This window comes from Hypanus sabinus, chromosome 22 (genome assembly GCF_030144855.1).
Source record: "Hypanus sabinus isolate sHypSab1 chromosome 22, sHypSab1.hap1, whole genome shotgun sequence".
Lineage (NCBI taxonomy): Eukaryota > Metazoa > Chordata > Chondrichthyes > Myliobatiformes > Dasyatidae > Hypanus > Hypanus sabinus.
Window position 1 is genome coordinate 8,600,817 of NC_082727.1, and position 144,179 is coordinate 8,744,995.

At 41.9% G+C, this 144,179-nt stretch overlaps 1 protein-coding gene across 2 annotated transcripts; it reads left to right on the forward strand.

Annotated features, from left to right (window-relative positions):
* The first annotated feature begins 457 nt into the window (after nt 1–457).
* pdzd7a (PDZ domain containing 7a) lies at nt 458–105,077 on the forward strand. 2 transcript variants are annotated; one of them, XM_059947018.1, is made up of 17 exons: nt 458–1,201; nt 5,670–6,136; nt 12,663–12,812; nt 15,550–15,724; nt 23,477–23,650; nt 27,959–28,106; nt 34,514–34,574; nt 36,082–36,570; nt 44,882–45,061; nt 49,418–49,459; nt 49,916–50,079; nt 54,799–54,890; nt 58,060–58,151; nt 64,078–64,149; nt 64,795–65,475; nt 67,360–67,460; nt 103,480–105,077. In XM_059947018.1, exons 2-17 carry the CDS (start codon nt 5,938–5,940, stop codon nt 103,621–103,623), a joined length of 2,964 nt encoding a protein of 987 aa, XP_059803001.1. In that variant the 5' UTR covers nt 458–1,201; nt 5,670–5,937; the 3' UTR covers nt 103,624–105,077. The 2 variants fall into 2 exon arrangements, with proteins under 2 accessions (XP_059803001.1, XP_059803002.1); XM_059947019.1 differs by lacking the exon at nt 103,480–105,077 and adding an exon at nt 101,535–101,805.
* The last annotated feature ends 39,102 nt before the right edge of the window (nt 105,078–144,179 follow it).

Here is a 144,179-nt window from a genome sequence, read left to right on the forward strand (position 1 = left end):
CCAAAGGCTCTACAGTAATATGCAGAGTTTACTTACGTGTTTCAAAGTCTAGGTGTCTTATCCAATGATATGCAGAGTTCACTTACGTGTTGTGAAGTCTAGGTGCACTATCCAATGATATGCAGAGTTTACTCAAGTGTTTCAAAGTCTAGGTGTCTTATCTAATGATATGCAGAGTTTACTCACGTATTGCGACGTCTAGGTGCCCTATCCAGAGTTTACGTAAGTGTTTCAAAGTAGGTGTCTTATACCCCAAAGGAACCAAACTCATGCAAGAAAGTCAACAGTTTCTATGAATTTTAAACAAAATCTATCTAAGTTGTACTTAGTAACAACTAACAACTCGAGTGCAATTTTGCATTATAACAACAATAGTTTAATAAAGAGTAGCTTTATAAGATGCAGATGCATGTTATGTGCACAATAGCTTCAACAATTGCAGTTATATATCCTCAGTTACCAAATAAACAGTTTATCAAATGAAAAAAAATGCAATTAGTCAATAGCATTAGATCATCAATCATTATTAATTGTGCCTCAGAATCACGAGAGACTTCAGATGCTGGAATCTGGAGTTTCTCCAGCAGATTGTTTACTAACAATACAGTCATTAGTTGACGGCCTCTAAATTATTATTCAGCGCCTTTTCAAATGAAGGAAATATAGTTACCTGAGGAATAACCACTACTGGGGTATATTATGCGCTTTTAATGCCGCCCTTCACTAGAATGCTTAAAATCTTTTCCCTTCACAGTAAACTTTGTTACTTTGCTCTAATTGTGTTTTATTCATCTCAGTGTGTTTAAGTTATATTTTGCTTGTGAATCCTACATATATGATACTATGTGCCTGTGATGTTGCAAGTATGTTCTTCATTGCACCTGTGTTCGCGGTGCTTGTGCATGTATAAACTGGACTTTGTCTTTTTCACGTGCTTAGTGTGACGGACACCAAGTTACTATGCCGCAGTAGTTTTTAGAAGCGACTTCATCGCGAGGACCCAGAGCGAATCGACTGAAGCACTCGGACGGAAAGACCCAACTCCAGCTGGTGGGAGGAGCTGTGTGATTGGCGGACGGTTGGCCAATAGTCAGTAGCCGGAGGTCGGCGATGCGCTCCAATGAAGAGGGGAGGGCGGGCTTGGCTGAGGCCGCTGACGGCAGCGTTTGAGGCCGGGCAACTTGTCTCTCCCCTTCAACAGGTAGGTAACGGTCTGAAGGTGCTTGGCAGCGGCCGGTGAGTTGACAGGAACGGTGCGAGCCGGAAGATTGTTTGGCCCCCTTGACCACGGATTTGGCGGGTGGGGGAATCGCATGGCTCGTTTTAGGGCCCAGTGAGCTGTCCGAGGTGGCGAAGAGAAGACTCCAGAAAATGGGCTGGCGTCGGATGCATTTTACCTCGTCGTTGACGAGCTCCAGAAGTTATCGTACTTAGCCCCGGTTTGTGTATTGAGGGGATATTTACCCTCTATCATCCCTCCGCTTGCAACTACCGGCAGCTACAGGCTATCGCCGTCTGCCCCGCGACGCATGCGCAGTGGTATTGTCCTGGTGGGATGCCGGAAGGGCTACCCTATAGTAGAATGGGATGGGCGTGTGTTGCAGTGGTACTGAAACGATGGGGTGCACAGATCTGTCATTTGAGGAGGGGTGAAGATGAATCATTGTTAAGGAGTAGTTAGTAACACTGGAGAAGATAGGACAAAGTCAGACAACACACTCAAAATGCTGGTGGAACACAGCAGACCAAGCAGCATCTATAGGAGAAGCGCTGTCGACGTTTCGGGCCGAGACCCTTCGTCAGGATTAACTGGACAAAGCCAGCATGGTTTCCTTAAGGGGAAAATCTTGCCTAACGAACCTGTTGGAATTCTTTGAGGAGATTACAAGTAGATGAAAGGGATGCAGTAGATGTTGTATATTTGGACTTTCAGAAGGCCTTTGACAAGGTGCCACACATGAGACTGCTTACCAAGTTAAGAGCCCATGTTATTACAGGAAAATTATTGGTGTGGTTAGTACATTGGCTGATTGGTAGGAGGCAGTGAGTGGGAATGAAAGGATCCTTTACCAGTTGGCTGCCAGTGACTAGTGTTCCGCAGGTGTTGGGTCTGTTTTTTTTTGTGCTGTATATCAGTGATTTTGATGATAAAATAGGTGGCTTTGTAGCCAAGTTTGTAAATGATGCGAAGATTGGTGGTGGGGCAGGTGGTAGCATCCATTAGTCTCGTGAGACCATGGATCTGCGCCTGGAATGGTTTCCAGGGTGCAGGGCTGGGCAAGGTTGTATGGAAGACCAGCAAGTCTCCCCCCTCCACAACACTGATGTTGTCCAAGGGAAGGGCCGATACAGCTTGGCACCAGTGTCATTGCAGAAGTTGCCAGGATGAGGTTGAAGGCAACGTCGAACTGCCTTAGGGACTCCAGCTCCAGATTTGTCCTCAGGGTTTACTCCTGAAGCCTTTCCCATGAGTGGGTATGGCCACAAGGCAGCAGTTTAAAATCAGTTTGCCCTCTTTTAGATGAACTGCCTTCCCAGGCTGATGAGCTCTGTCTACCCAAAGCACTGGTTCTAAGGCACCAGGACCTACCTTTGCCCCTTCTCCTGTCAGTAGAAACAGTTCTGCCAGGCTTAGAGACTAAGCCACACGAGAAGACCAGGAGTTGGACTTGGTTGTCAGAGGCTATTTAAGGTGCATGCCGTGAGGAGCATTTTTAGGTTGTGGGAAGTTGTCCCCACTACCACTCCTTGGCTTGACAACCTTGGGGCAGGTAGTGTTAAGGAAGCAGATTGGCTACCAAAGGACTTAGACAGATTAGGAAAATGGGCAAGAAGATGGCAAATGAATACAATGTTAGAAAATGCACGGTTAAGCATTTTGGTATGCAAACATGCAAACTATTTTCTAAATGGGCAGAAAATCCAAAAATCTGTGATGCAAAAGGACTTGGAAGTCCTTGAGCAGAACACCCTAAAGGTTAACTTGCAGATTGAGTCAGTGGTGAGGAAGGGAAATGCCACATTAGCATTCATTTCAAGAGGTCTAGAATACAAGAGCAGGGATGTGATGCTGAAGCTTTATAAGGCACTGCTGAGGCCTCACCTTGAGTACTGTGAACAGTTTTAGGCTCCTCATCTAAGAAAAGGTGTGCTGGCATTGGAGAAGATTCAGAGGATGTTCACAAGGATGATTCTGGGAATGGAAGGGTTATTGTAGGAGGAAAGTTTGCTAGCTCTGGGTCTGTATTCACTGGAATTTAGAAGGATGACGGCGGATCTCGTTGAAACCTTTTGAATGTTGAAAGACCTAGACAGAGTAGATGTGGAAAGGATGTTTCCCGTGGTGAGGGTATCTAGGACAAGAGGGCACAGCCCTCTTGATAGATGGGCATCAATTTAAAACAGCAATGTGGTGACATTTCTTAACCCAGAGAGTGGTGAATTTGTGGAATTTATTACCACAGGCAGCTGTAGAGGCCAGGTCATTGGGTGTATTTAAGGCAGAACTCGATATGTTCTTGATTGGACACAACATCAAAGGTCACAGGGAGAAGGTCAGGGAGTGAGGCTGAGGAGGGAATAAAAAGAATCAGCCATGATTGAATGGCAGAGCAGACTTGATGGATCAAATGGCCAAATTCTACTCCTATGGTCTATATTGCTGTTGTACTAATGGGATACCATAGACAGTTTGCTAGCATTAGGATGGGGTATAGAAGAATCACATTAGTGCTGCAATGATGAATGTCAAGCAGATTTGCCCAACACTTAGAAGGGGTAAGGATGAATAACCTCTCAAATGCTGAAATGGACTCTTGGTCTTCGAATCCATCTCACTGTGGCTCTCACACTTTGTTTATCTGATCTGTACTTCCTCCATAGCTGCAACACTATATTCTGCATTCTCTTTTCTTTGTACCTCGATGTATTTGTGTGTGGATAATCTGCCTGGACAGCATGCAAACAAAATCTTTTCAGTGTATCTTGGTACACCTGAAAATAACAAACTAATGCCAGTGGGGTACCACAGAAGGATGAAGATGAACATTAGAGGTTCGGAACATTTAAGACCCACCCCTTGTGACCTGATTCCAGCACCCAACTGTCTTGAATTTAGTAATGGCAGCAAGAACCTTTCACCACTTTCATTCACTTGAGAGGCGCAGGAGTGTCAGCCACTGGTCTGCTCGCTGGTGAACATTTGGTTCCTCTGAGTTCAAACTAAGTACTACCTTTTGGGGGGAGGAACAAGTGTTTGGGCTAGTTGTATGACTTTATGCCTGTAAATGATCAAATCCAGATAGCTGCCAGGTATGGTCCTGACTTTAACACTATTCTTCCATCAACTCCCCTGCTCGCAGGATGAGCAATCCCGGTAGGAAAATCCATCTGGTAAACAATAACTATTAATATGATGAAGGGTGCATTAAATGTGAATGTCAGTTTTTTCACAAATTTAATTTCAAATTTTTTACACTATATAAAGTTGCAGTTACAATCCACAGTATAATGCAAATAAAAAAAACTACTGGAGGATCTCAATGTGTCTAGCAGCGTCAGTAGAGGTAAATGCAGAGTCAATATTTTGGATTGAGACTGGGTCCATTTTTATCCACAGCTGCTGCCTGACTAGTGAATTCTTCCAGTAGTGTTTTTGTTGCTGTAGATTCCAGTATCTGTAGTAGCTTGTGTCTCCTCAGTGTAATCTGATCTCCGTCACAGAGCAGTCTGTTCCTCAGCTTTCCGATGTTTATCCATTTATTAAACAAGTTTGTAATCAATGTTATTCTCTGCTTCTACTTCAGATAGATTTTTTTCATTGGAGAAGATATTTCTCATTTGGGTACAGCATCAAATATTGTTTTGTTCCAAAAAAATTAGCTACAGTGTATGAAATCTGAAAATAAGTACATAATAAATGCATAAACTCTTTTTGGGCTTCCAGCTGGGTACAGGTGTCGATTTTAACCAACATTTTGATGATAAACTCTGCCATTTTCATTAGGAATGATGCCTAGGCACATCTAGTCCAGTGGTATACTGTATATACTTAACTCCCGTCATTTGTCCCTCATGATTGGTTAGTCCTCAACCAATCAGGTTTCAGTTGTCCACCTTGTTTAAAATCATTTAAAACTTGGAGCAAGACCTTCACCTTTGTTAAAATTCTTATTTTCTTAGTAGGAACTGGGAACTGGGACATGATTTTAAACACAGTACAGCAACAGAAACCTGATTGGTTGAGGACTAACCAAACAGGAGGGACGGACAATGGGAGTTGAGTATATATGCCGCCGGACTAGACATGCCTAGGCATCATCGCTGATGAAGATGGTGAAGTTTCTTGTCGAAATATTGGTTAAAATCGACACCTGTACCCAGCTGGAAGCCCAAGAAGAGTTTATAGGTCATTTAAGCCAGAAAAGCATGAGATACTTTTTAATATAATAAATTTTAACTTTACCCTTTTGAGTATTGTCAGAATCTGATCAGGTGTATTATCACAAACATGTCATAAAGTTGTTATTTTGCAGCAGCATATAGTGTAATATATTAAAAAAAACTATGTACAGCGAGAAATGTTTTTAAAATGTGCACTGCATGTAACACCTTTGCCCTGCTTTTATCTAGGCTAGTATCATTAATACATTGTTTAAATTGATTTACAGGAATTCTTGATCTTATTTCCAAATATTTTTTTCTACTGATTATTGAACAAAATGGCAGACAGTTTGGCAAGTGTTTGTCATCAGAATGCACCTGTTTCTGACTTATGTATTTTACATGGAGCTAATGCCAGTTCCTTGGGAGAAAAGGATGTAAGGTAAAGATTCCTTTGTACTGTTTGGGACATCAGAATGAAAGAAGTTGCCTGATAACATAACATGAACTTGTCCAGCCCTGATTATTGATGAATTGTTGGTGGACTACATCAGCATGGCTCATTCATTTGACTCAGCAAGAAGAGAGATGACAAATACAATACACCCCAGCAATCATGCTGGCAGTGCAAACACAGCAGCAAAGCACCTGCTGAAGAAACAGTACAAGCAAATGAATGGACAGCCTAGAGCAACCCGATCTAATTCACCCATGGGCAGAGTGATCCTTATCACTGGTACTTCTCCAATTGAAGGTAAGAGTCTATGTGCGCAATAACATTACAGTCATGTTCACTTTACATTCTGTTTTAAGTTGGATCTGGTTACACTGTTAATTAGTATCTTAGCTGGTATAACCCCTTTTAACACCAGCCCAATGGATTAGAGCTATCTTTTGAAATTGAAGTATATTTCAGTACAGGAGAGGATTCAGAACTTCTTCCCATGTCCTGCGAAAAAGAGCTTTTGAAACTATTTCCTTTTCCTCATTCTCAGCCTGTGTCGTTTATTTCTAGCTAAATGGTGAATCCAGCTGAAAATAATGATGTGGAGAGGTATTCCTCCTTGAAAGGCGAGTCTCATTCCTTAGTGGAGGAAATTATAAGGTTTTCTGACATCTAAATCAGAAACAGGTTTAATATCACTGCCATATTGTTGTAACATGAACAAAGTTACTGGAGAGACACTGAAGCTACTGGATACGGACGTGTTTTATTCAGCAAAATCGGACATTCTCAGACGAAGAGGCCTAATCGATCCAGTGTCACGTTATTTTATATGCTGAAGATAAAGTAACGGCAGGACAATGTATCGACAATGCTGACTTTGAAGTACTTACAATTTTCACATACCTCCTCTTTGCACCCACACTCTGGACACCCAAAATGAATGTTTTCAATCAACTGGTGTCCATAGCTCTAGGAAAACTATTGTTCAGGGCTGCATTTAAAATTTAAACTACAATCCCTGATCATGTCTGAAGAATGGCTGTTGTTAAACTTAATATTTGTTATATATCCTAAATCCAGAATACACCCTAACATAAATGTAAAATTTGATGCTTTGCAGCAGCAATATATTGCAATACATAATAACTGTAAGTTACAGTAAGAAGTGTCTATATATTAAAGTTATTTTAAATTTAAAAAAGAGGAAAAATAAGTAGTGAGGTGATGTTTCTGGATTCGTTGTCCTTTCAGAAATCTGATGGCAGAGGGGAAAAGGCTGTTCCTGAATCGTTGAGTGTGTGTCTTCAGGTTTCTGTACCTCCTTTCTGATGGTAGCAATGACATTTGATATTGATTGGCAATAAACTGGTAATAATATTCAAATGGCATCATGGAGGAGAAGGAAATTTCTGAGATGACTGAGAGCAACATGTTTAATCAAGGCTGAGTCTGTCCATTGATGAACTGGGCAATGCAATTCACTCATCAAAATTTGTTGTGGAGTTCCACATGTACAGTAGCTCAGTGATCTAAATAAATCTACATCTATTACTTTTACTTTGATTTCACAATTGAGGTTAATTCATAGAACAAGTAACATTGAAATGTGTGCGTGTGTGAATTGTGGACTTAGAGTGGGAAGGGGCAGGGAGGGGGGAATCATATTTGGGAAAAGGGGAAGGGTAAGGGGTCAGAGTGGGAGGCACCAGCGAGACATTCTGTAATGATTACTAAGCCATGTGTTTGGAATCAGATTACCTTGCCCAGAGCCTCAGGGCTGGGTGTGCCTGCACCTGTGCTGCCAGCTTTGGCACTCCTCTTTGCTACCTGTCGCACAGCACTTACTGGCTTTAAGGTGAATTCCAAAGATTAGTAGTACTGTTTTAATTCAGTAATAAAGTATTAAGATGAATTGTGTATGGATTAAACTATTGGAGCTGGTCCAGCAATGTGGTTGGGAGTTAATTACCACCTTGGTTCTGTGGCATTGAGGGAAGACAGTATGCATCCATTGCCTGCAGCATATTCATGCCAGGAACAACAACAAAATTATGCAGAAATTACATTTTAATTTTTTGTTTCACATTTTTCACATGCATAAGTTTAAAATGCAGATTGTATGTACTGTATGTAGACTGACCAAGCCCATTGATTCTGGGACGTTCCGGTCAGACATGATGCCCAAAAGGAGGTGAAGCATAAAAGCTTTGGTGAAAATATGGCATAAAATGAATCGGCATAGAGGAGGTTGAAAATTTGGCTGAGTGGTATAAAAACAACCTCTCACTCAATGTCAATAAGACCAAGAAGCTGGTAGTAGATGACAGGAGAGGGAATCAGAGGTCTATGAGCAAGTAATGTCAGAGGTGAGGGTCAGTAACTTTAAATTCCTGGGCGTCACTATCTCTGAGGACCTGTCCTGGACCCATCATATAATTATAATTGTGAAGAAAGCACGACAGCACATTTACCTGTTCAGGAGTCTGCAGAGATTCAACACATCATCAGAAACCTTGACAGACTTCTATAGATGTGTGGTGGAAAGTGTGCTGACTGGCTGCATTACAGCCTGGTGTGGGAACACCAATTCCTGTCAGTGGGAAATCCTACAAAAGGTAGTGGATTTGGCCCAGTACATCACAGGTAAAACCCTCCCAACCATTGAGCACCTCTACATGAAACGTTGCCGTAGAAAACCAGCATCCAACATCAAAGATCCCCACCACCCAGGCCAAGCTCTTTTCTCACTGCTTCCATCAGGTAGAATGTACAGATGTCTCAGGACTTGCACCACCAGGTTCAAGAACAGTTATTACCTCTCAACCATCAGGCTCTTGAACAACAGGGGATAACTACACTATTTTAGGGGCTCTTGTGTAGTTATTTCTTGTTCATTATTTGTTGCTATTTATTTATTATCTGCTTTTGCAGTTTGTTTACAGTTCCTGATGTTTACAGATCCTTTTTTACAGTTAACAGATCCTGTTTCCAGTTACTGTTCTAAGGATTTACAGAAAAAGAAAATTTGGGGTTGTATATGGTGACATTTCTGTACTCTGATAATAAATGTTACTTTGACTAACATTGTATTTTTTTTCATTATGTATTTTGTAGAAGTAACTTAAGAATCTAGAACTATTCTGTGAATACAGAAATAGAAAGACAATCCAGTCAATTCCTTGATATAAAATTCCATTGCAGAAGGGAATTGTATATATAATAGGAATGTTTTGTTACAAGAAAGGAACCCCTCCTACTTCTGCCACCCCTCAACCATCAGGCTGTTGAACCAAAGGGGATAACTACATTACTCTACTTCTGGTGTTCCCACAACCAATGGTCTCACTTTAACGTCTCTTTTCTTTATTTATTGCAATTTATTTATATTTGCATTTGCACAGTTTGTTCATTAATTCTGTTTACAGTTCCTGTCCTATAGATTTACTAAGTATGCCCACAAGAAAAATAATCTCAGTGTTGTATGTAGTGACATGTATGTAATCTGATAATAAATTTTTCAACTTTGGAAAGAAGCTCCAGGAAGGGCTTTCCTACAATTTTTCATGATATGGGGATTTGTAATATGTATTAGGGTATTATAGAATTCTAATGTCCCTGGTTTCTGGAAGAAGCATTAATTGCATTTTGCATATATTCAGTGCTTTGCACATACAAGTCTAAACTCCAAGCTGCATTGACTCAGGACTCTAGGCTAGAACAATGTCAGAAAGTTTCAGAGCAATGGAGCATTCAGAGCCACATCGTAACAGGTCAGTGGACAGCTCAGACAACTGTTTCACACAACAGTGAAAACTCTGCCACAGGCACACTAACTTTACAAGTATTTGCCAGAGGGCTTTGTAATTTCATAAAATGCATTCCAATCATTTCAAGAGAGGTGCAATAAAATATTAACTTGATGAAAGTCTGTGATACATGGAAAACTATGCCTGAAGTTCTTATTTACATTGAAAAATGCAGAGAACAGGTATGAGAAGTGTACTTTAATGCTGGTAATGAGAGTACATATGTTTGTAATTTCCTGTCTTTAGCCACATTTGAAAATGTTTTGGACACTTCAAAAAGTGACCCAAATGTTAGTGGGTAGAAGGAGAATAAAATGTGGGTTTACTAAAGGGTGTTTGATGGTCGGCACATAGACGAGACTAGTGTAGAGGGAAAGTTGTTGAGTCAATTGGATTGATAGGAATGCTCTGAGAGCTAGCATCGACTGAAAAGGACTAATGGTCTTCTACTTTATAAGAAAATGCAAAAACAAAAGGATACTCTGGTAAGCTATGACCATTTCAGGTCCAAGTTCTTATCTTAAGTATAAACTACTAGTTACTCTTCTTCCTACTAGACTATGCTCAGAACACAGAAACCTGGGCTCCTAATGAGGTCTTTCCCAGCAGTAAGGAACAGTTTTGAATATGGTTTACTGGTAATCTTCAACTGTTTTGCCTATATCTAGTGATGCTGCAGAAACTGTTCATGGAATGCAATCTAATCAGCTCTGCACGCTACAGTGCTTGTATCCCGGAAAACATGCACAGTAGCCAGAATGAGCCAGTATTTTTTAAATGTTGTGGCAATGTATGTGAATGTATAATGTTCTTTGTCAGATTCATATGAGTGCTATCATTATCATCATCTGCGGACTCACTGAGCATCTATGCCTCAATTAATACAATGTATTATCTGAGCCTTAAATGCACACAGTTTTTTTTATTCATGTGCATACATTATGCATATGTTTTATAGTGGCTTTTGTCAATCTGGGTGGCAGGACGGAGATACATCTTTACCAGTGGAGGTCTAAGATGCTCCTGCCCTCGATTAGCCCTTGGGAAAAGTGTAGCACCTGCTTAGCTGCACCACCAGCACCCCATCCCCCCCCCCCCCCCATTCAAGGTCACATGTAGCCATGGGCGCAGCTGGTGCGTATCACAATCCTGGTTATGTGACCACTGACGCCAGGCAGACAATCTCTGCAGGGTGTTGAAAATGGCTGCAGTCACCCATCTTGTAAAAGTCACTGTCCAGAAGAAGGCAATGGCAAACCACTCCCGTAGAAAAATTTGTGAAGAGCAATCATGGTCATGCTTTAAACCATGATCGCCCACATCATATGACACGTGCATAATGATGATGACTATGATTTTGTCAATTGGAGTAGTCCGCTATTATTCATCAGTGCTAATGTCGTTGCAAGTATTTCCACTATGAATGTAGGGTGATTTTCTTCATTTTCTGTTAACTCAAAGATAAAAGAGTGAGAGAGCTTTGAGATGGTTTTGCTGCTTTCCAAGTCATGTACAGTTTTGCTACAGGACCTTCAGTCCCACTGTCTGCATCAACCGTCAAGCACCCACTTAGACTAAGCCTATAATAATCCCTTATTTATCCTCCTCATCTTCCGATCAACTGCCCCCAGGCTCATCCACTTACCTGTTTACTAGGGGCAATTTACAGTGGTAATTTAACCTACCAATCTGTATAAATTTGAAATACGGGAAGAAACTGGAGCTCCAGAGAAAACCTAGACCGCGAACCAGAATCTGGTTTATTATCACTGACATATGTTATGAAATTTGTTGTTTTGTAGCACAGTACAGTGTAATGCATAAAATTATTCTGTTACAATAAGAAATGTGTAAAACTAAATTAGTAGTACAAAAAGAGAGCAAAACTTAGTACAGTTAATGTTCATGGGTTCATGGCCCATTCAGAAATTTATTGGTGGACAGGAAAAAGATGTTCCTAAAATATTGCGTGTGCATCTTCAGGCTCCTATTCCTCCTCCCTGATGGTGTCAATGAGAAGAGCACATGTCCTGTGTGGTAGGGGTCCTCAATAATGGATGCTAAGCTTCTAAGGCATCAGCTTTTGAAGATTTCTCTAATGATGGGGAGAAGGCACGTACTCCAAGAGACAGCACTGTGATCAGGGTCAAACGCACAATTGTAATTGTGAGGTAGTCGCCCTCCTTGCTATACCACTTCCATTCTCATCCTCATAAGAAAAGTGAAAGATGAGCAAAAGTTGTAGATGCTGGAACCCTAAAATGAAAAGAATAAATACTGAAATATACAGCATGTCAGGCAGCACCTGAAAGAGGATAAATAGGAAAGGTTTAAGATGCAAGATATGTTATCAGAACTGTAGAGTAGGAAAATCTAGTGTTCAGTTGTGAAGGTGGGCAGGGGGGAGTAGAACAAAAGGAATATCTCAAATGGAGTGAGACAAAATGGATTAATAGGGTCCAATCATAAGAACTTTCAGTTTTTTTTGTGTAATGTGTTGTTAATAGGGACTGTGGGGCCTGTCTTTCAGCCAGACTATACCAATCAAAACAGAAAACTGAGCCAAAATGATGATAAGTGGAAATGACAAGCTCTGATGCAAAATGAGTAACCTAATGCTGGGAGTTTGATGGCAAGTTCAGAAAGCTTCAACGTGCATGTACAGAAAATGAAGGATTGTTCCTCAAGCATGTATAGATTCTTGTTGTAACAATGCAGGAAACCACTGATGGGTCAGAATTAGTGTAGGATAATGAATTAATGTGGCAGACAAATGTAGGCTCGTTTACACGTGTGAACTACTAAGTTCTAAGTTTGTTTATTACCATAGGCATACATACACAGGATATAAATGCTATTAAATTTATTTTTGTAGCAGCACAGTACTCTACAAACATACTGGTGTGTTGCACAGTGATCTCCTCGTCTATGTTCAGTAAGGAGGTACTAGTCCTTCACTTGTTTTATGGGATCCAGGCCAAATTCAGGTTTTTGCAGTGAAGTAAATACAGCTATTTTTTCTGCAGCTGGTACTGAAGACTGTGATTCAGCTGAGGCAATCCACAACATCACCGTGGAGAAAAGCACTGATGGGAAGCTGGGATTCAGTGTCCGCGGAGGCTCTGAGCACGGTCTTGGAATATTTGTCAGCAAAGTAGAAAATGGAAGTGTAGCTGGTAGGTTATGACTTACTAAGTTATATCTTAATGTTAGTAGTTTTCTTGAATGAATTTATACGTACTGATTGATTTAGGCTTGGGCTCAAGTTGTCCTTACTAGGAATTGTGTTATCTTGTACCTTTAAAAACTCAGAACAATTTCTTACCCCTCCCCCTTCTCTCTTTTTCCATCCTACATCCTGATTCCCCTCTCACCCCTTCTCATCTGCCCATCGCCTCTTTCTGATGGATGTCCTTCTTCCCTTTCTTCCATGGTCCACTGTCTTTTCCTATCAGATTCATTCTTCTTCAGCCCTTTTACCTCTTCTGCTTATTCCCCCCACCCCCTAGCTTCATCCCATCACCTGGTCTTACCAATCAGCAGCCAGCTTGTACTACTACTCCTCCCCCCCCCCATCTTCTTATTCTGACTTCTGTCCCTTACCTTTACATTCATATTTATTCCCTCTCCGTAGATCCTGCCTGACTTGCTGAGTTTCTCCATTATTTTGTCTGCATTCCTTAAAATTTGTATTTGTTACTACCCTTGTCCCACTCCAACTCTCTATGATATTGGCTGCAAGAGATAAATGAATGAATAAGGAGCTTGTGACCACTTAGATTTCTACAAGGTACTTCAGTTGCCCCCACAGTCCAAAGACACACCATTAAGAAGGTAAAATGGATCATTGTAAATCATCCTGCGACTAGACTAGTGTTAGGTTGCTTGTTTGACGGTGGGGCTCATAGGGCCAGAGGGGCCTGTTCCGTGCTGTATCTCTAAATAAGACCATACGATACACGGAGCAGAATTGGGCCATTTGGCCCATTGAGTTTACTCCACCATTTCATCACAGCTGATCCATTTTCCTGCTCAGCCCGATCTCCTGCCTTGTCCCCTTGAAACTGAAAATAAAGATACCAGGCTTGCATATTAAGGAGTGAACCTATTACTAAGGGGGAACAATCTAATATAAATGTAGAGCTACAAGACATTCATTTCTGCTTGAAGAGGGAGGGGGCAGGGGCCCTTTAAAGAAGGTGGGGGGAGGATGGGAAGGAGAAGGTTGGTGGGTGCCAAGTGAAAAACCAGTAAGAGGAAAGATCAAGGGGTGGGGGAAGGGAAGCAGGGAGGGTATGGGCAGGAAAGGTGAATAAGGAATGTAAGGGGAAAGCACTATAGGTAATGGAAGGAGGCGGAACCATGAAGGAGGTGATAGGCAGCTGGAGGAGGAGGCAGATTGAGACTGGGATGGAGGAAGGGAGGGAGAGAGAATTAATGGAAGTTGGAGAATTCAATGTTCATACCAAGGGGCTGGAGACTACCCAGATGCTATATGAGATGTTGCTGCTCCAACCTGAGTTTGGCCTCATCATGGCAGTAAAGGAGGCCATGTATGGACATATCCGAATGGGAATGTGAAGCAGAGTTGAAGTGGGTGGCAACTGGGAGACCCTGTCTGTTGTGACAGACAGAGCGGAGGTGCTTAACGAAGCAGTCCCCCAATCTGTGTCGGGTCTCACCGATATAGAGGAGGCCGCACCGGGAGCACTGGATACAATAGATTACCCCAACACACTCACAAGTGAAGTGTTGCCTCACCTGGAAGGACTGTTTGGGGTGCTTAATGGTGGTAAGAGAGGAGGTGTAGCTCTTATGCTTACAAGGATAAGTGCCAGGTGGGAGACCAGGGAGTTGCGGAGGGGATGATCCCTGCGGAAAGCGGAGGCGGGTAAAGAGGGAAAGATGTGTTTAGTGGTGGAGTCCTGTTGAAGGTGGCAGAAGTTGCGGAGGATAATATGCTGGATCTGGAGGCTGGTGGAGTGGTAGGTGAGGACAAGGGGAACTCGATCTCTGTTGTGGTGACGGGAGGATGGGGTGAGGGCCAAAGTGTGGGAAATGGAGGAGATGCGGGTGAGGGAATCATTGATGATGGCAGAAGGGAAACCATGATTCTTAAAGAAAGAGGACATTTGAGATGTCCTGGAACAGAAAGCCTCATCCTGGGAGCAGATGCGGCGGAGACGGAGGAACTGGGAATAGGGATTAGCGTTTCTGCATGTGGCATGGTGGAAAGAGATATAGTTGTGTTAGTTATGAGAGTCAGTGGGTTTATAGAAGATGTCAGTGGACAGTCTGTCTCCAGAGATGGAGATCTCCCGGTTGCCACCCACTTGAACTCTGCTTCACATTCCCATTCGGATATGTCCATACATGGCCTCCTCTACTGCCATGATGAGGCCAAACTCAGGTTGGAGGAGCAACACCTCATATACCGTCTGGGTAGTCTCCAGCCCCTTGGCATGAACATTGAATTCTCCAACTTCCAGTAATTCCCTCACCCTCCCTTCCCCAATCCCAGTTTCACTCTGCCTTCTCCTCCAGCTGCCTATCACCTTCCTCATGGTTCTGCCTCTTTCTACTACCCATGGTGCTTTCCCCTTACATTTCTTCTTCACCTTTCCTGCCTATCCCCTCCCTGCTTCCCCTCCCCCACCCCTTGATCTTTCCTCTTACTGGCTTTTCACCTGGCACCTACCAGCCTTCTCCTTCCCACCCTCCCTCCACCTCCTTTATAGGGCTCCTGCCCCCTCCCTCTTCAGTCCTGACGAATGGTCTCAGCCTGAAACATTGACTATTCATTTCCACGGATGCTGCCCGACTTGCTGAATTCCTCCAGCGTGTTGCTTTGACCCCAGCATCTGCGGAGTATTTTGTGTTTACGATTCATTTCTGCTTTGTTCTTCTGCTTAGATCATAGTGGCCTCTGCTTAGGTGATAAAATTATGGAGGTTAACGGGATCAGCTTCGAGAGCATCACTATGGGAAGTGCTGTCACTGTACTCACTGGCAGTCACCGCTTACGTTTGGTAGTCAGACGCTTGGGAAAAGTGCCAGGAATCAAATATTCCAAAGAACTTACCACGTGGTAAGTCAGCAGTATATTTTAACAACTGGAAACAGTGCAATTTGTTTTGCTTTTGAATTGACATAGGCAAGTTTTTGAGTAAAAGCTTTAAGTAACTTTACTGGAAATTCTAGATTGCGCAGGGGATTTATGTTATTAAATTGTCAGAAATCCTGGGTTTAAACATCATGGTTGTAATGCAATATTCATCAAGAGATCAAACATGAAATTATATTCTGCAGTGGTTTGTTCTGGAAGTTATGAATGGAAGGAATGTCGTGCACCAGGAGTGACTTGGAAAGGCTCTGAGCAGTTTAGCATCATATTTGATATGGTATCTCATTTCTGTGGATCAACATCCTTTCAAAATGCAGAGGAATCCATTTCTTCCTTTTATTTCATTTCCAAATGATATTTCCTCTTCTTATTACTACCATCGGGGGTGAGGAACAGGAGCCTGACAATACACACTCAACAGTTTAGGAACAGCTTCTTCCCCTCTGCCATCAGATTTCGGAACAATCCATGAACACTATTCATTGTATTCACTATGATCGCTTTTTGCATGACTTATTTATCTGCTTTATATTGCTTATTGTAATCTACGGTCGTTTTTCACGTATTGTTGACACAAAACACCAGGTTTCGCAACATAACCTGATTCTGATAACCTAATCAGAAGGATTCTCTCTGCCGAAAGCTAAATACTGCAGAAGCTGGGATTCTGAGTGGAAAACAGAAGGTGTTGGGTCCTGATGAAGGGTCTCGGCCTGAAACGTCGAGTGCTTCTCCCTATAGATGCCTGGCCTGCTGTGTTCCACCAGCATTTTGTGTGAGATGTTTGGAAATGCTCTGCAGGTCAGCAGCATCCATGGAGAGAGGAAATGAGTTAGTGTTTTGGAATGCTATAATTTTGTTAGATCTTTTCATTTAGTGACCATCTGAAGCGCAAATTTAACCTACTTCTGAATATGTTATTAACACCAACTCTGACAGGTGCAACCAGAGTTTCTGTGTGTAAATCCATTCAATGTTGTCTATTTAACAGAAAAGCATAAATTGCATCACGCTTTCAGTATATTCAAAGTAGTTTTTCATGCATGGTGGTGAAGAATGAATGAAAGAGCTCTGCAGACATTTGAGATTTGATGAAAGTTTTCATGACATTCTTAAGGTTTCCAAGAGTGATCTCAAGAATCAATGGGTTAACAAGTGAGGAGCATTGATGACTCTGTGCCTGTACTTGCTGCAGTATAGAAGAATGAGGGGGGACCTCACTGAAACTTACCGAATATTGAAAGGCCTATATTGACTGGACATGGAGAGGATGTTTCCATTAGTGGGAGAGTCTAGGACCAGAGGACACAGCCTCAGACCAGAAGGATCTCCCTTTAGAACCGAGATAAGGAGGAATTTCTTTAGCCAGAGGGTAGCGAATATATGGAAATCACCAAACAACTTTGGAGGCCAAGTAACTTAGTATACTTAAAGTGGAGCTTGATAGTTTAGTAACGGTATCAAAGGATTTGAGAAAAAAGCAGGAGAGTGGAGTTAAGAGGTGGTACGGTAGCGTAGTGGTTAGCATAATGCTTTACAGTACCAGTGACCTGGGTTCAATTCCTGCTACTGCCTGTAAGGAGTTTGTATGTTCTCCCTGTGACAGTGTGGGTTGTTCTAGATGCTCCGGTTTCCTCCCACTGTTCAAAGATGTACTGGTTGGTAGGTTAATTGGTCATTATACATTGTCCTTTGATTCGGCTGGGATTAAATCAGGGGATCGCTGAGTGGCACAGCTTTAAGGGCCGAAAGGGCCTATTCTGCGTTGTATCTCTATAAAAATAGATCAGCCGCAATCAAATGGCAGAGAAAACCCAGTGGGCCAAATGGCCTAAGTTTGCTCCCATATCTTATGGTCTTATTATAAAGTTGTTCTGAACCTCTCACGTATCAAAGGGAAAAGCATATGTGGAGGCAAGTTTAATATTGGTGACAATGAGTGGAAGGTGTGGTTAAGTTAACAGAAATTTAACGTGTTGGGAGTTACAAACTAAGTAACTTTATGGGATTTTCCAAAAGTAAGGCAAAAATGCACAGCCAGTCTGCTTCTGGGAGTCAGATTGTCATTTTTAAAGTGTTAGTGGACCGGATGCATCTCATTTGCAAGTTTTGCTATGGCCAGTCAGGTTTCCCAGGCTTTGGGAAAACCTTGCAGCCGAAGGGGGATGAGAGGTCCTGGAGGAGCAGGAATGCTCCTTCCTGAGTTCCTGAGCTTCTTGTCAGAGCCCCCATGCCATACAAAACACTGCCAGTCAAGAAGTGGAACTCCAATTGAGATTAAAATAGGATACCCTATATAGCTGGAAGACAGGCTTCTCAATTAGCAATCTGATGCACTATCAATTACTCCAAAAGACTGAAAGTAGAGTAAATACTGAAAGGCTTTTATTAACAGTAAAATGGATCCACTTCCATGCTGGATGACTGCGGGAGGAGCAGTGACACAATCACCTTTATCCAGGGGTCTGTGGGAGGAGCCACAGGAGCAGTCAGCAGAGGGGCATGTCCAGGCATGTCCAGACAGATAACCCAGTTACAACCTATATACATGGCTTACCACACAATCACAGGAGAATGCAGATGCTGTAATCTGGAGCAACACCTACTGTTAAATATTAGAAGAACTCTGTGGGTAAGACAGTATCTATAGAGAGAGATGATCATTTGGGATCCTTCATTTTGACCCGAAATGTCAGCTACCCATTTCCCTCCACAGGTACTGCTTGACCTGCTGAACTTAACCAGCATTTTGTGGATTTTGGGACACAGCCAAGGTGAAAGGGCACATATTGCAGAGATAAGCTCAGACTCCCAAGTTTCCCCTTGTGCTCTTTAGGAATGGGACTGACTGCTGGTGGACACCTTTTCCCTCTGGCTTCTACCTTAAACTGTGGCATGGTGGTGCAATAGTTAATGCTGCCGCCTCACAGTTCCAGAAATCTGGGTTTCATCCTACCTTGGGCTACCGTCTCCGTGCTGGTTGCATGTTCTCTCTGCGACCATGTTAATTTCTGTCAGATAATTCCGATTCTTGCCACGTTCCAGAAGATGGGAAACTCTCTACCCTTTACAGACTCATTGTGTCTCATTTTGTGCAGTACCTGCAGTTCTCAAGATTCTTAAAAACAAAGCAGTTCAGGCCCTTCAGCCCACAATCTTGTGCCAACCATTTAACCTACTCCAAGATCAATCTAACCCTCTGCTCCAACATAGCCCTCCATTTTGTATCATTGTTGTGTCTAAGAATCTCTTAAATGTTTCTGATGTGTTTCCCTCTACCACCACCCTGACACCACGTTCCACTCACCTATCACTCTCTGTTTTTTTTTAAATGTCTCTGACACCCCCTATACTTTTCTCCAAACACCTTAAAACTATGCCCTTTTGTATTAGCCATTTCCACCCTGGGAAAAAGTCTCCAGCTGTTCACACGTCTATGCCTCGTAACATCTTATACAAGTCACTTCTCGTCCCCCTTTTCTACTCTCTTAACCTATCACCTAACATATTAGTTTGGAACAACTTGCCGGCATTCCAACACGATTGGTAACCACCAGTCACTCTGAGCATGCTGCTTTGGCATACAGTTGCTTTAGTGTCTACCATTTACAAAATGCACTGCGTTTTGTTGTTCCATCTACTCAGACACCACCTCCAATCCTGTGACCCCCCTCCCTCCAGGAAGGGCAAGGTAGCAGGTTCAGAAGAGCAAAACTGCAATCTGACCATTGTGTGCTGCAGATTCTTCTTCAAGCTGTCCACCATTCTGACATGGAAATATACATTGCTTGTCCTTCATTATTACTGGGTCTAGGCTCATTGAACACTAAATGAAAAATGGTGTGCATGTTGAAAATCTTTGCTCTGAGCTGAACTAATTGGCTTTCTCTGGGCACTCAACTCAGCCTCGCTGCCTCTGTCCCTTCAGGAATCTGAATTACCTGACAGAAATTCACAGAGAGAACATGCAACCAGCATGGAGACAGCAACCGAGTGGATGTTATCCACTGACTGTCACATGGAGATAGCACTGTTGAATTTTGTTGAATAGCTACCAAAGCTGATAGACAATAGACAATAGTTGCAGAAGTAGACCATTCGGCCCTTCGAGCCTGCACCGCCATTTTGAGATCATGGCTGATCAATTACTATCAATACCTTGTTCCTGCCTTGTCCCCATATCCCTTGATTCCCCTATCCATAAGATATCAGTGCTTATCAATGATTATCATTTTAAGCAGAAGCTGGAGGGATGTCTGCCATGCAGTCGATCTGTTCAGCAAGGAATAGAAGGGGAGAAAATTAGAGAAAGAGAATCAATTAGGAAGTTATAAGAAATGAGCAAATGGGTGCATCCTTTCATTGGCAAAGAGGGGAATCTTGTGTGCTTTATCACTTCTCAGTTGATTCTTTCCTCTGGGTTTATTATTTTCCCTCAAGATAGAACCAATTGTTTAGTGTATTTCCATTGCTAATGTTTTAAAAGTTACTCCACGCAAATAAAGTCTTCACATAGGATTTTACGTGAGAAATGCGGGTCAGTTTGGTTACAAACGTATCTGCAGAATTTGGCCAATCTCACTGTCTGCAATTTCTTTATGATGACTTCCCAATTTCAACGTAGACTTCTGCATAGGGTGCAGAAGATAACAGAGAGAGAAATTTATATTAATTTTATGACCAAAAGTAAAAATTGACCAGTTTTGGAACATTAATTGGCTGCTCGAAGGTTTGATTGGAACAGAAAATTAGACTTAACCCCTTTATCTGAAAAAGTTGGAGATCATTGAATAAGAAAATTATTTTCAGAATTACATTGCCATAGAAGTGATATCATCATGAATATTCAATTATGTAAGAAGAATTAATTTTCTAGTGATTAATATTAAGATTATTTGCATGAGTTAATATCATGTAATATATCATTTTGAAACCACATGCCAGTAATTCAGTCCATAAATTACTTGATGCCAGGTTGGTATGTTTTCATCACAACCTATTAACTGTAAAATAATTTTGGAAAGAGGTTGACATTTTTGTTTATACCTGGATTAATGATTTTATTTGAAGTCCATAAGCAACAAATTTTCATCCTTTTAGAATCAAATGCAAATGAAACAATTAACTTAAATATGTATACCCAATATTCTGCTTCCTTGCGTAATTCTGTAATTAAATTCAATTTATATATGCTAATTATTTTTTTAAACCAAGCTGAGCATTTGCATTAATAGCACTTTTGCCATAATACAACAAACTTTGCAAGAACTAATACTTCAGTTCTTAACCCTTGAGTGTAAAAGATGAAATTATCTTACTGATACTCCACCGAAAACTCTTGGGTCCTTGGAATCTCCATTTACTTTCCACCCCACATTCACTGAACACTCTAAGCATCCCCTCTCCTCTAGTGCCACCAACTCTCTACTTCCTCTCTCATCCTAGCTCTAATCCTTGTTCATCATTCCCTCTGACCTTACCCTCTCTGGGGCATGTTCTATCCTCAGCAAAGGGCTTGCCTTTGTCCTCCTTCACCCGCACCTCTGTGTTCTGCACCCACTGTGATGTTGAGCCCTTCTTACATATCCTCTGTCTCCAAGCCCACTTCTTTGGCTAGAATTCCCTACCTGCACTGATGATTCTCCCATCTTCAGCCCTCCTCCCCTTGTACAATCCACTCTGGTTCTCTGCCAGCTCTGGATCTTTTCATTGTGCTGTCCATTCACCTCCTCCCTCTTCTCCATTCAGGGCCCCAAACAGTTCTTCCAGGTTAGGCAACACTTCACCTGCATATCTGTTGGGGTATTTTGTTGTGACTGGTTCTCCCCATATGGCCTCCTGTACATGGAAGAGACCGATCCTAAATTGGGGGACCACTTTGTTGAGCACCTCCACTCCATCCACTGATAACCATTTCCATTCTGACATGTTGGTTCATGGTCCTCTCTTTTGGCAAGGTGAGACCACTCTTGGAGTGGAGGACCAACACCTATATTCCATCTGAGTAGCCTCCAGCCCGATGGCATGGATATCAATTCCCCACCCAGTAAAAAAAAAAATTGTCCCTTCCCCTCCACTCTTCTATTCCCCACTCTTGCCTTTTACCTCTTCTCACCTGCGTATCATCTCCCCTGGGTTCCCACCTCCTTCCCTTTCTCCCATGCTCTATTCTCCTCTCCGGTCAGATTCCTTCTTCTCCAGCCCTTTACCTTTCCCACCCACCTGGCTTCACCTATCACATTCTATATAGTCCTTCTCCCCCTCCACCCCCCACCTTATTATTCTGATGCCTTCCCCTTCCTTCTCAAACCTTAGGAAAGGTCTCAGCCTGAAAGGTTGACTGTTTGTTCATTTCCATAGATGCTGCCTGACTTGCTGAGTTCTTCCAGAATTTTGTGTGTGTTGAAATGGATTTCTAGTATCTGCAGAAATTCTTGTGTTTATGGCTCACTGATACTCTTTTGATGTTTTAATTCTGAAGTCTGATTCTTTCTGAACATTTTTTGTTGGCATAGAAATGAAACCAAAGTAGTAAAAACTGGGAACATTTAAATTTCTGCCAAAAAACACTAAGTTAAAATAGAGCCAAACTTATTCGAAATTTCTGTCCTGTGAGGGAAACAATTCAGCTTTTAAAAATCACATAAATAAATTGAACCATCACAGATGTTCTTGAGAGCTGCACAAACACTTAAAAATTGCAGCTTGTTAGCTGGTTGACCAAGTTGGGTCATTCACTGGAAGGAATATAGCCCAGAATGGGTGTGGGTGTGGGTGACTTTAATAAGGACTTAACCATATGGAACAGGGCTTTTTTAAAACCTGTGATGACTGAAGGAGGAGAGTCTAAAAGTAGCAAAGCTGGTTTTCGGGTTATTTATAAATGTTGCTTGATTGTCCGTATCAACTTTGTTATGTCACATGTATACATCTTCTAGAAACAGTAGCACAATCTCTGAATTGCAAGTGTTCATTTAGTTACACAGCAGTCCCTGACATCTCTGTGGTACTGCAATCCTGCTCTGAGCTCTTCAGTTTTATTTTCCAGAGACTGTACATTTGTCAGAAGGATGGTAGAGAATGGGGCCTCGGGACCCTGTATTTTGATCTAACTTGCAGACCAACCTCCTTTCTGTGTTTCCTTTCTCATAAAGGGAAACTGCACTTGTGATCTGAATCTGCAGTCTAGCTGATTTTGAGGAACGATAGATTTTTTTTTAAACATCATAAAACAATGTTACTTGCTGAAATACCCATGCCTCAACTGTGGATTTCAGCTGTAGTAGTTGCAAACAGGAATATTTGATGATCCCTTTGCAGCTGCATGCTGCATTCCAACACCCTGGGGGAAAAAAACAATGAATTTCACAACATATCTCAGTGAAATTAAACATGATTCTGAATTTTTTATAACAGTAAAAACTGCGTGCTAAAGACTGATTTGAGGCAATAAGGCACGATGCTTGAAATAGGATGTGTGAAGACATTGGGTAAAGCTTTTGAGAATATCGCTGGCATACGATAGGAAAGCAGCTGGTATGGCAGATAATTGTTATCAAGAAATGCTTAGACAGGAAGGTGTGTTCCTTTGTAATTTCCAAGTGATTTCTGTTAGAGTTATGATGCTTATTACCACAAGTAGGTTCATTTCATGTACTGCTCATAAGGTGTTGTCAATTGTTCATTGAGAAATCCTTTTGTGCTTTAAACCATTAGGGTTGATACAGCAACAAGGAGGATAATAGCAGAGAAAAGTCAAAGTTCTTCAGACACTGTATCTGAGGACGGAGCCAGAAGGATTATCCATCTTTACACCAGTTCAGATGATGAGTGCCTTGGTTTTAATATTAGAGGTGGAAAGGAATTTGGCTTGGGAATATATGTATCCAGGTAAGGTACAGCTTCTAATTGCCATACTAATTTTGCTGGGTATTTATGTTTTTTTAAAAAACCTGATCCCTTTCTTTTGGTTGAATAACATCAAGCAAAATACTGATAAATACTAGGTTGACAAGGTTACAATCTGTTTTTTTTAAACTACCAAAAAATTCTGTTGACACACAGTGATTACAACAGATAATTCTGGTGCCTCAAAGCTCAAGTGTCTGGAATTCTATCCCAACCTTGCGAAGAACCTGCACACTCTTCCCGTGAATACCTGGGTTTCCCCCTACATCAGGGGTTCAACAACCTGGAGTCCATGGACCCCTCGGTTAATGGTAGAGGTCCAAGGCATTAAAAGAGATTGGAAACCCCTGCCCCAGATACTGACTGGAGTCTCCTCGTGTTCCAAAGTTGTGCCAGTTTGTTGATTAGCTGATTACTGTACATTACCTGCAGCACAGGTAGGTGGCAGCAAAATTAGGGATGAGAGAGTAGAGATTACAGAGAAATAATTGGGGAATGGAACTATTGGAAATACTTTGACAGCTTCTATGGGTCGAATGGCCTTTTGTGTCTTAAACACTTGTTTAAAAAATTAATATCATATGAATAGTGATAACTAGGAAAAGTTAACTTCGTATTCCAGAATGTTGAATTCAGGGGTTGCTGGGTGGCGCAGTTCGAAGGGCCAGAAGCACCAATCTGTCCTTAAGTTAATAAGAACTTAACCATATGGAATTTAAAAAAAACATAAAATGTTGAATTGCTCAAAAAATACTTTAAATACATTTAATCAGACTTAAAATCCTTTAGAATAATGTCCTTTTGAAAAATACCATGGCCATGAAAGGTGTTGAATAAATGCATCTTTTTAAAAATATACTGTTTTCAGACAGTATTCACACTGAGACACAGGCAGTTGTATTTTGAATAGAATCATTTTCATTCATGTTACCTAAAATACCTGATTTTTTTTTTTGTTACTAGTCATGTTAAAATTATAATTTAAGAGATGCACATGAAATTCTTGTTTGGAGTGGATGATATAAATATGATTATTCGCTTGGCTGTTCAAAAGAAGAGAGATTTGTGTCTAGTTTTGTGCATACTGTTTACAGTGAAGTTTGCTTGTCAAAAAAAAGGTGTTACTTTATGCTTCTAGGCAGATTTTATCACCATATTTATAACAAAATCCTTTCAGCTTCAATGTTCTGCAGATACTATTGGGATTCAGTTGGCCCTGAGCCATAGTGCAAAGTGGGCTATAAAAATTCATTTCATTTGTACTCATTGGGAAACAAATCAAGTGGGAGTTGTTCTCACTCTATGTTTGTTGCCAGTTTCAACCCTGTCCTGTATATTTTTTCTTCGTTATGACTTTTAAAATGTCAAGAGATGTTTGCACTTTTAAAGCATAAATTTTTAACAAAAGCACATAATTTTATTTAGCATCAATTTTAGTCTATTCCTTTCCTTGGATATTAACTTCTTAATAGAACGTGTTACATGAGAACCAGGTGGCTTTTCAGTAGCTTGGCCAAGGAGTCATTTATGCAAGAGCTGAACAAGTAAGAAGATTAGTACAGTTACGACCGAGTTCCGTTCCTAAGTCCGTCTTTAAGTCAGATTTGTACGTAAGTTGGAACAGGTACATCCGGTATTATTTAGCGTCATTTAGTCAAACGTTTGTCTTAGTATATAATATATATTTTACCTTGCTATGCATATAAAACACTTAAGAAACATATGTATTTCAATAATTAAACCACTGCATTGCTTAGTAATAATTGTAGCTTTCATTGGCGCAAGGCCTTTCACATGCTCTATTATTCTCACTTTATCCTTTACCTGTATCCTTTAAAGTTGTTCCAATCATTGACCGACTGTAGCCTAACGCTTTTCCAATGACTGATGGCATTTCAGCTCTTTCCAATCGCTTTATTATTTCCACTTTATTTTCAGTTGCGATCGTTTTCCTTCAATGGAACAGAAAACTGTGGATTTTATGTTCTATTACTGAGCAGCAATAAACCATCTGAATGGCCTACCAGAGTTCTCTTTAGGAACTAGTTGACTTGATCAGCATTTCTGATCTGGCTATTGTTCACGATTGCACTTAATAAAAAAAATACAGCAGCAACCACGGGCAGCGGGTTGCTCTGGGTCCTAAAGTCCACTCTCACTGAGGGAGGTTAAATGGGACAAGTACAGGCGGTGCTGACTGGAAAAGGGGGATCAGGGTGAATCTTGCTAAGAAATATTTAAGCCAAATACAAAGTTTCACACTCAACACAGTGTAACGGCAACGACTTAAAATAGCGGACAGCGTCGTGATCCGACTTAAAATAGTGGACGGCGTTCTCCCCCTCCGTTCGTAAGTACGAGTTGTCCATAAGTCGGATGTTTGTAACTCGGGGACTGCCTGTAGTAGTAGTGTAATCACTCAAGATGAGTACGATGTTCTTCCAAGGGTAGTACCCTAATGGAGAACGCCTGTGTGTGACTTTGTTTAATGCGGGGAGTCTGATGCACAGACATGACCCTTGATAGATCGGGGTCAGGCATGGCATGCAAGACAACTGGGGTTCCTTTATTGCTGCAGCCTTCCTCTTTCACTGCCATTGTGATTATCGTCATCTTCTGCCAGCTCCACTGTTGAGGTCTTGGTTGAATCGTTCTTTGTCTGAAACCTGCCCCTTAATCTTAGTGTTATGGGTGAACCTACCAGGAGCTAAGTTTTAGACAGTATCTCCCTCTGGAACTCGGGAACTCACAAGCCACTCCACTGCAACAAGGTGATGATCTACAGAGAAGTGCGAGGAAGATAGATCATGGAATACAGAGCTAAAGTTGTTGGTCCACACCTGATGTCCCCTGTATGTGGAAACAATTAAAGGATCACTGTCACAATCCTGACATTTTACTCTACCCTTCATTACTTGATGGTACTACTGCTTTTCTGACAGAGATTTCATACAGCCGACCTTCCTCATCAGGAGTTTGGAAAACAAAACTAGCATCAGAGTTGTTCTTCTAAAGAGCAAACACGAGGAAATCTGCAGATGCTGGAAGTTCAAACAACACACACAAAATTCTGGTGGAACACAGCAGGCCAGGCAGCATCTATAAGGAGATGCTGTCAACGTTTTGGGCCGAGACCCTTCGTCAGGACTAACTGAAAGGAGAGATAGTAAAAGATTTGGAAGTAGTGGGGGGAGGGGGAAATGCGAAATGATAGGAGAAGACCGGAGGGGGTGGGATGAAGCTAAGAGCTGGAAAGATGTTTGGCGAAAGTGATACAGAGCTGGAGAAGGGAAAGGATCTTAGGATGGGAGGCCTCAGGAGAAAGAGGGTGGGGGGGTGGGGAAGCACCAGAGGGAAATGGAGAACAGGCAGAGTGACGGGCAGAGAGAGAGAGAGAAAAAAAAAACAACTACATATGTCAGGGATGGGGCAAGAAGGGGAGGAGGGGCATTAACAGAAATTAGAGAAGTCGATGTTCATGCCATCTGTGTCCGGTGCTCCCGGTGTGGCCTTTTATATAGGCTGGTGTGGTACACTGCATCCAGTTCTCCTGGTGTGGCCTTTTATTTATTGGTGAGACCCGACGCAAACTGGGAGACCGTTTCGCTAAACACTTGCGCTCTGTCTGCCAGAGAAAGCAGGATCTCCCAGTGGCCACACATTTTAATTCCACGTCCCATTCCCATTCTGTTATGTCTATCCATGGCCTCCTCTACTGTCAAAATGAATCCAAACTCAGGTTGGAGGAACACACCTTATATATCGGCTGGGTAGCTTCCAACTTGATGGCATGAACATTGACTTCTCTAACTTCCGTTAATGCTCCTCCTCCCCTTCTTGCCCCATCCCTGATATATGTAGTTGTTTTTTTTCTCTCTCTCTGCCCATCACTCTGCCTGTGCTCCATCTCCCTATGGTGCTTCCCCCCCCCCCCCCCACCACCACCCCCGGCCTTTCTTTCTCCCGAGGCCTCCCGTCCCATGATCCTTTCCCTTCTCCAGCTCTCTATCACTTTCACCAATCACCTTTCCAGCTCTTAGCTTCATCCCACCCCCTCCGGTCTTCTCCTATCATTTTGCATTTGCCCCTCCCCCCACTACTTCCAAATCTTTTACTATCTCTCCTTTCAGTTAGTCCTGACGAAGGGTCTCAGCCTGAAACATCGACAGCACTTCTCCTATAGATGCTGCCTGGCCTGCTGTGTTCCACCAGCATCTTGTGTGTGTTGTCAGAGTTGTTCTAATTCCTTGTGTTTGTTTCACTGAAACCCATATAATTATTTAATGGCAGAATTGATCCCGGTGGACTAGCCGAGCAGAATGGCATCAAAGTTGGAGACCAAATCCTAGCAGCCAATGGAATAAGCTTTGAGAAAATCACCCATAGCAAAGCAGTAGAGATCCTGAAGAGTTACACACACATTATGTTAACAATAAAGGTAAGTAAAATCTTTCACTATAATATCTTCAGGTAAAATTGGATCTTACCATCTAATCTTCATCTTGGATTCACTGTTACTGTTTTAAAATTATATTGTAAGTAGACTGACATGAGAAATAATCCATCCTCATAAAATTATTGGAATCTGGCAAATGGCAAGCACATTGGCTAAGTGCCAGTATTTAGCGGATAATGAGACATTAAACTGATTTGTTTGTACACAAGTTGATAATTAGCTGTTTTTTAAAAAGGTATTGATAATCTGTTTAAGGGCATGATTTGTACTGAAATGATAATTGTTATATATATTGCACTGTGAATGCCTTGACATTATACTCCAAATAACCAAATGAATACATTCTTTCACGAATCAGAACAGCTATATCATTTTGCTGTTACTGTATTGCTGAAGGTAATTATACCCTTGAAAACAGAGCAATTGATAGTACTTTCATCTGATGATGTTTCAGTGAGAATAACAGATGGTAAATTAAATACAAAAAGTCTGGAAGCTGTTGAAAGTCTGTATTGAATTTCTTCCAAATGGAATGATAATGTTGGCCCTCACATTCACAGGAAGTTGGATAGAGAGGGAATGAAGACTTCTGGACAGGGAACAAGGAAGTATGGGTTTTTTTGAATGTCTTGTGAAACTTAACAACAGGATGCTTTTTAATTTCTTTTAAATTATCCGTCTGGCACTTGGTGAACAAACTACTGACAAATTGGATAGCCAACAGAGACAAGAGAGGGATATAGTAAAGTAAAAGAAATCTGAGGGAGGTATAATAGTGATGGATGAAGATCTTTTACTTAGGAGAAGATTATTGTTAAGCTTGTGGTTGGGGGAGGAAGGGAATATCATTTCAGGGGAGAAATCACCAGTTGAGGGAGAGGAGAACCAATGGAGGAGGGACTAAGGATTCTCGGTTGCTGGCCAGGTCAGAGGATGCTAAGCTCATAACAAGGGAGCAGTCATCAAAATGGTGATTATGGTAGGGAGGATTAAGATTAGAGCACATATGATAAGTAGTTGGAAATCATATTTGGAGATGATCACATAGCCAGAGCTTAGAGGTTATAATCAAAACAATTGTGATCAGAGAGGTTGGGGGAAAACTTGAGGTCGGAATCAGAATAAAATGAAGTAAGTAGTACAAAAAGAGATAAAATAGTGAGGTAGAGTTGAGGGGTTGGTAAGTTAAGGATCCCATTCACCGACCGCATGCTCTCTTGTCATTGCCACCATCAAGAGGAAGTACAGGAAGATGATAAACTAAATGTTTCAGGAACAGCTTCTTCCCCTCTGCCATCAGATTTCTGAATGAACAATGAACCCATGTACACTACCTTTTTTCTTTCTTTTTGCAGTAATTTTATGTATATATTATATATCTTACTGTAATTTAGAGTTGTTATTATGTACTGCTGCCACATTACAACAAATTTCACAACATATGACAGTGATATTAAACCTGATTCTGATTCATTGTCCATTCAGAAATCTGATGGTGGAGGGGAAGAAGCTATTCCTAAAATGTCTTCAGGCTTGTGTACCTCCTTTCTGATGGTATTAGTAAGAGGGGAACCTGCTGGGGCTCCTGAATAATGAATGCTGCTTTTTGAAGCGTCAGCTTTTGAAGATGTCCTCAATGTCGGGGAGCAAGGCTGATAGTGATCAGAGATTATAAGTACTGTATCATAAATACAAGAAATTCTGCCGATGCTGGAAATCCAAAGCAACACACACAGACACTCACACACACACGGTGCTGGAAGAACTCAGCAAGTCAGGCGGCATCCATAGAAGTAAATAATCACACAGGATTTCAGGCCAAATCCCTTCTTTAGAACTGGAAAGGAAGGGGGAAGATAAGGCCACCCTCAGGGTCAAGGAGCAACACCTTATATTCAATCTGGGTAGCCTCCAACTTGATGGCATGAATATCGATTTCTCTTTATGGTTAAAAATCCTTCTCACTCCCCTTTTCTTTTACTCCCCAATCTGGCCTCTTAACTCTTCTCACCAGCATTCACCTTTCCTTTCTCCTAAGGTCCACTCTCCTCTCCTATCAGATTCCTTCCTCTCCCATCTTTAATCTTTCCTACCCACCTAGTTTCACCTTCTAGCTATCCTCCTCCCCCTTCCCTTTTTACTCTGATGTCTTCACACCTTCCTTTCCAGCTCTGATGAAGGTTCTCAGCCTGAGTTGTCAACTGTTTATTAATTTCCATGGGTGCTATCTGTCATAAGTATCATACATAGGTGGAGAAGATGAAAATAAAGATTAGCTTTTTTTGTCACATGTACATTGAGACATAGAGTAAAATGTATTGTTGTGTCAAATCAAATCAATGAGAATTATATTGGACAGCCTGCAATTGTCTCCATGCTTCTGGTGCCAACTTAGCATGCCTACAACTCACTAACTCTAACTACACGTCTTTGGAATGAGGGAGGAAGTCAGAGCAGCTGGAGGAGCCCTGTGCAGTCGAGAGGAGAAAGTAGAAACTCCTTACAAGCATTTGAACCCTGGTCAGTGATTGCTGATGCTGTAAAGGTCCCTATTGTCCCATGTCTGGGATGGATATCTGGGGAAAATTGATGGGGTTTTAGATGGATGGATTTGATCTGGCATGGCTCAGCTTAAGAATTTGAGAATAAGGGGTAGGCCATTTAGAACAGAGATGCGGAAAAACTTTTTTACCCAGAGAGTGGTGGATATGTGGAATGCTCTGCCCCAGAACGCAGTGGAGGCCAAGTCTCTGGATGCATTCAAGAGAGAGTTAGATAGCGGGGTCAAGGGATATGGGGAGAGGGCAGGAATGGGGTACTGATTGTGTATGATCAGTCATGATCACAGTGAATGGCAGTGCTGGCTCGAAGGGCCGAATGGCCTACTCCTGCACCTATTGTCTATTGGGTCAGCAGTTTTACTGGCTAGGCAATCTTGGTTGGCTGGAGTGACCCTCATCTGGAGGAAACATTCTCATTCTGCATAACAAATTCTACTGTATATTGTCGATAAAGGTCTTTTCTTCTCTTACCCACTGGGATATTTGTAAAACACAAATAGCTTGTTAACATACTCAGTTGTGATCTGCTGAGAGTAGATTATTCCCTTACCATTATTAAAGATAGAAGTAGGAGGATTGTGGTTAATATTCTTGGAGATTCTTATGGCTATCAGTTTCACTCAAAACCAGAATCTGTACAGCCTCTTAAACTCTACTCAAATCATGAAAACTGCATTGCGTCACATGCAGAGCTTGACAGTGTATTGTTTTTACCAATATTGAAACAGTTCATATCTTTGCTTTGCATGTTTTAATTTAGTTTTTATAATGTACAAATATCAATATAGTGGAGTGAAAATATACTGGTTCTGGGTCAGTCAGATTCTCTAGTAATGTTAATAACCTATAATCAGTAACCACTAACAGCATCATAGTTTATAGCTGGAATATTATAATTTAGAAAATTTAATTATAAATGATGAAATCCTAAATGTTACTGTGAAATTTGTATGTTTGCATATTGTTTTTCTTGATCACCATAGAAAATGAAAGTTATACTTCAGATTAGGAATGCTTGATTAAATTTACTCAGATTCATGAAGAGTCACCATTCTTGAAGAATCAGCAAAAGGCAATGATCGTGTGCATAGTCAGAGGCTTTTTCCCAGGGCTGAAATGGTTGCCACAAGAGGACATAGGTTTATGGTGCTGGGGAGTAGGTACAGAGGAGATGTCAAGAGTAAGTTTTTTATTCAGAGTGGCGAGTGGTGGAATGGGCTGCTGGCAATGGTGGTGGAGGCGGATATGATAGGGTCTTTTAAGAGTCTTTTAGATAGGTGCATGGGGCTTAGAAAAATAGAGTGCTATAGGTAAGCCTAGTAATTTCTAAGGTAGGGACAAGTTTGGCACAACTTTGTGGGCCGAAGGGCCTGTATTGTGCTGTAGGTTTTCTATGTTTCTATATGGCTGAAGATGTAAGGGCAGAAGATAGCTTTTCCAAGGAAAACTGGGTGATTAAGTGAGATGGGATTAATGCAGAAGGGAATGGGTGGGTGGTTGATGATTACAGGAGTGAGAAAGCCTTACAGGAGTTCACAGGAGATTACAGGAGTTGAGACCACACCTGTTCTCTTTTAAAACAGAATTCTCATCTGCTTGATCCATTTGCCCCTGTCTTCATTTTGCTGCTATGTTTTTCAAAAATCACATTAAATCTAAATCAAGTTCCCAGGTGCTGTGAGTATCTGATCTAATGCTGAAAAATGATGCATCTCCCAATAACAGCACCTAGGAATACCATGAGGTCTGTTGCTGTTAATACTGAAACAAATATCACATCGTACATTTAAGTTGCATTTTGCAATTTAATTTTTTGAGACATATTTTCTGCTCCTGGCCCACTCACTTCCCTGTTTGGAATAGGAAGTAGTAGTTGGGAGTTATGGGTTTACTATCTGTCCTAAAGAATCTGAATATTATAAACATGAGAATGTCTGCAGATGCTGGAAATCCAGAATAACACACACAAAATGCTGAAGGAAATCAGCAGGTCAGGCAACATCAACGGAAATGAATAAACAATTGTAGGCCGAGACCCTTTTTCAGTACTGAGAAGGGAGGAGGAAGAAGAATATTTGCTTGAAGTATCTCAAAAATCATGTAATGTGCGGCTATACCACAAAAAGAATCAGCTGGAGGAACTCAGTGGGTTAAGCAGCATCGGAGGGGGAAGGTAGTGGATAGAATTTTCGACATTTTGGGTCGAAACCTTACATTAGGACTGATTGGAGTTAACTGATATAAAGAGAAGAGGGAAGTGTTGAGACAGGCCGGTAGGTGATTGGTAGATTAAGAGGGGAGGTGAACAATAATGAGAAAAAAAAGCCAGATAATGATGAGGGCAGAGCTAGGAGACAAAGTGAGGTGAAAACAGGGGATAAAAGGGGAAGGTGGAGACAGGTAGACAGGTGATCATCAGGTACATAAATGGTACCAATAGTGGAATCTGATAAATAAGAAAGGTGATAATGATAAGTCATTTGGGGAGAGATGAAAAGCAAGAGAAACCAGATGGACGGGTTTGGGGGTGGTAATCTGAAGGGTAAAATGTGTGGGTGTTTATCTGTTGGGTAAAATGAGGAGGGAGAGGAGAATGAAAATGGGTGTCTAATGGGGGCTAATGAGAAGGTAGGAAAAGGGGACACAATGGGATGACAATTGATCAAATCAGATGGGTGGCTGAAGGGAAGAGTTGGGGTTGTAGAAATACAGGGGTAAGAGCTACCTGAAACTGGAAAATTCAGAGCTTACAGTATTGAATAATAGATTACCCAGGTGGAGTGTGAGGTGTTGTTCCTCTAGTTTGTATTGGACATCACCCTGGTTTGTGAGGAAAGCTGAGAATAGACACATCATTGTTGGAATGGGAAGGGAATTTGAAATGGTCAGAATGGTCATTGACTGTAGAGCACGAGTACACTCCAATTCGGATGCCTCAACTGTGCTTGGTCTCACTGATATAAAGGAGGCCACGTTGGGAGCACAGAATGCTGTATTCAAGGTTGGAAGGTATGCACATGAACTTGGCCTCATCTAGAAGGGTTATTTAGATCCCTGGTCCTGAGAGAGGTTTTTTTTTCTGTAATGTGACAAAAAATATATGCAAAACTCATATCAAGACTCATAATAAAGTCTTACAGTATGGATTTATACCCTTTGGCCAGCTCATCCACGTCAACTGGGATGCTCAGTGAGCATCCCATCTGCCAAAATTTGGCCCAGGTGGTCTGGACAGTGGATGCAGTTCCAGCATGACTTGCCTGTTCACATACTTCACACCTTTATTGATTGATCAATAAAGGAAATCATCCTGAATATCTCGTATTAACCTGACTTGATATCTGCATTCACATACTCTCAACAACCTCCTATTAAATTGTATTCCTTTGGCTTGCTGCATCTCCATTACTATCTCACATTTTCTCTGGATTAAATTCCATCTGCCACCTCTCTGCTCATCCATATCAGACTGGATCTTCCTGCTATTTAAAGTATTTTGTATCAATATAAGCTACAATCTTTGGAACGTGCTCCTGCTTCTTTATTATATCCCGTACATTTAAAACCAAATCATTAATAAATCCTACAAAGTGACTGTAATGACAGCAAGAATTATCTTGGATGTTCTGTACAATTAAAAATTCCGGAATAATAGGTTGTTGGTAATTCTAATACGTCAGTATGTGCTGTTGTCATGTAATGTGCCCTATTTAGCTTTTCACCTGTGAAGAGTGCTTCAGGGAATCTATTATTTAGCAGCTTCTCAGATTAAGCTCTCTTCTAAGTACAGTTGGTGAAATGATTGATTCATTTCATGTCTTCAATCAGGAGGTTGGCAGATATCCTGCATACAAGGAAATGCTGGCAGAATACAGCTGGATGACCAAATGTAAGTACCATGCAGAATAAGCATTACCGTCCAACTTTCTCATGTGTAGAACTAGGCTCTTTTTTTTGTTTCACTACATTTCTTCACCATATGGAGTAAGATTTTGAGATATTTTCTCCCCGGAATAAAGTATTAAAGGAAAAATTGTTACTAGTTTTGCACTGTAACTTATCGGCATCTAATTAAATTTCTCTACTCCAAAATGTTAGACCTTTTTCCATAATTTGAAAAGAATTTAATTTCTTTAAGGAATTAGATTTTTCTCAGAGTCTATTTCCTTTCCCACCTGGGACTGGAAGGACCTGGATCACCTACTTAATTTGTTCCGATGTCGTCAGTCATTAGGAAGACCATGGGTAAACTTGCTTTTTCTCTCTGTCACTGGGAATTAACTGGAGTTGGGTGGTCGTTACACCTCTCCATCCAACAGGTTCCTGGTGCCCAGATGAAGTACATTTGATCCTTCCATAAATATTGCCTGATGCATGGAATTCCTTCTGTGCTTAACATGTTGTTTCCATTTCCCACAGCCCTTTCAGTTGCTTTATTTGAGATACTGGTTCCCACTTCTAGCTTTATGATGATGAACAGGAGTGATGAAGCAATTGAAATTCGTTGAGTCTAAATCACTGGCCTGACACTGCAATTATATCCTGTGTCTGAGATGACTGAAAAAGAATTATAATACGTTTGACTAAACAGCGAAGCATTCTTATCCTCGTTGACTTTAATTTTGCTAGGATTTCTTAATGCCTTGCTCAGTCACATAGTGCCTTTGTGTCAAGATAAAGCAGCTGTTTGGATATCAGCTGTCTGAATTGAAGTTGTGAAGTGGTTCACTTAAATTTCCTTTCATAGAAAGGCATCACAGTCTGTGGCTACTTAATTACACTTGTTTCACCATGAAGCCAGAATTGGGAACCCATCACACAAATACTGTAGCAACAAGAGCTGGTAGAAAAGCTCTGCAGCCTTTTGCATCACTTACAAGTATCAAATCAATCGTATGATGAAAAGCTCTCTATTTATATGTATCATTCTCCTCCCCCCCCCCACTTGCATGATCCTCTTCTATACATTTGCCTTCATTTTCTTTTTTTTGAGGATTCCTTTGTTTTATTCATTTTGTTTGTTTTTTTGTAATTTATTTTTTTATTGAAGTTCATCATCAAACAAACATTTCCATAAGATGTATTTCAGACATTGTACATATATCATATAATCATATATATCACAAATCTCCACAAAGTATTTATCTGAGGTATAATTGGTCCTTCAAACAGATTCCCGACAAGCCGTACATTTACCTTCATTGAATTTATAGGCTTTTGTTGTGAACTGACTGATCATGTAGATGGTTAAATGTGTTGCTAGCATTGTGAAGAAGCTTTGAAGAAAAGTCATTAAAATTTTTGTTCTTCAGATTCATCCTTATGCTATATATGACCTTGAGTCTTCCAGATGACTATTCCTAATCCTAAATTGTAGTGCCATTTTGTTTTTTCAGTGACAAATAATCATTCCCAGCGTTTTGGCTCAGACTCAAATTCTTCCACTTCATCTCATTCATCCGGAACACCTTTGAGCTCCATGAGTGATTCTTTACAGGTCTTCCTCCCAACTACCCACAGCTCAACTGACATGGTAGATGTATGTATTTCCACAGAGGACTCCAAATCTCTGCAGTATAATCGCCTGGAGACTATAGAGTCTGCTATACAGACAGACCTCCAGCTGTCTCCCTCCTCAAATATTGATGTTTCAGATGAACAAAGGGCTGTCAGGGAAAGAAGCATGACACTTGGCCGCACAGTACTCTTGAAGGAAACAGCCATTAGGTCAGATAATTTTAAGGAAGCTCGTATCAGACCAAGAACTTACTCCACAGGAGATTCCGCTGATGAATTTTTGGACTCGCCTAAAACTGCTGTGCTGATGGCCCTGAGCAAGCCAAGGAAACCAATCAGCCGATCACAGAGTTATATGACTATTGGAGGTGAGTCTTCCAATGCAGTGAATAGCCAGCTTCTTTGTTTTGGCTTCCATGTCTTTGTTTGTCCTATTTATACATATTTTGAATATGTGTCTGTATTTAAAACCAAAGTTAAACTGGTTTAATTTTTCACACTGTTCATATAATTTAGGTGTAAGCTATATTAATAGACTTGAAAAACTGGAAAGGATGATGGGTTGATGATTTAAAAGTGAAATGCGTAAGAATTCATACTCTGATGTTGGTGAAACTCCGGACATTTTAAAGAGGAGGTAGAATCTGTGGAATTCATTCCTGCAGGCAGTTGTGGACACCAAATTATTTGGTGTATTTAAGGCAGAGGTTGATTGATTCTTGATTAGTCAGGTCATGAAAGGATACTGGGCGAAGGCAAGAAATTGTGGCTGAGAGAGCAATGGATCAGCCACGATGAAATGGCAGCGCAGACTTAATGGGCCAAATGGCCTAATTCTGCTCCTATATCTTTATGATATATTTTGAATAATTGGGAAGTGAAGAGTTGGTGGAAACAGACACGGAAGAGAAATTAAGGCCAGCATAAATCAGCCATGATCATATTGAGTGGTAGAGCAGGGCATGTTCTAGACGATGATTGATTTAGTTTCAAAATTACCTAAAATATAGTAGTTTGGAGAAAGAGTCAAAGTTTTCTTTCATAATGTTTTTTACTGAAACAAGTAATGCAACTGTTATAGTTATTAACCAGTGAATCAATTCTTACAAACTTGAGCACATTTAGAATATATTTTGTAAACAGCAAATAAAACTGTTATTTTATCTAAATTTATTTTTTCTAAAGTTGAATTTATCTAAATAGATTAATTTTGTGTTAACATGCAACTTCTGTTTATGCAGATACTGATTGGTAGGTGTGTAATTTTCAATTGATCATTTTATAAATTAAATTGTATTTGTAGTTTCTTTTTGTATTAAAACTAGTGAGCTGTTTAATGCTCATTGAATGGCTGTAATAAAAGCATAAGTTCAACCTGAAAATCACAAATGAAGTATTATAGATCAAGACTGATAGTTAAATTTTATGTCCTTGAAATGGTCATGGTATTTGCATAGGATAATGAGGGATAGTGAGTAGATATGAAATGATGAATGCTGATTAAAATGTGTTCATTCTATTATTTTAATAGTTTAAGGAAGTAATCTGTTTTAATCATGTGACTTCAAAGTCACATCAGGCGCAGATATCTTACTAGTCAAGTGATATTGAATTTATGAGACTGACCCAAAACCATTGCATATGAATCTGTTATAAGACAGAAGTTTAAAAGAACTTTATTTTACTTTGCAGTTCAATGTCTAGTGGGTTCCCCAAGGAATCAATTTCACAAAGAATAATACAGGTGCAGTAGCTGACCTTGAAAAGGGAGATTAGACAGAAAATATATAAAATTGCACAGAATGCATAATTATGTAATTGAAGGCATTGCATCAACAATGCTATTGAATAGTTAGCAAAGACAAAGTAATAAAATTAGCATAAAGGAGTTAAGTGTTTATAGTATTAGTTATGGATCCTTAAGGACAGTGCAGGTACTAAGATTCTTGACTACTAACAATCATTTATATTAATATAACACTTCCATCAGAAACAAAAATATCTAGGTGCACGATCACCTCATCTCCCAGTTTCTCACTTTATCCTCTCCCTTCCCTCCCCCACTCAACCATCTTCCTCTTTACATGGTCTCATCTACCACCTGCCAGCTGGTACTCCACCTCCCCCCCCCCCCCCGACTACTTCACCACCCGCTTATTCTGGCTTCTTCTCCCTTCCTTCCCAGTCCTGATGAGGAGTATTGTGACAACATTTTGCTGCTTATTCCCCTCCATAGATGCTGCTTGAGTTCTTCCAGCATTTTTGGTGTATTGCGCTGGATTTTCAGCACCTACAGACTTTTGGCGTGTGATCATACAAAACAAAATGCCAATGTGAAAGAAGTTGATATTAGAAAGAGAGGACTGAAGCTTGATCAGTTAGAAATGCTTTAAAGAAAGCTATAGAGATTGGTAGAGGGATTTAAGGAAGTAATTAAGAGCATGGAGTTGAGGTGATTGAAAATGTGAGTAGAACAAGGAATCATCAGAGATGCCAGGGTTAGAGCAATTGTTTTCTGAGTGTTGTATATATGTAAGACTGAGATCATGAAAGAATGTAACCATAGGAATGAAAATCCAAGCCTATGGAAAACCAAGAGCAGTATTATTCAACGAGGATAGAAGTAATAGATTAGTGAATATTAATTTAGTAGTTGCGCAATCACGAGTTGAGTTGATGTTGTCTTTTGGTGAATCTTCAGGTGGTTGTATAGTCTGATCCAGCATCCACATATTCTTCCACTTGCTGATCACCACACTATTTAACCTGGGATGTTGGGGTTGATTCCTTACTGGAGAATGCCTGTGTGTTACTTTATTTAATCTGTGGACGCTGATGCACAGTCCTTGACAGTTTGGGGTCTGGATCCAGTGGTTTGGAATGCAAGATGTCACTGCTACAGCCTTCCTTCACCTTCACTGTCTTTATCTTCTTCTGTTGAGGTCTTGGTTGAATTGCTCCTTGTCTGAAGCTTCCCCCTTGACCTTACCTCTGTGGTCACCCTATGGATTTAAATTCCAGACAACATCATTCTCAGAAACTCACAGGGCTTCTCCACCATGACAAATTGATGATCCTCTGAGAAGAATGTTAATGACCAGATGGAGATGGAGGATTTTGAATGAGCTCATTGTATGGACAGCCAAGAGAATAAGCTACGTTAGAGCTGAGAAATACTTGAACGTAAAGACCATAAGACATAGGAGCAGAATTAGACCCATTCTGCCCACCGAGTCTGCTCCATTATTCAATCATGGCTGATTCATTATCCCTATAAACAGTAGTTATATTGAAGTAGAAGCAAGTGAAATGAAGATGCAGATAGGTGAACCATTGTGATGGAAAGTACATGGAATAGTGGGATTAGAATTCCGGTTCAGCACTCAATGGGATGCTGAAGTATTGAATATTCGGAGACAAGAATGAAAGAGTGACAGGATTAAGATTGGATAGGCAAATGTGGAACAGATTAAGGTTAGTTCCATGGAATTTAGTGTAAGGAAGGACATTTTAGAGGAGGAGTTGTTGCTGATCATATCAAACACTGCAAAGTGGAGGCAAAATGTATAATCGCATATTGCAAATAATTTAATATGTAAGTGTTAAACACACAAAATGCTGGAAGAACTCAGCATCTACTGATAGGAATAAAGAGTTGGTGTTTCAGGCTGAGACCCTTCATTAGGATTGGAGGGGTTCACAACAAGAGTGTGTAGAGGTGTTTGTTAGCTGTGGTCAGGGATGGGAACCTTGTAGGAAAGATTATATTACAGAGTGTGAGGAAGATGGTACAGATTTGGAAGGCAACAATAAAGTCAGGGACTTTAGGGAGGAAAAGGTTAGGCAAAGGGTGGGACAGTTCACAAGGACAGAGGGATGAATGAGGAACAGCTTAGGATGTTGATACTGAACAGGTGATAGGGAGTCAGCGTCTGAGCAGAAAAAATTAATTTAAGGTTAATTCAAAATTTAATCTTGTAGGTTGTAATGTGCTCAGGCTGAAGGTGAGATTTTGTTCCTCAAGCTTGTGTTGGGTCTCATCGTAACAGTGTAGGAGACTACACACAGAGGTCAGAGTGGGTGATGAATTAAAATGGCAGGTTACTGGGAGTTCCAGGGCACTCAGGTTTAGATACATTTATTTATCATATGTACATAGAAATATCCAGTGAAATGTATCATTTGTGTTAACAACCATCGCAGTCTAACGATGTGATGGGGGCATTACTAAAGGCTGAACATGTACTCACCCATGTGTTGGGTTTTGCCAATGCAGAATCAATGTGCAGTGCTCCAATTTTAATTAACTCTCCCTCTCTTTCTGTTTGAATGAGAAATAGCTATTTTTACCTGCCTTGCTTTTTTTATTTTCCTTTTCTCACAGATTTAGACTGTCCAATGTAAAATAGACTATACAACATCAGCAACACATTACACTGACCAAGAAGTTGAAACTTTCCTCAACCACCCTGTTCAAGGTTTTAAGTAAAGTCAGAGTACATACATGTCACCACACACAACCCTGAGATTCTATTTCCTGCAGGCATACTTAGTAAATTTATAGAACTGTAAACAGGATCAATGACCAACAAACTGTGCAAATGCAAATATAAATAAATTGCAATAAATAACGAGCATGAAATAATAAGATAGAGTCCTTATAGTCAGACCACCTGTGTGGGAACATCAGAAATAGAATGAGTGCAGTTATCCTGTTTTGTTCAAGAGACTGACAGTTGAGGGGAATAGCAAGAAACGTAAGGTTGAAATAATGGGTGATTTTAACTTTCTATATGTTGACTTTCAATATAATTTCGGGATTCCCATACTGTAAAAGGGCTGAATAGAATAGAGTTTATCAAATGTGTTCAGAAAATTTTCTTTAATCAGAACATGAAGGTCCCAACTAGAGAGAGTGCAATATTAGACCTGCTTTTAAGAATGAAATAGGGCAGGTGACTGAAGTTTGTATAGAGGAACATTTAACATCTAGTGATTTTAATACCAATAGTTTAAAGGTAATTATGGAATGAGATAGATCTAGTCCTTGGATTGAGATTATAAATTGGAGAAAGGCCAATTTTGATGGTATCAGAAAAGATCTGGCAAGTGTGGATTAGAACCCATTATTTTCTGGCAAAGGTGTACATCATAATACCATATTATGTATAATATTATAACATAATATAATATAATATAATACCATATTATATTATGCCCTTCAAAAGTGAAATTTTGAGAGTACAGAGTTCCTGTCAGAATAAAAGCTCAGGGTAACAGGTTTAGGGAATTTTTGCTTTTCACACAGGGAAGAACAAATGAGGTACTTGAGTCTAGGACTACATCCACACTAGACCGGTTAATTTTGAAAACACCGGTTTCGCGTAAAAACGATAGGTGTCCAAACTATGCATTTTTAACAGTATCTCCGTCTACATTGAAACAGAGATTTCAGTGAATCTCCTCCTACTGCATATGTGCAGGACACATCTGCCGAAAACAAGCGACATGTTTGGTGTCGAATCTCGCCGTGAAAGTGCGTGTTTGTTACAGACTAGAAAAACTTAAAACGACGGACAGCAGTTGGCTCTCGTGCAGGAGAACTTAAAAGTAAAACAAAAACAAATACTGGAGCGTACAGAGGCAGCCAACTGGGAGTTCACGGGCAGTATGAACCCGCTGATGATAAACATTGAAAAACTGACCAACTCTGTTGCATTAATAAAGCACCTTGTTAAATGTATAAAACATGTTTGCATCAGTGTTATCTTGTATTTCCATACAATGTTACATCAGGCTCTTACACATCTATTGTCAGAGAAGTACTTGCATAAATAGGTAAACCACCTTCATACGAGCAAGGACAGAAAACAGGGCAAAGTGAGTATACTTATTTATTCAGTAAGTTATGGGTCACAATATTTGGTGAGTACATTTCTAACTCTTCTGGTGTCAGTTTCGTTGCCATCTGTTCTGAAATTGTTAGGTTGCTTTCAAGAAAACAATGAGATAGCGCACTGCCATCTGATAGCATTTTCAGAAGTCTCCGGTTACCCCGTGCATACTGATCTGCCCGAGCAGCATTTTCAGAAATACCCACCCTGCAAAGCATTTCTGAAAAGCTCTGGTCTCAGGGGACAAAAATGCTGTTTTAGTGTGGACGAAGGATAAAAACGAAGAGAAAAAGCTTTGGTTACAGATTTATCCGGCGTAATATGGACATAGCCTAAGAAATGCAAAAGAGCACTTAAGGAAATCAGGAGGGCTAAAAGGTTTTTCTAGCAGACAAGGTGAAAGAGAATCCTAGGAACCTACAGATATATTAAGAACAAAGAATATCAAGGGACTAAATTAGTACTCTGGTGATCAGAGTGGTCATCTATGCGTGGAACTGAAAGAGATGAAGACCCTACATGGATGTTTTATATCTGTATTTACTCTGGAGGTGGACACAGAGTCTATAGAAGTGATGCAAAACAGCAGTGAGGTCATGGACTGTACACAGGTACAGAGGAAGAGGTTTCTGCTGTCTTGAAGCAAATTTAAGCGGATAAATCTCCAGGGCCCAGTTAGATGGTGCCTTGGACCCTGTGAGAGACAAATGCAGAAATTGTAGAGGCCTGAGCAGAGATATTTAAAACATCTTTAACCATGGACAAGTGGTAGCTAATGGTCCATTGTTTAAGAAAAGCTCTAAGAATAAGCCAGGAAATTATAGACTGGTGAGCCTGAAATCAGTAGTGGGTAAGTTGTTGGAAGGTGCTCTAAAGGACCAGAATTATTAGTATTTGAGTAGACAAGGACTGATTAGTAATAGCTGGCATGGCTTTGTGTGTAGTACGTTGTGTCTAACCAATCTTATAGTGATTTTCGAGGAAGTTGCCAGGAATGGTGATAAAGGCTAGGCAGTGGATATTGTCTACATAGACAATAACAAGGCCGTAACAAGGTCTCTCATGGGAAGTTGGTCAAGAATGTTCAGACACTAGGCGTTCAAGATGAGGTAGCAAATTGGATTAGACATTGGATTTACAGGAGAAGGTAAGGAGGGGAGAGTAGATGATTGCCTCTCTGATTGGAGGCCTGGAAATAGTGGTGTGCTGCCGGAATCAGTACTCAGTGTGTGAATTGCAGATGACACCAAGATTGGGGTGTCGTGGCCAGCAAATAAGACTATTAAAACTTGCAGCAAGATCCGGACTAGTTGGAAAAATAGGTAAACAGCAGATGGAATTTAGTGTAGACTAGTGTGAGGTGTTGCACTTTGAGAGGTCAAACCTGGGTACAACTTGCTTGGTGAGTGATAGGGCACTGAGGGGTGAAGCCGAACAGAGCGATCTGTGAATGTGATTCCTTGAAAGTGACATGACAGGAGGATAGGGTCATGAAGAAAGCTTTAGGCATATTTTCTTCATCAAACTAAGTATTGAGTACAGGAGTTTTTTTCTGCACCGAGTTGGGATGTTATGTTGAAGATGTTGCTGTTCCTTTCCGCGTTTTGTGGCACATTGGGTGGAGTTTTTTTTGCTGTTTCCTTAGCATTTGACATTTTTATGAGGCTGAGTTGCTAGCTGAATGCTCATCCCAACACTGATGGAAAGTGCGTAAGGAGTTGGCCAGATTTGAACTTGGGACCATTCACCTTGAAGTCCGATGCTGATGCCACTGCACCACTGGCCGGGAAGTATAAAACATTGGTGGGGTCTAATTTGGAATACTGTGTACCGTTTTGGTCACCTGCCTACAGGAAAGGTGGCAATAAGATTGAAGGGATGCAGAGAAAAGTTGCAACTTTTTTGCTAGAATTTGAGGACCTGAGTTTAGGGAATGGTGAATAGGTTAGGACTCAATTCCCTAGAGCACAGAAGAATGAGGGGAGATTTGATAGAGGAAAACAAAATTATGAAGGGTATAGATACAGTAAATGCAAGCATCCTTTTTTCTACTGAGGTTGGGTGAGACTAGAACTAGAGGTCATGAGTTGAGGGTGAAATGTTTAACGGCAACATGAGTAGGAATCTCTTTGCTCAGAAGGTGGTGAAAGTATGAAATGAGCTGCCAGTGGAAGTGGCGGATACAGGTTTAATTCAAACATTTAAGAGAAATTTGGATAGGTGAATGAATGGAAAGTGTATGGAGTGCTGTAGTCCAGCAGCAGGTCAATGGGATTAGCCAGATTACTAGATGGGCTGAAGGGCCTGTTTGTGCTGTAGTAGTCTATGACTATCTCTATTCTAAAGGTTTATCCTTCTGTTTTCACTGTTGGAAACATCTTCTCCACGTTTACTCTATCTAGACTTTCCAACATTTCTGTTCTTGTAACTTATGTGTATGTTTCTCTCTCTCTCTCTCTCCCTTTCTCCCTCGCTGTTATAATGAAAAATTTCACAACTAAAGTGTTGTTTCTCTTTCCACAGAAGCTGTGTGAATATGCCCTCCTGAGCTTTCCTGTCTCTCCCCACTTGATCCTGGCTCTGTGTGAATGAATGTCATACTGGAGTATTGGAAGTCCCAGCTCTCCCTTTCTGACTCTAAACTGTCCAGCACCGTAAATCACACTCACGGCAAATTTATACCCACTGGCAAACACTGCATGCAAAGGATAACTCTGCAATTTCAGCTGCAGCCAGTCTTAGGTCTCAACTCTCTTTTTGCTTTAAATCATGTTCGTTTTGCCAGAGGACAAGAAGAAAAAGAAAAAGAAACAGAAGACCCCTGAGAAAGGAACAAAACTAGAGCGGTCCAAGACATTTATGAACATCTTTTTTAGAAGTGGTCGATCTGGAAAGCAGTCAAGTGAGCAGAGTCCAAAAGAGAAAGACAGATTGAAATTGCCATCTCACTCAGCATCGGACAAAGGTATGACAAATTTTAACGAAACCTCACTAGGATGCTGAAAAGTGTCACCGTTTTGTGAATTTGGTTACCAAAACAAGTGTCTGAAATATTCTCTTTCAAAAAGTTTTGTGAAAATTTGAGTGTGAATATAAAATATAATCTTATCTCTTCATGCTTTGCTGGGCCCAAACTATAATCATGTAACATTGATCAATGATCATCCTCTGTGTTTGGAGACCCTTGCCATCCAGGACATGACCTCTTTGTGTTACTGCCTGAAGACCCACTCTCAACTCAGCTTCTTCCCCTCTGCTAACAGATTTCTGAACTGACCATGAACTTTGCCTCTCTATTTTGTTCTCTTTTTGCACAATTTATTTATTTTGTATATATTTTTATTGTAACTTAAAAGTAATTGTATGTATTCCTCTAAACTGCTGCCTAACAACAAATTTCACAACATAACTAAGTCAGTGATGATAAATCTGATTTGGTTCCCAATCCCCTAACAGCATTGGTGAAATTATCTATAGTCATCTTGCTTGACATTTTAAATTCACAGCTGCATGACATCCTCCGTTGTAATCATTATATGGTTTCCCTTCTAAATATCTTTGCATCACCACACCTTCTCTAAATTCTTTCTATTCCTTTAGATATTTTGTTTGTTTTTGTTTTGCCTTCCCTGGCTGAATGTCTTTTGCTGTAGGCTTTGCACATTGTTTTGGGGCATATTTCTATGTTTAAAGGCTAACTGCAGGTTGTTATTCTATAATGTCAGCAGCTCCTTTTAGAATTTTCAAATGAAAGAGTTTATGTTCTGTGAAATGCTTTGGCATTGGAAAAATATAGAGCTTTTGAAATGTCCAGATACATTTATGTGATTTCATTGGAGATCTGACTAGAAGATGATGTCTATAAATCCATAAGTTTCCTTTGAGGTTGTTGTTATGTCTGGTGCATGACCACCAGACATACGTAGACATGTGATAGCAAAAAAAGGACATGCCAGGATTCACTTCCATAAATAAATACTGGCTTAGGACATGTGGGAAACCACACCTGTAGAAACAAGGCTTCACAAGGTTTTGGATGTATACTTCATGAGTCTTTCCTTTGAAGTAAGTTTCTGGGAACTGGACTCAAGTGGGAATATTTGAAATAAAAACTTATTTCTGATGGCAGCTCCATCCTCACCCTGCTTCTCACTGGCCTTCTTCCAAATTCCAGCCTCACCACCTTCCTGTTCCATTCCACAGTGGCGCTGTAAGAGGAAAGGTCTCTGAGTTTGCTAAATGAACAAGGTTTGTTCTACTGCAGGATATTACGATTTTATGTACAATTACAAAGTCTTGCCAGAAATCTTGGCCCAACGTGCATTGAACTGTTAACTTAGCAATTCAAGAGTCTCTCTATTTTTTCTATTATTGTTCATTTAAGTATTTTATTTAAATAATCATAAAACTTTTGGTTTAAGATATTGCTATTGAAGTTGAGCAACAGCTCACTGGTAGTTCAGATGGCAAGAAGTATGACTAAAATCATTACTAATAACATTTATTCTGAAGTAAATTGTGGTCAACTGTCACTGCAATCAATGAAGAAGCAAGTGGAGGCAAAGCTGATTTGAAGGATGGGCCATGTAGGTGCTTCACAAAGCCGAGGGAAAATGTGTTCAAGATGGGGTTGCAGATGGAGTTGTAATTGCTGTTGCGTGAATGTTTGGAGAGGAATCATCGCAGAAGAGTTTTGATGCCCATCCCCTAACCCAGTGCAAGGCTGGACGTTCCAAGCACTAAGCCGATTTAGTGAGATTGCGAATGGCTTCAGGCTGTACAGCCCAAGCGTATTGCTGCATTGGGGCCTGGGTCCTAGCAAGGCACTACTCGGTGCTTGGACAATTTAAACGCCAGTCCCGATGAACTGGAAAGCCCGAGCAATGGGACTGGAGGTGAGGGTCAGGCTGATTTTGCTCACTCTCCAACGATGTTCATTCCTTTCTCCAGCGGCTGTCGTCTCTGTGAGCTTTGTGAATCTTTGTCCTGCTAATATAATGAACTGAAATGGCTAACATGAGTAGGCTACTCCAGCTGTTCAGGGGAGCAGATCTAACGCCTTAATCTGGTTCAGAGTGCTGTCATTTACTTCTGTTGTTTGCATAATGCATGTTTTTCATTTTTGATGGTCTTTTTAATTGGGTTCTTCAGGTTTCGTGCTTTGTGGCTGCCTGTAAGCAAACAAATCTCAACATACATTCTTTGATAGTAAGTGTAATTGAATACTTGAATGATCCTTGATCTTTGATCCATGATTGTAATTAGCTATGAAATGTATCATATAAGGCAGAATAGTGGAAAAGTGCATCAAAACCTTCATCTCTAAGGCTTGGACAGAAATGAGTTTGCTTTTTTTTAAAGTACTTTGAACTTACCATTGTTTGAAGTACTATTGAAGGTAATTATGTGGGCTTAGTAAGCGTGTGCTAGAATGAAATGCGTACCCATCAGAATACCTTGGTGTTGACTCAGAGAAATGAGCCATTTGTACAGTAGGGTAGGGTTTTGTGCATTTAAAAAAAACCTTGTGATTGTCAGATCTATTGATAGTAGAAAGAGAATTTGGGCCACTCTAATAGCTGCTTTACAGTAAATTTGCCTGTGCTAACCAAACTTTGGCCACTAACAGGATATTCAGAGATATCCAATTGGTGGGTTCCAACATCACCAAATAGGACATACTATGGAACTAGGAATAGCAGAAGTAGTTCTTCTTTCTTCAAAGCACTTTCAAAAATACCAAAGATAGAGGAAATTTAGTGGCAATTCCATACCCAATATGTTGCCTGAATTACTCGGTGATTTGACTCAGTATTAGCAATGTTAGCCAGCCATCTGCAAACTTTGGTTTTATCGTAAGTTATTGACTAGTGTTTCATGGAAGTGGTCAAAGGCAGCTTATATAACATGTTGGAAAGATTTTGAGTTTCAATGTAGGGCTCTAGCCAATATACTTAATAAAAATAATAGCATTTGTTTCATTTCTGAACTATTGTAGCAACATTTAGAGAAAATGAGGGGTATAGATGGATTAAATGCAAACAGGCTTTTTTTGCAATGAGGTTTGGGAGTTCTAAGTAAATTTATTATCAAAGTGTATATTTGTTGCTCTATGTTACGCTGAGATTCATTTTCTTGCAGGCATTCATAGTAGGTACAAAGAAACACAGTAGAATCAATGAAGAACTACACACTAACAAAGACTGACAACAACCAATGTGCAAAAGGCAACTGTGCAAGTACAAAAAGAAAATAAACAAACAGTTAGATTAATAAATAATATTGAAATCATGAGTTGTAAAGTCCTTGAAAATGAGTCTGTAGGTTATGGAGTCAATGTTGAGGTGAGTGAAGTTATCCACTCTGGTTCAGGAGTCTGATTGTAGAAAGATAATAACTGTTCCTGAACCTTCTGGACCTCTTGCCCGATGGTAATAGCGAGTAGATAGCATGGCCTGAAAAGAGTTTAATTCATTCTGCATAACATTGTGGGCTGAATGGCCTATTCCTGTGTTACACCATTGTATGTTTTACATTCCAGGGCCAGAACTAAAGATGTCTAAATATAGTGGCTAGACAAGGTTACACAAATAATAATGTGGTGCAGACTTAAAGCAAAGACTCACATTTGTTGAAACAACCTACTTAATAAACTGCATAATTCCACTGCAAAAGAAGTCCTGATCCCTTATTATCAGGTTGATGAGGATAAAGGATCAAGGATGTTGCTCGGACAAGGACCTGAGTTTCAGGGAAAAGTTGAACAGGACTTTGTTCTCTGCAGGGAGATCTTTTAGAGGTATGCAAAATTATGAAGGGTATAGATAGGGTGAGTGCTTGCAGCCGTTTCCTCCTCAGGTTGGGTGAGACTAGAACTAGAGGCCATAAGTTAAGGATGAACGGTAAAATATTGAAGAGGAAACTGGGGAGGATCTTCTTCATTCAGAGGGCAGTGAGAGTGTGGAGTGCCCTGCCAGCAGAAGTGGTGGATGTGGTTTCTATTGCAACGTTTAAGAGAAGTTTAGATAAGTAGATGGTAGCGCTGTGGAGGGCTTGGTCCAGGTGTGGGTGAATAGGACTGGGCAAATAACAGTTGGCTTGGACTTGATGGGTTGAAGGGCCTGTTTCTTTGCTGTAGTGTTCTACAACTCTTAAGATCATTTGCAAATTTGCTCATCTTCCAAAAGTAATTTCTCCTCTTTTGCATTAATGTAAATTAAATTCTTCAAAACTGACTAATCCTCGTGTATGTCCTTACTGTTCTTGTAATTGTTACAGTGCAAAGTGACAACTGTTTTACTTGCCTTTCTTTCCATTTCAGTAACTGCTATTCAAAAATTTGTCATCAGAAGTCTGAAGCGAGGTAAGTGTTTGTAGTACGCCTGCTAATTAATAATTTTGAACTGTTCCTACACTCCAAAATATAATTTCTATAATCCAAAAGATAATGTTTTTATCATCATTAGCATTCCCGTGACATCTTCTATTTTGTCATTATTCTTTTTCTTAAGAAATGTAAAAGCACTTGTGGTTCCATTAAGTAAAGAGCACATTAGGTGTTTAATAAGTTTTGGAAATATTGTGTGTGGAGCAATTATATTCTTATTGCATTTTTCATTAATTTGTTTCACATTAACTGAGCACTCTTTGCTCAATAAAGGGTTTTGTGTATACTTTTCACAGACAGCATGTCAAAATCTATGTTGATTAAATTTGTGCATGGATCACTTTGAGTAGTCATTGAGTAATTCCAGTCAGTTTGCTTCAGATGTGATTGCTTTCTTCATGAATATATATATATTGGTGTCTCTCATTTCAGAGAAAGATAGAGGCCTTCGCTTGAAAACTTTTGGCCCTCAGACAGACCAAAATGGTCTCTCCACAGCAGACACATACAGTCACTGTTTAGCTGTGATTGAAGACATAGCCAAGAAACTCCTGAGTCAAGATGAAGTAAACGCCATTTTGCGTCACTGTAAGCAGGTAATTCCCTTAAATATCATTGTGATCTAAGCTGTAATTCTACTCCTCTCCAATACCAAGACTTATTTCCACTTCCTGCTCTGCCCCACCGAGCCCCTACCCTTTTATTACTCATCTGGTTCGACCCTATTCTTCTCTTTTCCTCCCATTTTTATGCTCCATAAATTCCAAATGTTCAGATAGCAGCTACCCACATTCCAACATAAGTGAATAGTTAATAACGTCTTTTAGATTCCTCCTGCCACCCTGGTGAAGCTGGTAGAGTTACTGTTTTGTGACATCAGAGACCAAGGTGTAATCCTGAGCTCCAGTGTTACCTGTATGGAGTACACATATTCCGCATGGGCTTTCCTGGGAGCTTTAGTCTCCTCCCAAATCCCAAAGACATGCAGGTTGGCAGGTTACTTGGCCACTGAAAATTGCCCCTAGTGTGTAGATGAGTGAGAGAATTAGACCATAAGACATATGAGCAGAATTAGGCCATTCTGCCCATCAACCCTACCCTGCCATTTCCATCATAGCTGATTTATTAACTCTTGCAACCCTGTTCTCCTGTAAGCTTTGATATCCTTACTAATTATGAACTTAACACATTTCACCTTAAATATACCAAATGACTTGCCTCCACTATGTTCTTTGGCAATGAATCCCACAGATTCACTACCCTCTGGTTGCAGAAGTTCCTCCTCATCTGTATTCTGAAGAGATGTCCTGCTAAGCTGAAGTTGTGTACTGCAGTCATAAATCACCTACCCCATAAGAAACATCACCTTCCCGTCCTCGCTATCAATGTCACTAGACAACAAATTTTTTCAAAAGTTTTGCTTCCTCAGTAATTTTTGTGGTTATGATAGACCATTTGAAGCTGAACACAAATATAATTTCAGACACAGGAATCTGGAGAAATGAGAAATCAACATTTATTGAATATGATGTGTTTATTTGCGTAACAGTGCTGACGCTTTGCAATAGTTCAATTAAGTAAAAACTGTTCTGTTGACTTTCATTTGCACTCAGTGTCTGAGGCTTCCCACTTAGGTGTCCAACAATAATTCACCAGCATTGATGGATCCCACTTGCCCTGGTACCTTTTCTCCACGACTGCAATGTCCTGGTGAAACCTTTCACCATGTTTATCACAGACTGTGCCAAGATTTGCAAGGAAGAAATCTAACTGGGAATGCAGAAAATGATTCTTTATTGACATGTTGCAGTTCATGGTTTTGTGTGCTTGATGCATGTTTTCAACCATCTACATGTAGTTTGGTGCTGTGTAGTTGTCAAGTGTATTTTCAACAACATCCTTGAATGCCTTCCACGTGATTTTCTCCAGTCTCACTAGAAGTTCTTTGAATTGCCTGTCATTGATGACCTGTTTGATCTGTGGACCAACAAAAATGCCTTCCTTAATCTTAGCATCAGTTACTCTGGGAGGCATCTGTCTCAAATATCAAATCCTTCACAAAAATTTTCATGTCTGGTGACAGCAGATTTCATCCTTGCAGTCTTTAACCCAGTAAATCTGCTTTAGCCTTTGACAAACCCAAGTTTCTGACCAGGTGACTTTACTCAGGTTGAGTTTTCAGATGAGGATCACTCGGCACATAGGGTTCAAAATCTTTATCAATATCAGTGTTATTTTCCATTCCTGGCTCGTGCATCATGACATCTTCATCTGCCTCTTCCAGACTCCATGTCTCTGGTGACTTCTGTACTGCAAAACTATTGTCATGCAGCACAGATCTCTGGCTGAAGGGAGATTGGGGTATTCAATGGATTTCTTGTTTTTAGCAGAGAAACTAGACACACTGGTCAGGCAGAAGTAGCGGTCTGTCACATGATCCTTCTGCTCTAGCCATATCATCCGGACAGTGAATGGCATTGACTTCTGAGTATCTTTGAGCCAAGCTCTGTGACTGACAGCACATGTGCAACATGTGAGGAGCTCAGACTTTGTCTTGTTCACCAATTTTATACCCAAAGTAGAGCTCATTGGCTTTCTTAATATGAGGAGTCATGCACCGTCTTTGAGATTTAAGTGTACACTCGCCACAAATGTAACAAAGTATCATGACTGTTGCAACATTGGTGAGACATTTTGCTATCACAACTACTCCTGAAAATACAATGACTTTATTGTAATGCGTACACACAACATGCTACGAAGCATGCACATTAACGTGATTGCAAACTGATAAACATGTAAGGCAGTGCACAGAGGTGTGTGTGTGTGTGTGTGTTTGGTGGGAAACTGAGTGTAGTCTAGTTACTGAGAACACTTGGGTAGTGTGGTGGACACTGTACCACAACACCAGAGAATGTGTGTGTACTCATTTGGGGAATTCTTTGTGTGTTCAACTGTGTGTGGGAAAATCTGAGAGTCAAAGCCTCAGACAGGAAGTACTTAACTACCTACAGCAATATCATGGGCTTGGTTATGAAGAGGGAGAACCCACAGAGTGTATACTTCATAAACTTGAGATATAACAGGGCGGGTTAAGACCTGGAACTTAGAGGAATATTGGCAGTGGTGGAGAAGCCAATCAGGGAGGCAGCAGTCACTCTGGGTTGTGTACTGAGAGAACAAAGTGCCTGGAATCACCTAGTGTACAAATAGGAGAGCTGCAGAAGGATATAAAAGTGTGTGTGTGTGTCTGTCTCTCTCTCTCTCTCTCTCTCTCTCCCCCCCCCCTCTCCCTCCCTCTCCCTCCCTCTCCCTCCCTCTCCCTCCCTCTCTCTCCCTCTCCCTCTCCCCTCTCCCTCTCCCCCTCTCTCCCTCTCTCCCTCTCTCCCTCTCTCCCTCTCTCCCTCTCTCCCTCTCTCCCTCTCTCCCTCTCCCCCTCTCCCCCTCTCCCCCTCTCCCCCTCTCCCCCTCTCCCCCTCTCCCCCTCTCCCCCTCTCCCCCTCTCCCCCTCTCCCCCTCTCCCCCTCTCCCCCTCTCCCCCTCTCCCCCTCTCCCCCTCTCCCCCTCTCCCCCCTCTCCCCCTCTCCCCCTCTCCCCCTCTCCCCCTCTCCCCCTCTCCTCCTCTCCTCCTCTCCCCCTCCCCCTCTCTCTCCCTCTCTCTCTTTTTAAAACCTGTCCTGACATGCAGCATCCACCCTCCCTAAGCATGACCAGGCATGCCTGGACAAGATAGAAAACTTCTCAGCTTACAGTGTGGGCAAATTCTCGTTGATGAATTATGAATTTGAATTACAAATACATGTGATTTCAAAGAAATGGTGAATGATAGGGAAATTTCATGATCAGCAGCCCAAAATCCATAAGCTACATCCAAAAGTATTCAGGAAACAAAACCTTTGTCGTCCAGTATTCGATAAGTTTCAATGAGATCTCCTCTCATTCTTTCAATCTGGGAAGAATTGACAGGAATGTGGAGAAAATAAAATGGGATTAGTGTAGGATGTGCGTAAATGGGTGTTTGGTAGATGGCATGGAAGTAGTGGGTTGAAGGGATTGTTTCTATGCTCTGTTTTACTGAAGTCACATTCTAAGTACTGCAACAAACTATTTTTGTTCACTCACAAAATTGGTGTAGCATCACAGTATTGAATAAATTACTAAAACAATTACAAATACTTTTACTGAAATGTTAGTCTCTTACAATGATTCAGTTTATTGCAAAATGTACTTTGATAGCAATCTGGTTATCTATCTGAAGGCCAAAACAAATATTTTAACATGATTTCCTTCCAAATGTAGCCTATGACACATTGATGGAGGTGTTGAGCTTTGTGCTATCATTAAGTAGAGGAACTCATTGAAAAAAATATACATAATGTTAAAATTTAAAAACTGGCAGAATTTATTAATATCTAATCTTCCACTAGATGGCATTAAATAATATTATTTGGATTTCTAGACAGCATTAAGAAGAAACTGTAAAATAGAATAGACCATTTGGGCCAAAGAGACCATGCTGGGAATTAGCCTGAATTCAGTCCCATAATTTTCAAAGTTCCAGCATTTTTAAACACCCTTTCCTTAAACCACATGTCAAACCTGCTTGTGGTTGTTGACAAATTGCCTCTTTTTCAGCGACCAAACTTAGTTGGATGTGGAGTGCAAAACAGAATTTAAACTGCACTTGCAGTAAATGTACTTTCTATCTTAATGCATTACTCTACTGGTGTTTTCCACAGTGCAAAGCATCTCCTCATCACTGTACTTAATCAAATGTTTTAGTATTTATTGCCTAAATTGTAGCTATTTTAATCTGTGTCATGTCTGACCCAATGGGCATTTTGGTCAACACATCTTCAAATTGAATTGCTCAGCCATCGATGCCTGTGCTTTCAACTATTCAGGACCTGAAGTCTAGAATTTCTACCCTGAATACCTTCTTCATTAGGATGCTGTTTCAAACCTCCCTCAACATGTAAGCATCTGCCTTGATATGTTTTGAAGTGGCTGAATAATTAAATATGGGATGCTCTAATGTGTTAAAATTGGTATATAAATAAGAGAGATAAAAGAGACTGATGATGCTGAAGTAACAATTAATCTGCTGGAGGAACATGTATAGGGGAAGAGGAATTATTGACATTTTGGGTTTGAAACCCAGCATCAGGGCAGAGTGGAGAGGTGAGGAGGTAGGTAGTGAGAAAGGAGTCTAAGCAGATTCTTTGTTGCTTGTTATACAAATACTTGTAGCTGATGCAATGTTACTTACATTTTCTTTAGAATAGTTTGTACTTTAGAATCAATTCTGTGTGTAGTATGTTTCAGGTAGTGGAGTGGAAGATCTGGTGCGGCCTCTACTTCATATATTAGATAAGCCAGAGAAGCTGCTGATTTTGAGAGAAATCAGGTAAGAGGAAAAGTGCAATTCAAGATCTTATTCGATCAATAATATAACAATTTTACTGCTCCGTGTGTGTTTAATAAAGGATCAAAGTGTAAAACGTTATTTACTTGAGAAGAGGACAACCTATCATACTGAATGCTAACAAATATCATAATTGCATAAATCTTTGTGAATTAATCATAAGTGGTTGCATAAAATATCAGAATACTAATCTGTTGAAGTTATTTCTGGCTGCCTCATTATAGGAAGGTGATGTATCAGCATAATGTCTTATGAGGACAGGTTGAGTGAGCTGGCGCTTTTCGCTTTGGAGTGAAGGAGGGTGAGAGGCGACTTAGTAGAGATGTACAAGCTGATAAGAGGCATAGATCGATTGGATGGCCAGAGACTTCCAAGTCGAAAGTGGCTCATGCCGGAGGATGTAATTTTAAGGTGATTGGAGGGAAGTACAGTTGGGATAACAGAGTTAAGTTTTTTTCACACTGGAAGTGATGGGTGTGTGGAACACGATACTCGGGGGTGGCGGTGGTTGAGGCAGATACATTAGGGACATTTAAGAAATTTGGATAGGTACTTGGATGACAGAAAATGGAGGGCTATGTGGGAGGAAAGGTTAGATTTATCTTAGAGTAGGTTAAAGGATCAGCACGACATCGTGGGCTGAAAAGCCTGTACTGTTCTATAATGTTCTGTGTCTAATGTTGTGATTGAGCAGTGCACCAGGCAGGATAATGGTTTGAGCAGATTTATACTCTAACTCCCCATGTGATGAATTCTTGGTCATTTTAATAGATTTTGTTTGGATGTGGTTTGATTTTTTTTTGTGCGTGTGCAGGTAACTCAGAAATAGATTGAAATAATGGTAATCCTGCTGAGAAAAAAATATGGCTTGTACAGACTGATATACAAGGAAGAAGGCAACTTGCATTCGTATTTCTTTAAAGCTTATGGATTTTCCAAGATCCTTTCGAAGTAATTAATTACAATGAAATATGGCTACTTTAATGTGGGGAAACATGACATTTGTTTTAATCAGGTTGAGAAAGCAACTCATGAAAGTGAAAATAGCATTAATCTATTTAACCAGGTATCTCAAATGTCTCATCTAAAGAATTCTGTACCTCTGATAGTGCAGCAGTCCTTCAGAAGTGTTGGTTCAGATTATATGCATATCATCAGGGCCTTAACCTTACAAAATTATAATCTTGCTGAGGTCAAAATTATAATCAATGAGATTATTGAATAATTTACTGCACTGTAAATACTCAAGTAATTCGTATAGCCACATGTTTCACTCAATGACTTATTTAAATTTCCTGAATTTACATAAATGTGATAATTATTGGTCTTGAATTTTTTGACGGTGTAATTAGCAGGAAATAATAAACTCTGAACCTTCATTAATGAAAGAAATACAAGACCAATTCATCATTACAATACTGTATAAGAGACAAGCTGTACAAAAAGCTAATTTTTAATTCCATAAATCTTTTGTTGAAACTTCCTGATTATTAAATAAAATACTTAACTTTAACTTTATTTATAAGAGCATACTATGAATTATTTATTTGTTGAAATACATCGTGGAGTAGACCTTTCCAGCCCTTCGAGCTATGCCACCCAGCAACTCCCAGTTTAACCTAGCATAATCATGGGACAATTTACAATGACCAATTAACCTACTAACTGGTATGTCTTTGGGCTGTGAGAGGAAACTGGAGCACCAAGAGAAGGTCCATGCATTCCACAGGGAGGATGTACAGACTCCTTAAAGATGACATCAGAGCTGAGCTCCAAACTCTGAACCCCCGAGTTGTAATAGCATCACGCTAACTACCATGGCACACAATTATTATACCAAACAAAAGAAAGTGAAAAATAAAATTAACAATTTATACTTTAAAATAGTCTCATAATTTTGATGGCTTTTGCTTCCTAAACTTGATTCAGATAATGAAGACAACACTTTTTCGAGCATTGGTTAATTCATTGTGTCTAAAGGATGTGTGCCACTCAAACTTATCAAGCTTAGTTGAAATTAATTCAGTGAGGAAAATAGGTATGTTACCTCTTTTTCAGTACAATGTATTCTCTCCACTAGAAAACTGATGCAGTGTGAAATTGCTCCAATTTAAACCACCACTCATTGGGTAAATGATTAATGGCATTGTCAATGAAATGATAGTGAATTGAATAGCTCAACATTTTCTTCAGTTATTTCTAGAATCTCTGAGAGATTTGAGAGGAGTCAAATAAAGTTTTATGTTAAGTTTGCCTATCTTCATCTTTTTAGTGTGTTTGGTTGGGAAAAACATTTAGCAGAGTAATTGGTAACCTGGAAAAATTCTACATGACAAATATCATCCTAAAATTCAGAGCTCTATGGAAATCAGAACTAGGGTTATTTTCACTGAAGTAGGTCATGAAATTTGTTGTTTTGCAGGCCAGTGTAATGCAAAAATTGCTATAAGTTAAAATAATTACAGTAATATAAAAATAAATAAATAATGCAAAAACACGAACAAGAGAAAATCTGCAGATGCTCGAAATCCAAGCAACACACATAAAATGCTGGAGGAACTTAGCAGGCCAGGCAGCATCCATGGAAAAGAGAACAGTCAAAGTTTCAGTCTGAAACCCTTCATCAGGTCTGGAGAAAAATAGTGTAATGTTCAAGGGTACATGCACTATTCATACATCTAATGACAGAGGAGAACAGCTGTTCCTAAATGCTCCTAAAATGTTTAATTATTGCCTGAATCTGTTATAAATGTGAATGGATACATTTAAATATTATTCAAAGCTTTTGCTGTAGACAGTAGCATTGTGGTTAGCTGGATTCAATTCCTGCCACTGTCTGTTAGGAGCTTGTACCTTCTCCCCATGACCGCATGTGTTTCCTCTAGGTGTTCTGGTTTCCTCCAACCTTTCAAAGATGTACTGGTTTGTAGGTGAATTAGTCATTGTAAATTATCCCATGATTAGATTAGAATAAAATGGAGGGATTGCTGGGCGGTGTGGCTCAAGGGGCCAGATCAGAACAGCTGTATGCCAAAAATTAAATAAACATGTTATTAAATAATGCTCCTTCACACTTCTGTAAAGTTCTGGTATTTACCTGATGGATATCATTGTTTCTGACTGGCTTGGTGTATCTTTCTTGTCTCTGAAGGACCATCATTGGACCAACTGACCTAGGAAGGTTTGACAGTATGGTGATGCCTTATGAACTGGAAGCGTATGATATTCTGAAGATCAGAGCAGGTGGGATTATTGTACAAGAATAGTCACAAGTTATGAGAGCAAGATCACTTACAGGCAACAAAGCAATTGAAGTATTTTATGAAATTCTCTTAGAAATTCTCTGGTATTATACAATAGTTTGATGCTTGTGGGAGTCTGAAAATATTTTGAATCATCTATGCACATGAGATGTACATCTGTGGGGAGGATTTAACACATCTTTTGTTGCCTAGAATTATTTCCAAGTTTTTGTGTGTTATCTTATATTTGGATGGATAATATCAGCTTCACATTGGTTCTTCTGTGTCATCATCAACAGCCTTAGTGTTCAGATCTGTAGCAAATAGTTTAAGTTTGGGGTGTTAATTGTGTGTATTGTTGCCTAACTGGGCAGTGAAGTAAGCAACCATCATGAAAATTGCAGATTTTAACTCAAAAGACCTCATTTACAAGAGCAATTCCTAGATCCCAGATGAAGTAAGGTAGAATCTCAACCCAGAACTCTTTATTGCCATCAATAGATGCTGCCTGCCCTGCTGAGCTCCTCCAGCATTTTGTGTGTATTGCTCTAGATGTCCAGCATCTGCAGTATCTCATGTGTCTATAATTATGTTATTGTTTATGTTGCAGTTATATAAGTTATACTTGTAGTATTGCGTACAGTTTTGGTCACCCTATTACTGTATAAGAAAAATGTTACTAAGCTAGGAGTGCAAGAAAGATTTATCAGGACGTTGCTTGGACTTGGGAGCCTGAGTTACATGGGGAAGTTGTGTAGATTAGAACTTTATTCTCTAGAGTGTAAGGGATCGAGGGGTGAACTGATGAGAGCATATGAGATCGTTAGGGGTATAGAGAGGATGACAGGCATTTTCTCATGGGTGGAAGTTACTAAAAGCAAGGGGGCACAGGTCTAAGATCAATGGTGAGAGATTTAAAGGGTACATTGGGGCAGCTTCTTCTCGCAAAAGGATGGAGCATGTTTGGATTTTGCTGCCAGAAATAGTGGTTGAGCCAGGCATGTTAGCAACAGTTAAATACCACAGAATAGTACATGGATAGGAGATGCTTAGAGGTCTGTGGGCTAAACATGGGCAGATAGGATTATCTTGCTGGGCAACACAGTCAGCATGGATAAATATGATAAAAGGTCTGTTTCCCTGCTGTATGACTCTATGTATGTGAGTGTGATCAAAATCTTTGGGTGTTTCGTCTTTGGAACAGTTCCTTGACAGGTCATGGATTTTAGAGACTGGAAAGTCTTGCGGTTGAGAGATGCAGATGATCTCCATGACGCCTCTTTTTAATAATTGTTAGCAGGGTCTGGAGCAGGAGAATTCTCAGTCTGTCTCCTCCGTTATTGTTTTAGGTCTTAGCAAGGCCCAAGTCATTGATGTCTTCACCTACGGCCTGAAGAAGTATGATGAGTGATGGCATCTCTGGCCTGGTATATTGAAGGAGCCCAAGGACAAATTTCAATTAAACTTTGTGGGCACTGCTGAAAATAAGCCCAGATTCTTCTTTGGGTCATAGTTTATATAAACATGAATGTAAAAGAATACTTGGGCGGCAGGATGGAGATGCGTCTCTACCAAACGAAGTGTAAGGAGCTCCTTCCCTCCACTAGCCTGCAGATCACCCTTAGGCAAGGTGTAGAACCTGCTTAGCCTCCAACCAAGCTCATATGAAGCCACGGTGGATGGGCCTATGAGCAGCTGGTGTATATCACAAGTCCTGGTTATGTGACCAATGACGCCAGGCAGACAACCTCTGTAAGTGGCTGGAGTCGCCCGTCTTGTAAAGACACTGTCCAAAAGAAGGCAATAGCAAACCACTTCTGTAATTTGCCAAGAACAATTGTGGTCATGGAAACCATAATTGCCTATGTCATATGATACAGCATGTAATCATGATGAGAAAAGAATACTAATTAAACACAAAAACATTTTTCTACACACAAACATCTGTTTTATCATCAATGGGTCTGTGCATTTTTTCTCATGTTCATTATGATAATGTACGAATTTTGTAAATTGTGATATTTTCTTAGCTGCTGAAACAGCATGAGATTTTGTGACTATTTCAGAAATAGTGCCTTCAATTTATTTGTAATTTAAACAAGCAAAAAGAAATTAACGTGCCATCAAGATCACAGTTCTTCATAAATACAGGCTAATGGAAACATGCAGTGAAATCACATTTTCTCTTTTAAATCATTCTTCCTTTTACATGCTCCTCTCTGAAGTTCAACATAAATCAGATAAACTCCAACATAATTGATCAAGAAGCAGGTTCAGCTCAAAGAGAACTTAGTTTGAGAGTCCGATAGGATGAATTCAATGACCCTGAAGAGAACAGGGGCCAGTTTTGAAACCCATGCCATTGTGCTTGGGAGCTTTATTTTGGTATGTCTGTGTACCAGATGCTTGTCCAGCAGATCAAGTAATACTCATTTTCAAAAAGAGAATTAAAGCTACATTGACTCATTAGTTTAACACCCATGGTGGGGAGAAAGTTTATAATATTTAATTAATGATGAACATATTAACTATCTAAATAAGGAAAACTAGTCAAAGAGAGCAATGCAGATTGCACAAAAGAAAATCTACGATTCAAGATTGTTAAAATGTCATTTCCAGGTCTCAAGTGTAAAGGAGGATGAAATAATTTTGCATAACAAATATTATGGAAATATTCCATAATAGAGCAATTAATTTGTTAATTGGAGATATGTGCAGTAAAAACTAAACATATTAGACTCTGCAGACGCTGGAAATCCAGAGTAACACATACAGAATTACTGTTGGGACACCACAGTAGCACAGTGGTTAGTGCAACACTATTGCAGCTGGGGGCATTGCAGATTGGAATTCAGCTACAACACTATTTGTAGGCAGTTTGTACATTCCTCCCCATGAATACATGGGATTCCTCCAGGTTCTCTGGTTTCCTCCCACAGTTCAAAGATTAGTCCAGTTAGCAAGTTAATTGGGCATTGTAAGTTGTCCTGTGATTAGGCTAGGGCTAAATAGGTGGAGTGCTGGGCAATTCATTGTGTTAGAAGGGGCTGTCCCACCTTCTATCTCTAAATAAACAAATACATCCACATTGACAGTGCTGGAGGTTGGGACCGAAGCTAGGACCATGGTCATGTGAGGCAGCACTCTACCAGCTGTGCTCCTGCTCTGCCCACTGAGGTGCTGATCTTCTGAAAGTCAGGTTTTACTGCACATAGCACTCACAAAATTCTGGAAGAACTGAGCAGGTCAGGCAGCATCTGTGGAAATGAATAAAGAATGAACGTTTCAGACCTTCATCAGGACCGATGTTGCCTGATCTGCTAAGTTTCTCCTCAATTTTGTGTGCGTTACGAAAGATAAGATAAAACTTTATTTATCCCAAAGGAAATTATTGAAATTGTGAAGTAAAATGTGACTTTCAGAAGATGTTGAGCTGGAAATTCTTTCCTATTGTGCTATCTTTTGATACCCATGAGAATTTTAGCTAAGCTCTTCTGTTAAATATTATCACATGCTTTATTTATACTCAAAGTCCTCTTTGAGTATTCAAAGTACTCAAAGTTTGGTCTTGATTAGTAAAGGAAAGCCTTGGCCTTCTTACTGTGAGCACAATGTCTTGTCTCTAGTGCATGAGGTTTAGAGTCTTGGTATGATAGAATTCTTCTGCCAGGTGACATTGCACAAAGCCTGTATTCCTCTCAGTTCTGAAGAAAAGTCTCGGCCCACATCGTTGACTGCCTACTCATTTCCGTAAGTGCTGCCTGACCTGCTGAGTTCTTCCAGCATTTTGTGTGTTGCTTTGGATTCCCAGCATTTGCAGGTTTTCTTGTTTGTGATTCATTCCTTGGAGCTAGATACCTAGTAATTTATCCTGAACAGGTGAAGTCAATGAGATTGAATTTCTGAAGCCACCACTGATTTGATGCCAGTAATTGAGGCAAATTTCAACCCCAGTCAGTTCTATGGATGTTGATTGAGGGGTAAGTATTGGCTCAGACATTGGGGCTAACATCCCTATGTGAAATAATGAATTTGAACCTTTCACATCGCAGATTAGATCTCTCCCGAAAGATCAGTGTCGAGGCAGCCCAGATATTTATGATAGAGTTTGTTGTGGTATTTGGATTCACAGTCTTCAGACTCGGGAGAGCACTCCATCTAAAACCTTGCACAATTATTCACAGTAGTTGAAAGGGATTAAGGGTGTTGCACAGTTTTTTGTACCAGGTTTACACATAATTCAAAGTTAACAGGCATAGTAAATCATTCAGGGGGCCAAAGGAAGCTCTAAATAGCTCTAGAAAAGGTAACCAGGAGAATGGCAGGTGAAAAGAATTAGTAATACTCCGAATAGGAGAAGGTTAAATAACGTTAAAAAGCAAAAGGCTTTGCAGGATCAGCTGCCTGGCATCACGAGAGTGCCAGCTTCCATCCTGACCTCTGGTGCTGCCAATGTGGTATTTACTTCTTCTCCCTGTGACCATGTGGGCGTTTTCTAGGTGCTCTGGCTTCCTCTTGTATCCCAAAAATTGCAGATTGGTAGGTTAGTTGTCAACTTCAAATTGCCCTAACGTGTAGCTGAGTGGTAAGTCTGTGTGGGAGCTGATCGGAATACGAAAACAGTAGGATCCATTCCTCTGGATTGTACCCCATGCGAAAAATATCCAGCAAAGTGTATTTCTTCAGGATGAAGGACGAGTATGCTACCCAGAAACTGTGGGGATACACAACAACCTACATATTAAGGAAATAGAAATTGTTTCTGTTCATTAGAAGGCCTGTTTTATTAATTTGAGCCAAATGGGTGCACAGTGCAGTTGATGGCTACTTTCATTTATGTCTTAGATGATACTGTTTCTGTATTCAAATGAGATGAAGTCATTTCTTCATGATTTTAATGCCTAGGTGGCCTCTTCGATGAGGTAGTGAGCAACTAATTTGGAGACGCAGCATAGATCTGCCATGGTCATTTGGAAGGATCCCTTGGGAGAAATTCAGAATCAATGTCAGTGTAGGCATGAGAGCATTTTGGACAAGTGCTGTATTTCTCAGTGATAACACTTGTAGAAAGCCTGGGCTTCAATAGGTACATCCCTTAAGGCTGTGTGGAGTAGACTGTTGGCTGGAACATGTATCCTTGCCTTACTGGGACAAAATGACACAGACAGACTGAGGCCCAATAAAATGAAACAGAAGTGCAGCCACAGGTGAGGAAGAAGAGTGCCTGGTCTGATTTCATTTCCAGTGGGGACTACATGGGAATGAATCACCATCATGATGTCATCCTAGTACAGTTCCGATTAGACCACATGGTGCATAAATAATAGGAGCTGATGCAAACTACTTTTCCAGCTCCCCTGTTTAATTCTGGCTCATGGTAGGAATGGAGAGGGTAGACGAATGGTGAAAGCAAATTTTATGTCAATTCAGAGTCAGGTTTACTATCACTGACGTGTTGTGAAACTTGTCGGTTTACAGCAATGCAGCACATTATATAGAATATACTATAAATTATAATAGGATATATATATATGAAACAAATACTGCAAAAATTAGAACAAAATTGTATGGAAGCATTAATGGGTTCATTGGGAAAATATAAAAAGAATTATGAGCAGGAAGTGGATTCTGTAATGATATTTATATGTTTCCTCAAATTCAGTGTTAATATTAAAAGTGAAATTTGCTGAGTCTCCATTTTAAAGAGTTCTGCTATATTTTCTATGCTTACTATAATAAACAGGATTAGAAGAAGAATTGAAATGCTGAAAATAAACTTCTTTTGACGATTACCATATTATTGCAGGAGTTTCAGCAGAGTACAATCTTAACACCCATTAAATTACTTTTACACTTAGTGAAAATACATCACTCGTATTTAAACAGTAATGTTGATTAATTTATTGTCAATAAAATATTTCTTCCAGGGAGATCTCCAGTGCTTAGGCAGGGCAACTATAGATTGACACCAAAGAGACACCTGATTACACCAATTCCAGGTTAGTAACATGTGGGGTGTGGCTTTGATTCCAGTTAATTAATATCCAATCTGTGGTGTCAACGTATAAATACACCAGTAATGTCAGCTGCTCAATTGAAAACTGCTGCACAGTTCTAAAAATTTAGGCTGCTTTTGGCAGTTCTGATACTGAAACCCAATGTGGCACTACTCCTGATCCCTCTTGTTCCCCTTTGAGTTTAAAAAAACAAAATTACATGTTGTTTTGATTATAACGTCTTTTTCAGACACCTGTCATATCTCAATAAGTACAGGTCCAATGCCTGCTCCTCTGCGATGCCTAGTTTCTCAGATGGATTCGTAAGTGATATAATGAGGCCCATTACTATATACAGTGGGCATAAACTAGCTTTAAGTAGCTGCCCTTAGATGTCTAAAAAATTAACCCAGCTCAAAATAGTGTCAGATATTTTACGGGGTATCCTTGGGGTACAGAAAGCCTCTATAAAATAAATCAATTCCTTCCCATTCCCATTTCCAACCCAACCCATCCATTTCCTTGCTGAGCAATGGTTGAGCAGTAGCCATCTACTGCCCCATATTCATCAAATTTTGTAATGTTTCGGTTCCTCATTGGTTGTTCTCTTTAAGATTTATTTATCTGAAATATTTCTCCCCTCTACAGATTATAGAGGGGGCTTCCAACTGAAACCACTTAAGGATTATGAAAAGGAAAGGATGATGATGGAGGAAATCGAGAGGTTAAAGATTTCACATCCACTTCAGCAAGCGAATAAACCATACGAGTCTTTGAAAGATGTACCTGTAGATAATCATGACATAGATAGTACTTTGTTTAAAAGTGCTTCCCACAGTCCAGGAGGGTCGAACTGGTTGTTGACAGATTCTAACAGGACTGCAGAATTACCATCTGCTGCAAAGCAAGACGCCAATGTAAACCAGTCAGAAATGTTGGACAAACAGTCCAGCAATGGTAAAGCAGGAAGAAGAACAGCAAAGCCAAACCATAACAAAGTTGAAAAAGAGAAAACTGAGACAAGTTATGACTTGCCATTATATTCAGCGGTGAACAAATCTAAAAAAGCAAGACCTGTTTTAGATCAGGTGTTCGGAGAAGCATTGCCCAATAGAACTTTACATAGGGTAAACACAACTGTCGGTGATCAAGGCGAACTCGAGGAAAAACCAATGTATGCAGGGATTAAGAAAATCTTGGAAAATGGCCAAAAAGAAAGAAAAATTATGAATGATGAAATTAGAACAAGAATCGGGAAAAGCACAGAAAATAAAGTACAAGAATATGAGCTGGTGACCGTCAAAGTGTCCAAGATGAAGCAATCATTAGGTATGGACTTCACTTTGCATCATCCAAAAACTGATAAAATAATTCTTTGTTTATTTTCTCGCATGTTTTGTATATTTTAAATAATGTTTCCACTGCACGTACTTGACGAGTTGTCATTCGGCAAACATTGATGTACCCCATTGTACACGCTTCAAACGTACCTTTACAAGTAATTATGCAGTGCAGGGAAGAATTCACTGGTACTTAAAATATGCGTATACTTGCAATGCGCACAGTACGCAGTGTACCCGGCTCACTAATATCGTACACCCATATCTATCAATGTGCACCACACAATTTTATTTGTTTTTCCCGATGTAAGATCCAAATTTAATGCACCAAGTGTTATCATAAAGAAATTTCAGTCAGGAATAAATTCTAGGAATTTATTAGGCTCACTTCCGGCTACTAGTCTGTATGGACAGAAAGGAAGTCATTCCTGTTGATTAAAGGGAGTTTTCTGACAAAAGTAAGCACCAACTTGAGCAGCTGTCTGTTTTTTGCCCAGAGATTATTTTTGTCTTTGCTCAGTATTTCCACTTAATTTTCAGCTTGTGTTTGACAACACCACATCTGGCAATGATTTCTGACCTTGGCTAAATATAAAGGACAAGACTGAACAGATTCCTTTGCTCCATGACACTTAAATGTGCTAAATTATAAATTAATAAATTAAGTTTTGACAGACAGGCAATGATCATCCTGAGCCTTTCTTTGTGAAAACATTTGTCTGTGACATGGCTAGTTCTAAAAACTACTAACTGCCCATTACACTGTTGGCATTTAGGGCAGCAATGAAGGTCCTCCATTTTTGGTGGTGTTCAGCACTTGCTTCATCATGTCAGTAGCTTCCGTTCATTTTTCACTGCTGTCAACCATGCATTTCCGAGTGGAGACTTAGGAATACTGTCACACTCAGATATAGAAGGATTCTTCATTGCTGTTTCTGTAGCAGTTTGAGCTGAACCCCTGACCCTGGAGGACCGGTGGACCACTCTTAGTCTGGTCTCTACTCTTTGACCTGTTTGGCATGGGTGACCCTACCAAGAGCCAAAGCATAAAGCTCTGACTCCAGCCAACGTAGCTCTCTGGGTCATTGAGGCATGCAGGCCTCCAAAACACGGTAAAGTCATGTTCCTCTTGGAGGTCTAAAACCCAATAGTAGTTCTACCAATTTCTGTACTGCAATGCATTGTAGTTAACATATTTCATAAATTATTAGAAGATTTAATTGTTTACCAAATGAATTCTGAGATGTGTAACAAGTAGCAGTAACTCAGCTCCATGAACTATTTCTTTCAAGGAAGTTAAAAGCATAACCTCATTAGATATCTTTAAAAGAAGGTATGACTGAACATCATCAAGTATGGCCAATCCCCTCCTGCACTATTAAAGAATTTTGTTGTAGCATCTGTGATCCAAGAGACAGCCTGCCCGACAGTCCTTGCTGCCTTTTGCAATTAATTAACTCCTTTAAAAATGTTTTTTACAACTTTGCCTGGTTATCTGTTCCATTAATTCAGCACCCTCTGAGTGAAGAAATTTCATTTCAGTTCAGTCATAGATCTCCTGTCCTGTAATCTTGAGATTGAGCTCCATTACTCTTGACATACCAAACCGGGGGAAACACCCTTTTAGAATGTTAACAGAATAACTTTATTTCACTTTTAGTTTCTGACCCTTGGAAAATTTCCGTTTGTCTTTCCATTTCTTTGGAAAAGTTCTGGTTGGGACTTTAGAGAATAAAACTAGGTTATAACAGTTCAAGCTTTTTTTGTGGTCTAGTTGGCCCATTTAAAAAAAAAAGTAGAGCTTTATACAGTTTTGCTCATTTTCATGAATGCAACATTAAGACAGGTTTTCTGCTTTGAATTTTAATTTTAGGAATCAGCATTTCAGGTGGTATTGAGTCTAAAGTTCAACCCATGGTGAAAATTGAGAAGATTTTCCCAGGAGGGGCAGCGTCGGTCAGTGAAACCCTCAAGGTAATACAATCATTGAACGGTTCTGCTTCTCTGCACAGAGTTAAGCCAAACCTGTGAGTGTTGGACTGTTCTTTAAAAGATTGATAATGCCTGTCTGCAATTCCAGTGATAAAACAGATTACAAAATGTTCACAGAATCTATAGTCTCACAGTAGAAACACACAGTGCTTGTTTTGCTAATGCATTGAAGGATGAATAGCTTAGTGTAAAATATTAACCTTGATTGTAGCATCCTCATTTGATTTGTAAAACATGATATAACTCTTCCTTTCTAAACCTTGTCCCATTTGAATATTAATTTTAAAACACTTTAATTCTGATTCCCATTCCCACTTCAACATGTCAGTCTATGGCCTCCTCATGCCTCCTTCTCCAGCCTTGGACCTTTCCCACCCACCTAGATTCGCCTATCACCTTCTAGCTAGCCTCCTCCCTCTCCCCCCCCACCTTTTTATTCTGGTATCTTCACCCTTCTTTTCCAGTCTTAAAGATGGATCTCAGCCCAAAACATTGACTATTTATTTATTTCCACAGATGCTGCCTGACCTGCTGAGTTCCTCCAGCATTTTGTGTGTGTGGTGCCACTTGGATTGTTCCTTGTTCTTTGCAATTTATTTTTCATCAAAAGGTGTCATCAACTGTAAATTTGATTTCTTTCCACGTGAGTCCGATAGAAGTAAAACTCTGAAGTAGCATAAGTAACACAGGCAAAATGTTGGGCAAGTTCAGCAGGTCAGGCAGCATCTATGGAGTGGAATAAAAATTTGACATTTCAGGCTGAGGCCCTTCACCAGGATCTAGCAAGGATCTCAACTCAGAATGTCAACTCTGTATTCCTCTCCATAGATGCCAGCCTCCCAGGTAAGAGTGGATTTAGCATAAGAGTGGACAACAATGGACAGCAAATTTTTTTCGGAAGTGTTGCATCGCCAGAATTTTTTTTGTTTATGATAGAACACTTGAAGCTGAACACAAATATAATTTCAGACACAGGAATCCGGAGAAATGAGAAATCAATATTTATTGAATATGATGTGTTTATTTGCGTAACAGTGCTGATGCTTTGCAATAGTTCAATTAAGTAAAAACTGTTTTGTTGACTTCCATTTGTACTCAGTGTCTGAGGCTTCTCACTTAAGTGTCCAACAATAATTCACCAGCATTGTTGGGCTCCAGTTGCCCTGATACTGTCTTTCCATGACAGCAATGTCCTGGTTGAATCCTTTCACTGACAGCACCAGGATTTGCAGGGAAGAAGTCTAAATGGAAATGCAGACAATGAATGTTTAGTGACATGTTGCACTTCATGGTTTTGTATGCTTGAAGCATGTTGTCAGCCGGTGCTCTGTATTGCTGCCAAGAAAATTTTCAACAATATCCTTGAATGCTTTCCATGCAATTTTCTCTGGTCCCACTAGAAGTTCTTCGAATTGCCTAACATGATGATCTGTTTGATTAGAGGACCAACAAAAATGCCTTCCTTCATCTTGACATTAGCTATTCTGAGAAATATCTTTCTCAAATATCAAACTCCTCCACAAAACTTTTTGTGCCTAGTGACAGCAGATTTCATCCTTGCAGTCCTGAACCCAGTAAATCTGTTTTTGCCTTTGACAAACCCAAGTTTCTGACCAGGTCATTTAACTCAGATTGAGTTTTCAGATGAGGCTCACATGACATAAAGGGTTCAGAATCTGTATCCGTATCCGTGTTGTTTTCCGTTCCTGGCTCGTGCATCATGGCATCTTTATCTGCCTTCTCTGTCTCCGTCTCTGGTGGCTTCAAAGACTGTCGTCATGTGGCACTGGTTTCATGGCTAAAGGGAGATTGGGGTATTCAATGGATTTCTCGTTCTTAGCAGAGAAACCAGACACTGGTCAGGCAGAAGTAGCAGTCTGTCACATGATCCTTCTCGCACTGTATCATCAGGACAACGAATAGCATTGACTCCTGAGTACCTTTGAACCAAGCTCTAAGATCAACAGCGCATGTTGTACAACAAATGTGAGGAGCCCAGGCTTTATCATGATCACCAATTTTACAGCCAAAGTAGATCTTATGGGCTTTCTTAATAAGAGGAATCATGCTCTGTCTTTGAGATTTAAGCATATACTCACCACAAATGTAACAAAGTATCATGGCTGATGCAACATTGACAAGACATTTTGTTATCACAAATACTTCTGAAAATAGTTACTTTATTATCATGAGTACACACAGTATGCTATGCGCATAGAGCATGCGCATTAACGTGATCACAAACCTATATACCAGGTGTCTCTCTTCCCCCCCCCCAAACTAAAGTAGAGCGTTCCTATGAAACCTTCGTAAGCTGAAATGGCATAAAGCGAAGAACCATTAATTTGTATGGGAAAAATTTTTGTAAAACCAAAAATCCTCTTCGTAATGGAAAAACAGGTTACCAATGTAGGTCTTTTATAAAAGCAAAGTGGCGTAAAGTGTCCATGTGTTGATTTTATAGCCTTTCTAAAACCTGTCCTTTGCCTACCTAAGCATGCCCAGGTGTGCCTGGACAAGTTAGAAAACTTTTCAGCTTACATTGAGGGCAACATTTTAATTGACTTAAATTGTAGATTGAAATAACAAATACAGGCAATTTTTTTTAAATGGTGCACGTTGGGGAAATTAAGGCAATTTTCATGATCAGCAGCCCAAAATCCATAAGATATACCCGAAAATATTCGGAAAGCAAAATCATTGATGTCCAGTGCAATTGGCATGCGTGGGTGGCTTGCCAGTCAGATGAAAATCAATGCCACAAATGTGGTGAACTATGTGCCTGTCGGGACACGCCCCCTGCTGACTGCTCCTGTGGCTCCTCCCACAGGCCCCTGTATAAAGGCGATCTGAGGCCTGACGCTCGGCCTCAGTCTCCAGGTCATAGTATGATGGACACTCACTCCTGGTTCCTTCTTCCAGTCAATAAAAGCCGATATCTCGCCTTACGTCTCAGTGTGAGTTATTGATGGTTTGACTATAGTCCACCACCATCCTATTTTTCTGCCCAGTCCGAACAACAACCACCTGGGCCCTCCAAGGGCTTGAGCTTGGCTCAATGATCCCCTCCCTGAGCAGCCGCTGCACCTCCGACTGAATGAAGGCCCTGTCCCCCGCGCTGTACCTCCTGCTTTTAGTTGCCACAGGCTTACAGTCAGGGGTCAGGTTGGCGAACAGCGGTGGGGGAGGGACCTTGAGAGTGGAGAGGCTGCAAGTGGTGTCGGTAGTGCAGCTGTCGGCCTGGTTCTGGATTGATGGTGCATCAACAGGGAAGCAATAAAATTAGCAGATCAAGCAGCATCAGTGGAGAGATTTCAGGTCATTGTTCTCAGCTGAGGCCCTTCATCAGATTCAAGTTCAAGCTCAAGTTGTAATTGTCATTTAACCATACATTTGAATACAACCAAATGAAATAGCATTCCTCCGGAGCCAAGGTGCAAAACAGAGAACCAACAGTCACACACAGCATATATAGCACATAATTATGATAACAAACACATACAGTTACAAAAGATAATAATATAGTCCAAGATTCTGAGTCTCACGGCTTGTAGACAGATGGTTTGATGGTGCATGTTTGTTGTTCTGGAGCCTTGTTTCTGCACGAACAAGCCCGCAGTTGTTCTTCATATCACACAAATGCATCCGTAGATGAAGGCAATCCAACTTGCCTCCCAGCAAGCGAACACTGGAGAGCAGCACCGATGGGAGGGGCCAGCACACAGTCAGCTCCAGTATTTCCTAACACGGTGAGTGCAACAGATGATCCCGAGGCATGAATGAGGCCTGGTCCACACATCTCCCCCGACGTTGGTCTTACCAGTGAATCAGATTCACAATAGTCTACCAATGTCCAACAGGGTCTTGAGATCATAATAAAAATGTTGTGAACTGTCTGTTGGATCACACTCTGCACACCACTACCTCCTTCTGTGAGTAGCTGAAGCAGGGTGTAACACGGTGCCCAACATGTACAGCTCCATCGCTACCGAGCAACTCACTCGTGGGACAGACCTGCGCTACTCATTGTTCTTGATAACCAGTAGTGCCTTGCGATGGTGAAAAAGAAGTAGAGGACAAACAATCACACCTTCGTTTGCACCCTGAGAGACCGTTGCATCTGAGCCACCAACATTTTACTGGAAGATCAGCTCCTGCTGAGTTCCTCTAGCGTTTTCAGCATCTGCAGAATCTGTTGTGTGGCAATGAAATTGTCCACCTTTGAATGAGGTGTTGAGTTTTGTTGTTCATGAGACAAAATTAAAATAAACTATCATCCAGCATTTAGGGTAAGTTAGTTTGGAACTCTGATTTCCTACTGGTTAATTTTGCTCCTGCTTGGTATTTGTACATTTGTACAAGAAAACACAAAGTGGAGTAAGTTATTGCAAACTGTCCTAGATTGAATGGAGTTATTTTTTAATGACCAAAATCTCCTTTGCAAATTAGGTCGGGAAACTAGTATTTAGAACCAGCCAGACTGTGACCTACTTTGCAAAGGAGAATTTTGTTCCAGTTCAAGTTCTGTTTATTATCATTCAGCCTTATGCAGGTTTATCACCAAGGTGCACAACGCATAAGGTAATATTAACAAATAATAAGGTGCATTTACAATGTATGTTAAAAAAATAAACACTGTAACTCTACTGGCGCTTCATATGTGATGAGACATGGATGGTAGCAGGGAGTTCAGTAATCTCATGGTCCGGGGGAGGAAGCTGTTTGCCTTCCTAACAGCCCTTGTCTTAATGCTACGGTAACTCCTGCCTGATGGTAAGGGGCTAAAGAGATTGTTGGACAGATTGGAGGGATCGTTAATAATGCTAAATGCCTTGCATATGCATATCTCCTGTTAAGTATCTCTGGATGGAAGCAAGATCCTAATGATCCTCTCAGCAGTCTTCAAGGTCCTTTGAGGGAGTTGTGGTGAGATGCCTTGCAATTCCCATACCAGACACTTGCTCAAAATATTCAAGCAATAAATAAACCTATGCCTAGGAATGTCCAGGTGCAATTTATTCTTGTATGCTACATGAATAGATTTCATTGTAAAACCATTGCTTACCTGTACATCAACTTATTATGCTCAATCTACACTGCTGAAGATTTATTCCACAATCTCCAGGTATTTGATGTGCAGTGACATTGATGTTTAGTCAAGTCAAGTCAACTTCTATTGTCATTTTGACCATAACTGCTGGTACAGTGCATAGTAAAAATGGGACAATGGTTTTCAGGACCCTGGTTTACATGACACAGTACAAAAACTAGACTGAACTACGTAATAAAAAAAACACAGAGAACGCTATACTCCAAACCTACACTGGACTTCATAAAGTGCACAAAAACAGTGTAGACATTACAATAAATAATAAACAGGACAGTAGGGCAAGGTGTCAGTCCAGGCTCTGGGTATTGAGGAGTCTGATAGCTTGGGGGAAGAGACTGTTACATAGTCTGGTCGTGAGAGCCCGAATGCTTCGGAGCCTTTTCCCAGATGGCAGGAGGGAGAAGAGATTGTATGAGGGGTGCATGGGGTCCTTCATAATGCTGTTTGCTTTGCAGATGCAGCGTGTAGTGTAAATGTCTGTGATGGCGATAAGAGAGACCCGATGATCTTCTCAGTTGACCTCACTATCCACTGCAGGGTCTTGTGATCCGAGATGGTGCAATTTCTGAACCAGGCAGTGATGCAGCTGCTCAGGATGCTCTCAATACAACCCCTGTAGAATGTTATGAGGATAGAGGGTGAGAGATAGACTTTCCTCAGCCTTCACAAAAAGTAGAGACACTGCTGGGCTTTCTTTGCTATGGAGCTGGTGTTGAGGGACCAGGTGAGATTCTCCGTCAGGAGAACACCAAGAAACTTGGTGCTCTTTACAATCTCTACTGAGGAGCCGTCGATGTTCAGCGGGGAGTGGTCACTCCGTGCCCTCCTGAAGTCAACACCCATCTCTTTTGTTTTGTTCACATTAAGAGACAGGTTGTTGGCTCTGCACCAGTCCATTAGCCGCTGCACCTCCTCTCTGTAAGCTGACTCATCGTTCTTGCTGATGAGACCCACCACAGTGGTATCATCGACGAACTTGATGATATGGTTCGAGCTGTGTGTTGCAGCACAGTCGTGGGTCAGCAGAGTGAACAGAAGTGGACTGAGCACGCAACTCTGGGGAGCCCCAGTGCTCAGTGTGATGGTGTTGGAGATGCTGTTCCTGATCTGGACTGACTGAGATCTCCCAGTCAGGAAGTCTAGGATCCAGTTGCAGAGGGAGGTGTTCAGGCCCAATAGGCTCAGCTTTCCAATCAGTTTCTGGGGGATGATTGTGATGAATGCTGAACTGAAGTCTATGAACAGCATCCGAACGTATATGTCTTTTTTGTCCAGGTGGGTTAGAGCCAGGTGGAGGGTGGTGGCAATGGCGTCATCTGTTGAGCGGTTGGGACGGTACGCAAACTGCAGGGGGTCCAGTGAGGGGGGCAGAAGGGTCTTGATATGCCTCATGACGAGCCTCTTGAAACATTTTATGATGATGGATGTAAGTGCAATGGGACGGTAGTCATTTAGGCAGGACACTGAAGACCTCTTCGGCACGGGGACGATGCTGGCGGCCTTGAAGCACGTTGGAATGGTGATGTTGAAGATGTCAGTGAGAATATCTGCTAGCTGGTCTGCACATCCTCTGAGCACTCTACCAGGGATGTTGTCTGGTCCAGCAGCCTTCCGTGGGTTGACCCTGCACAGGGTTCTTCTCACGTTGGCCACGGAGAGACACAGCACCTGGTCATTCGCAGGAGGGATGGACTTCCTCGCCACCACATCATTTTCCGCCTCAAACTGGGCGTAGACCATTTCAACATTGCCTGTGCAAAATTCCTTTATGACCTGCAAATGGTGGAGAGTGAGGGCCTCGATAGTGGTACTACTTAGAATGTTGAGCCCTGATATGGCATTAACTAAAAGCAGCCATATTTTAAATGATCCCCTTGCAGGAGACCATAAGACGTAGGAGCAGAATTAGGCCATCTGGCCCATTGAGTCTGCTCTGCCATTCAATCATGGCTGATCGTCTCTTTTCTCCTCCTCAACCCCAGTTCCCAGCCTTCTCCCTGTAACCTTTGATGCCATGTCCAGTCAAGAACCTATCAATCTCTGCCTTAAATACACCCAACAACCTGGTCTCCACAGCTGTATGTGGCAACAAATATCACAAATTCACCAGCCTTTGGCTAAAGAAATCTCTCCGCATCTCTGTTTTGAAAGGGCGCCCATCTATCTTGAGGCTGTGCCCTCTTGTCCTAGACTCCCCCACCATGGGAAGCATCCTTTCCACATCTACTCTGTCTAGGCCTTTCAACATTCAAAAGGTTTCAATGAGATCCCTCCTCATCCTGAATTCCAGCAAGTACAGATCCAGAGCCATCAAGCGTTCCTCACATGATAACTCATTCATTCCTAGAATCATTCTCGTAAACATCTTCTGGACCCCCTCCAATGCCAGCATCTTTTCTAAGATGAGGGGCCCAAATCTGTTCACAATACTCAAGGTGAGGCCTCATCAGTGCCTTAAAGCATCAGCATCACATCCTTGCTCTTGTGTTCTAGACCTTTTGAAATGAATGCTAACATGGCATTTGCCTTCCTCACCACCGACTCAACCTGCAAGTTAACCGTTAATGTGTTCTGCACAAGGACTCCCAAGTCCCTTTGCATCTCAGATTTTCTCCCACTACCAAAGTGCGTGACCATGCATTTTCCAACATTGTATTTCACTTGCCACTTTCTTGCCTATTCTAATCTGTCTAAGTCCTTTTGCATCTTTTAAGTCCTTCTGGAGTTTGAAACATGCACCATTTCTTTGTGTTGTCTCCAATCCATCACCTCACTGTCATTTCCTCAGAAGTCTTGATCTTTGCCAAACCATCCTTTGACTAGTTTGTCCCCATTTCTTTCTTCTTCAATCATTACCAGTCTGATCACCAAGCTCATGCCTCCTTCAACCAATCCTGACTTGTTCCTCCCTCCAGTCTACCCCAGCCTTCTCAACTCCCCTAACTCCTGTGTGATCCTCCCTACCAACCCTCTACAGATAAAGCAATCACTGCTCTTCTTCTCAACCATTCAGCCCTCCTCCCACACACCCTAGCCAGGCATAACAGTTGTAATAGAATTCTGCTGCCATATAAATTTCACATAAATTACTATTTCTAGATCCTGGACTTGTTTGGAATAGTGGTCACTAGTATGTTGTTTCTTTTTATGTGGCTGCACTCCTTATTCCACCTCTTATTTTTGTATTCCTGTGAACAACTAAAAGGCATTGATCTTGTGGGGTTTAAATTAATATTGAATTTCAGTCTTTAATTTTAATTATGGGGAGAAGGCAAGAGAATGGGGTTGAGAGGATAATAAATGAGCCCTCTGATGGATTAGCAGAGCAGACTTCATCAGCCAAATGGCCTAATTCTGCTCCAATGTCTTATGGAATTTCATCTTTTCAAAGGATGTGAAAAATAACTCTCAATTAAAAGATAACAACACTCTACCATTCTGCCATGGTACATTAACGTAATGTGAGTTTGAAAGCATAAAAGTCACAAGGGAAAGATTGAATAGCATGTGTTCCAGTTTCTGTTTCTCCTTTAATATTCCGGAGCAAATTTCGGCCACATTGCAGAGGGCCCATGTGGAAGTTAACAGAAACTGGCAGGTCAGAAGCTTCCTAATTAAATTGATAATTGTTTTACCCCCAATCTACATTGCATCTATTGTTAATATTGACTCATGGCCCAGCCTACCACTTAATACAGCTAATACAACTAATGACACCATTGTCTTGTGACTCCAATTGTCTCGCTTTGTATAGACAGATGAAAACAGTCTAGTTCAATAATTGCAATATCCCAGCAACAATGGATTGTCCACATTCTCTGCAGCTTTTGGAATGCCAGTCTCCATCGAGGTGCTGACACTAAGCCCTTTTGACCAGCTCTCAAGCTCGTGTCAGGTCTTGTCTCAATGCTTCCATGAAATTAGTGTGCCTCTCGCAACCTGTGATGCCGCTGATCGACCATTTGCCGCAGTATCAATTATCTGTTTAGCTGAAGCACCATTGCTGTGAAACACTCCATTTGATTTCTTTGAGAAGGAATATTTGTGGCACTCCCAATTCCTACCATAGTGATTCTTCACCTACATTACTTCACACTCACATCAGTCTACTGAGATAACCCAACCCTATTGTTCCTGTTAAAATTCTTGGAGAACTGTTGGGAATTGAAAGTACAATGGGAATTATGCAAAACCTTTCTGTTGGAGCAGGGAATTTTATTTATGAAGTCTGAACAATGTCTCAATGAGGGCCGGGGTGGCAGGAAATAAGATTTACATATTGAGAATCATACAATTAAATGTTATTGAAATAATGATTGAATTGTCTCAATCTTATGAATAGCATTTTGAAGAGGGCAGAGCAAAGTTCCATCTGTGAAATACAAGGAATATTTTTAATTAAAAAAAATAAATTATTGAATATTCAAGAATTTTTTTTCCTCTGAACCCAACAATAAAGTATATTTTATGGCTTTCCAGTGACATTTTGTGGAATCAACCAATCTTGTCATTTGTAAGTGTGTATTCTAAATAAAAATGTAATGAAAACTAGTCTAGAAATGGTAAAACATTTCATATTCATACTAAAATATTGCCGTGCACATGGGTCCAGTTTTCTTTAGGAAGTAGAAGGCATTGGGTATAATGGAGCCATCTTCTGCATGAAAGAATTTGTAGAGAATCCATTTGAGAATGTCTGATGTAAAAGCTGTGTTTTATTTATTTATTGAGATACAGTGTGGGATTGGCCCTTCGAGCCTCATCACCTGGCATTTCCCCAATTTAATCCTAGCCTAATCTCAAGACAATTTACAATGAGCAATTGACCTACCAACGGGTAAGTTTTTGGAACGGGGGAGGAAACCAGAACACCCCAAGGAAGCCCACACAGTCAAAGATAGGACTCACGCATTCCTTACAGGCAGCATGGGAATTCAACCCCGGTCGCTGACAATGTAAAGCATTGTACTAACTATGCCACCCTAATAATAATATGAAGTTATGTAAATATGGAATTCATTGGGTATATTTAAAGTGGAGGTCCGTTGGTTCTTGATTAGTCAGGGCATCAGAGGTTTTGGAGAGAAGGCAGGAGAATGAGGTTGAGCAGGTTAATAAATCAGTTGCGATGGAATGGTGAAGCAGGCTCATTGGGTGGGCCAAATGGCCTAATTCTGCTCCTGTCTTATGGCTGTATGGTCTTAAGTTAAGAATGCATTTCTTTAAGTAAGCATTTCTTTGATCATTGATTTGGTTCATGATAGTAATTGTTTAGAATTCTATCTGAGTTTTGTTTTCTTCCCTTCATGGTTATGTACATACTATACAATAAGAACCAAGTCTTTGATAAGAAACTCTGCTGTTTTTCACTTGGTTTTAAAGAATAAATTAATAGTACAAAATCAGAGTCAGAATTAGGATTAATGCTGACGTGTTGTGGTTTATTGTTGCAGCAGCAGTACTGTGCAATACAAACTGCTATAAGCTGCAATAAGAAATATATTAAATTAGATTTGTGCAAAAAGAGCAAAACAATGTAAATCAGTGACTTGTTCTGTTATGTCTCTTGCTGTGAAAGGGGACACCTTATTTTCCGTTTATTAAGGAGAGAGAGCCTGTGGCGTGCTGAATTGTTGGGTGGACGATTAGATTTTGTGTTGCTGCTGATCATGGTCATTATCAAGGGCCTTGCTTTGTATTCTTGGTGGGTGGGGGGTGCTGATGCTTTTTTTTGCAGAAGTGGGTGGGCTGGGGGTGTCGTTGCTTTGCTGCTGCTTGTGCACAGGAGTGGAGAGGGGGGGCTCTGGGGTTCTGACATTTTAACTGTCTCATTCTTTGAGGCACTCTTCTGTTTTCAGGATGTGTATTGTATACATTTCACTGATATTAAGTGGAACTATTGGAACTATTGAAAAAAGATTTAAAAAACAGAACGGTAGTGTACATGCATTCCTTGTCTATTCTGAAACTGATGGCAGAGGGAAGAAGCTGTTCCTAAAACATTTATTATGTGGCTTCAAACTCCACTACTGTTAATACAGTACCAATAAGAAGAGAGCACTCCCTGGATGATGAGTGTTGTTAATGACGGATGGAAATCCGAAAGGTTTCTACAGTTATATTAAAAGCAAGAGGATAGTGAGGGATAAAATTGGCCCCTTAGAGAATCAGAGTGGTCAGCTATGTGTGGAGCCGAGGGAGATGGGAGAGATTTTGAACAATTTCTTCTCTTCAGTATTCACTAAGGAGAAGGATATTGAATTATGTAAGGTGTGGGAAACAAGTAAGGAAGTTATGGAACCTATGACAATTAAAGAGGTGGAAGTACTGGTGCTTTTAAGAAATTTAAAAGTGGATAAATCTCCGGGTCCTGAGAGGATATTCCCCAGGACCTTGAGGGAAGTTTGTGTAGAGATAGCAGGAGCTCTGACGGTGATCTTGTAAGATGTCATTAGAAACGGGGATTGTGCCAGAGGATTGTCGTATTGCTCATGTGGTTCCATTGTTTAAAAAGGGTTCTAGAAGTAAGCTTAGCAATTATAGACCTGTCAGTTTGACATCAGTGGTGGGTAAATTAATGGAAAGTATTCTTAGAGATAGTATTAATAATTATCTGGATAGACAGGATCTGATTAGGAGTAGCCAGCATGGATTTGTGCGTGGAAGGTCATGTTTGACAAACCTTGTTGAATTTTTTGAAGAAGTTACGAGGAATGTCGACGAGGGTAAGGCAGTGGATGTAGTCTATATGGACTTCAGCAAAGCCTTTGACAAAGTTCCACATGGAAGGTTAGTTAAGAAGGTTCAGTCGTTAGGTATTAATGCTGGAGTAATAAAATGGATTCAACAGTGGCTAGATGGGAGGTGCCAGAGAGTAGTGGTGGATAATTGTTTATCGGGATGGAGGCCGGTGACTAGCGGGGTGCCTCAGGGATCAGTTTTGGGCCCAATGTTGTTTGAAGTGATCTGGATGATGGGGTGGTAAATTGGATTAGTAAGTATGCCGATGATACTAAGGTAGGAGGTGTTGTGGATAATCAGGTGGGTTTTCAAAGCTTGCAGGGAGATTTATGCCAGTTAGAAGAATGGGCTGAACGTTGGCAGATGGAGTTTAATGCTGAGAAGTGTGAGGTTCTACATTTTGGCAGGAATAATCCACATAGAACATACAGGGTAAATGGTAGGGCATTGAGGAATGCAGTGGAACAGAGAGATCTAGGAATAACAGTGCATAGTTCCCTGAAGGTGGAGTCTCATGTAGATAGGGTGGTGAAGAAGGCTTTTGGAATGCTGGCCTTTATAAATCAAAGCATTGAGTACAGAAGTTGGGATGTAATGTTAAAATTGTACAAGGCATTGGTAAGGCCAAATTTGGAATATTGTGTACAGTTCTGGTCACCGAATTATAGGAAAGATATCAATAAATTAGAGAGAGTGCAGAGACGATTTACTAGGATGTTACCTGGGTTTCAGCACTTAAGTTACAGAGAAAGGTTGAACAAGTTAGGTCTCTATTCATTGGAGCGTAGAAGGTTGAGAGGGGATTTGATCGAGGTATTTAAAATTTTGAGAGGGATAGATAGAGTTAACGTGAATAGGCTGTTTCCATTGAGAGTAGGGGAGATTCAAACGAGAGGACATAATTTGAGAGTTAGGGGGCAAAAGTTTAAGGGAAACACGAGGGGGTATTTCTTTACTCAGAGAGTGATAGCTGTGTGGAATGAGCTTCCTGTAGAAGTAGTAGAGGCCAGTTCAGTTGTGTCATTTAAGGTAAAATTGGATAGGTATATGGACAGGAAAGGAGTGGAGGGTTATGGGCTGAGTGCGGGTAGGTGGGACTAGGTGAGATTAAGAGTTCAGCACGGACTAGGAGGGCCGAGATGGCCTGTTTCCGTGCTGTGATTGTTGTATGGTTATATGGTTATATGTTGCGTTTTTGAGGCATTGCCTTTTGCTGGTGAGGGCTAGTGCCCATGATGGAGTTGGCAGTGTTTGCAATCCTCTGCAGCTTTTTCCGACCCCCCCTCCCCCCCACACCAGATGGTGATACATCCAGTTAGATTGCTCTCCTCCCCATGTAGAAATTTGCTAGAATCTTTGGTGACATACCAAAGCTCCTCAAGCTCCTAATAAAATATTGCTTCTGGAGTGCCTTCTTTGTGATTGCATCAAAATATTCAACCCAAGATAGTTCTTCATATATGGAACCCAGGAACTTGAAACTGCTCACCCTTTCCACTGCTGAAGTAATATTGGTGGAAGTTATATTGAAGTAATGTCTTGAATGAAATCTGTGATTTGTGATTGCTGTGATGGTGTCTTAGAAAGTGAAGTGACTGCCATCAGTAAACCACAAGCTGCTGAAAGAACTCAACTTGGGGCTGATTTGAATCACAGAGGACTACAGTAGAGAAGCAGACCCTTCAGCCCATCCAGTCTGTACAGAACTGTAATTCTGCCTACTCACATCAGTCCACACCAAGACCATGGCCCTCATCCATTGGAGAGATTGACTATATCTTTGGTCCTACCATATGCTGTAGGACTCACTGTGTTTCTCTTGCAGTTTTAGCCCCATCTTCCAGCACACATAATCTCTTATGTGTCCATGCATAAAGGAATGAGTGCAGGTACAATTTAGTTAATTGTCACTTTTTGCAGGCTTCAGTTTTCAAGAATCAGTGTGACTAATAATTGTTCTGTAAAGAGCCCTTTGTTCAAATTTTGTACAACATAATTAGTTTCTAACTGACTGTCCTGAGACGGTGAATGGTTACTTAATTAAAAATGCAATAGAGGTAATTCACAGTCATTCTGTGAGCTCAGTAAAATGTGAGGATGGATTGAGTATCATTGTGCATGCAAATTTAATAAGAAAACTCCCAACTTAGCATACTATTTCAGCTAATTGAAATATATAACTTTACCAAAGTAAGATTCACAACAGATTGGCATTTAAAATAAATACTTAGTTAATTAGAACACGCTGACATTAGTAATTGTTTTACTGCTGTGCTAATCAAATGACACAGTGATGGTTTGGCTTTCGTTTAAATTGTATGCTGATATGAAGTTTTTGACAGAATTCTAACTACTCTTTAAATAGATGTAGAGTAACACATTGCAGGAATTCAACAGGTCAGGAAGGATCTGCAAAAAGGAATTAAGTTGATGTTTTGGGCCAAGACCTTCATTAGGCTCAGAAAGGAAAAGGGAAGACAGAAATGTTAAAAAGTAATGCATTACAATTAAGGAACTAATGCAAAACAGGAGATCCCAAGATAAGAAAATGCAAGGACATTCAGAGATTTAATAACACAGTTCCTAGGAAAATAGGAAAGGCTCAGTGTAGATATTTCACAATTACTGTACTGTAGCACCCATCAATCAGAGCTTTGTCAGTTGGCCAGTGATCAGCATTAGACTTTTTCAGCAAATAGAAAGACAAAAAGCAAATTTCTTGAACCCATATGACTTGCCGCATGCTTCCAGGAGATTGTTTGTTCCATAGTTTTTATGAGTAACATTTCAGCATCTCTGATTACATGCCCAGATGCTCTAAACATTCACATGAATAAAATTGAACCAAGTTGTGCATTTAGCAGTTTGGCTTAAAGAAAAGCATGCAATGTATTTTAACTATAATTTGAATGAAATATTTCCAATGTTTATTTTTCCTTCATACTTTTCTAGCCAGTTTAGCAATAACACTACCTATCTTTACAGTTGCAAGACAAAGTTTGTGAACTCTTTGCAATTGCCTGATTTTCTGCATTAATTACTCATAGTGGTCTGATCTTCATTTAAGTCACAATAACAGATAAACACAATCTACCTAAACTAATCACACGCAAACAATTGTACTTCTTATCAATGCTGAGTACACCATTTAAACAATCACAGTCTAGGTTAAAAAAAAAGTGTGCCTCTAATGTAATGCCTTTTACAAAAGCTATGTGGATTCAGGTGTCCCAATCAATGAGATGGGATTGTAGAAGTGCCGTGGCCCATAAAGACGCACAAAGTCAGGTTAGCGGGCCTGCTCTTCCCAAGGAAGATTTGTTTATGTGCACCTTGCCTCAATCAAAACAACTTTCTGAGGATCTTAGAAGAAGAATTGTAGAGCTGCATCAAGCTGGAAAAGGCTACAAAAGCATTTCTAAGGACATCAGTGTTCATCAGACAATAGAAAGAGAAATTGTCTACAAGTGGAGAAAATTCGGAACTGTTGCTACTCTCCCTAGGAGTGGACATTCTACAAAGGTCACACCAAGTGCACAGTGTGCAGCGCTGTAGGGGGTAGAAAAAAAAGAACCCAGTGTAACAGCAAAAGACCTGCAGAAATCTCCAGAACTTGCTGAAGTCTCTGTTCATGTGTCCGCTATAAGAGAAACGTTGAACAAGAATGTGTTCATGGAAGGACACCACAGAGGAAACCACTGTTCTCCAAAACAAAAATCATTGCTGCACGTCTCAAGTTTTCAAGTTTGCAAAAGACCACCTGGATCTTCCACAACGCTCTTGGGAATGTTCTGTGAATAGATAGACAAAAGTTGAACTTCTTGGCAAACATGCACACCTCAATGTTAGGAGGAAATACGACACTGCACACCAACACCAATATCAATAAGGTGCCACACATGAGGTCGCCTAACAAGATGAAATCCTATGGCGTTCCAGGAAAGATGCTGGCATGGATAGAGGAATGGCTGACAGGCAGGAGGCAGCGAGTAGGAATAAGGCTTTTTCTGGTTTTCTGCCAGTGACTAGTGGTGTTCCTTCAGGGTCAATATTGGACCACTATTTTTCACATTGTTTGTCAGCAATTTAGATAATGGAATTGATGGGTTTGTGCAAAGTTTGCAGCTGATATGAAGATAGGTGGAGGGGTAGGTAGTGCTGAGGAAGCAATGCAATTAGACAAATTGTAAGAATGAACAAAAGTGGCAGATGGAATACAGTGTTGGGAAATGTACGATAATTCATTTTGGTAAAAGGAACAATAGTGTGGACTATTATCTAAATGGGGATAAGGTTCAAACATCAGAGGTGCCGAGGGACTTGGGAGTCCTCATGCTAGACTCCCAGAAGGCTTATTCACAGGTTGAGTCTGTGGTAAAAAAGGCAAATGCAGTGTTGGCATTTATTTCAAGGGACCTGGAATACAAAAGCAAGGAGATAACGCTGAGCCCTTATAAGACACTAGTCAGGCTGCACTTGGAGTATTATCAACAGTTTTGGGTCCTGTATCTCAGAAAGGATGTGTTGTCATTGGAGAGCGGCCAATGGAGGTTCACGAGGATGATTCCGGGAATGAAGGGGTTAACATATGATGGACCTGCACTCACTGGAATTTAGAAGAATGCATGGGGATCTCATTAAAACCTACCAGATAGGGAATATGTGGAGAGGATGTTTCCTATGGTGGAAGTGTCCAGAACTAGAGGTCACAGCCTCAAAATTGAGCAGCGACCTTTTAGAACAGGAGGATTTTTTTTTATTAGCCAGAGAGTAATAAATCTGTGAAATGCTCTGCTGCAGACTGTGATAGAGACCAAGTCCATGGGTAAATTTAAGGCGGAACTTGATAGTTTCCTGAGCAGTCAGGGCATCAAAGGATATGGCGAAAAGGCAGGTGTATGGGGTTGAGTGGGATCTGGGATCAGCCATGATGGAATGGCAGAGCAGACTTGATGTGTTGAATGGCCTAGTTCTGCTCCTATGTTTTATGGTCTTAAAACCTCATCCCAACGGTGAAGCATGGTGGAAGGAGCATCATAGTTTCAGGCTGCTTTGCTGCCTCAGGTCCTGGATGGTTTGCAATTGTTGAGGGAACAACAAATTCAAAATTTTATCAACACATTTTACACAGGAGAAGGGTAGTGGTCCATCACCTGAAGCTTAATAGAAGTGGGATAATGCAACAAGATCAGAAACACAAGAGTAAATCAACAACAAGTGTTTAAAAAGAAAAATCTTCATGTTTTGGAATAGCCAAGTCAGAGTGCAGACCTTAATCCAATTGAGTGCTGTAGCATGACCTGATGAGGGCTGTTCATGCAAGGTATCCCAGAAGTATTGATGAACTGAAACAGGTTTGTATGGAGGAATGGTCTAAAATTCCTCCTCACCATTGTTGCCAGCCTGATCAGCAGCTATGGGAAACGTTTGGAGGTTATTGCTGCAAAAGGAGGTTCTAGCAGTTATTAAATACAAGGGTTCACATACGTCTTCCAGCCAGGACTGTGAATGATTAAATATTGTGTTCAATAAAGACATGAAAAGTACAATTATTTGTGTGTTATAAGTTTAGGCAGATTGTGTTTGTCTGTTATTGTGACTTGGATGAAGATCAGATCACATTTTATGAGAAATTAATGCAGAAAACCAGGCAATTGCAAAAGGTTCACAAACATTTTCTTGTAACCGTACATCTTCCTTCCACCTTAACAGTGATAGAGTTCATCTTCCAGCTACCTTAACAGTGATAGAGTCCCATTTCTGATGTCTCCCTCCACCTTCTCGATCTCTCTGTCTCTATCTCTGGAGACAAACTGTCAACCTATCGATTCCCATGGTTATCTTGCCACCTTATCTCATGTAAAAGTGCTATTCCCTTTATCAGTTCCTTCGCCTCCTCATTGTCTATTCCCAGGGTGCAGCTTTCCTTGCCAAGACATCAGAGCTGTCCTCTTTCTTCAAAGACCAGGTGTCCCTGCCTCCGCTATTGATTTTGCCCCTACCTACATCTCCTGCATTTTCCGAACATCTGCGCTTACCCCATCTTCCACCACTTTAACTGATAGAGTTCCTCATGTACCTACCACCCCATAGGCCTTATGCCATCTCCACTACTAAATGTATCTTTATCACCACCACCTCCCATTCCCCCCCCCCTCCACTTTCCACAGGGATAGCTCCCTCGGTGATTCTCCTGTCCATTTATCCCTACCCACTAATCTCCCTCCAACCTGATGGCATGAATATCAATTTGCCCTTCCAGTAAAAAAGTTTCCCTCCCCCATCCCCTCTTCTCACCCACAAATCACCTCCCCCGGGTCCCCTCGTCCTTCCCTTTCTTCTATGGCTTACTCTCTTCTCCTATCAGATTCCTTCTTCTCCAGCCTTTTATCTTTCCAACCCACTTGGCTTCACCTATCACATTCCAACTATCCCCCTTCCCCTTCCCCCACCTTTGTATTCTCTTTTTTTTTCTGTCCTGGAGAAGGGTCTTGGCTCAAAATGCCGACTGTTTATTAATTTCCGTAGACGCTGCCTGATGCACCGAATTCCTCCAACATTTTGTGTGTGTTACCTTTATCACTGAAGTTTTGTTTCAATGTCATTAGTGAAGTTGGTATTTACTATTCAACCTCATCTTGATTGTAAAAAAAAGCTGATTTAAGATATCCTGTAATTTTCCAAGTTAGAATTAGTTTCATGGAGCTGCATTATTATTTATTTACAAGTAAACAAAAATTGGTATATTAAAGAAGGAAAAGAGTCTGTGAGGACTCCCGTGTAAAACTGGAAAGGAACTTGAAGGTAAAAGGAACAATTCACAGCAGATTGGCTTGTAAAATTTGGTTAATTGTAAACCTTTTACATCAGTTATAATTTACATATGATGTAAGAACTGCCAGGTGTAGGGTTTCCATTTCACAGCTAAACATCAATCAGCAGCTTCAAGAAAATGTAGAATTTTCTTCCTATATTACAATAGTCCAAGCCAAAGAGGCAGAAGGCTTTACTTGATTAGATGCAGAAGAGTACTGGTTCTTATTTATAACTAGCAGCTGCAGTAACAAAGGTATCTAAAGAAATGTAATGCACAATTAAAAATGGGCTTAAAGAGCTTTTCCTACCCCTGAACTACCTTTATTTCTATGCTTTACCAGCAGATAAAATAAAAGCTCTAAAATCTAAAATGCACAACAAATATATTGTCTGGAGAATTAATAGCTAATGTTGGTGCTTTTGTGGCAGTTTGATGTTCCAGTGAAATTAAAATTACTGTGTGGGAGGTTATTTTACGTGAGACAAGTAAGTAGGATTAGGCCAACAGGCCACACTCGATATGATTATGGCTGATCTATATTGATCACAACAGCTCTTCAATAGGTACATTTAATGTCAGAAATGTATACAATATACATCCAAAAATTCTATACCAGTTTCCCATAACCCTCAATCTTTCAAATATTTATCTACTGTATCTCCAAATAGCGTATGATCTGGTCACCACCACCCTCTAAGGGTAGAGAAGTCTAGAGATTCACTTTCCTCTGAGAGGAAAAAAAATCAATGCACTTCAGTTTTAAATGACCAGCCCCTTATATTGAGGCTATGTTCCCTTATTCATGACTAGCCCACCACTGAAAACATCTCAACATTTATCCCGACAAGCCCCCTTATCTGATTGAATAAGGTCATGCAACATTCTTCTGAACACCAAAATGTCTAACTTCTCCTGATAGAACAAACTTCTCATTCCTGATGTTAGCCTGGTGAATCTCTCACAGTACCTGAAGAGACGTTGGATTGTGCATAATTAAGGTCTTGGCAAGGACTAATAAAAAAAGTTTATATTTAAGTGGAGAAGCCATTGTGGGAGTGAGTCAGAGTTAGAGTGCAGAGTTCAAACTTTAGCTGTTCTGAGATCTGTTTTGTCTCCAGATTTGAAGGCAGCATCCTAGGCTCTTAGCAGGGAGAATTTGGTTGGGCTGTGAGATGACTGTTCTCACAGCCCAACTGTCTGCACATTTACTGATGTAGCCAACAACAGATGAGGCATATTCTTCAAGGTCTGTGCCTACTCTGTTTATGACAGCCTTCTTGAACATCTGCCAGTTGGTCCATTCAAATCAGTCCTGAAGCATGGAGATTGCCCCATCAGTCCATACAGTGATGGCCCTCTTGACTGGTTTCTCCATTTTCACCAGCAGTTGGTGTGCTAGGGAGATTATGGAGATGTGACCAGAGAGGCCAAGATGAGGGCATGGGATGGTTTTGTAAGTACTGCAAATTTAGGACCATAAAAAATAGGATCTGGAGTATGGCATGCACCCCTCTCTGTCACCCTCCCCAACCCCTCTTTGCCACTTTCCCCAACCCCTCTCTCCAGTTTGTTCTGACATTAATCAAATACCTGCTTTTATGCATTGAGTTGTTGCTACATGATCTGTGTTAGCGAACAGTTTTACACATGTATCTAGTAAAGTCGCTGCTGAGTGTATGTACTTCAATCATAAATTTACTTTGAACTTTGATGTTACAAAGTTGGGAAAAAGTCAATTCCAGAAATGGAGTGAATGAGGTGAGAAACCTGCAATTGTAATTCCTGATTGGTAGGGATTATCTGCCAAATTGTCATCATCAGTCCTGGAGTTAGATTAGAAGCTGCTATAAACCACAGCCAGACATGTCCTTGTTTCTGCAAGTAATGTAAGTAGGTTGAATCGCTTGGCTTCTAATGAACTCTGCATGTGAGTATGACAGATTATCATTTATTCACAAAAGAAGAATGATTAAATATTTTTCAATTATTCATGAAGGTAATTTTAGGCAGTGTAATTTTAAAGGTTTGGATTTGAAGATATATTGCTTAATTACTGTGAGCCCATTTGCTTGCAGGTGCAGAGATATTATTCCCTAAAGGAAAATAAATTGTGTCAACATCAGAGTCTGCATGACTAAGGTTTCCTGAAGGACAGGGATAAATCCACAGACATTTATGTTTGATAAAGAAGCTAAATGACCACAGAATTAAACTTGACAGCAGCTATATCTAAATGTTTAATATGCCTGAAATGCTATGCCCAGGTACAGTAGTAAAAAGGACATCAGACAAATGAGAAATAACACTTTTTTTGGTATCTGCGTCATATAAATAGAGGGTCAAAGCCGCATGCAGTAATTTAAACAAATTGAGAGCCATTCAATCAGGTAAATTTACCTCACTGCTTACAATTAAAAGATTAGATTAAAATGATAATGCCAGTGGATGTTAGCTAATTATAACTATAGGGAAAGGAAGACAACTACCCTATGGATCCCAAGGGGATCTACGGCTGTCAGGAAACCTGAACTCTCTTTGAAGACTCATTATACTGTATGCATTTGTCTGAAAGCAGAAAATTACATTGCGCTGTTTGATGTTCAGGGCTGTTATTTAGTTAATTTGATAATCTGCCTGAAATAGCTGTAGTTAAAACTGACCAGAGATTCATGACTTAAATTGTCAAAATCTTAAAGCAGGATAAAAACTGCAGATAATAACTGTGTACAGTTAATTTTGTTAATATTAGAGACTGCCTGATCAAGGTTTCTTGAAGGGCAAGAATAAATCCAGAAGCATTAGTGTTAGGTAAAGAAGCCTGTTAAATTAATCCTGTCACCATATTTAAATTCATATGTCCAAGAAGAGTAGTTTTCCATAATTTTGCATTGTTACGTTGCAATTCAATGTTCTACCTTAGGATCTTTGTTGGGAAAAAATTAGCTGAGAGCACGTGCACTAGCTTACCAATTCAATTTTTTTTAAGTACTTATCTGCTATTAATCGATTTACCTTGGTATTGCATTTGCTATTGCAAAGCCAAATTAATCAAGCATCTTTCTTGAGGCTTTCTTTGGAGGGAAGGTGCTGCTAAATAGGTTTTGCTTGGCAAAAAGCCGTTAACATTTCATAAGATGCTTCTGGTTTGATATTAATTGTTGAAACAACATCTGCAACACGACTTGTACAAAAAGAGTACAGAGGTGCCAAGAGTATTGATTGGTGATGGGAGAATTAATTCAGCAACCTGTGTAAGATGTTTCTTTGGTCCAGGTCAGGAAATGAAGTGCTGGAAATTCAGAGTCATAATGTCATTTTGAAAAGAAACAAGCCTTGGTTCCATTACCCAGGTACCCATTTACACAAACCCTGTACTAATCACAAACTCTGCAGATCCTGTGAATTATATTGCTCTAAACTCAGAAACATGAAGCTGGCCCGAAACATCAGCCCTTTATTCCTTTCCATTGATGTTCCCAGACCTGCTGAGTTAGTCCATCATTTTGTGTGAGTCACCCTATACTCATCCCATTTTAATTTCAAACATTCCCGTCAATTCTCACCAGATTCTACCACCCACCAAGCAGTGAGGGCAATTTATCAATCCCCAAGTGTGTGGGATGTGGGAGCAATCTAGAACCCCTGGGGGGAAACCCACAGTCAAAGAGAGAACATGAAAACGGAGTGGCTGAGGGCAGGACTGAGCCTGAGTCACGGGAGCCGCAATGCAGCTGTTTTGCTTACTGCTCCTCTTTCCTGCCTTTTGTATAGAAATAAATAGGTTAAAGGGCAAGCACAGATCACAGGCACACCACGACATCAAAAAGGCGGAATTTGCTTCCCCACGTGGCAGTAGGTGCACTTCTTCCACGAACATCTCAAGTAAATTAGGTCTTGGCACTGACGCATTTAATTATGGCATCTATTTCAAAGATCTTAACTTGGGTTTTAAGGTAGAAGTGGCCACAAAAAGTTTCATGTAAAGATGTTATGTGAAACATCTCTGATATATGTTATTTGGGGCGGCACAGTGACATAGTGGTTAGCACAATGCTTTACTGTACCAGTGACACGGGTTCAATTCCCGGTGCTTCCCATATGAAGTTTGTACATTCCACCCATGATCATGTGGGCTTCCTTTTCGGTTGGTAGGTTAATTGGTCACGGTAAATTGTCCTGTGACTAGGCTAGGATTAAATCAGGGGGTTGCAAAACAGCGTAGATTGAGGACCCGGAAGGGCCTATTCTGCACTGCTTCTCAATAAATAAAGTTCTATCCTTAGAGCTGGTCCAGAGGAGGCTCACAGTAATGATCGGGGAGCGAAAGGCTTAACATTTGATATCTCTGGGCCAATGCTCATTGGAGTTAAAGAGTCAGACAATCATAGCACACTACAGCACAGAAAATGGCCCTTCAATCCAGCTAGTCCATGCCTGCAGCCAGACCACAGCCCTCCCCCTTACCCCTCCCATCCATGTACCTATCCAAACTTCTCTAAAGTGTTGCAAATGAATTCTCATCCACCACGTCCACGCTTGCACCACCTTCTGTGTGAAGAGGTTCCCCTTAAATACTTCACTCTTCACCCTTCGATTCAGAAGAATGAGGTGGCGTGCATCTTAATGAAACTTACCAAGCACTGAAAGGCCTGGCTGGTGTAGATATGGGGAGGATACTTCCATTAGCAGGAGAATCTAGGATCCAAGGATCCACAGAATGAGGAGACCCCTAGTTAGAACTGAGATGAGGAGGAAATTCTTCAGCCAGAGGTGGTGAACCATTGCCATAGATGGTTGTGGAGGCTGAGCCATTGTGTGTACTTAAAGCAGAGATAGATAGGTTCCTGAATGGTGAGGGTTTAAGGGGAAAGTGAGTTGAGAAAAGAAATTAGCCATGATTATATGGCAGAGGAGACTAGATGGGCCATATATCTAAACCTGCTCTTGTATTTTATGGTCTAATTTTGGCCATATATCTTCCAGGTACGTAATGCTTATTTTGGTTTAGTTTCATAACCATCACATGCCCTTAAGTGCAGAGGGGAGGCAGCAGGAACACTCAGATGGATGATGCAGACACACCATGACAGCAAGACGTATTCAGCTGTGATCTGGCTTTGATGCATTAAGGTTGATCTGCGGCCAACAGCTGCCCTCTTCTTTGTTGTTTGGGGACCATCACTCAGCAAGTGTTGGAATAATGAGGACCCTGGCTGCGCTGCATTATAATCTTTTTTTTATGGGAGCACTCTCATAATCACAGTATTTTAAATTCTCTTTTATAAAACTTGTATGTAAAAATAACTGGAAAAAAATTCTGCTGCTTTAAGTCCAAAATATTTCTGGGTAACTGTTAACACGATGAAGATCTGACAATTCCACCACAATTGCCCCAGACAGGACTCCCCACTGAAGTGATAACACTGCACTGAACATATCTTGCTTCCAAATCAGAAATAATTATGGAAATCGGCATCTTCACCCAGCAGTGTTCTTTTGTGCTACGTACAGTATAGCCCATCTGTCACCATGCTTACTAATGCAATTTTGCATCCTTTTGCTTTAATGAGTCACTGACAAATAACATTGATGGAAATGAGATTTCTTTCAACTTTGAGAATGCCAATGATTGCTGAGCTAATGTCTTTTGGAGAAAGAAGCCAATGTGTTAATGGTCTTTGGGCCAAATTCCAACTTAGACTTTTGGGTTGCTTTAAGGGCAGTCGATAACAGAATTTGAATAATTGCTGTACCTCACTCTGCTTTCAAAGGTACCCTGCTGACAAATTCAAATAATTTTAAAAAATCCATTCTCTATGCTTTGAAATGCCCAGAGCACTTTTCTATCAAATTAAGCTGTATGTACCATTGTGAGAAATAGTATTTTATAGTAAATGCCAAAAAGGAAGTCCAGGGTATGTTATAGAATTTTTTTAGTCTTCCAGACCAAATGAACTTCAAACAATGAGACTGGGACTCTCTCCCTTGAAAAAAATAATGTATCTTTGCTTTGACCTTCCAGTAACTCAGCAAGATGAGTAGAAGTTGTTTTATCCTTCCTTTTAACACCTTGCCTCATACACTTCTATACTATTGAGTCTTGATATCCCCAGATACCCTCTCCAGTACATGATTTTAAAGCTTATGCCTAGATTGTGAGGACAGTTAAACATTCCAATGTAGCAAATTGTTCCACTCTCCAATTCAGCATCAAAAGCCAGTTTCACTGAATAGAATAATTGGCTGTTCCCCAAAATTAATTTGGGAAGCAGTACGCGGCGAGAGAAGTGTGGGAGTTGGAGAGGGTCCACAGGAGGTTCACAAGAATGATCCAGAAGTGAAAGGGTTAACATTTGAGGAGCATTTGATGGTTCTGGGTCTGTTCTCACTGGAGTTTAGAATAATGAGGGGAGATCTCAGTGAAATGTATTGAATATTGAAAGGCCTAGTTAGAGTGGATATGGAGAGGATGTTTCCTACAGTGGCAGAGTCTAGGACCAGAGGGTGCAGTCTCAGAACAGAAGGATGTCCTTTTAGAACGGCGATGAGGAGGAATATTTTCAGCTGGAGACTGGTGAATCTGAGGAATTCATTGCCACAGACTGTTGTTGATTCAAAGTTATTGAGTGTACTTAAAGTGGAGATTGATAGATTCTTGATCAGTAAGGGTGTCAAAGGTTACGAGATGAAGGTAGGTGAGTGGGATTGAGACAGGTAATAATTTAACCACGATGGAATGGTGGAGCAGATTCAGAGGGCTGAATAGCCTGTTTCTGCTCCTAAGTCTTATGGAAGTGTTGATCCTGATGCACCTGCATGTATTCCACTTGCTGTGTAGCTCCGTGCACCTGTCTCTCAGAGATCACTGGTGGAGTTCCCCGACCATAAGGTATAGGAACAGAATTAAGTAATTAGGCCCATCGAGTCTGCTCACCATTTCATCATGGCTGATCCATTTTTCCTCTCAGCCCCAATCTCCTGCCTTCTCCCCATATCCCTTCATGCCCTGACCAATCAAAAATCTATCAACCACTGCCCTAAATATACATAAAGACTTGGCTTCCAAAGCTGTCTGTGGCAATGAATTACACAGATTCACCACTCTTTGGCTCAAGAAATTCCTCCTGATCTCCATGCTAAAAGGATGCCCCTCTATTCTGAGGCTGTATCCTCTGGTCTTAGACTCTCCCACCATGGGAACTAGCTTCTCCACATCAACTATCAAGGCCTTTCACGATTGGATAGGTTTCCATGAGGTCACCCCTCATTCTTCTGAATTCTAGTGAATACAGGTCCAGAGCCATCAAACGCTCTTCGTATGACAAGCCATTCAATTCTGGAATAATTTTTGAACTCTCTCCAGATGCAGCACATTCTTTCTAGGATAAGGGGCCCAAACTTGTTCACAATACTCCATGTGAGTTCTCACCAGTGGTTTATAAAGTTTGCTTTTATATTCTAATCCTCTTAAAATGATGCTAACATTACATTTGCCTTCCTCACCACAAACTCAACATGCAAGTTAACAAGGATTCCCATCCCTTTGCACGTCCATTTTTTGTATTTTCTCTCCATTTAGAAAATTGTCAACCCTTTCATTTCTTCTACCAAAGTGCATGACCATACACTTCCCCACATTGTACTCCATCTGCCATTTCTTTGCCCATAATCCTAATCTGTCTAAATCCTTCTGTAGCCTCTCCGCTTCTCAAACCTCCTGCCCCTCCACCTATCTTCATATCATCTGCAAACTTTGCATTAAAGCCATTAATTTCATAATCCAAAATATTGACAGTAAATATAAAAAGAATCGGTCTCAACACAGAGCCCTGTGGAATGCTACTAGTTACCAGCAGCCAGCCAGAAAAGGCTCCCTTTATTTCCATTCTTTGCCTTCTGCCAATCAGCCACTGCTTTATCCATGCTAGGATCTTCCCTATAATATGTTGGGCTTGTAGCTTGTTAAGCAGCCTCGTGGAGCACCTTATCAAAGGTCTTCTGAAAATTCAAGTTCGCAACATCAGCCGATTCTCCTTTGTTTATCCTGCTTGTTATTTCTTCAAAGGATTCCAACAGATTTGTCAGGCAAGATTTTCCCTTGAGGAAACCATGCTATGGCCTTTTTTATCACATGCCTCCATGTTCCCGAAACCACATCCTTAACGGGGATACCTCCCTTACTTCTTAAAGAGTTGAGTGACATTTGCAATTTTGCAGTCCTCTGTTTTCATGCACAACATTATCTGGAGTCTACAAAGAATGTTGCAAAAATCAAAGAAACATCAAGTGAGCAGAAGTTCAGAGAGAGAGTGGTCAGAGCAGAATGGCTAGACCGCTTCAGCTGTGGTGTGCAGAAGAGCATCTCTGAATGCAAAACAGGTCAAAACTTGCAGAGGATGGGCTACAGCAGCAGAAAACTACATTGGCTACCTAATAAAATGGCCACTGAGTTTATATTGGAACAGTCACAGGAGAACATGGAGCATAACTGTGCCTGCAATTGTGTCATTGCAGTTTCTGCATGGAATACATAGTGCTTGCTGGGCACAGATATTTCATTGAAGTAAATCCATTGTCTAAGTGCTGACCTTTAGTATCAGTACAATTTTGCTACACAGTTGTGTCTCTCCTGCTATCTTAGGACCTATCGAATGTTGAAAGGCCCCTGTATAGTGGATGTCCTAACAGGAAAGTCACAGTGGTTGGCTTTCTGGCACTGAGCCTGTCTCTGTGACTCAGAAGGAAAAGGGAAGAATAGGCACACTGTGGTGATAGGCAATCTGTTAGGGGAATGGACAGGAGGCTCTGTGGGGGAGAACGAGATTCCCAAATGGTATGTTCCCTCCTGGGTGCCAGGGTTTGGGATATCTTGGATTGACGTCTCAGCATTTTTAAGTGGGGGGGGGGGGGAGGTGTACAGCCAGACATCGTGGTCCATGTAGGTACCAATGACATGGGTAGGGTGAGTGACAGGGATCTGCATAGGGAGGTCATGGAGTTAGGTGCTAAGTTACAAGGCAGGAACACAAGTGTTGCTACCCATGCCATGTGCTAGTGAACCCAGAGCTAGGAAAATTAAACAGTTTCTTATGTGGCTAAGGATTTGGTGTAGGGGGGAGGGCATAAGATTTTTGGATGATTAGGCTCTCTTCCGGGGGAGTTGGGACCTGTACAGGTTTGCAACTGAACTGGAAGGGGACTAATATCCAAGTGGGAAGGTTTGTTAATGCTGCACGGCGGGGAATGGCAACCAGAGTGTCAAAGCAATTAGTGTGGAGGCAGATGTTGGTAAGCCCTCAGACATGGCTAGGAATCAAAAGGTTGAACATGGTGTGCCTAGTGTCCTGAACTGCCTATATTTCAATGCAAGAAGTATCGTAGGAAAGGTGGGTAATAGTGCTGCAGGTGAGGGATATGGTGTGAGATGGAAATGGGAATGGAGTCTGGTGAGGGAGAGGAGTTTGGTGGGGGGCATTACTGGAAGTTCGAGAAATCAATGTCATCAGGTTGGAGACTATCCAGACGGAATATAAGCATGTGCTCACCCAGACCCATTAGAACAGCCTTGTATCCTTCCTGGGACAATATCTTCACCACTATCTCATCTGACATGCCAGTCCATGGCCTTCTCTACTGCTGTGATGAGGCTACACTCAGGTTAAGGAGCAACACCTTATATTTAGGATCCTACCGAAGGCTATCAGCCCGAAATGTCGACTGTACTCTTTTCCATAAATGCTGGTTGGCCTGCTGAGTTCCTGCAGCATTTTGTGTGTGTTGCTTGGATAGAAGATTGGCTGACTGGCAGGAGGCAAAGAGTGGAAATTAAAGGGGACTTTTTTGGTTGGTTGCAGTGACTAGTAGTACGCTGCAGGGGTCAATGTTGGGACCACGTGTTTTCATGTTGTATGTCAGTGACTTAGGTAAAGGTGATGGCTTTGTGGCCAAATTCGCAGACAATTTAAAGATAAATGGAAGTGTACATAGTGTTGAGGAAGCATGGTGTGGGCTATTTTATAAATGGGGAAAAAATTCAGTAAACAGAGGTGCAGAGGGACTTGGGAGTCCTCATGCAGGATTGCCTAAAGGTTAGCTTGCAGGTTGAGTTGGTGGTAAGGAAGGCAAATGCAATGTGAGCATTCATTTTGAGAGAACTGGAGTATAAAAGCAAGGATGTAATGCTGATTCTTTGTAAGGCATTGGTCAGACCGCCCTTGGAATATTGTGAGCAGTTTTGAGCCCCTTATATAATTAAGGATGTCCTGACATTAGAGAGTCCAGAGGACGTTCATGAGAATGATCCCAGGAATGAAAGGGTTAACATATGAGGAGTATTTGATGGCGCTGGGCCTATACTCGCTGGAGTTTAGAAGAAAGAGTAGGGGGACCTCATTGAAACCTATTGATTATCAAAAGATCTAGATAGAATGGATGTAGAGAGGATGCTTCCCAGAGTGGGGGTGTCCAGGACTACAGTGCACAATCTCAGAATTGAGGGATGTTCATTTACAACAAAGATGAGGAATAATTTCTTTAGACCTAGAGCAATTAACCTGTGAAATTATTTCCCACAGATGGCTGTGCAGGCAAGTCATTGGGTATATTTAAGGTGAAGGTCGACAGGTTCTTGGTTACTAAGGGTATCAAACGCAACAAGAAGATGGCAGGAGAATGGGGTTGAAAGGGATAAAAAAAAATCAGCCATCATTGGGATGGTGGAATAGAATTATAGACAACAGGTGCAGAAGTAGACCATTCGGCCCCTCGAGTCTGCACCGCCATTCTGAGATCATGGCTGATCATTCACTATCAATTCCCAGTCCCTGCCTTGTCCCCATATCCCTTGATTCCCCTATCCATCAGATATCTATCTAGCTCCTTTTTTTTTTCTTGAAAGCATCCAGAGAATTGGCCTCCACCGTCTTCCGAGGCAGTGCATTCCACACCTCCACAACTCTCTGGGAGAAGAAGCTCTTCCTCAACTCTGTTTTAAATAACTGACCTCTTATTCTCAATCCATGCCCTCTTGTATTGGACTCTCCCAACATCTGGAACATATTTCCTGCCTCAATCCTATCAAATCCTTTAATTATCTTAAACATTTCAATCAGATCCCCTTTCAATCTCCTCAATTCCAGCGTGTACAAGCCCAATCTCTCCAATCTCTCTGCGTAAGACAGCCCTGCCATCCCAGGGGATGAATGGGATGAATTAATGAATTAATGGGATGAATCACCTAATTCTGTTCCTAGGTCTTATGATCTGAAATCCAAGGAGATCAGCAGTTTCTGAGATACTCGAACCACTCCATCTGGCACCAACAATCATTCCACTGTCAAAGTCACTTAGATCACATTCTAATGTTAAGACTGAACAACTGAACCTCTTGACCATGTCTGCATTGCGTTATGTATTGCATTACTGCAGCATGATTGGCTGAATAGATATTTGAATTAAAGACCAAGTATACAGGTACACTTAATAAAGTGCCCACAAAGAGTATCTGTGAACATCAGGCTCTACGTATTCTATGCACAATCTGAAATCAGCTAATTGCATGTATAGATATGCTGCTGATTTTCCTATGACTATTCCACTATAGTCTTTGTGTGGCGCTTTGAGCTCCAATGTATGTCAGAAAGGGCTAAAGGATGTATTATATTACAGTTTGCATCAGGCATAGATCTGATGCTGGAAGTCCAAAAGTGACACATCAGATATTGGAAACAGACATCTGTGGAGAGAGAAACAGAGCTAATTTTCAGGTCAAAATCACCCAGATTTCCATAATCCACAATTATGTTTTGGATCATATAGCACTGAAGGAAACACTGACCTGCACAAGCAAGTAAAAAAAATGTAAGAGATGTTTTGTTTGTATTTTTGTTGACTATTCCATTATTATTTTATTAATTTACTTGCTAAGTTACGACATAAGATGATAATTGGTCTCACCCAACCTCTGTGGAAAAAGCCTGTTTGAATTTACTCCATCTATACCCCTCATAATTTTGTATATCTCTATCAAATTTGCCCTCAAGCTTCTGTGTTCCAGGGAATAAAGTCCCAACCTATTCAACTTCTTGCTATTACTCAGGTCCTCATGTCCCTTGTAAATGTTCTCTGACCTCTTTCAAAGTGCTCTGGATAAACCAGGCAGACTACTGACTGGACCAGGTTATCCGAGACTTGTGCAGAACAGGAGGTGTAACTGTGATACACACAGCCCTGTGCCTGCTGTCTTTGTTCTTCTTTTTGGTAGGGATAGTATGGACAATGACTGCCCATCCACAGCTGCATAGTGGAAAATTCCAAAGGTTTGGACCTCCCTGCTTAACTAGTCTATTGCCAATATCCCTTGTATGTTTCACTGTTCCTTACAGGCAGTACCAACAATTTGCATTCAAAGTGGCAGAAGTATCTCAAGGCCCTTCTAAAGCACCATGTGATACCACAAAGTTTTAGTGCAAAGACCAAGACCACAAGACATGGGAAAGAATTATGCCATTTGACCCATTGAGTCTGATCCACCATCTATCATGGCTGATTATTATCCCTCTCAACTCCATTCTCCCACCTTCTCCCCGTAACCTTTGGTGCCCTGACTAATCAATAACTTATCAATCACCACTTTAATTATACCCAATAACCTGGCCTTCACAGCCAACTGTGGCATTGAGTTCCACAGATTTGTCACTCGGAAAGGTGGTGAATAAGCCGGAAATTAGTTCTAATGGAATCACATTCCATTGCTTTAAGTCATGTCACATTCCAAGATAGAATTAATCAATGAAGTAATGCAAAAAGTCCTCTTGTTATGCTGGAAGCACTTATTAGAATAGAAGAGTAAGAAAATGCATTCCTCTGCACCACAGAAGATTGGGATTTGTCCATGACAGCTTTCTGAAATTTACAGTTAATTTCAGAAAATTTAAAAAGCTAATCCAAGCAATTCTGATGGTAATTTAGAGCAGCACCTAGAAATGCATTATTGAACCTCGGTGAATGCAATTCTCTCTGAATTCCAGCATTTTTTCAACATCAGCGTCAGAGTATTAATGCTCCTTAGTCAAACCTGTAGAAACAGATGGATACTGTTAGGGAGTATTCTGGAGTTAGGTTATATAACAAAATATTAACTTTTCAGCAACCAATTTTTAGAACTGAACATGGACTGTAGATGAAATTTAAAATGTAGCCCTGGATGATGGGTTTCTAGAGCTATGGGCGGCACGTGATTGAAAAACCAGACAGTGCTGTTTAACATTCATTTTGTGTGTCTGGAGTGTGGGTGCAAAGAAGGAGGCATGAAAATTATATGTAATTCAAGGGAAGCATTATAGATACATTATAAATATAGAATTGACCTTTGATCTTTAGCATATAAAATGTTATGAAATACTGGGTCAAACAGGGCTCTTCCTTCAGAGATTGGCTCATTTTTTCGATCAAAGGACTACTTTACATCTCCCAGCTGTGTCTTTCTGGCGACTTTGTTCACATAACAACAGATGCTATTTGACCCTTCAACCTAGTTCACCATTCATCAACATCATGGCAGATCTACCACCTCAGTACAGGTCCTTCCTGGGTTGTCAGCACAAGAGTTTCTGCAGATGCTGGAAGTCCAAAGCAAGACACACAAAATACTGGAGGAATTCAGCAGGCCGGGCAGCATCTACACTGGTGCTATAAAGTTTGTAAACCCTGTAGAGTTTTCTCTACTTCTGCATAAATTTGACCTAAATGTGATCAGGTCTTCACATACATCCTAAAACTAGACAAAGAGAACTGAATTAAATGCATATCTCAAAAATGTTATATTTGTTCATTCATTTATTGAGAAAAATGATCATGTATATGTTGGAAAAAGTATGTGAACATTTGTTTTCAGTAACTGCTGTGACCCCCTTGTACAGCAGTAACTTCAACCAAAGATAATTGTTGATCATTCCTGCACATCAGCTTGGAAGAATTATAGGCCATTCCTCCTTACAAAATGGCTTCAACTCTGGGATGTTGATGAGCTTCCTTGCATGAGCTGCTTGCTCCAGGTCTTTCCACAACATTCCTATAGGGTTAAGCTCAGGACCTTGACTCAGCCGTTTCAAAACATGGATTTTCTTTTTAAACTACAGTATTCTGTTGTTGATTTACCCTTGTCTTTCAGATCATTGTCTTGTTGCATTATCCAACTTCTATTAAGCTACAGGTGATGAACTACTATCCTGATATTCTCCTGTAAAATGTCTTGATACAGTTTTGAATTCATTGTTCCCTCACAATTGCAGGCTGTCCAGGCCCTGAGGCAGCAAAGCAGCCCCAAACCATGATGCTCCTTCCACCATGCTTCACAGTTGGGATGAGGTTTTGGTGTTGGTGTGTACTGCCCTTTTTCCTCCAAACATAGCAATGTGTATTTTTACCAAAAAGGGTCAACTTGTGTCTAATCTGTCCACAGAACATTGTCCCAGCAGTGTTGTAAAACATCCAGGTGGTCTTTTGCAAACTTGAGACGCACAGCAATTTTTTTTTTTGGCAAGCAGTGGTTTCCTCCATGGTGTTCTTCCATGAACACCATTCTTGTTTAGTGTTTTTCTCTTATAGAGAACACATGAACAGAGACTTTGGCAAGTTCTAGAGATTTCTGCAGGTCTTTTGCTGTTGCCCTTGGCTATTTTTTCATTTCCTTTTAGCATTGCACGTTGTGTGCTGGGTGTGCTCTTTGCAGGATGCCCATTCCTAGGGGGAGTAGCAACAGTACTGAATATCCTCCATTTGTAGATGATTTCTCTTACTGTGGACTATTGAACACTCAGGTCTTTAGAAATGCTTTTGAAGCCTTTTCCAGCTTGATGCATCTCTACAATTCTTCTAAGATCCTCAGAAAGTTGTTTTGATCAAGGCATGGTGCACATAAACAGATCTTTCTTGAGAAGAGTAGGCTCTGTCAGTAACCTGACTTTGTGTATCTTTTTTATAGGGTAGGGCACCTCTACAACCCACACCTCCAATCTCATGTCATTGATTGGAACATCTGACTCCAAATAGGTTTTATAGAAAGCATTACCCCAGATACATGCAATATTGGGTAATTTTTCTCAATAAATAAATGAACAAGTATAATGTTTTTGTGTTATTTATTTAACTAGGTTCTCTTTATCCAGTTTTAGGACTTGCATGAAGATCTGATCACATTTTAGATCATATTTATGCAGAAATATAGAAAGTTCACAGGGTTCACAAACTTTCTAGCACCACTGTATAGAGATTCTTCATTCTGGATGAAAAGTCTCAGCCAAAACATTGAATGTTTATTTCCGTTTATAGGTGCTGCCTGATTTGCCAATTTCCTCCAGCATTGTGTTTCTGTTGCTCTGCTCCCTAGGTCGTAGGGCAAGGTTCCATCCCCGTGAACTGTTAGTTTCACAGACCCTTCGTAAGTCAGATGAGCAGCTGGCAAGTTCATCCCACTGGTCTCCAAAGCACCCAGTCGTATGTATGGTCTACCAACTTGTGATATGAATGAACTCGGTCTAAGTCGATATGGGGAAAATGCAAGGGAATGGAGTTGAGTGGAATAATAAATCAGCATTGATTGAATGGCGGAGCAAACTCGATGGGCCAAATAGCCTACTTCTGCCCCAATGTCTTATGCCTTATACAACTTTCCAAAGGTTTCCCATCATTTGAAGACATTTTTCGCCATTTCAGTCTAGAGTGGTCTACATTTGGCATTGAGACTGTATCCTCTACTTCAAGGATCCCTAGTCAGGTGAAGCATCCCACTGTGTTGAGCCTTGTAGGACTTTTATAAGATCTTTCATTCTTCACACTGGAGAATACAGGCCTAGTCTAATCAGTTTCTCCTATAATAGCAAGTCTGCTAACCTTGGAGCCAGTTTAATGAACTTTGCTATTGGACAAGTATAAGGGGGCAGGAAGAGCACACAGTACTTACAGCAAAGCCTCTTCAGAAGGCTGCATGTAATTGTAGTATGGCATCTACTCTGATAGTCTAGTCCTTTCATAATAAAAGCAACATATTGGTTGCTAATTCCTTAATAATTAGCTCTACCTAAATATTTTCTTCCAGTGATTACAGTGTTGGTCTCAGAAGGGAACTTTGACTCTATCCCTCTCCATAGACGCTGCCTAACCAGCTGAGGTTCTCCAGCATTTGTGTGTGTTATTAAGGGTATATGGGTCATTTTCATTGGCATCCTTTCTGGGTTTCTTCCATTAGAAAAATATGCCCTTTAAAAAATACCGAACAAATGTAAGGGCTTTACATTTTTTCACATTGTACTTACCCAGCCCACTCACTCAACTTGTCAATATTTCTTGAAGCCTTTTTTACAGCCCCTTTCTGACTTGGAATCCTTTTGGGGTGAAAGGTATCTGGTTTTCTTAGCAAATCATTGATAAAAATGATGAATGGCTAGAGTCCAAGTACTGATCTTTGCAATATCCCCTTTTAAATAGCCCCTTATGGTAGGGTCACATGCTTCCATTACAGTTCTGGTTCTGCAGGATCTGACCTGCTTGAATGGAGCTGTTTGTGTGATGGGTTGGTGCACGGGTGTTGTGTCCATTGCCCCTGTGTGCTCCTGTCAAGATAACCTGAAATAGTGAATTCCTTTCAGGGTTCACCTTCTCCTATTCAGTTATGTCAAAGGTCCTGGAGACCCTCCATCTGGATGGATCTTAACCCAAAGCATTATTCAAAGTTCAAAATAAATTAATTATCGAAGTACATATATGTCACCATATACTACCCTGAGATTCTTGCAGCTATTCACAGTTGAACAAAGAAATATAATAGAATTAATGAAATCAATTACGCACCAGCAAAGACTGACAAACAATATGCAGAAGAAGGCAAAATGTGCAAATACCATGAATGAATGAATGAATAAATAAATAAATAAATGATGCTGAGGACATACGTTACAGTGTCTGGCCAATGAGCCCATAGGTTATGGAATCAGTTAAGTGTTGAGTGAAGTTGATGTGGACCCTAAGGCTGTTGTACCTCCTTTCTGATGGCTGCAGCAAGAAGAGAGCAGGGCTTGGATGGAGGAGGTCCTTGATGATGGACGTTGCCTTTTAGTAGCAGCGCTCCTTGTAGATGTGCTCAGTGGTGCGGAGGGATTTTCCCTCCATTGAGCTCCTCCAGCCCTTTGTGTGATGTTAAACGTTCTTATTGGTTTTGAACTGATATTTCAGTCTTCAGAGTAATCTTCACTCGTTTGTCCCAATGGTGATTGTTGGAAACGAGTTGAGTAAATAACATTGAACAGTGACTGTGATGTTCTGTTACTTTTTTGTAGGCTGGATATGAACTAATTTCAGTGGATGAAGAAAGCCTACAAAATGTCACCCACCGACAAGCAGTGGATATAATTCGTCGATCCTACAGTAACAAGTCGCTGGACCCAATGGTGTTTGTGGTTAAGGTACCCAAGACCAATTGAAGACTGAACCTGTCAGGATATAGTAGACCTACAAAGATGATCTGGGGCATCTGTTCCCAGGATGAGGCTTTCCTTCCTAGGACACCAGAGATGTCCTCTTTCTTCAAAGAATGGGGTTTCCCTTCTTCCACCATGTTGCTGCTCTCACCCACAGCTCCTCCATTTCCTGGACATCCACACCCACCCCATCTGCCCACCACCTCAACAGGGCTAGAGTTCCTTTTATCCTCACCTACCCCACAATGAGCCTCCACATTCAAAACATAATTTTCCTCAGCCTCCATCATCTTCAATAGGATTCTACCTCCAAACACCTCCCCACCCCCCACTCTCCATTTTCTGCAGAGGTCATTCCCTTCATGATTCCCTTGTACAGTCGTCCCTCCCCACTAATCTCCCTCCTGACACACACCCCTGCAAGCAGCCAAAGTGCTACACCTGCCCATTTACCTCCTCCTTCACTTCCATTAGGGCCCCAATCTTCTCCTCACCTGCCTTTCACCTTCCTTCAGTAACCCTCCTCCTTCCCTTATTCTCGTGAACCTCATCTATCAAATTCCTTATTCTGCACCCAAACTTTCCCACCTATCTGGCTTCACCTATCTCCTTCTAACTCAGGGGTTAACCCTTTTTATTCCCACCATTAACCAAGGGATCAATGAACACCAATTTGGAAACCTCTGTTCTAGCTAGCCCTCCTTTCCCTCCCTCCACCTTTTTATTCTTGCGTCTTGCCCGCTTCCTTTTCCAGTCAAGATGAAGGGTTTCGGCCTGAAACATCAACAGTTTCCGTGAATGCTGCCTGACCTGATGAGTTCCTCCAGCATTTTGTGTGTGTGGCTCCGTAATTCCTGATTACCAACCACACAGTGTGGAAGTAAATGATGAAGTGGGAAAGTGAAACATGAATGATGGTTTTTGTGCATTTGAAATCTGTGAACCATTTCAAACCCCAACTACTTCAATTGAAAAGGATTGCACTGATCTAAATGCAGTTGTCTAAATATTCCATACAGTGAATGGACACTAATGTCTAAATGAATGGACCATTACTTTGTAAATACATAATTTCCAGAGCTGTCTCTTACACAGGTCCTTTATAAATTAATTTTGTGGAAAGCATATTCATATTGTGATTAAGGGTAAATTTTGGATATCTAGTGTATAATGTTATAATAGTGTATAACATCTACCAGAGTACACAAATGTTTAAAGGTTAGACATGAACTATTGATTTAAATGATTATTCTAATATATTTGATTTATGGGGGCCATTGATGTATGATATGGGATATAGTTCCTATGCACAGGGTCTACCTGGTAGGCTCTCTCATTCTTTGACCTGATTTTGGCTTTTAAGCATTTAGCAAACAATGCATTTCACTGTATGTTTCGATGTACATGTTATAAATAAATAAATCTAATCTACCTACACTTCTTTGGGAAAGAGGAGAATAAAGAAAAGATCTCAGTTAAATGATAATATCTTTCCATGAGCTCTTTGCATTAACTCTTAAAGAAGTATAACAAACATAAAGTTCATAGCTTGCAAAGAAGCACATGCATATAATTAGTTAGCAGATGTTCCTTTCAGCAGTAAAATGGAAAAGAAATTTTGGTGTTAGTTAAAGCTCCTACTCTGGACATTTGTCTTGATAATCACACAGAAACTCAATGAAGACTTTATGACACCATCAAGTTGACCAGCTTACCACCGTTACAGAAGAGAAATCCCTTGTGTTAGTCTGATGGAATTTGCAGAGTTACAAGCAACAGTGCAATGGTTCAATTGAATATCAGAGAATGTGCATGGTATACAACCCGAAATCCTTACTCATTGCAGATATCCACAAAACAGAAGAAAATCCCAAAGAATGAATGGCAGAAATGTTAAAACCCTAAAGCCCCCCTCCCCCTCCCATGCACAAGTGGCAACTAAAGCATCAACCCTCATCTCTCTCCCTCCCCCCACTTGCTCCAGCTAAAGCATCAACCCCCACCACTCACCACGCAAGCAGTAGCACAGCCCTCCTAAAGACCATGAGCTAGAGTCCATCAATTCAAACACTTCAACATCACAGACAACTTTCTCTCTCATGAGATATCACTCCCACAACAGCTCGCTGTTTCAATGTTACAATCTGCGGCATTGCTTTTCTCGACAGCAGCACACACTGCCGTCTCAGTGTTTCAATATCCAGCGACGCTGACGAGGAATCGGGTCAGCCACAGGGCCACAGCTGAAAGGCGCACGTCACCCAGGCTGCACCTGGAGATATTGAAAACTCCGGGCCGCTCAATGAGCTCCAAAAGCGAGAGTGCACCACCGTAAAGAACCGCAGTTGCAGATCATGGACTCTGACAGGACCCCAGCCCCCTCGAAAAGAAAAATAAGACATTAAAAGAGAAAAAATAAATTGTTTCACAGACGAACTAGAAAAAGTCGTTCAGGTCCACAAAAACCTCTAGTGCCACATTTCGTTCCTCCCATTCCCCATCCCAATTCCAGGACTTTATTCCTTGGAAAGTATGAGATTGAGGGGTGACCTGATAGAGGTACATAAGATCAAGAGGGGCATGGACAGAGTGAAAACACAGAACTTTCTTCTCCAGGAGGGTTGATAAAAACAAGAGAACATAGACTTAAGATCAGTGCCGAGAGATTTATAAGGGTCATCAGGCCAGTTTCTTCATGCAAAGGGTGGAAAGAGCTGCCAGAAATGGGCACATTAGCAACATTTAAAAGCCAGGCAGTTAAGTAGATGGATGACAGAGAGACAAGACAGACAATGAGACAAGCATAGGACTAGCTTGCTGGACCACACAGTTGTTATGGGCAAGTTAGGCTTAAGGGTCTGCTTTTGATTTGCTTGACTGTAATGCTACTAATGATATTGATCAATTGGTAAAATGGGCAAATCAATAACAAATGCAACTTAAACCTGATAGTGTAAGGTGAAGAGCGTTGGGAGGATTCCTAAGGCAAGGACACAATGAATGGGAGGGCCTTGAGGGTACAGGGGAACAAGGAGACAGCACAGTAGTTCTGGTTACACCACAGGAACTACATGATTAAACAGGAGAGAGTGCAAAGAAAATCAGCAGAATGTGTTTCAGTTAAGCAGAGAGACTGGATAGGTTGGATGTTTTCCCTTGGAGTGGAGCAGGTCGAGTGGGAGCTGACTGGCACAAATAAATACTATGAGGGACAAAGAAGGAAACTGGGAATCAGGATATAAGTTTCAGGTCAGAGATAGAAGGTGTATCAGTGATCTGGGAACATCTTTTTCATCTAGACTGTGCTTCAATCCAGAACACACTGCCTAAAGGCAAAGGCCAAAGGCAAAGACTTTTGCAACAGTTAAGAGTTATCTGGATAAACACTTAAATGCCAAGGACTGAAGGCTATGGAGTAATTGCTGGTAAATAGGAGTAGAACAAAGCCACCAGAGAGACACTGAAGTTAGTAGGTATAGAAGTGTTTTATTCAATAAAAACAAGCAACAGACATCATATTGAGATCCTCTTGGAGGAAAAGGCCTCTTGACCCAATATTACATGAAATTTTTATATGCCAAAATCAAAGGTAACGGCAGGTCATTCTATATGTGTCTATAATGCTTCCTTTGAATTACATATAGTTTTCACATACCTTCTTTGTACCCACACTCCAAGACACCCAAAATAAATATAATCAGCTTCGTCTAGTTTGCAGTCAACTGCAGTGTACAGCTCCAGGTAAACCGTTCTTCAGGGCTGCATTTTAAATTCAATCTACTATCCATGCTCAGGTCTGAATATTCTTTGCTGGTGAAATTAATATTTGCTATATACCCTAACTCTAGAATATACCCTAACAGTAATGATGGAATGAGGGGCCTGTATCTGTCTCTATGTTGCTATCAAATTCACGTTACCTTCAAGAGTTCAAAGGTTCATTTTATTATCAAAGTATGTATGCAAAATACAACTCTGAGATTCGTCTTCTCCCGATAGCCACAAAATACAGAAAATCATAGTAGTTGGAAGAAAAACTTCAATTCCCTCCCCCCCACACTCAAAAAGAAAAGGGATAAAGACTTGCAAACACCTAACCCCCCCCCCAACCCCTCCCTCACACAAAAACTAAAACTAACAGATAGGCCACATTGAAAAACAACAAGAACATCAAACCCCAAACCCCCAGCCCACCATTCAACAACAAGAACGAATGGGTAAAAACACAAAAACACATAGAACTGAAAGAGCCCAATATGAACAACAGTCCAATCATAAATCTCATGATTTTGGTAATATCTCCATTTTGACTCAAACCCAGCGGCTTCGCTGACGGCACCAACTTGAACCAGAGGACCCTCCGAGGGAAGTGACTCAAACTCAAACTCAAACTCAAACAAAACTCAAAACTCCAAGTCCTTGAAGTGTCGCTTGTGACTTCAGTATTATTTGAAGTTACTTTGTTCTCATCATAAGCTTGGGGACTTTTTTCAAATTTATAAAATTAATAACAACAGTTCTCATCTTCCTGAGAGTGGAGAATTTACAAGGATTAAGACCACAATTGTGAGTGAGCCCTTTATGTCTCGTATTTTTTCTCATCCAAACCTTAGAGAATTCAGTTACGCTTATGTAAAGATACTAAGTCATTTGGTTGAATCTGCTAATTATTTTTTATTAATGTGCAATCAGTGCAGATCTCCAGCTTCAGTGAGGATTGAACTGCAAGAATTCAGATGTTTCTCAGTTGACTTAACTGTAAAACAGCACCGTCTTCCTTAAGAGATTTGGAAGAGTGTATTTCCTCTTTGTGCAGGCATGTCACTGGTCACTGGCCAGGCCAAACATGCACATAATAAATCTACTTAAGTAAACCGTCCCCGGTGCTTGATTAGGGATCGGTGCAATGGTAATACTATCAATAGAGGAAAGGAGTAATGGCACTCTCGCCATTAGTAACACTTTGCTGTATTAAAGTGGCTGACCTTCTATTAGGTAATGGCATAAATTTTATGAGTCTCTTGAGTTTATGTCCACTTTTCAATTGTAACATTTTAATTTGATTAACAGCCCCACAGTAAGCAGGAGACAAGAAAGGTGCCCCTGACCATTGACTCCTTATCACTTGATATTAAACAGCAGTGGATGCTGGTACACTGTAAAAGACTGTTGAAGAACCTTTATACCAGAATCAGGTTTATTATCACTGCCATATGGTACTGTGCAAAAGGCTTAGGCACATGAATATAGCTGGGGTGCCTTAGATTTTCGCATGGTATTGTATTTGTCAATGTGCGTAGAGCAGAGGGCAAGTTTGTAAATCTGGCGGGAGCAAAGGATGTTAGGGCGGGGTGAGGGTGTATTGCCGGGGTGGAGGTGTGTGGGGTAGGTGCAGATACACCTGGTCCTGAGAGATCAGGCAAGGTCATTTGCTTCTATGTAATTGGTTTATTGATCATTACAGGATGTCTCTCTGGTGCTTTCTACTCACTTCCCTCTCCCTACCCCCTTCCCACTCTCAGCCCACAACAGAGACCAGTATCAGATTTATTGTCACTCACGTATGTTGTGAAATTTATTTTGCAGCAGCAGTACAGCGCTGTCCATAAAATAAACTCTCAATTATAAATTACGTATAAATTAAATAAGTGGTGAAAAAAGAAGAAAACTAGTGAAATAGTGTTCATGGGTCTGGTCAGAAATCTGATGGTAGTGGGGAATAAGCTGTTCCTAAAAGGTTGACTGTGTGTCTTCAGGCTCCTGTACCTCTTCTCTAATGGTAGTAATGAGAAGAGAGCGTGTCCTGGATGGTGGGAAGCCGGGAATGCAAATTCTACCTTTTACTAAGTGTGCATTGGAGATTCCCGACTGTATTTGTTGAGATTACTAATATGCAATGGCAGAATCACCTGGATTTATTTACAGCCTGATTATCAACTAAAGAGATTTAGTACATCGTGGCTATTCACATCAGTCAGATTGCAACTCTCTGCTGTTTGATTTATCTGTGATAGTCAAAAAGCGCCATAACTATACATGTGAACTTCCTTTCCCCTTGAAAATAAAATAGCAAATGTATTGTTATCTAGCTGTCACATTGACTGCCACATGTGTTATTAAAGCCCAACAGCTTTGATGTAGTTCAGTACATTATAATCGTTCTCATTTCTATAAAACATGTTGAGTACAAAAAGAACCACAGAACATCCCCATTAAACATCAGAGATTTTGTTAACATTTGACTCCAACTACAGCAACAATTATTTCATTCTCTCTTAGGATTTATCTCAAGGTCCTTCCCTGATAAATCTATTCAAGTCATTCAGCTGAGAATAATTCTCTTTTGTTAACAGCTAGCACTAGCTTTTGACCATCAGTGTGTTTTGTTCTTTCTTAATGGTCTGGATTTCACACCCACTCCTCCCCAGAAAGCTGTAAAGCACGTACCACCAGGCTCAAGGACAGTTTCTACCCCGCTGGTATAAAATTATTAAGTAGATCTGAACACTACCAAACTCAAGGACAGATTCTATCCAAATGCCCACCATTGTAAGATTATTAAATGATTCCCCACTATGATAAATTGGACTCGACCTTACAATCTACCTCATTATGATCTTTCACTTTATTGTTTACCTGCACTGCAGTTTCTCTGTAGCTGCTACACTTTATTCTACATTGTTATTGTTTTACCTTGTTCCACCTCAGTGAACAGTGGGGTGATCTGAACCGTATACAAGACAAGATTTTCACTGTAGGTCAGCAGCTATGACAATAATATTCTAATTCCCTCCCAACCTACACCCCCATCCTTAGCCGATGGTATAAGGGAAAGGGATGAGTTCATGGACAGAAGCCAGGATAGATGTAATAAATATACAGTATCTATGTTGCTGAAATTTCAGACCATGTAGCATATGTAGATTCAAACCTGACTCCTGCAAAAAGAATTGGGATCTTGAAAATTGGCATGGTGGTTAGTTATACCAACCCGATGGTGAGATAAATTTTCCTCCACTGCTGGTGGGTCAAAGGGAAGAGGAAACAGTTAATCATGGGACGTATCAAAGTTCGAAGTTCATTTATTGTCAAAGTATATATTTGTCAGACTATACTACCCTGAAATTCATTTTCTTATAGGTATTCACAGTAGATACAGAGAAACACAATAGAATCACTGATAAATTACACACAAAGATGGACAAACAAACAAGACAAAGAAGTGCATAAGAAGACAGACTGCAATTACAAAATAAATAAATAAATAATATTGAGAACATGAGTGGTAAAATCCTTGAAAGTGAGTCCATAGGTTGTGGAATAGTGTTGAGGTGAGTGAAGTTGTCCAGGAATGGTCGAGCCTGATTGTTGAAGCATAACTGTTCCTGAATCTAGTGATGTGGGACCTAAGGCTTCTGTGCTTCCTTCCTGATGGCAGCAGCCAGACAAGAGCATGGCCGGCATGGTGGGGTCTTTGTTTATATGTCCCAGGGTTCTAAAAGAATTGTGGAGGCACTAGTAATGCTCTTTAAAAACTCAATAGATTCTGGCAAGGTTCCAGAGAACTGGAAAGCTGCAAAATTCACTCCACTCCAGCCTTTCTCAACCTTTTTGCCTTGGAGGAACCTTTGAAATAATATTCAGGTCTCAGGGAACCCCTGCATATAAATTATTACATCTACAGCTCACGGTACGTTAGTATCATTAGTAAGTTGTAGTGGTGTACAAAGGCTGTTGAAAGTCTAGTCAAGAGGAAAAGAAGAGCTTACAAAAGGTTCAAAAAACGAGGTAATGATAGAAATCTAGAAGATTATAGAGCTAGCAGGAAGGAGCTTAAGAATGAAATTAGGAGAGCCAGAAGGGGCCATGAGAAGGGTTGACGGACAGGATTAAGGTAAATCCCAAAGTATTCTATCAGTATGTGAAGAGCAAGAGGATAAGACGTGAGAGAATAGGACCAATCAAGTGTGACAATGGAAAAGTGTGTATGGAACTGAGGAGAGAGCAAAAGTACTTAATGAATACTTTGCTTCAGTATGCACTATGGAAAAGGATCTTGATGATTGTAGGGATGGCTTGCAGTGGACTAAAAAGCTTGAGCATGTAGATATTAGGGAAGAGGATGTGCTGGAGTGTTTGGAAAGCATCAAGTTGGATGTCAATGGGACCAGATGGGATGTACCCCAGGCTACTGTGGGAAGTGAAGGAGAAGATTGCTGAGCCTCTGGCAATGATCTTTGCATCATCAATGGGGACGGGAGAGGTTCTGGGGGATTGGAGGGTTGTGGATGTTGTTCCATTATTCAAGAAAGGGAGTAGAAATAGCCCAGGAAATTATAGACCAGTGAGTCTTACTTCAGTGGTTGGTAGGTTGATGGAAAAGATCCTGAGAGGCAGGATTTATGAACAGTTAGACGAGCATAATATGATTAGGAATACTCAGCATGGCTTTGTCAAAGACAGGTTGTGCCTTATGAACCTGATAGAATTTTTTGAGGATGTGACTGAACACATTGATGAAGGTAGAGCAGTAGATGTAGTGTATATGGATTTCAGCAATGCATTTGATAAAGGTACCCCATGCAAGGCTTATTGAGAAAGTAAAGAGGCATTGGATCCAAGGGGACATTGCTTTATAGATCTAGAACTGGCTTGACCTCAGAAGGCAAAGGGTGGTTGTAGACAGGTCATATTCTGCACAGAGGTCGGTGAACAGTGGAGTGCCTCAGGGATCTGTTCTGGGACCCCTGCTCTTCTTGAGTTTTATAAGTGACCTGGATGATGAAGTGGAGGCATGGGTTAGTAAATTTGTTGATGACACAAAGGTTGGGGTGTTGTGGATAGTGTGGAGGGCTGTCAGAGGTTACAGCAGGACATTGATAGGATGCAAAACTGGGCTGAGAAGTGATAGATGGAGTTCAACACAAATAAGTGTGAGGTAGTTCATTTTGGTAGGTCAAATATGATGGCAGAATATAGCATTAATGGCAAGACTCTTGGCAGTGTGGAGGATCAGAGGAATCTTGGGGTCCGAGTCCATAAGACACTCAAAGCTCCTACACAGGTTGACTCTGTGGTTAAGAAGGTATATAGTGCATTGACTTTCATCAATCGTGGGATTGAGTTTAAGAGCCAAGAGGTAATGTTGATCCTGGTCAGACCCCACTTGGAGTACTGTGCTCAATTCTGGTCGCCTCATTATAGGAAGGATGTGGAAACCATAGAAAGGGTGCAGAGGAGATCTACAAGCATGGATTGGGGAGCATGCCTTATGAGAATAAGTTGAATGAACTCGGCCTTTTCTCCTTGAAGCGACAGAGGATGATGGGAGGCATTGATCATGTGGGTATTCAGATTTTTTTCCCAGGGCTGAAATAGCTCGCACGAGAGGGCAGTTTTAAGGTGCTTGGAAGTAGGTACAGAGGAGATGTCAGGGGAAGTTTTTTACGCAGAGAGTGGTGAATGCGTGGAATGGGCTGCCGGCAATGGTGGTGGAGGCAGATACAATAGGGTCTTTTAACAGACTCCTGGAGAGGTACGTGGAGCTTAGAAAAATAGAGGGCTATAGGTAAGCCTAGGTAATTTCTATGGTAAGGACATGTTCAGCACAGCTTTGTGGGCCGAAGGGCCTGTATTGTGCTGTAGGTTTTCTATGTTTCTATATAATCAAAATAATTGTCAATGCTCTTTTGAGCAGAGAATGAACTTTTAGCCAGCCTTTCTTGTAAACAGATGGTTACCTTTTTTGAAATTATTCTTTCTTTCTCTTTCATAATTTTTAAACACTTATAAGGCAAACATAACATATTTCACAATTCTGGGTCAAACTTGAGAAAAGCGCATACAGATTTCATCTTCAGCTGAAATGAAATGATTTCTATCCTTGTTCTTGATTCTTGTTAAACAAGAAAAAACTTGCTCACAGATGTAAGGAATTGAAAACTGTAGCAAAATGTTCATTGCTTTCATACGAATGGCAGGATACCCTTCTTGCACAGAAACCTAGAATTTGTCCAGGGGCAGTTCAATAAATCTGATCTTGAGCACAGCTCGCAAAGTTCTTCCTCTTCTCGCAAAGTCAAGTCCTCAGGCTGAGCAAAAGATTCAGGGAAAGGGTTTCTCACCCAGTCATATACTTGTGTTGAAAGGGAGGAAAAATATTGTTCATTTCTACAGTTCTTTCAGGTGGTTTTCAATAAGACTTGAGACTTGCCGATATCCTTCCTCACTCTCAAGCCCAAGCAGCAGTGAATACATTTCAAGATTTCCTTTCGCAGCACGATTTTTTTCAGAGATTCAGTTTCCTTTTAAATCCTAGAATCCTGTCACTTGATGTCATTTTCTCCAGGGCCTTGCAGAGACTTGTTCAGCTGGTTCATGTAATGAAAAATGTCTGTTAAGTAGACTAGTTTCTGCAGCCATTCTTCATCTTCAAAGCACTTAGCAAAATCTGGTATGTGTACTCAGAGACAGCACTGACCACATTAGTTTTGGGTGCCTGGCTCTCAAGAAGTTTTAGATTATTTGTGTTAATTTGTGTTTCTCTCAAAGTTGTTTGGACCTTCAGGAGTATCTAATGTGTTTCCATTGTATTGAAATAAACAATGCCATTGTAACTGTTACTGTTGATCTTAAAAGTGTGATGTACCTTTGGGTTTGTGAGCCTCTACAGACAGCATCTCAGAATGATGCCTGCCTGGTACGATGAATCACCAGCTTCAGTTTCAATCACAATCACAACATTTGGGGGTTTGTCCTAGATAGGGTTGTGACCCCGAGTATGGCCAGTGACTTCATCAGTCCAAGGGTTGAGTATTGTTTTAAGAATAATAGCTATGCTTTGATCTGTTTAGGCCATGGACCACGGGATCAGGAAGTATCAAAGGACATGGCAGAGAGCTAAACTGGTAGATATAAAAGTGTGTGTGTGTGTGTGTGTGTGTGTGTGTGTTTGGTGGGAAACTGATTGAGTGTAGTCTAGTTACTGAGAAGACTTGGGTAGTGTGGCAGACACTGTACCACAACACCAGGGAATGTGTGTGTACTCATTTGGGGAATTTTTTGTGTGTTCAACTGTGTGTGGGAAAATCTGAGAATCAAAGCCTCAGACGGGAAGTACTTAACTACCTACAGCAATATCATGGGCTTGGTTATGAAGAGGGAGAACCCACAGAGTTTACTTCATAAACTTGAGATATAACAGGGCGGGTTAAGACCTGGAACTTAGAGGAATATTGGCAGTGGTGGAGAAGCCAATCAAGTTGGCAGCAGTCACTCTGGGTTGTGTACTGAGAGAACAAAGTGCCTGGAATCACATAGTGTACAAATAGGAGAGCTGCAGAAGGAATGGATGAATATACAGGGAGCAGTGAGACAGTGTACAAGTAGACCTGGACAGATTCAAAAAACAGAACACTTATGGAGAGAGTGAGAGACATGGATGGGAAACAGGCAGAGTAACTAGAACAATCCGGATGTGGGCTGACGGAGAGGTAACTGGGATAAGGCCCAGTGAGTGGGCAGCAGCCATGGGAATAATTGCTGAGGAAAGTGAAGAGGTAAATATGGAAGCACTGGACCAGGGAATTGACATGTGGGAAAGTGCCCGCAAACAGGAGAGGTCATAGTATCACCAGTACTGACTATCAGAATGGCACCGATAGAAACCAGGCAACGACTGGCTGGGAACCCAGATGATCCCAGCCAGCCACTCGCACTCAGCCCCACCACCCACAAGCCTTTTACCCCAGGGGGAAAACAGAGCACTCGATCCAAACTGCCCTCACAGAGCTGGGTGCAACATTGCAAAATTGTGGTGTAAGTTATGTTCAAAATCCACCAGATGCACTCACAAAGATGTGCACATATTGGTTAATGCTAAATGCCTGAGGAATGCACAGGGAAGTGTGACCTCAGGGGTGCAGGAGGGAACATGGGCAACTAGTGGGAATGCCGGCAATAAGGAACAATATGGAACTTTAAGGAAGAAGTGAAGTGAGGGTAACTGGGGAGTGATAATGTCAGTTATTCAAATGAACCTGCCATGATGATGCAGAGTGAAAATACAGGGCCTGTGAGGAATACAGTACTCATGGCAGAGCAATACAGGGAGGGATGATCCAGTCATCCTCCAATTACTCAAGGAAGGGCTGAGCTCAGCCCACCAAGACGCTTTAGATTTGGCAATAACATTGGGATCCACCTACTCCACAATAGTTTCATGGCCAGGGAAATCGAGAGAGAAAAGGGGTTGTTAGGGGCTGTACAGACATAGCTGCTGTGAAGATGGCAATATTGGAATCCAAACATGGAGGAAAGATACACACCGACGTAGAGATGGTGACCAGGCCTTATTCATAAGAATTCCAACTGAATTTGTGGTGGCCGAGAGACACCACGACACATAACATGTACAAAAACTAGGACCCACTTAAATAATACAATTAACTCAGAATCCCCAAGCTTATCAAAATAAACTTGACAAGTTTAAAAAGAAAGCACCAGGAGACCCCATTACAAAGTGCTCGAGAAAAGCACAAGGAATGAAACAATTACCTGCTCTTGTTAACCAAGAATTAACCAATTCAGGTGTTCTAAAACCCTCAGAGCCCCCATGCTCCAGTTTCCCCACCAGGGATCTTACTTCATCTACCACCAAGCAGGGCACTTAGTAGGGAACTGTTGAGTTAGACATAGGAGGGAAGAGGAGGTAATACATATGCCACAGCTGTGGTCTCCCAGGCCATGGTTAGAGATAATGTCCTAACAGGAAAGGAGATATGAGAGGCAGCCACCAAGTCACGTAGTGATCACAGCAGAACCTAAGTTTCCATCCGCAACAGCGCCTTGCCCTCTCTGTCCAATCCGACTACTGATCAGATTATAGAACTAGTCAAGACAGCCTTGAGGTCAGACAAATAGTTAGAGGTGGTTTCAGAGAAACCTCATTAACCACTAACTTGCCTATGTGGCCAGTAACGAAACCAGATAGACCATTTTGGTTAACAGTAGACTATACTGCCCTCAGTAAGACCACATGGAGACGGCATCCCATTGTGGCCAGACACACCACAATCCTGAATGGACTAACTCCGGAACATAAAACGTTCTCAGACCTGGACATTGCTAATGGATTTTGGGGGCTCCCATTAGCAGCTGAGCCTCCAGACCGATTTGCCCTCCCCCTGTGCAGGCAGCAATATGTATGGAGCAGACTCTCCCAGGGAGTCCACAATCACCCAGCTGATTTTCATAAGGTCACGGTGCACATTTGGGAAAAGCTCAATCTAACGCTGCACTGCTTGGCCATCTGACAATATTTAGATGATCTTTTTTAATTGCCTCGGAGGATAAATCAGGTCACTTGAGGATGGAAAAATACTGCAGGATGAGAGGACAAAATTCAGACCACACAAGGCTCAGGTGTGGAAATGAACTGTCCAGTACCAAGGACACACAATTTCACAGGGGAGGAAAGAGATGTCATATGACAGACTTTCTGTAATCAGGTGAATGCCATGCCAAATTACTGTAAGGGGAGTGAGGAAGGTAATGGGTACTGCTGTACCAGGGTTCTCAGCACGAGTGGCTCTGATATAGGCCTTAACCAAAGGAGGGAAGCTCCCTCAAAAGTAAAATGGGGCCCAGATGAGGAAAAGGTTTTTACCAATATAAAGAAAGCCGTGGTCTTTGTACCTGTGTAAAGGTTACCCGATGAGGATTGCTCTTTCACCTGTACTGCAGCAGTGAGAGAGGGAATTACAACACAGCGGTGCTGCAGGTCCATGGGACACAGGAAGACCAGTGGCATATTATTCAGCAAAGCAGGCACCCATTGTAGCAGGTTTTCCCTGAACCGTCCAGTGTGGGCCGTCAGAGGAAAGGAACCGTTGTAGCAGGTTTTCCCTGAACCGTGCAGTGTGGGGCGTGAGAGGAAAGGAACCGTTGTAGCAGGTTTTCCCGAACCGTGCAGTGTGGGCCGTCAGAGGAAAGGAACCGTTGTAGCAGGTTTTCCCGAACCGTGCAGTGTGGGCTGTCAGAGGAAAGGAACCGTTGTAGCAGGTTTTCCCGAACCGTGCAGTGTGGGCTGTCAGAGGAAAGGAACCGTTGTAGCAGGTTTTCTCTGAACCGCGCAGTGTGGGGCGTCAGAGGAAAAGAACCGTTGTAGCAGGTTTTCCCTGAACCGTGCAGTGTGGGCCGTCAGAGGAAAGGAACCGTTGTAGCAGATTTTCCCTGAACCGTGCAGTGTGGGGCGTGAGAGGAAAGGAACCGTTGTAGCAGGTTTTCCCTGAACCGTGCAGTGTGGGGCGTGAGAGGAAAGGAACCGTTGTAGCAGGTTTTCCCTGAACCGTGCAGTGTGGGGCGTCAGAGGAAAGGAACCGTTGTAGCAGGTTTTCCCTGAACCGTGCAGTGTGGGCCGCGAAAGGAAAGGAACAGTTGTAGCAGGTTTTCCCTGAACCGTGCAGTGTGGGCCGCGAGAGGAAGGGAGCCGTTGTAGCAGGTTTTCCCTGAACCGTGCAGTGTGGGCCATCAGAGGAAAGGAACCGTTGTAGCAGGTTTTCCAGAACCGTGCAGTGTGGGGCGTCAGAGGAAAGGAACCGTAGTAGCAGGTTTTCCCTGAACCGTGCAGTGTGGGCCGCGAAAGGAAAGGAACAGTTGTAGCAGGTTTTCCCTGAACCGTGCAGTGTGGGCCGCGAGAGGAAGGGAGCCGTTGTAGCAGGTTTTCCCTGAACCGTGCAGTGTGGGCCATCAGAGGAAAGGAACCGTTGTAGCAGGTTTTCCCGAACCGTGCAGTGTGGGCCGTCAGAGGAAAGGAACCGTAGTAGCAGGCTTTCCCTGAACCGTGCAGTGTGGGGCGTGAGAGGAAAGGAACCGTTGTAGCAGGTTTTCCCTGAACCGTGCAGTGTGGGGCGTGAGAGGAAAGGAACCGTTGTAGCAGGTTTTCCCTGAACCGTGCAGTGTGGGCCGTCAGAGGAAAGGAACCGTTGTAGCAGGTTTTCCCTGAACCGTGCAGTGTGGGCCGTGAGAGGAAAGGAACCGTTGTAGCAGGTTTTCCCTGAACCGTGCAGTGTGGGGCGTGAGAGGAAAGGAACCGTTGTAGCAGGTTTTCCCTGAACCGTGCAGTGTGGGCCGCAAGGGGAAGGGAACTGTTGTAGCAGGTTTTCCCTGAACCGTGCAGTGTGGGCCGTCAGAGGAAAGGAACCGTTGTAGCAGGTTTTCCCTGAACCGTGCAGTGTGGGCCGTCAGAGGAAAGGAACCGTTGTAGCAGGTTTTCCCTGAACCGTGCAGTGTGGGCCGCGAAAGGAAAGGAACCGTTGTAGCAGGTTTTCCCTGAACCGTGCAGTGTGGGCCGCGAGAGGAAGGGAGCCGTTATAGCAGGTTTTCCCTGAACCGTGCAGTGTGGGCCGTCAGAGGAAAGGAACCGTTGTAGCAGGTTTTCCCTGAACCGTGCAGTGTGGGCCGTCAGAGGAAAGGAACCTTTGTAGCAGGTTTTCCCTGAACCGTGCAGTGTGGGCCGTCAGAGGAAAGGAAGCGTTGTAGCAGCTTTTCCCTGAACCCTGCAGTGTGGGGCGTGAGAGGAAAGGAACCGTTGTAGCAGGTTTTCCCTGAACCGTGCAGTGTGGGCCGTCAGAGGAAAGGAACCGTTGTAGCAGGTTTTCCCTGAACCGTGCAGTGTGGGGTGCGAGAGGAAAGGAACCGTTGTAGCAGGTTTTCCCTGAACCGTGCAGTGTGGGCCGCGAGAGGAAAGGAACCGTTGTAGCAGGTTTTCCCTGAACCGTGCAGTGCGTGCCGCGAGAGGAAAGGAACCGTTGTAGCAGGTTTTCCCTGAACCGTGCAGTGTGGGCCGCGAGAGGAAAGGAACCGTTGTAGCAGGTTTTCCCTGAACCGTGCAGTGTGGGCCGCGAGAGGAAAGGAACCGTTGTAGCAGGTTTTCCCTGAACCGTGCAGTGTGGGCCGCGAGAGGAAGGGAACCGTTGTAGCAGGTTTTCCCTGAACCGTGCAGTGTGGGCCGTCAGAGGAAAGGAACCGTTGTAGCAGGTTTTCCCTGAACCGTGCAGTGTGGGCCATCAGAGGAAAGGAACCGTTGTAGCAGGTTTTCTCTGAACCGTGCAGTGTGGGCCGTCAGAGGAAAGGAACCGTTGTAGCAGGTTTTCCCTGAACCGTGCAGTGTGGGCCATCAGAGGAAAGGAACCGTTGTAGCAGGTTTTCCCTGAACCGTGCAGTGTGGGGCGTGAGAGGAAAGGAACCGTTGTAGCAGGTTTTCCCTGAACCGTGCAGTGTGGGCCGCGAGAGGAAGAGAGCCGTTGTAGCAGGTTTTCCTGAACCGTGCAGTGTAGGCCGCGAGAGGAAGGGAGCCGTTGTAGCAGGTTTTCCTGAACCGTGCAGTGTGGGGCGCGAGAAGAAAGGAACCGTTGTAGCAGGTTTTCTCTGAACCGTGCAGTGTGGGCCGTCAGAGGAAAGGAACCGTTGTAGCAGGTTTTCCCTGAACCGTGCAGTGTGGGCCGTCAGAGGAAAGGAACCGTTGTAGCAGGTTTTCCCTGAACCATGCAGTGTGGGCCGCGAGAGGAAGAGAGCCGTTGTAGCAGGTTTTCCTGAACCATGCAGTGTGGGCCGCGAGAGGAAGGGAGCCGTTGTAGCAGGTTTTCCTGAACCGTGCAGTGTGGGCCGCGAGGGGAAGGGAGCCCCTTGTGTTGATGAGCCACACACCACACACTCCCTGTACCTCTGTGGAGCTCCTGAACACGGGGAGGCTGTGAGCAGTCACCAGAAGCAGAAGGAAGGCAGTTCTCACCCACAGGCACCATCCTGACAGAGGGGGAGGTACATGAGTGCCAGATGGGAGCAGAACAGGAGGAAGATATTGGCATGAGGGGAATGCTTCAGGAAGGGGAAGCAGAGAAACCGATTATTGATGGGTCTAGCAGGTATATAGATGGGAAACCATGGAATGGGTGGCCCGTGGTGAAGGTAACGGGCGAGGAATTAGCTGCAGGAGTGCTACCAGGGGCTTGCTCCGCTCTGGCGGGGGAGCTGATGGAAGCAGTGAACTACAGAGAGCAGGTATGCTTCCGGGGTGATGCAGGCTTATCCCATGGTGTGGGTACAGTGAGGATTTGTAACCTCAACAGGGGCAGGTATTCAGCACAGGCACCTAATACACCAACCTGGAAGCAGTGAGTCTGCCAGCGATTAAAGTATAGGCTCACCAGAGTGGGGAGAGTAAGGAGCAAAAGGGGAATGAGTGGGCAGACATCAGGGCAAAAAGAAGAGCAGAAGACATTCCAAAGTACATTACTTATCAAAGTATGTATGCTATACACCACTTTGAGATTTGTCTCCTCACAAGTAGCCAGCAAACGAGGAGACCCAAGTGGACCCATTGATAAAGAGACTGTCAGGAACACTCAATATGCAACAAAAAAAAACAAGAAAAGTAAGTAAATAACATTCAGAACGGGATTCCACGAAAGTGAGAACATGGCCAGTCATCACTGCAGCCGATTCAGGAGCCCGTTAACTGCAGTCCACAGCCTCAGTTCAGCACACAGACGAGTAACACTCGTAGAGCAGTGAGTCCATCTCTCGCCTCCGGCCCCGACATTCCGACCTTTTCAACCTGGCCCTGTGTGATTCCTTGCTCTTGGAGCTGGGCCTTGCCACTTTGCTATACCCTCAAGCCTGGGCCTGGGCCCCGCTGCCTCAACTCTTCCTCTCCTTGGTTCTGCCACATTGTACCACCGCCAGGTTCTCTTCAGCAATGGCCAAAGATTGGCTCATTCCTCACTCTTGGCCATGGGCCTTGACTCGGCCTGTACTCACCACGCTACAACCCTGGCAGAATAAGAGGCAACTGAAATTGCAAATGCACAGGAGACATTTTAGTAAAATTATGTGATGGGGTGGAGGCAAAGGAGAAGGAGAAATAGAGGAGAAAGGGAACAAAGGAGAGACCAGATGGGATCTGGGTCCACAAGGAGGAAGGAGTTGTGGTAACTGCACCATATACTAGGCAGAGGCTACTGAAGTTATCTCATGGTGTGATGCATCAGGGAAGGCAGAGTACGATCACAACCCTCCGCAGGTCTGGTGCTGAGAAATTCTGTTGCTGTTGTATCATTTTTGCCCAGCGTTACTCCCCTAAGGGCATAACGGTGAGTTGGCAAACCAGCTATAGTCTAAGAGATCCTGAGAAAACATCCAGATGGACGTCATGGGGCCCTGCCAAAAAGCAGTGGGAGAGGCAGCTCCTGTTTGGGGATCGTGGATTACTTCACCCAGTGAGTAGAGGCTTTCCCAATGAGAGATAGCACTGCCAGCACAGCGGTGCAGATTTCAGCTCAGGAAATCCTCTCCAGGTGGACGGATCAGGGAACGCGTTTCACAGGGAATGTGAAACAGTCCCACAAACCCTACCACCCTCTTGAGCACAAGAAAGGATAAACTGAACAATCAAAACTGTCTTAGCTAAAACGATAACAGAGACAGGAAAGTCATGGGTGATATTGCCAGGAATCCCGATGAGATTGTGAACAACCCCAAACTGCACACTGGGTCTCAGCCGCAGGGAATTATTTATGGAATGAACATTGCGAATCCCTTATGGGGTGATTGCGGGTTGCAGTAAACCTGTAACTTACAGGGATAAAATGACCCGGTATGTGAGAGACCTCTGTAACCAACTGAAAGTGTTGAAGGATCGAGGAAAAATAACACATTGATCGGAGAGAGCCAGAGGGAGAGAAGATAATCCTCCCACAACTAGGAGACGAAGTCGTGGTAAGAAGGCTGATGGAGAAGTCAGCGTTCAGTCCCAGGTGCATGGGACAGCAGGCGATGCTTCTGACAAATATCACCTGTGTCTCTGTAGAGACCCAGACGGCAGGTGTCCGTCTATCATCGGGGGAGTCGGGAGATCTATGGCCGAGTGCCCAGAGACCTGAGATCTTTGGGCACAGAGCTCAGAAAGAGTGACGCAATGGACTTTTAACATGATAAACCAGTGAGTTGCTTGTTATGTCTCCCCTCTCGCTGTGAAACGGAGACACCTCTTTCTCCCTCACTAGAGAGAGAGCCTGTGGTGTGTTGAATGCCGGGTGAGTACCTGCAACCCTGAGTCTTTGCTATTGCCTTGCTCACGCTTGACTGTTTGGTGGTGGGTGCTGATGCTTTTTCTGCCAGTGGGCGGAGGGGGATCGTTGCTTGCTGCCGCTTACACACGGGAGGGAGGGGAGCTGGGGAGACATTGGGGTTCTAACATTTAACTGTCATTCATTCTTTGAGGATATTCCTCTGTTTTCAGAATCAGAATCAGGTTTATTATCACCGGCATGTGACATGAAATTTGTTAACTTAGCAGCAGCAGTTCAATGCAAGACATAATCTAGCAGAGAGAGAGAAAAATAATAATAAATAAAATAAAACATAATAAATAAACAAGTAAATCAGTTACGTGTATTAAATAGATATTTTAAAAATGTGCAAAAACAGGAATACTGTATATTTAAAAAAGCGAGGTAGTGTCCAAAGCTTCAATGGATGTTTGTGAAGAAAAAGCATTTCAGGATGTATATTGTATACATTTCTCTGACATTAAATGTACCTTTGAAACCTTTGAACTTGTTATTAGCCTTCAGTATTTTTTGTAAATTGCAAGCAGTAAAGATAAAAGCACAGTCTGCCCATAGAACAGGAGATTGCATATGAAAGAGCCAAATATTAAAACAACGGCGGGGTTGGGGGGGGGTTGTTAGTTTGCATCGAACCGGACAACATGGCTAAGTTACCTACACCATTGTGACTCGAGTGCAAGCTGGCAGACCAGATGCATGGTGTCACTCATGGTCACAGGTATAGGTAATCAATAGTTTTTGTGTACTTAACGTATTTATGTACTCACAGCCCTGACAACATTTATTTTGGGTGTCTGGCTCTCTGTTGTCAAAAGGTTTTGGAACATTTGTGTTAACTAGTTTCTCCCAAAGACCTTCAGTTGTGTTTTATCAATTATGTATCTCAAAGGAACCATCTGTCATTGTAAATATTGAAATTGATCTTAAGGGTATATAAGAGTGATGTACCTTTGGGTTTGTGATCCTCTATAGTCAGCATCTCCAGAATGATGCCTGTTTGTTGCAATGAATAAACACTTCTATAATCACCAGCTTCAGTGTCTCTCTGGTAACTTCGATCACAGTCATAACAATGTGATTTGGTGACAATGATTTAAAAGTTTTTCCGGTCATTAAGTTGCCAGGAATCCAAGCTGTCACCCTTCTGTTCACTTTAAAGAAGAAAAAGCAACTAATACTGATGCCAGTTTGGTTGAGAGTGACCGCCCGGTGTCAGGGACATGCGCATTTGGCCTTTATGATCTTAGCAGTTAATCCTTCTCAACCAGGGGTTGCCAAAACATTTTGTGCCTTGGACCCCTACCGGTAATCTTGGACCTGACAGAGGAATTGCCCTTCCCTCTTTCTGATTCGGTCCCATGCTTGTAAGAGCACTATTTCTCTAGCCTTTCTGTTGAAACCAACTGTGTGTGTGTGTGTGTGCATTTGTTATAATGACGTGTATGCCCTGGGGCACATCATGTCTAAATGCAAATAAAACATGAAGAATGAGTTTGAGTCCAGAGACCTTATTAACAGTAATACAGTGTGCCCTCAAAAGTATTTTGTTGCTGGCAGCTGCAGTAAACGCTAAATTTTTGTCATGCACTCTCTTTAATAACACTGTCAGAAACCTGTAGCTTTTATAAAGACAGATAACTGCCCCCGGACACCATCAGGAACAGCTGTACCCGATGCCATTAATTCTGGCCAGTGAAATGGGTTAAATTTCACCAATGAGCCTGCAGCTTCTGATAAAAGTGCCCCATTCACATCAAATCCAAAATTGAGAATGCTATGAATAAAGCTACAGACGTATTTTGAAAGCTCTTAATCTATGTGGTGTTCTGTCAAAACCATTTCTCACCGCTGAAGATATTTTATGTTAATCTACAACTTTGATTCCTATACTTGCATGCCTTTATTTTTGTTTTGACTTACGCAATTTATCATTTCTCACCAAAGGGGACATTCAAATATCTTGAATGTCTGCAAATGCACTACGTGAAGCAGCTAGCAGCAGCACTACAGAAGGAGATTTAAGATAAAACATTTTCAGCTTCACCACTTGTATCCACACACAGACACACTACCAGCCCTGCTTCAAAGAACATAGAACAGGACAGAACAGGAAGATGCCCTCTGGCCCACAATGTCTGCAGGAAACCCAGTGCTGAATTAAATTTTCTGCTGCCTGAACATTCAAGATTGCCTAAAGTCATTTCCAGTACACAGTATAAAGAAGAACAAAATAATTGTTACTCTGGATCTGATGCAGCACAAAAATAGAAATAAGATAAAGAACTTCATGATTTAAAAAAATGCAATAAATATAAATAATAAACACAAGAAGGGTCTTGCCTCGAAACATCGACTGTTTATTCATTCCTATAGATGCTGCCTGATCTGCTGAGTTCCTCCAGCATTGTGTGTGTGTTCATAAGTGCATTAGATAGCTTAGAAACTTAGATTCATTGTATGCACATAAAATAATGCAAAGTACAGGAGTGCCTGTACATAAGATGACTCTGAAATGATAAACTAGTGCTGATGGGGGGTGTGGACAGCAGGATTATAGTGGAGGAGTTAATCAGCTATATTGTTTGGGGAAAGGAACTGTTTTTGAGTCTGCTCGTCCTGGTGTTGGATGCTATGTAGCCTCCTCCCTGATGGGAGTGGGACATACAGTCTGTGGGATCCTTCATGATACTGCTGGCCTTTTATTGGCACAAGATCCGTTTGCCTCCGTCTTTTCCTGGATATTTGTGTGAGTAACAGAAATATTCCTGTGTCCACCCAACAGAAGCAACGGTGGTGCCAGAGCGTGGTGACGTCCGGTGCGTAGCTCCGAAAGGAACCATCAAGTATACTTGTTTAGGGCTCTGCAGTCATGGCCAATAGGGACTTCAGTAAGAAACAATGTTTTAAGACTTTTTAAAAGCTATGAATCCTCAGAACTGGAAGACTCCAGACTGCAGACTACCCAATTAGTGAGTGCAGCTTCCCTTTAAGAAAGCATGGCCATCAGGCTGGGCTGCAAATAGACCTAAAACTCAAGGCCCTGATACCCCACTACTAACTTCCTGACTAAAGTACAGCCTCTTAAACCCCACTGTAGTGTCTGTTTCTACCACTCCCCCCTCAGCTCATTCCAGTACCCTCCATTTCCTATGTAACCAACTTGCCCTGCACATCCCCTTTAAACATTGGCCCTCGAATGTGAACAGCATGTCCTCTAGTACTTTGCATCTCTATTCTGGGGGGAGACTGTGCACTTCATTATCAACTATACGTGTTCCCTCAGCCCCAAGTGGTCCAGACAAAACACCCTAAGCACAGTCACTTGGGTTACAGAGTGGCAATGCTGGACCATAAGACATTGGAGCAGAATTAGGCTATTCAGCCCATCAAATCTGCTCTGCCATTCCATCATGGCTGATTTACTATCCCCCTCAACCCCATTCTTCTGCCTTCTCCCATAATCTTTGACACCTTGACTGATTAGGAACCTATCAGCCTCCACTTCAAATATACTCAATGACTTGGCCTCCACAGCCATCTATGAGAATGAATTCCATGGATTCCCTACTCTTTGGTGAGAGAAATTCCTCCTCATCCACATTGTAAATGGATGTCCCTCTGGTCTCAGACTTACCCACCATAGAAAACATCTCCACATCTACTCTATCTAGGTCTTTGAATGTTCACTAGGTTTAATTGAGATTCCCCTCATTCTTGTAAACTCCAGTGAGTACAGGCCAGAGCCATCAAGAGCTCTTCGTATCTTAACCCTTTCATTCCTGGAATCATTTTCAAAAACTTCTTCTGGACCCTCTCCAATGCCAGTACATCTGTTTCTTAGATAAAGGGCCCAAAACTGCTTACAATACTCCAAATGCAATCTGACCAAAGCCTTGTAAAATCTCAGCATCACATCCTCATCCACTCAAAATGAATCCTAACATTGCAGTTGCCTTCCTTACCACTAACTCAACCTGCAAGTTAACCTTTCGGAATCCTGCACAAGGATTCCTACATCCCTTTGCACCTGTGATTTATGAATTTCCTCCCTGTTTAGGAAATAGTCTACATCTTTATTCTTTCTACTAAACTGCATGACTACACACATCCCTACACTATATTCCATCTGCCACTTCTTTGCCCTTTCTCCCAACCTGTGGAAGCCCTCCTGCGGACTCCCTGCTCCTCAGCATTACCGCTGGCCATGTGATGCATGCCTGATGGTAAAAAGAAGACAACGCCTTTTCAAAAAGTTCCAGCTGCCTCTCGATATTGCTTTCCCCTCTCTCTCTGTCTCCCTCCAATTACCGTTCCCCTGCCACTACCTCCCAAATCAGCTCAGCTCCCCTCCCAACCTGGCACTATGAGTCTGCCTTAGCCACCGAGTCATCTTAGACTCCTGTCTCACCGCTCTCCCTACCCTCTTTACACTAACTGCCTCTCCTCCCCACTCAGTCCAGATGCAGGATTTCGACCCAAAACATCGACAATTCCTTTCCTTCCACGAATCATTCACAGAGGAGATTTACAAGGACGTTGCCTGGATTGGAGAGTGTGCCTTATTAGAATAGGTTGAGTGAACTTGGCTGTTCCTACTTGGAGTGACGGAGGATGAGAGGTGACCTGAGAGAGGTGTATAAGATGATGAGGGCGTTGATCATGTGGATAGTCAGAGGCACTTTCCCAAGGATGAAATGGCTAGCACGAGGAGGCATAGTTTTAAGGTGCTTGGAAGTAGGTACAAGGGGTATGTCAGAGGTAAGTTTTTCACACAGAGAGTGGTGGGTGTGTGGAATGCACTGCCAGCAGAGATGGTAGAAGCGAATTCAATAGTCTCTTCAAGAGATTCTTAGATAGATACATGGAGGTTAGAAAAATAAAGGGCTATGTGGTAGGGAAATTCTAGGCAATTTCTAGAGTAGGTTACATGCTCAGCACATCATTGTGGGCCGAAGGGCTTGTATTGTGCTGTAGATTTCTATGCTCTATGTTCTAAATGTTTCTCAACATGCTAATTTCCTGCAACTGATAGTTTGTCACTGAACACAGAAAAGTACTGGAAGAACTCAGCAGGTCAGGCAGCATCTGTGGAGGGGAATAAACTGGCGAGGAAGGGGAAAGAAGTCAAAATAATAAGGTCCCCTTTGTGTGTGTTCCTCACCTGCGGAACCTCTTGTGTATAAGATTGTTGCTCCTGATTCCAGCAATCTGCGACCTTTTGTGTCTCCAAGGCAACCTGTAGATGAGCTCACCTGTTCAACAACCCAGAGAACTTGTTTGTTATTATTGGCTAATGCACGTGGAGAGGACACATAATGTCTTTTTTTACCATTTGGATAAGGTGAGAAAGCTCTCTGGTCAACACACTAGAGGAGAGATGTAATTACACAGCAATAGAGGCCTGTATGGGGCGGGGGTGGGGGGTTAAAGGATTAGATTGATCTTGGAGCAGGTTAAAATGTTGGCAGAGCTTCACGGGCTGAAGCGCCCGTACTGTGTTGTACTGTCCTATGTCTTTTAAGCTTTTCTGACCTGTACATTCTAAGTAACACACAAAATGCTGGAGAAACTAAGCAGGTCAGGCAGCATCTATGGAAAAGAATAAAGAGTCGACATTTCAGGCCAAGACCCGACATCAGGACTAATCTTTAATTTCCCCTCTGAAGGAATGAGTTTGCAAATCTGTAAAGTTAGTTGTTTAGGCCCAGAGAGGTGATTTTGATTTAGGATTCTGATCAATCTTCACCCACTTATTCTGATTGAATAAAGCTTATCATTTGCATTGGTTTTCATGCTGAGAATAGTGTTCACAGCCAGTCAGCCATTTCTGTACAGACGCCATCTATAAACTCCTTGGGTGGTACAGTAGCGTAGTGGTTAGCGCTTCGCTTTACGGCACCAGCCTTCACCATTCAGGTTCGATCCCCGCCCCTGCCTGTACATTTTCCCCATGACCGTGTGGGTTTCCTCAGCTACTCCAGTTTCCTCGCACACGGTTAGTGAGAGTAAATTGTGGGCACACTCTCTCGCATGGCCACACTTGTCAGCTGCCTCCAGCGCAATCCTTGCCAATCTGATCTGATGCAAAGCAAACACGTCACTGTGTATTTCAATGTACAAGTAGCAAATAAAGCTAAACTTCAAATCTTTCATCTTAGAAAAACCTTGAAATCTTTATTAAGAGTACACATTGTGGAGGAGCATTTTTTTACTAATAGTAACGTCCAGCCCCCTCTCTTTCTTCAACTGTGCTGGACACCCCAGACCCTGCTGTCAGTTTCACCAAGTGGCAACAAAAAAACGCTCTCTGTTTCATTGCTATTGCCTCCACGAAGACTCAGAAGTGAGATTTCTCCTTTCTAACCCCCATCTCTGCATCATGATCCATGACCCATAGTCCATGGATCATTCAGGGATCCTTGTTCAGGAATCAGAGGGTCAGTAACTAAATCATTTCAGAGGATCTGCCCTGGGACCAGTGCCATAACAAAGAAGGCAAGGACGCACTTCCACCAATCGGCACAGATTCAGCACACCATCTAAAATCTTGACCAACTTCTATAGGTGCACAGTGGAGAGCATAGTGACCATTGCTTCACGGCCTGGCATGGAAACACCAATACCCAAGAATGGAGAAGCCTACAAGAGGTGATGGATACAGCCCAGTCCATCACAGGAAAAGCCCCCTCCCCCCACCACTGAGCACAGCTACAAGGAGCGCCACCACAAGAAAGCAGCCCCCATCAGCATGGACATCCACTACCCAGGCCATGCTCTCTTCTCGAAATCGTCATCGGGAATGAGGCCTAGGAGCCTCAGTCCCACACCAGCAGGTTCAGGAACAGTTATCAGGCTCCTGAAGTGACATGGTAACTTCTCTCTCCTCAGCACTGAATTGATTCTTCTCAATGACTCTACAACTTGTATGTTTAGTATCATTGCTTTGTTTTTCTATTTTCAGTTTGTCTTTTGTCTGTCGATATTTTTGTCAGCCCTTGTGTGTATTTTTAATCGATTTTGTTATTCTTTTTCTACTCTAAATACCTGCAAGAAAATGAATCTCTGTGTAATATACAGTCTGCTGACATATATGTACTTCGATAATAAATTTGCTTTGAACTTTGAGTCGGATATACAAAGTATATATGTATGTGCTGAAGTGGCTTCTGGTCTTTAATCTAAATGCTGCCCACAGCTTCCCAATGTTTGCTGTGGTATGTAATTGGAGAATATGTTCTGAAGTCTGCAGGAACCTGAGAACCATGGGGGAAGTTTTGGAGCATTCTTTTTTGGGAACACTGAACAATTGAAAACCTATTTTGTATATTGTAGAGAATAGAAAGGCTGCTGTTTGCTCAACAACCTATGAGTTTCATTTAGTAAACACAAAGTACACTGCAGATGCTGGGGTCAAAGCAACACGTACAACACGCTGGAGGAGCTCAGCAGGTCGGGCAGCATCCATGGAAACGAGCAGTCAACGTTTCTGGCCGAGACTGATGAAGGGTCTTGGCCCGAAACGTTGACTGCTCCTTTCCACAGATGCTGCTCGAGTTGCTGAGTTCCTTCAGTGTGTTATACAAGTTTCATTTAGAGTATTGTTAGATCAGGACAAAATGTTTGCAGACGGCTGAGAGTAACATCTATTTATTTATTTAGATGAGAGACAGCACGGTTACAGGCCCTTTTGGTCCACGAGCCCACACTGTCCAACTGCACCAACGTGACCAATTAACCTATTAACACACACATCTTTGGACTGGGAGGAAACCAGAGCACCCCGAGGAAACCCATGCAGTCACGGGGAGAACGTACAAACCCCTTACAGACAGAGCGGCTGGAATTGAACCCAGGTCATTGGCACCGTAAAGTGTAACACTAACCGCATACTAGATTGCTGTTGCATTATTCAGGCCAATCTATTCCTGACACATACTTAGAGAGAATATACATTTGTTTCCAATATTTATTTGCATTATGAATAAAATAACAATACTGACTATTAGCTGGTAAACAATCTGCATTAAAAGGCAGGTCATCGTGTTACAGGAAATGGCATCCTTTGATGCTGTGCAGTTGTAGGTGTATATAAAAGACAACAATGTTCATCTGTTGTTCAGCCCATAAGATACAAGAGCAGAATTAGTGCATTTGACCCACCGAGTCTGCTCCGCCATTCGATCATGGCCCTGGTTCAATTCCTGCTGCTATCTGCAAGGGGCTCATACATTGTCCTTGTGACCACCTCCGGTACTCCGGTTTCCTGCCACATCCCAAAGACCAATTGGTCATTGTACACTGTCCTGCAATTAAGCTGGGGTTAAATTGGGGTTTCCAGGTGGTGCGGCTCAATGGATCAGAAGGACCTATTCCACGCTGTAACTCAATCAACCGATAAATAAATAGATTTGGTTATTTTCCCTCTCAGCCCCGTTTTCCTGCCTTCTCCCCGTAACCTTTGATGCCCTCAAGAGTTCTTACCGTTGTAGAACATCGCGAGGCCCTTCAGTGCAAGATTATCAAACAAGCTTTCTTCGGGAAGCACTGAGTGCTGTAAGATATATTTTAAGCAGATTAAAGGTGGTGAGAGAGGCTCGGAGGTTTAGGTAGGAAATTGGAGGGCTCAGGTAGCCACAGCCAAGACAGCGGTCCAGCAATTGTCATATGATTGCTACCTCACTGTGTCCTGTGGAGGGAGGTTTGGTGGGAATGTCGGAGGTAGAGTTCTTACACAGAGTCGTAAGTGCATATAACATACTGCCGGTTGTCATAGCAGCAGCATTAGGGACATTTAGGAGACTCTTAGAGAGGCACAAGCATGTAAGAAAAATGGAGGCTATGTGGGAGGGAAGGATTTGACTAATTTTAGAGTAGATTAAAAGATAAGCATAACGTCAAGGGCCAGAAGGCCAGTACTGTATTGTTTTTAGTACTATCCTGTGATATCGTAGCCTAAAACGCAAGTTGTAGGGAAAGGTTGAAAGGACCTTACTGCCTGGACTGTAGGAGAATGAGTGGAGATTTGATATAGAAAATTATGAGGGTATAGATAGGATCATTGCAAACAGCCTTTTTCCACTGAGGTTGGGTGAGGCTGGAACTGGAGGCCATGGGTCAAGGGTGAAAGGTAAAATGTTTAAGGAGCTCTGAATGATGACAGCACATTCCATGCACCAACCATTCTCTGAATATGGAAAAAAAACTACTGACGTTCTCCCCCACCCTGTCCCACAATACTTTTATCCGATCTTTGTTTTGTTCAGTTTTGCATTTTGTTCATACAGATCAAATCATTACACTGTACACCGAGGTAAAACAATAACAATGCAGAAGCTACAGAGGAATTGCAGTGTGGGTAATTCCTAGAGTGATGCACCATCAATAACTCTCTCTAAGACGTGAAGTCGAGATATCGGCTTTTATTGACTGGAAGAAGGAACAAGCAGTGAGTGACCACCATACTACATCCTGGTAGAGATGTACCGGGAGGCCGGGCTCAGGCCTCGATCGCCTTTATACAGGGGTCTGTGGGAGGAGCCACAGGAGCAGTCAGCGGAGGGCGTGTCCAGACAGGTATATGTAGTTCACCACATAGAGACAGAGAATTCAGATTTAAAAGAGTCAAACGATTAAAGAATGGAAGAAAAGAATGACTGAGTAGAAATCCTGATGAAGGGTCTGGACCCAGAACATTGACTGTTTATTCTCCTCCATAGATGCTGGCCTGCCTTGCTGAGTTCCTCCGGCATTTTGTGTGTTGAATTCCAGCATCTGCTGAATCTCTTATGTGAATGAGTGTAATAGAACCAATGAATGGATCGACAGGCAGCAGCTCGAAATGAGTCACCACGCTGCCGGACAGTCGACACTTTTGGTCGAGTTTCTTCATCTGGAGTGGTCAATTGGGTTTGGTTTGTAAAGGAAAGGGAGGAGGTGGTACTCACAGTGACATGTCCCAAAGCACTTCACAGCTTATTATAATAATAAGTACTTTATTGATCCTGAGTGGGAAATTCTTTCATTACAGCAACAACATTTAAAAGCACACTTAACAGTGTACAAACTTGACTAATAATAACGTACGGAATAATAACATACACAATAATAATTTACCAATGTGCAATAATGAAGAAAATAATAAAACAGAGACTATTGTACTATGATGTGTGTCTTACAGAGATGAACTGCTGTATATACTTACTGCATTTGGTAGGGAAGATTTTCTGTAACGATCCCTGTGACAGCAGAGCTGAATGAGTCTGCTTGACAAGGTTCTCCGCTGCTTATTCAGTTGGTCATGGAGAGGATGTGTCAGATAGTCCATAATAGATTTGTTTAGTGACCTCCTCTCCACCACTAACTCAAAAGAGTCCAGGTTGTAGACAAGGGTGGATCCAGCCCTTTAAAAAAAAAGTCTAAAAAGTCTAAAAAGTTTATTTAGACTTTTTGCATCACCAGCTCTGCTGCTGCTCCCCCAGCATAAAGCCGCAAAGAAGACTGCACTCACTACGACAGACTGGTAAAAGATCTCCAACATCCTGCCGCACACATTGAAGGATCTCGGCTTCCTTAGAAAATAGAGTCTGCTCATCCCCTTGTAAACAGACTTGCTGTTGGTTTTCCAGTTAAGTCTGCTGTCGAGGTGAATACCTAAGTATTTGTACTCCTCAACCACCATAACTTCTTCTCCCAGAATATATACAGGATTTGTCACAGTTCTCTTCCTCCTAAAATGAATCACCGTCTCCCTGGTTTTGGCCACATTTGGGAGCAGGTGATTCCACCCACACCACTCCACAAACCTGACCACCAGTCCTCTGTATTCCGACTCCTACCCGTCTCTGATACACCAACCACCGCAGAGTCATCAGAGAACTTCTGCAAGTGGCCAGACTCAGATTTGCACTGAAAGTCTGAGGTTTGCAGTGTGAACAGGAACGGAGACAGGACAGTCTCCGGAGCCGCTCACCACCATCTCAGACAGAGAACTGCCCAGCAGCACAAACTGGAGTCTATCTGTCAGGTAGCCAGAAATCTAGGAAGTAGTGGATTTGTCTACCGTCTGGATTGTATTGAAAGCACTAGAGAGATCAAAAGATGTGATTCTCACAATGCCATCAGCATCATCCAGGTGGGAGTGAGCTCTCTACAACAGGTAGATGATGGCATTATGCATTCCCACGAGGTTTGTCGGCAAACTGTAGAGAGTCCAATGAAGATCTCACTTGTGGTCCAAGTTAACTCAGGACCACCCTCTCTAGCACCTTCATCACATGAGATGTGAGGACAATTGGTCTGAAGTCATTAAGTTCAGGTGGATTTGAGGTGCTGTTACCTTGCAGCAAGTGGAAATGCTGTGGGCAATCGGAGGGTAATAAACAACAGCGAGAGACAGGAATAGTTTGTCTTTTCATCAGTGGTGGTTGCAAGTGGACCCATTCTGTTCACAGCCAGTACACCTTTTGTGTCAAGCAGTTTGGTGTGCGTCAAGCAAGGATGCCAGTGCTCCCTCAGAGAGTGACCTGAAATAACAAATAAAGTCTTGCTCCTTTCATTGGAGACTGAGAGATGAACTTTATTTGTCATATGTACATTGAAACATACAGGGAAATGTGTCGACTGCATCAGCAACCGACACAGTTCGAGGATTGTGCTGGATGCGGCCTGCACCAAAATAGCCCGGCAACCCTAACCCATACATCTCTGGAATGTGGGAGAGAGGAAACCCGTGCAGTCACAGGGGAAGCGTACAGACCCCTTCCAAGCAGCAGCGGAACTCAAACCGAAATGCAATGGAATGAATTGAAATTGTGATATCTCATGGTATTTCTTTAATTAAAGCTAAATTGATTGCATGCACTTATATAGCTTTTCTTAATGTCCAAACATATTATCAAAATGTCATTTTGGACGGTAGGGCCCCAATATAATATCCAATGAAGCTTGACATCAATAGATATTGAGGAGAATTTTAAAGGAGCTTGAAAGATAGATGTTTAGGGAGCGAGCCTGAAAGGTCTAGGCCTACTAACAGTTGTCCCATGTAAATGAAGGATTCTCAAGAGGCATGATGTAGAGAATGGAATGACAGGGACATTGGGTAAGCAGAAAGGATGGGTGTAGCTAGGTGTTCAAAATTCAAAGAAAATTTATTATCCAAGTACATACATATGCTACCCTGAAATCCATTTTCTCGTGGGCATACACAATAGATACAAAGAAACACAATAGAACCAATGAAGAACTATACACCAAAAGATAACAAAGTGTGAAAATACAAAAAATATAAACAAATAAATGAATAATTAGATAGATAGTCAAATAAATAGTATTTAAACTATGAGTGTAGAGTCCTTGAAAGTGAGTCTACAGGAGCTCGAATCATTGTTGAGGTGAGTGAAGTTATCCACTCTGGTTCAGGAGTCTGACTGTAGGAAGATAATAACTGCTCCTGGACCTCCTGGACCTCTTGCCCGATGGTAACAGCGAGTAGATAGCATGACCTGAAAAGATTTTAATTAATTTTGCACAGCATTGTGGGCTGAATGGCCTCTTCCTGTGTGGCACTGTTGTATATTTTACTTTCCAAGGCCAGAACTAGAGATGTCTAAATATAGGGGCTAGACAAGGTTACACAAATAATAATGTGGTGCAGACTTAAAGCAAAGACTCATATTTGCTGAAACAACCTACTTAATAAACTGCATAATTCCACTGCAAAAGAAGTCCTGATCCCTCATTATCAGGTTGATGAGGATAAAGGATCAAGGATGTTGCTCGGACAAGGACCTGAGTTTCAGGGAAAAGTTGAACAGGACTTTTTCTCTGCAGGGAGATCCCTTAGAGATATGCAAAATTATGAAGGGTATAGATAGGGTGAGTGCTTGCAGCCGTTTCCTCCTCAGGTTGGGTGAGACGAGAACTGGAGGTCACAGGTTTAGGGTGAAAGGGGAAAGGGGAACCTGAGGGGGATATTCTTCATTCAGAGAGTGGAACGAGTTGTCAACGAAGGTGAGAGACACAAGGTGACATTTGAGAGAAGATCTGATAAGTACATGGATGAGGGAGATATGACGGGCTCTGGCCTGATTGCAGTTAGATGGGACTAGGAAGATGATCTGGCTAGCGCAGAGTAGATGGACCAGAGGGGAAGAGAGGGGGTGAGAGAGAGGGGGAGAGGAGGAGAGGGGGAAGAGAAAGAGGAGGGAGTGGGGGAGAGGGGGAAAGAGAGTGGGGAAGGGAGAGGGAGAGGAAGACAGGGGGAGGTGGAGGGGGAGAGAAGAGAGGGGGAAGGGAGAGTGAGGGGAAAGAGAGAGAGGGGAGAGAGGGAAGGTGGAGAGAAGGGGAGGTGGGGAGAAAGGATGGGGAGAGAGAGGGGGAGAGGAGGAGAGGGGGAAGAGATAGAGGAGGGAGTGGGGGAGAGGGGGAAGAGAGTGGGGAAGGGAGAGTGAGGGGAAAGAGGGGGGAAGGGAGAGTGAGGAGAAAGAGAGAGAGGGGAGGTGGAGAGAAGGGGAGGTGGGGAGAAAGGATGGGGAGAAGGGGAGGTGGGGAGAGGCGGAGACCTTGTTACTCATACACAGTAACTATTAAAAGGGAGAGAAGCAAACAGAACGAAGATCTTCCAGGTTCTCCGGTTCCCAGCCATTTCCCAAAGACGTACAGGTTAGCAGGTTAGTTGGGCACCTGTGTGCAACTGGGCCACACAGGCTCCTAGGGCTGGAAGGGTCTGTTCCTGTGTTGTACACCTAAATAAATCAAAACTGATTTGAATTAATTCAATTTGGTTCATACTGACTCCATTAGGGTTAGGGTTAGGGTTACCATGTGCAGTCCCTTATGTTGCTGGTAATCTTACAATTAGTAGATGGAACTCTTTCTCAATGACCCTCCAACTTGTGAAAGTTTCTGTCGTAGTTTTCTAGGTGAGTACTAGAATGGGGTCCTTCAGCACATGCAGTCTGTGCGGAATTCTGGGACAATCCTGGAGAACTGCAACCAGTAGTGTTGAAAGGATATTGCTGTCAATTGCAGCTGGAATTAGAAATGGCAATTAAAAGTCCCAGATATCGGAAGCCCAAAATAAAAACCAAAGTGGCTGCAAACACTCAGCAGATGACACATGTGTGAGAGAGAAATTGTTAAAGTTTCATGTCTGTAACCCTTCTTCAGAATGACTAGTTATTAAAAAAATGTCACTTAAAATCTAAGCTGGAAGAGCTACCTTACCAGATTTTAAGGTAGAGAAGAACTCGTCCTTATTTTGCAGTTCACTGATTGAATGAGACTCCATTTTATTTTTTTCTCAACACAAGCCGAAAATACTGAAATAAACTATGCATTATGAGTTGAATAAAGATTACATATTTAGCGTTTAATAAAGGACTGAAACAGCTAGCAAATTGCTTTCCAGCCAACCACTGGTCACTAAGTGCCTGACTCGGCAGTATTTGGCATCCACTTTGAAGCTGGTGCTTTTCTCCCACTTTGTGTTGTGATGCTGACAGGTTGAATCACAAAAGTTCTATCCAAGTACAGTGGAATACAGGGAGCACTATTTAATTTTTAGATACGTATATTTCTTATTGAAATTTATAGTATTGTTTAGTTATTTATATATGTAGATGGAGCTCATTAGCCTGGGCAGGCAGTCCATCTAGGAGAAGGAAAACCCTGATTTCAAACCACTGCTGCCTTGTGGCCATACCCACTCATGGGAAAGGCTTCGGGAGTAAACCCTGAGGACAAATCCGGAACTGGAGTCCCTAAGGCAGTCCGACATTACCTTCAACTTCGATCTGGCAACTCCTGTGACCACACCGGTGCCAAGCCCTTCCTTTGGACAACATCAGTGGCATGAAGAGGGGAGGCTCGCTGTATGGGCAACTGCCAGTCTCCCATACAACCTTGCCCAGGCCTGCACCCTGGAGAGGGCACAGATCCATGGTCTTGTGAGACTAACGGATGCCACATTGCCTTGTACTGCTGCTGAAAAGCAAGAACGTTCATATCATATGTCAGTGGTATTAAACCTGAGTCTCATTCTGATTCTGGAGACCATTCTGAGTGGTTGCATCACAGCCTGGTACAGGGGCTCTAACGAGCAGGGTCACAAAAGGCTGCAGAGGGCTGTAGATCCAGCCATCTCCATCGTGGGCAAAACCCTCCCCACCATCGAGAATGTCTCCAAGAGGTTGTGCCGCAAGAAGATGGTGTCCGTCGTTAAGGACCCTCATGTGCCCTCTTCTCATTGCAACCAATAGGCAGGAAGTACAGGAGCCTGAAGACACATTCAATAGACAATAGGTGCAGAAGTAGACCATTCGGCCCCTCGAGTCTGCACCGCCATTCTGAGATCAGGGAGAATGCCAAGCGGTTTGAACGGTCCATGAACCTGTGAACACTACTGCACCAGTTCTTTCTTTTCCTTTTTTATTTTTGTAATTTATAGTAATTTTATATCTTTGCACTGTACTGCTGCCAACAAATTTCATATCAGTGAAAATGTTTTTGATTCTCTTTCTGTGGGAACAGCAGCAGAGAAAGCAGTTAGGCTCTCAGTTGTAGCTTGTGCTGTAATGGGACCAAAAAAGTCATTAGACTTACCATCTAACTACAAAAGAATTGTTGGACGAAGGATCATATAAGTGGGAGACTCGCTCCATCTCTCCAGTAATGAGATAACACCATTCCTTTAATGGATATCAACAAAGAGACTGGTGAATTCAATGGGACAAGAATACTTAATGAGGACACACATCTAATGGAGCACTTTGAAGTGTGTTTGTCTGTGATATAGATTAAAAGCAGCTCCATTAGATTGTGCAGGGCTCTGTAAAACCTGCTGTCTCACTCTCCAATTAAAGCAATTAGACCTACATTCTATTGCCTCAATAATGAAAAAGCAGCAATGATAAAGAAATCACCGACTGCATCCTTACACTCTCCTGCACAATATTCCACAGCAAAGTGACATAGGCTGTCTCTTACTCTTGTAGGGTAATGTAATTGGTGGAAACACATGTAATTCACAGCCACTGTCATTGAACTGGAGTTCACTTTAAGAGGCTGGTCTAACATGATAAAACATTTTTTTTTACTGTGCTTTGTGTTCAGTTTGGATTATTGTACCATAAATGAGTTGCTACGGTTTTTCTTAAACATAAAAAGCCTCTGCTGATTTTATTTGCAAATACTAACATTCCAGAGTTATTGAACAAATCAGCCAACACAGTCACTTTGAAACTGTTGGAGTTTCGGGAGCAAAATACCATCGCTTGGCTTGTACTAGCCAAGGCCCTATTTTCACTGCAGGAAACCACCACCGACAACACCAAATATTTCTATGTAGTAGCATCGCTCAATAACTCCATGGCTGCAAGAGTGGTGAGTCTACTAGAACACCCGCCTGAACATGATGAATACCGATCACTGAAAACTCACTTTTTACATATTTTTGGACTATTAGGGTCTGAGTGTGCCAAACAGTTGCTCTCCTCGCCCGGCAGCGATGCTAAGCCATCAGAGCTAATGGACCATGTGCTGTCTCTCCTGGGAAATAACCATCCTTATTTTATTCTTAAAGAGCTCTACATGCAGCAAATGCCTGATTCGATTCACACAGCCCTCACTAATGCACCTGAGAAGGACTATAGGGAGCTTGCTAAAATGGCTGATAGTCTACACTCAGCTAGACAGCAGTGCATCATTCCCTTTCCTTGCCCTGCTCAATAAGCCAGATCAGCAAGGCCCCCAACACAAGGTCACCCATGCCCGCGAAACAGACCATGTCAGGCCTTTTACCACGCTCGCTTTGGTACAAACGCGAGGAAGTGTGGATTCCTTGCAGCTTTGACAGTGTCGGGACATCCGAGGTCGGTGAACGCCGTGGGTTCTCGCTACCAGGGACGTCTACACTCAGAACCTCTTTCAGGGCGACGTTTCCTGTGTGCTCAAGTGAGCGTGCTGCCAGCACCGTCAATTGATGAGAAGGCAAAGAGTGACAGAACCTCGCGGGAGGCTGCCAACAGCAGCAGGCTCCAGGCTTACGGGACACAACGAGTGACACTCTGCTTCAGTAGATGATGCTGCACATGGGACTTCATCTCGGCTAAAGTGGCTCCACCTCTGGTGATCTCCAGGACTGCCGGCTTGTGGATGTCAAGGACTTCGAGTCGGTACCCTGCTCCCCCAGTAAGTTCCCCACAACGACTCTGTGAAAGGCATGCACCACTGCATGAGAGTTTACTCGACTGCTGGACGAATTCCCAAACTTCACCAAGCCCACTACAGCCACAGAAAAGCTGGCATCTGTGAAGCCTGAGTTTTCAACATGGAAAGGCTTGGAATTCTACACCAGTGGAATAGTCCCCGGGCTTCGCCCCTCCACATGGTCCCTAGGTCCGATGGTGTTTGCCACCCATGTGGCGATTAACGACAGCTTAACGTGTCCATCACCGCCAAGTGTTACCCAGTCCCACACATCCAAGAGTTTTCAGCACTTTTAGCCAGAAAGTTAATTTTTTCCAAAGTCAGTCTATTGTCAGGAGCCTGTGTACTTGGAACAATATTCCCAAAATGACTGTGATAACCCTGTTTGGCCTCTTTTAGTTTCTGTGCATGCTGTTTGGGCTGAAAAATCACCACTTTACAGCATTCTTGGCCATTGCATCTCTGCAGAAGGTGCAAAGACCCTCTCATCAAAAGTAGCCACCGCCCGGCATCACTAACAAATTACACAAAATGCTGGTGGAACGCAGCAGGCCAGGGAGAAGTACAGCCGACGTTTTGGGCCGAGACCTTTCATCAGGACTAAATGAAAGAAGAGATAGTAAGAGATTTGAAAGTGGGAGGGGGAGGGGGAAATCCAAAATGATAGGAGAAGACTGGAGGGGGAGGGGTGAAGCTGAGAGCTGGAAAAGTGATTGGCAAAAGTGTTACAGAGCTGGAGAAGGGAAAGGATCATGGGACGGGAGGCCTAGGGAGAAAGAAAGTGGGAGGGGAGCACCAGAGGAAGGTGGAGAACAGGCAAAGAGTGATTGTGAGAGGGGCAGAGAGAGGGAAAAAAGGAGAAAGAAAAAAAGGGCGGGGAGAGAGAATAATAAACACAAACAAATAAATAAGGGATGGGGTAAGAAGAGGAGAAGGGGCATTAACGGAAGTTAGAGAAACAAATGTTCATGCAATCAGGTTGGAGGCTACCCAGCCGGTATATAAGGTGTTGTTCCTCCAACCTGAGTGTGGCTTCATTTTGACAGTAGAGGAGGCTATGGATAGACATATCAGAAAGGGAATGGGACGTGGAATTAAAATGTGTGGCCACTGGGAGATCCTGCTTTCTCTGGCAGACCGAGCGTAGGTGTTCAGCGAAACGGTCTCCCAGTCTGCGTCAGGTCTCACCAATATATAAAAGGCCACACCGGGAGCACCGGACGCAGTATATCACACCAGCTGACTCACAGGTGAAGTTTCGCCTCATCTGGAAGGACTGTCTGGGGCCCTAAATGGTGGTGAGGGAGGAAGTGTAAGGGCAGGTGTAGCACTTGTTCCGCTTACAAGGATAAGTGCCAGGAGGGAGACTGACCTGAAATGTTGACTGTACTTCCGATAGATGATGCCTGGCCTGTTGCATTCCACCATCACTTTTGAGTGTGTTGCTTGTATTTCCAGCATCTGCAGATTTCCTCACGTGTACGCTAACAACTTACAGGAGGTTTTACGTTTGGTGAATTTCTTTCACCGCTTCATCCCGGGAACTGCTGAACTTGTGATTCCTGTATTGTGCGTTTAAAGGTAATACCCCTAATCATGTGCTTGACTGGTCAGGGGACATGACCAGGGTATTTGATGATACCAAATGAGCTCTTTCCAATGTGAGCCTACTGGAGCACCCGTTACCCAAGGCACCCATAGCCATTACTGCTGATGCTTCAGACTGTGCACAAACAGCTGGTCGGAGGCGTGTGGCAGCTGCTTTCTCTCTTCAGCCGACAGTTCTGCCCTCCTGAAAGGACGTACAGCACAATAGACGATAGACAATAGGTGCAGAAGTAGACCATTCAGCCCTTCGAGCCTGCACCACAATTTTGAGATCATGGCTGATCATCTACTATCAATACCCGGTTCCTGCCTTGTCCCCATATCCCTTGATTCCCCTATCCATAAGATACCTATCTAGATCCTTCTTGAAAGCATCCAGAGAATTGGCCTCCACTACCTTCCAAGGCAGTGCATTCCAGACCCCCACAACTCTCTGGGAGAAGAAGTTCTTCCTTAACTCTGTCCTGAATGACCTACCCCTTATTCTCAAACCATGCCCTCTGGTATTGGACTCTCCCAACATCTGGAACATATTTCCTGCCTCTATCTTGTCCAATCCCTTAATAATCTTATATGTTTCAATCAGATCCCCTCTCAATCTCCTTAATTCCAGAGTGTACAAGCCCAGTCTCTCTGACCTCTCTGCGTAAGACAGTCCAGACATCCCAGGAATTAACTTTGTGAATCTACACTGCACTTCATCTACAGCCAGGATGTCCTTCCTTAACCCTGGAGACCAAAACTGTACACAAAATTCCAGGTGTGGTCTCACCAGGGCTCTGTACAAATGCAAGAGGATTTCCTTGCTCTTGTACTCAATTCCCTTTGTAATAAAGGCCAACATTCCATTAGCCTCCTTCACTGCCTGCTGCACTTGCTCATTCACCTTCAGTGACTGATGAACAAGGACTCCTAGATCCCTTTGTATTTCTCCCTTACCTAACTCGACACCATTCAGATAATAATCTGACTTCCTGTTCTTACTCCCAAAGTGGATAACCTCACACTTATTCACATTAAACGTCATCTGCCAAATATCTGCCCACTCACCCAGCCTATCCAAGTCACCCTGAATTCTCCTAACATCCTCATCACATGTCACACTGCCACCCAGCTTAGTATCATCAGCAAATTTGCTGATGTTATTCTCAATGCCTTCATCTAAATCATTGATGTAAATTGTAAACAGCTGTGGTCCCAATATCGAGCCCTGTGGCACCCCACTAGTCACCACCTGCCACTCCGAGAAACACCCATTCACCGCTACCCTTTGCTTTCTATCTGCCAACCAGTTTTCTATCCATGTCAATGCCTTCCCCCCGATGCCCTGAGCTTTGATTTTACCCACCAATCTCCTATGTGGGACCTTATCAAATGCCTTCTGAAAATCGTGGTACACTACATCCACTGGATCTCCCCCGTCTAACTTCCTGGTTACATCCTCGAAAAACTCCAACAGATTAGTCAAGCATGATTTACCCTTGGTAAATCCATGCTGGCTCAGCCCAATCCTATCACTGCTATCTAGATATGCCACTATTTCATCCTTAATAATGGACTCTAGCATCTTCCCCACCACTGATGTCAGGCTGACAGGTTGATAGTTCTCTGTTTTCTCCCTCCATCCTTTCTTAAAAAGTGGGATAACATTAGCCATTCTCCAATCCTCAGGAACTGATCCTGAATCTAAGGAACATTGGAAAATGATTACCAATGCATCCGCAATTTCCAGGGCCACCTCCTTTAGTACCCTAGGGTGCAGACCATCTGGACCTGGGGATTTGTCAGCCTTCAGTCCCATCAGTCTACTCATCACCGTTTCCTTCCGAATGTCAATCTGTTTCATTTCCTCTGTTACCCCATGTCCTTGGCCCATCCATACATCAGGGAGATTGCTTGTGTCTTCCTTAGTGAAAACAGATCTAAAGTACTTATTAAATTCTTCTGCCATTTCTCTGTTTCCCATAACAATTTCACCCAATTCATTCTTCAAGGGCCCAACATTGTTCTTAACTATCTTCTTTCTCTTCACATACCTAAAAAAGCTTTTGCTATCTTCCTTTATATTCCTGGTTAGCTTGCGTTTGTACCTCATTTTTTCTCCCCGTATTGCCTTTTTAGTTAAGTTCTGTTGTTCCTTAAAAACTTCCCAATCATCTGTCCTCCCACTTAACTTAGCTCTGTCATACTTCCTTTTTTTTAATGCTATGCAATCTCTGACTTCCTTTGTCAACCACTGTGGCCCCTTTTCCCCCTTTGAATCCTTCCTTCTCTGGAGGATGAACTGATTTTACACCTTGTGCATTATCCCCAAGAATACCTGCCATTGCTGTTCCACTGTCTTTTCTGCTAGGATATCTGTCCAGTCAACTTTGGCCAGCTCCTCCCTCATGGCTTCATGGTTTCCCCAAGTTTGACAGTGAGCTTCTCGGACTCTATCTGGCTGTCTGCCATATTTGTTTTCTTCTGGAGGGTTGCCATTTCACAGCGTTCATCGACCACCAAACCCTCATGCACATGACGGCCAACATATCAGACCCTTGGTCAGCCTGGCAACACCACCACTAGCCCTACCTATCAGAATTCACAGTGGATATACAACATATCCAGGGA

What these genes read in the sequence shown, in the direction of transcription:
- pdzd7a (XM_059947018.1), top strand. Translation starts at nt 5,938, where the DNA reads ATGGCTCATTCATTTGACTCAGCAAGAAGAGAGATGACAAATACAATA. An exon ending in TGGTACTTCTCCAATTGAAG is followed by an intron (nt 6,137 to 12,662) that starts GTAAGAGTCTAT and finishes TTTTTTCTGCAG; the next exon opens with CTGGTACTGAAGACTGTGAT. An exon ending in GAGTTATATGACTATTGGAG is followed by an intron (nt 36,571 to 44,881) that starts GTGAGTCTTCCA and finishes TCGTTTTGCCAG; the next exon opens with AGGACAAGAAGAAAAAGAAA.